Raw genomic sequence first — 144,179 nt, 5'->3', positions numbered from 1 at the left:
TTTGTTTATGAGTGCTTCTATGTAAGTACAGTATGGAGAAGACTGGTCTACAGACAATAACACGATCAAAATGACAAAGATACCAAACATCCTTAGATTATAGCCTACAAACCAAACTAAACTAGGAACAATTGCCAATCTAAACCATATAGATTTTATGCTATAAACACAAATCAGATACATACCAATCACCACATCAACAATGTCTGGATGATCTACTATAGACTATGCAATGTGATACTACTACGGATAGAGAGAGAGGTGGAGAGACAGATAAGTATGTGTGTGTCTTGTACCCTGTGTGGTTAGTTTACAGAGCTAACAGGACTAACCCTGATAGGTGCCATTAACAAGACAGCTAAAGTCAAAGCCCATTACAAATGCCACAGCCAAGTGTGCGTGTGTTTATGTGAGTATGCCTATTCGTGCATGTGTAAAGTGTATATAGTCAAAGGACCAGTTGCCTTGGAGCAGGAGCCTCGTAGCAGAACGTGCCAAACACTCGCCCACAACAAATAGACTTACACTTTTAAACCAGACGGTTTCCCTTTCTCATGGATTAGTACCCGTGTACAAAACTGAGGTACCTTTGATACAGACTTCTACCCTCCACTGTTACTGAAAACCTCTTATTGAGTGGAATTAAGCCCCCTGAAAGCAAATCAAAGGCCTCGATTTTCCACTCTTACTAACAGTGGAGTGTTTTATACCGGGGCAAAGGAAGTGAACCCAGCTGAAACAATCCAACACTTCAGGTATTAATCATGCACAAATAGCTAAAGTAACAATCTTTTGATATTGATAATCCGTTTGCTATTGATAATCCATCCAAATTTTTTTATTTTCTTCCTCTCTTACCTATCCATCTCCTCATTTCAATTCCATGCTGTCACTGTCACTTGTCCGCTCAAGCTTAACATTGTTATCATCTATCGCCCACCTGAGCTTGACACCTTGATAAGCTAATTTCCTGAGGGTTCTTCATCGCTCGTCGTACTGGGCGACTTCAACCTCCTGAAGTCTGCCTTTGATTAATTTCTTTCCAACTCTTTCTTCCCCTCCTTGCCTCTTTAGACCTCACCCTTTTCCAGTCCCCACCCACTCACAAGGCAGGCAATACACTTGCCCTCATATTTACTAGAGGCTGTTCGTCTACTAATCTCACGGTAACCTCCCTCCAGGTCTCTGATCCCTACTTTGTTTCCTTTTTTTCTCCCTCTCCTCCAAGCCTAGCCACTCAGCCCTACCCAGATGGTCATGCGCCGACACAATCTTCACACTCTCTCTCCCACTACTCTCTCCTCTTTATCCTATTATCTCTCCATTCTGCTAAATCCTTCTCCCTCCTGTCTCCTGATTCTGCCTCTTCGACCCTACTACCCTTTCCGCACACTATGTCTCGCGCTGTCCCCTTTCCTCCTGGCCGGCTGGTCCCTCCCCTCCTGCTCCGTGGCTGAGTGACTTATTGTGAGCTTACAGAGCAGGGCTGCGGGCAGCTGAGCGAAAATGGAGGAAAATTAAACTTACAGAGGACTGTCTCTGACCAACTCTCTCGCTATTTCTCTGAGAACAATCTTCTTGACCCTAACCAGTTGGTTAGATGGGCCACTCAACCGAGACTGCTCTTCTCTGTCTCGTGGATGCTCTCCGCACCCCCAAAGCTGACTCTCTCTCCTCTGTTCTCATGCTCCTAGATCTATCCGCTGCCTTCGACCCGTGAACCATCAGATCCTCCCCTCCACCCTCTCAGGGCTGGGTGTCTCAAGCTCTGCACACTCTTGCATTGCATCCTACCTGGCAGGCTGCTCCTACCAGGTGACGTGGAGAGAATCTGTGTCTGCATCACGTACTCTCAATACTGGTGTCCCCCAGTGCTCGGTTCTAAGGCCTCTCGTCTCCTCTCTATACACCAAGTCACTCGGCTCCATCATATTCTTACATGGTCTTTCCAATCATTGCTATGCGGATGACACTCAACTACCTTTCTCCTTCTAACACCCAGGTGGCGACACGCATCTCTGTATGCCTGCCAGATATCTCAGCTTGGATGCCGACCTACCACCTCAAGCTCAACCTCGACAAGACGGAGCTTATTTTCCTCCTGGGGAAGGCCTGCCCACTCCAAGACCTCTCCATCACAGTTGACAACTCCACAGTGTCCCCCTCCCAGAGTGCAAAGAACCTTGGAGTGACCCTGGACAAGATCCCGTCGTTCTCGGCAAACATCAATGCAGTGACTCGCTACTGCGTGTTCATACTCCACACTATCCGTAGAGTATGACCTTAACTCACACAGGAAGTGGTGCAGGTCCTAATCCAGGCACTTGTCAACTCCCATCTGGATGGGGTTATATCCTTCCTGTTTGGCCCTGTCCGGGGGTGTCATCGGATGGAGCCACAGTGTCTCCTGACCCCCCCCCCCGTCTCAGCCTTCAGTATTTTGCTGCAGTAGTTTATGTGTCGGGGGGCTAGGGTCAGTTTGTTATATCTGGAGTACTTCTCCTGTCCTATCCGGTGTCCTGTGTGAATTTAAGTATGCTCTCTCTAATTCTCTTTCTCTCTTTCTTTCTCTCTCTCGGAGGATCTGAGCCCTAGGACCATGCCTCAGGACTATCTGACATGATGACGCCTTGCTGTCCCCAGTCCACCTGGCCATGCTGCTGCTCCAGTTTCAACTGTTCTGCCTGTGATTATTATTATTTGATCATGTTGGTCATTTATGAACATTTGAACATCTTGGCCATGTTCTGTTACAATCTCCACTCGGCACAGCCAGAAGAGGACTGGCCACCCCACATAGCCTGGTTCCTCTCTAGGTTTCTTCCTAGGTTTTGTCCTTTCTAGGGAGTTTTTCCTAGCCACCGTGCTTCTATACCTGCATTGCTTGCAGTTTGGGGTTTTAGGCTGTGTTTCTGTACAGCACTTTGAGATATCAGCTGATGTACGAAGGGCTATATAAATACATTTGATTTGATTTGACTACTGCAACTTGCTGTTGGCTGGGCTTCTCGTTTGTGCCATCAAACCCCTGCTACTTATCCAGAACTCTGCAGCCCGCCTTGTTGTTTATCCTTCCCAAATTCTCCCATATCACCCTGCTCCTCCGCACACTCCACTAGCTTCCATTTGAAGCTCATATCCACTACAAACCACGGTACTTGCCTACGGAGCAGCAAGAGGAACTGCCCCTCCCTACCTCCAGGCTCTGCTCAAACCCTACACCCCAACCCGAGCACTCCGTTCTGCCACTTCTGGTCTCTTGGCCCTCCCACCCCTACGGGAGGGCAGCTCCCTCTCAGCCTAGTCCAAGCTCTTCTCTGTCCTGGCACCCCAATGGTGGAACCAGCTTCCCCCTGAAACTAGGGTAGCAGAGTCCATCTTCCGAAAACATCTGGAACCCTACCTTTTTAAAAAGTATTTTATCTAATCCCATAGCATCCCTCCTCAACCACCAAAAAGAAAATAAAAAAGACCTTTGTGAACTAACACTTGCACTTGAACCTTTTCCACTTACTAGCTCTGACTTTGCCAATAGCTACTTTACCAGCGAAAAATGTACAGCCAAAGTCAGAGCAGCGGTCCCAGTTTGACAACAGGCAAATATCACAGCATATCACAACACTGGTGGGTAAGTAATACTGTAAAACACCATCATTACACAATGCAAAATGGAAATGTTTTTAAACATCCAATGTGTAGCACATTTAATTTACTGCATGGTGATGTCACCATGGAAGGCCAAAATTTCAACCGCTCTCTTCAAACAGCTCTTACACTAAAAGGGCATTATCATCTTCACAGTATCATTCCAACCTCGTAGTGTGGAAATAAATATATAAAACACAGAAAAATCATGTTTTTGACTGCACTGGGCCTTTAAGAGGACTCAATATAATAGAATCCATGCATTTGGTGTAGTCGTGTGTAACTGTCAAGATGCAGTGTTCTGACAGCATTGATCGTTGAGCCATTCAGTGTGGTACGATAGCTGTCTAGTAACTCTCATTGTTACAAGACCAAGATATGCTTTACGTCTCGTGAGTAATGCATGGCCTCTGCACAGCCCAGCACAACTCCTGACAAGTAATTTGTTGACTGATGTACTTTACTGCCCTCCTGTGAGAAGGGCGCAATGAAACCCTATTCACTACACAGTACACTACTTTTGATCAGAAGAATGGGGTGCCATTTGGGATGCACACATAGTATACTCACACCAATGACAAGAGCACTGGCACTATGATTTATCTCTGCTAAGTTCATCATAAAGAACGAGACAATTCGAATGGAAAGATGTGCTCAAAGTAAACTTGTGTCAAGTGATTGTCTTGGCTCTAAAGTTTTTTTCTAATAGACGATTTAACATTATGTGGTGATTGTTGTCTCTGAAAACCAAAGAGCAGAGTACAGCTATGAAATACAACTGCAGATTCAGGAAATTTTAAATATTGATATTTAAATGTGTTACCGATAGGCTACCTCTAAGATTAAACACTTTCATCCATCAACAACCGTACAATCAAAACGTCTGTGTGTGTCTCATTGCTGCCTGCACAGATTTGTCTTGCTCCCTCTGACTCCAGTCAAAAAGGATGACAACATAGGACAATTAAAGTTGTCTTCATTGAACTACTCGGATGAAACACTAAACGTCATAGAATTAAGGAACTATCGCCATCTAGTGGCAAGAAAAAAACCTTGGTTGTCACCATCTCTGAATGTGCAACACTTAAAAACTCATTGACAAAATCCATTCAAATCTTTATTTGACGTCAGGAACAAACAAGTAAACGTATAACAAAAGTAATCAAGTATGATATGCAATAGTAGTAAATATACAAATTCTTTGGTTTACAAATCATATTGACACCCATTTTGACATTGACAGATGCATAACAAATTTAGCTAGAAAAATTACACAAAACAAAAGCTCTCTCCCATCCTTTCTCAGTGTGGTACCTTCCCCAATCTCTTGCAATGTTATTGCTCAGTAAATAATCATGTGATGTTGTCCATTAGCGGTTGTTACCATCCTTATAGGTATAGTTAGATGATGGGTACCAAACCTGATGAGAAGGCAGAGCAGTTTCTTCATGAGTGAGGAGTCAGAGTCTTATAGCACTGCATTAAACTCCATTACTATTAGGGGGCCAGGGCTTGGCTTGCACAGTAGCACTAACGTAATTTGTAAAGAACCGGTGCCACAGCATCAAATAACAACCAATGCCTTAGAAGTACATATTATTACTGCAAATACAGAATCAGTGCTTTCACTGGACCAAACAATGATAAATCATTAACCATTGAGGAATAGGCTGCAATTATTAATAAAGGGAAACACTGATTTTAGCTAACAATATAAAACACCAATTCAAATATCACAAGGAAAAGGAAATGAGTAGAAGCTCTTTGAACCCACATGAAAATTAAATGTACTGTAAGGGTAATGAATCTGTACATTTCACAAAAAATAAACGTCACTGGGCACAGATAATACTGTACATGCAGCCAGCAATGCTAGCAGGTCAACAAAACCCATCTACATTCATAGGTGGCATTTATTAAAACAAACCAAAGAACAGGTCACCAAAAACAAGGTAGGCAACATAGAAAACAGAAACCCCATCTCTCAGTCTCTCATTCCTTAGTGCTCTCATCTGTCCCTCTCACGGAGGGAGCCTCGTCTGGACAGATGGGTCTCAATGATACGAGACAGGCCCATTCTGCGGTTGGTCCGGGCTCGGATGAGAGATCGACGGGTGCCGGTTGTGCGAGTACGACTGCGGATCTGGGTGGTGGTGGTGGTGGAGGAGAGTGCCCTGGGTGGATTGGCTGGGTTAGAGGGCGCACTGCTAGCAGTGGCTGGGGTGCTGGAAGCAGGACGAGTGGAGGAGGACCCAATAAAGGGAGCATTTGCGTTGGTGGAGCGAGTATTGGTGGTGGTGTACCCCTCCGCTGCCACTGCAATGCGTTCCAGGCTAGAGCACATGGAGGACAGGAAGGGGAGTAAGCGTCTGACCAGGCTGGTGTGGCTGGTAACCATGCGTCTTACCGTCATTAGCATGACACTGAAGCGGAGGAGACTGCGGCGGCTGTGGCCTCCTCCTCCACGGGCCCGGCGAGTCCTGCCCTGCCTGGGAGGGGGGTTATCTCTGACCTGAGGGTTGGGAGAAGCAGCACCAATGGTAGGGGGAGCCATTACTGCTGGGCTGGAGCTAGACACTGCGGTCGGTCACCTCCTGGTTGGTCTGAGAACGCACCTGAAGAAGTAAGATCAGAGGGAAGGTTGGTATGTAAATCAGATTGTGTTTCTTAGTTCATTAAGCTACTAGGGCACTGTTGTGGAACTTTCACATGGATATAAACAAAAGTATGTGGACACCCCTTCAAATTTGTGGATTCAGCTATTTCAGCCACACTTGTTGCTGACAGGTGTATAAAATCAATCTCCATAGACAAACATTGGCAGTAGAATGGCCTTACTGAAGAGCTCAGGTGATTTTCAACATGGCACCGCAATAGGATGCCACCTTTCCAACAAGTCAGTTGCTGCGGCCAACTGTAAGTGTTGTTATTGTGAAGTGGAAAGGTCTAGGAGCAATAATGGCTCACCTGCGAAGTGGCAGGCCACACAAGCTCACCTCGGTTGCAACACGCACTACAGAGTTTCAAACTGCCTCTGGAAGCAACATCAGTACAATAACTGTTCATCGGGGGCTTCTTGAAATGGGATTCCAATCCAGAGCAGCCACACACAAGCCTAAGATACCATGCGCAATGCCAAGTGTCGGCTGGAGTGGTGTAAAGCTTGCCGCCATTGGGCTGTGGAGCAGTGGAAACGCGTTCTCGAGTGATGAATCGCGCTTCACTATCTGGCAGTCCAACAGATGAATCTGGGTTTGGTGGATGCCAGGAGAACGCTACCTGCTCGAATGCATAGTGCCTACTGCAAAGTTTGGTGGAGGTGGTATAATGGTCTGGGGCTGTTTTTCATGGTTTGGGCTAGGCCCTTTAGTTCCAGTGAAGGGAAATCTTAAAGCTACAACATGCAATGACATTCTAGGTGATTCTGTGCTTCCAACTTTGTGGCAACAGTTTGGAGAAGGCCCTTTCCTATTTCAGCATGACAATGCCCTCGTGCACAAAGCAAGGTCCATACATAAATGGTTTGTTGAGATCGGTGTGGAAGAACTTGACTGGCCTGCACAGAGCCCTGACCTTAACCCCATCAAACACCTTTGGGATGAATTGGAACGCCGACTGCGAGCCAGGACTAATCGCCTAACATCAGTGCCCGACTTTACTAATGTTCTTGTGGCTGAATGGAAGCAAGTTCCCATTGCAATGTTCCAACATCTAATGGAAAGCGGCTGTTGTACAAAGGGGGGAACCAACTCCATATTAAATCAGTGGTGGAAAAAGTACCCAACTATCATACTTGAGTAAAGGTAAAGATACCTTAATAGAAAATAACAAGTAAAAGCCATCCAGTAAAATTCTACTTGAGTACAAGTCTAAGTATTTGGTTTAAAAATACACTTAAGTATCAAAAGTAAAAGTATAAATAATTTAAAAAAATCTTTATATAATGCAAGCCAGATGGCACCATTTTCTTGTTATTTTTTTCATTTATGAAAAGCCACAACATTCAGACATCAGTAGAGATGTTCAGTAAATGCATGAATTTGACTCTTTTCCTGTCCTGCTAAGTATTCCAAATGTAAGGAGTACTTTTGGGTGTCAAGGAAAATTTATGGAGTAAAAAGTACAATATTTTCTTTAAGGAATGTAGTAAAGTAAAATTTGTCCAAAATATAAATAGTAAAGTACAGATACCCCAACAAACTACTTAAGCAGTACTTTAAAGTGTTTTTACTTAAGTACTATACACCACTGATATTAATGGCCATGATTATGAATGAGATGTTCGACGAGCAGGTGTCCACATACTTTGTCATGGAGTGTATTTTGTGTTACAGACACGCCTGACATGGAATTTACTTTACATGTGCAGTATTGAAAATATTCTTTACTCTGCGTGTAAAATGCATGTCTGTCGGTTATATTTCTATCTGAATGAATGTTCTCATTGTGTCCTACTGAACAAGGCCCAGTGTTGACATAGCCTAAGCAGCCGCTAGTGGGCTTCCATTAAGATAGGGGGCTTCCATAAAGAAGAAGCCCACTAGCGGCAGCCCAGGCTAGTGTTCACACAGCGCCAGGCCGAAGTAGCTAGCTGTTCTGGCGAAGGGCACCTGTTAGCAATCGAGTTGGAAGGTGTGTATTGGCTTTCTCCGTGCACGTTTGTGTAGTTAGTAACTTAGCTGTAACTTCTCACAAACAAAGCAAATCAAACAACCGTAGCTCGACAACATAATTTGACCAGCGCGTGTGAAGTGCATAAATTTCACTCAAAATACTCACTCGGCTGCTCTCGATGGAACGAATGATGCTTTGAAGAATGGAAAAACTGAGTTAGCTAGCTAACTTACACTGTGGCTATTCGTACTCGGCTGTAATTGTCAGTGCAGTTAGTGAATCGAACTTAATACATGTGTCTGCATCTCTAAATCATGATACACTCAACAAAATCGCCATTACTAACTAAACCGTGGGATGGCACTTGTTACACGTTTTTGGATATAAATTGATTGAGTGAACGGGTTAAAATTCCCATTCAAGAACCACAAGACACGCCCCTGTCTGATCTAAACTGTCGACACCCACCACTGTAACGTTAATTGTTGCTTTTTCTTCGTGAGACAATTCAACATTTTTATTTTTGTTACAATTAACTAAAACATAGAGCCTCTAGCAATTTATATTTTTAATTGTGCAAAATATCTGGAGAAACATTTTCTTTAAATTTAAAAAATACTATACGCTTTAAATCTGAGAGTGACTTTCTCGAGCGGAGACGATGACAGGTCAGATTTATTTTCATCTTTTGAAGAAAACAAAGCTGTTCCATAACAATGACATTTAATGGAAAAGCAAAGGTACAGTGGACGGCACGAGTCCACTCGGCAAAGCTGAAATTCTTCAACGTCTCAAGTCGTATTGCAAAAAAATAACGATAGCTACAAAGTAATCTGATACGCCTGTGTGTGTGTGCGCGGATGAGTTTTCCTGAGCCTATTTGCAATGTGTTTAGGGATAGATCACATTTACTGGAATGGAAGGGTGGCCCAAAATAGGGGAGGGTTGTCAATTTAGTTATTTATTTTTGCTTTGGGGAGGGTTGTGTGTATTTTTTTTTACTGGGCACAGGGGGGGGGGGGGGGGGGTAAATGTGTTTTTTCTTTCCTGGTTAACATTAACTCTTGCAGGTTTTACGATATAATTTCTTCCGTCCTAGCCAAATTTCCTCTTCTGCTTGCATGCGCTTCCCCTATGTCAAGGGTGTTTTGGTACTTCCATTATGCACTACGCTTTTCCATGTGCTAACCTTTACTATACCACAGGTCAGTACCAGTCTAAGTCTATCCAGCCATCTTTCATAGTGATAATAGTGGTAGGTGAAACATTTGCCCAGATCGGAAATTAGCAACTAGCAATCATACCACACATAAAAGCATTCAAGTTGCATCAATTTTCAATATGAATTGACAAGTACAAATATGAGTAGCTGATACTGTAGGCAGCGGACAGGTGCATCATTGCGCATGAAAGAACAGTGAAGACATGAAACACAGCGCTCCTCTATTGATCTTGTTTAGGGACAGTACAAGTATCCTACCCAGACTAACCGACAACACCACAATGCATTGAATAATTGCATTATTGTATTCAAGTGAGTAAAAATTCTACTCTAGGCTGAGGTGAAAATGTAATTTGAATAATGGTGCAAAAGCTCTGTGATTTGAATGTTTCATTTGATTTGGATCAGTTGTGGGTCTACTTACAACAGTTTATAAGGTCTAGAAAGGCACAGCAGGCCAGTCTGGCTGTATCTTTAATGCTGATACTGAATGCGCAGTCTGTTTCATATCATCAGTCTCCCAAGTTGTCCTATAATAATGTGGCCACAAATTCTCCCAGCAGGCCCAGTTATTCAGGAAAGCTTAAAACAAGCTCTGCCTCCTCCAATCCATGCAGCTGTACCTCCCGCACCTAGAACCTAAGCTTCAATATAGCCTAAATATTTATCATTTCACTTATAAAAATGTAATACATCTCAAATGTGGCAAACACAATCAATCAATGATTTAATCTGATTAGGCTACTTCAAAAGTCTCCTGTCGGCATGCACGCATCCTCAAAATGTTTTGACGTTTAGCAGGTTTCCATCAAGCCCTTTTATGCTGTAAAGTAGCCCAAATGTTGAATAACAAATGTCACGACATCACGGGAAAGCATGCAGTTTCAGGCTACAGATTAAGTAAATTATGATGAACTTCACAGGGTGGTGAAAGTGCACAGTGATGAGGTTGATACTCCTTTCAATAAATATAGAGGGTTTTATTCAAATCAAAGTTTATTTGTCACGTGCTCCGACTACAACAGGTGTAGAACTTACAGTGAAATGCTCACTTACAGGCTCTAACCAATAGTGCAGAAAAGGTATTTGGTGAACAATAGTTGGGTAAAGAAATAGTGAAAAATAACAGTAGCGAGGCTTTAAAAGTAGCAAGGCTACATACAAACACTGGTTAGTCAGGCTGATTGCGGTAGTATGTACATATGATTAAAGTAACTTTGCATATATGATAGACAGAGAGTAGCAGCAGTGTAAAAGAGGGGATGGGGGGGCACACAATGCAAATAGTCCGGGTAGCCATTTGATTACCTGTTCAGGAGTCTTATGGCTTGGGGGTAAAAACTGTTGAGGAGCCTTTTTGTCCTAGACTTGGCACTCCGGTACTTCTTGCCATGCGGTGGTAGTAGAGAGAACAGTCTATTGCTGGGGTGGGTGGGGTCTTTGACAATTTTTAGGGCCTTTCTCTGACACCGCCTGGTGTAGAGGTCCTGGATGGCAGGAAGCTTGGCCCCAGTGATGTATTGGGCCATACGCACTACCTTCTGTAGTGTCTTGCGGTCGGAGGCTCGAGGCTGTAAGACTCGAGGCTGTAATCGCTGCCAAAGGTGCTCCAATAAAGTACTGAGTAAAGGGTCCAAATACTTATGTAAATGTGATATTTCCATTTCTAAAAACCTGTTTTTGCTTTGTCATTATGGGGTACTGTGTGTACATTTAATCATTTTTAGAATAAGGCTGTAACTTAACAAAATGTGGTAAAAGTCAAGGGGTCTGAATACTTTCCGAATACACTGTTGTGTATTTCTATCTCTCTCTGGGGATAGGCTTAAGCTTCTTTCCCTTTTTATATAGGCCACTTTCTTATATATTAATGCATTTAGTGCTCAAATCTCTGACGGATCTATATGGTTTTAGGAAAGTAGCCTGAAAAACAAATAGGCTAAGAAGTTTTGCGTATGCTACACATCAACACAAGGATTAGTGTTTTTGTCATTCTTTTATAGGCTATTTTAAGGACACTAAAATGTGTCTCATTTGGCCAATATCCCTCATGTATTGATGGAACTGGCTGCACCAAGTCAGATCTGAATGCATATGGATGTTCGTTTAAATTTCTCAATTGTCCAGTAATCTTCCCGGTCACGTTGTCCGGCTCCAAATTTTCACAAAGGAAATCCTGGAATGATCATATTGTTTATATGCAGATTTTTAAATATTTGCATGAAAATCTGTTGCCAATTGTATGGAAACCGAGCTATAGACACCCTAAAGACAGTGGCAAGTGTGCTAGTCCAGTGTCTCTTTGATTATGCCTGCACATGATGGATCACCATTAGCTAGAAACATCTAATGAATCAGCTACATATTAGGTTTCAATATCTTCCCTGTATTTTACAAATGTTCCATCCAAAAATAACTTTTCTCCTGGGTAACCTGGTATTTCCCACCCAAACCGTAAGTGTCATCCTAAAGCATTTGTCTGGATTTGAATAGAGGTTTGATCGGCATGAAAATTCAAGTTGGATGCTGCCCTGAGCCTGAAGAGCCATACATGAAATACATTTTATGATCCCTACATTAAAAACCGTATGGGCCATGCCCCAAAAAATCTGAAATGATTGTGCCGTTATCCAATACATAGCTTATGATGGGCTACTGCACATTACGCACAACATTAAAACATAAAAGCCCATAGATATAGCTCTGCTCTCTTGGCTAAGTAAATGAAGCAAGCGCGAGTAAGCTAATGGTTTTGAATGTAGACTATTATTGTATTATATCGACTTGAATTACGCACCTCTTTCAAACCATGAATCTAGGAGATAATGAGATGCTGGTACAGGACATGCAGCCTACAAATGTACAATTATAGGCTCGTGAATTTGATTTTAATTTGGACACACAGGGCCTATTTTACATTTTTTCTGACTCATGCATACTTTTCATAATATTTCCCCTAATGTTGTGTGATGTGTGTATTAGCCTACCTCCTCTTTCTCTATTGTTGCTTCATTTCTTCTTAGCTTTCAACAGTTAGCCTAAATGAAATGTTTAGTTGTCCTGATCTTCATGCTTGAACAATTATATGACTAGAATAAGATGTAGATGGCTTTCTTTTCTCTTCACAAAGATTGAATGGTTACGGGTTTGAACAAATAACTGCTACAGCCTACTGCCATCCCGCATTCTCTCTTCTTTAAAACTTCCTGGCCGGTAGCCATGAGTTCTATTGGCTGCTTTATTTAACATTCAGCAAACGAGCTTGCATCCCTCTTCCAATAGTCTATTAGTATAAGAAATGCTAAAAAATAAATTCTTCCAGCAAGATTTTCTAGTCTAGCTTTTCCTAGAACTCCAAGAGCTAAGGAGCGTTTTTTAAAGGAGAGAGGCCAGCGGAGAGCATGGTTTAATATATTGTACAAGAGACAAGGCTATAAATTAGAAGGTTATGCATAGCCCATCATTTGTTAGCTAATTATAAGGTCAATAACTGCATTTGATTTATTGCCTGAAAGAGATCAGGATGATCTATTTTGGATTTACATTGTAGTCATTTAGCAAACACTCTTATACAGAGCGACTTACAATAGTGAGTGCATACATTTCCATTTGTTCTGGTCTCCGTGAGAATCGAACCCACAACCCTGGCATTGCTAGTGCCTTGCTCTACCAACTGAGCCACATGGGACATGCAATTTGAATTCAATTGATTGAGAGAGAGAAAGACTGACAGTGCTCTGAAAGCCAGATGGAGATGTGTAAACTAGACTCACATTTAGTCCTTATTACTGTAGCATATGCTGAAGCAAATGTAGGGACCACAATGGAAATAAGTCCCCACCTTCATTTTTCAATCCCTGTCATGTTTATAATTACTTGTGTATATGTATTTTATTTTTGGGGGACAAATAAAAATCAATCCAAACTGTGCAGCGGCAATTGGTGAAGTCTTCGATATTCGGTAAGCCTACAAGGTGGGGAGGGATGTATTTTATGTTTGTCGAGTTTTATATAATCTATACTGAGCAAAAATATAAACTCAACATGCAACAATTTCTATGAGTTTTTGATCTGTCGCTTACACAGCGGGAAATGCAAAAGTATTTGCTTTTTCGCTATGATCAGGTCATAAAATATTTACGGATACAATCTTGAAACCAGTGATAGGGCTGTTAAGATGACCATATTACTGCCACACTGGCAGTCACGAGTGATGGACGGCAGTCAAATTCCACGTGACCTTTAGTCAAGGTAATTAGGCTTCTCCAAGCTCTGATTCTGCTGATGGTCATTAGTAGCCTACCAAACTTTGCTAACTGCCTAGTACTCAGCACTCTATTGTCCCTCTAATCACTCTGACATCAATGCAAATATTATCGACAATCTAATCAAACACTTTATGAGAGCCCATGAGGTCATGTTGCACAACATTTCTATAAGCTATGCGATTGCGTGAGAACAATAGTTTTGATGGCCTCTTAAAAATGGTATCCCATCAGCTTTCTATAGGCTAGGCCTACTATATTTATATTAAGGAAAGTTGTTTGTTAGGTCTACTCATCTTGTTGGCGAAAAAGTAAATGTGGACAGTTCTTTCAATATCGTCAATATGCGCCTCGGAATTTGATAAGGGCCCATGCAGTTGCGTCCCGGATGTGTCGGTCTTCACTTGTAGCCTGTGAGAAAGACCTGATCACGTGACGGAGAGCCATTTGAGTGAGAGGTACTTCTGCATCAGCCAGGAGAAGGGAATTATAATATTCAGCCAAAGGGCCGCATTTTTTTAGGGGGTATTACGGCCACACTATTTAACTAGGCGAGTCAGTTAAGAACAAAATTCTTATTTCCGATGATGGCCTACCCTGGACAACGCTGGGCCAATTGTTTGCCGCCCTATGGGACTCCCAATCACGGCCAGATGTGATGCAGCCTGGAATCGAACCAAGGACTGAAGAGATAATTTCACCACATCTGATTGCCATACAAATTGTATGGCTGTTTCACTATCTTTCACACAAGTTTCACATATTATCAGAATAATGACGATGCCTGTATCATTAATCATACAGTATGAGCACAGAGCTGTAACATTGTTTGAGCCCTAAATGGCACCCTATTCCTTATATAGTGCACTACTTTTAACTGTTCTAACGTAATGCACTATAATAAGGAATATGGACCCATTTGGGATGCAATCGTTGTGATCAGAAGTCTACTAATGAGGACAGTTAACCTGACCCCTGACCTGTATGTTGTCCCAGGCTCCTTTGGCAGGCAGCAACAATAAGACCCTGTGTTGCCTCTGGTGTGCCTCAGGGTCCATCTCAATGACCGTCTGCACTGAGAGGAATGGCTTTGTACCTGGTACTGGAACAATAACAAACTTAGAGGGGTTCCAGCCCTGAAACTGTCTTTCCTTTGGCATTGTTGTATTTACAAGCCTTCAACCATCCTCATCTTGTGAGCTCACATTCTATGCACGAAGTGTAACAAAACGAGAAGTGGGTATTTCTTTGTGGACACAGGAATAATTGTGTCAAAGTTAGCTAGAAATGCTGGGTGGGTGTGCCTGAACAAAGTGACCGGTGAACAAAATGATAGCGTACTCTTGTCTATCGGCAAATAAACAGACTTGAAAGAAATTCCTTGTCAAGTTTTTACACTCAAATAAACAGACATCTGCTCACCTTTGGAATCCCCTTTTTCTGTAGGAGAGAATAATCTGAGTTTAGTAATGGCTTATCTCGGACGGTGACTCCACATGCCACCCGCATCCAGAAGCAGTTGTTTTACACCCACAACAAGTGCAACAGGATGTGGCAGAGGAAAAACCTGGTCTCAGTGAATGGTCAGCCAGTCAACCCCAGTAGCTCTGAGGTCTAAAGCAATATGATGCTTCCCATCCCTCCCAAAACGGCTCTCACAATCTCCAACTGTTCTATACTGGAGTTGGATTACACTGTGGATGTAGGTATCCGTCTTGAAATGATGCAGCTTTTACTGCCAATCCCAAAACAGCCCCCCGTCCTAAGCACTCTTGGAGATCAAGGACCGTATTCAAATGGAATCACATTTTATTTGTCATGGCCGAATACAGCAGGTGTTAGTGAAATGCTTACTTACAAGCTCTTAACCAACAATGCGGTTTTAATAAAATAAACTATTCCCAAAGCATCTCCGAGAAGCAGTGCTTTAAGTAATGTTATTCATGATCTGAAATGCAAAACTGATCCTAGATCAGCACTCCTACTCTGAGACTCTTTGTTATGTACTTGAGTGAAGACCCAAAAGCGGTTTTACAGAAACAGAGTTCTTTTAATGAAAAAACAGGAATGGCATAGATCCTCTTCCGACGTTGTCAAATGGCACAATAGACTACCCGCAGAGAGGGCGACAAATGAAACATAAAGTCCCTCTGATGAATAGCTGGGTAGCGGCGACAGGCTGCAGGTCGCTCAGGGTTTGGTGCGGGTCACAGAGGAACGGTGGTAGCTGATCACACGTAGCAAATGATGAACTGGACACGGTGCAAACAAAAGATAGTTAGTAGTGTACAGGATGCACCTGCCAGGCAGACTCCGACAGGATAGGACTAGGAGGAAGCAAACGAGACGATAGCTTGCTTCTGGCATGAGAAACACAAACGAGAATCTGACACCGAAAGTAGCAGGAACAGAGAGAGAAATAGAGACCTAATCAGAGGGAAAAAGGGAACAGGTGGGGAAAGGGTGAACAAGCTAGTTAGGGGAGATGAGGAACAGCTGGAGAAGGAGAGAAAGAGAAGGTAACCTAATAAGACCAGCAGAGAGAGACAGAGTGAAGAGAAAGGACAGGAACAGACATAATAAGACATGACAGTACCCCCCCCCACTCACCGAGCGCCTCCTGGCGCACTCGAGAGGAAACCTGGCGGCAACGGAGGAAATCATCGATCAGCGAACGGTCCAGCACGTCCCGAGAGGGAACCCAACTCCTCTCCTCAGGACCGTACCCCTCCCAATCCACTAGGTACTGATGACCACGGCCCCGAGGACGCATGTCCAAAATCTTACGAACCCTGTAGATAGGTGCGCCCTCGACAAGGATGGGGGGAGGGACGACGGGGGCGCGAAGAACGGGCTTAACACAGGAGACATGGAAGACCGGGTGAACGCGACGAAGATAGCGGGAGAAGAAGTCGCACTGCGACAGGATTAATGACTTGAGAAATACGGAACGGACCAATGAACCGCGGGGTCAACTTGCGAGAAGCTGTCTTAAGGGGAAGGTTCTGAGTGGAGAGCCATACTCTCTGACCGCAACAATATCTAGGACTCTTGGTCCTACGCTTATTAGCGGCCCTCACAGTCTGCGCCCTATAACGGCAAAGTGCCGACCTGACCCCCTTCCAGGTGCGCTCGCAACGCTGGACAAAAGCCTGAGCGGAGGGGACGCAGGACTCGGCGAGCTGAGATGAGAACAGCGGAGGCTGGTACCCGAGGCTACTTTGAAAAGGAGATAGACCGGTAGCAGACGAAGGAAGCGAGTTGTGGGCGTACTCTGCCCAGGGGAGCTGTTCTGACCAAGACGCAGGGTTACGAAAAGAAAGACTGCGTAAGATGCGACCAACAGTCTGATTGGCCCGTTAATTTGACCGTTAGACTGGGGATGGAAGCCGGACGAGAGACTGACGGAAGCCCCAATCAAACGGCAAAACTCCCTCCAAAATTGAGACGTGAACTGCGGGCCTCTGTCCGAAACGACGTCTGACGGAAGGCCATGAATTCGGAAAACATTCTCGATAATGATCTGAGCCGTCTCCTTAGCAGAAGGGAGCTTATCGAGAGGAATAAAATGAGCCGCCTTAGAGAATCTATCGACAACCGTAAGAATAACTGTCTTCCCCGCTGATGAAGGCAGTCCGGTGATAAAATCTAAGGCGATGTGAGACCACGGTCGAGAGGGAATGGGAAGCGGTCTGAGACGGCCGGTAAAGGGGAGAGTTCCCAGATTTAGTCTGCGCGCAGACCGAACAAGCAGCGACAAATCGACGCGTGTCACGTTCCCGAGTGGGCCACCAGAAACGCTGGCGAATGGAAGCGAGCCTACCCCGAACGCCGGGGTGGCCGGCTAACTTGGCAGAGTGGGCCCACTGAAGAACGGCCGGACGAGTAGGAACGGGAACGAACAGAAGGTTCCTAGGACAAGCTCGCGGCGACGGAGTGTGAGTGAGTGCTTGCTTTACCTGCCTCTCAATTCCCCAGACAGTCAACCCGACAACACGCCCCTCAGGGAGAATCCCCTCGGGGTCGGTGGAGACCTCAGAAGAACTGAAGAGACGAGATAAAGCATCAGGCTTGGTGTTCTTTGAGCCCGGACGATAAGAAATAACGAACTCGAAACGAGCGAAAAACAGAGCCCAACGGGCCTGACGTGCATTAAGTCGTTTGGCTGAACGGATGTACTCAAGGTTCCTATGGTCAGTCCAAACGACAAAAGGAACGGTCGCCCCCTCCAACCACTGTCGCCATTCGCCTAGGGCTAAGCGGATGGCGAGCAGTTCGCGATTACCAACATCATAGTTACGTTCCGACGGCGATAAGCGATGAAAAAAACGCGCAAGGATGGACCTTGCCGTCAGAGAGGGAGCGCTGAAAGAATGGCTCCCACGCCCACCTCTGACGCGTCAACCTCAACAACAAACTGTCTAGAGATGTCAGGTGTAACAAGAATAGGTGCGGAAGTAAAATGATTCTTGAGAAGATCAAAAGCTCCCTGGGCGGAAACGGACCACTTAAAGCACGTCTTAACAGAAGTAAGGGCTGTGAGGGGAGCTGCCACCTGACCTGTACGGATGAAACGACGATAGGGGCGAAGCCAAGAAAGCGCTGCAGCTCGACGCGTGACTTAGGGACGGGCCAATCAATGACAGCCTGGACCTTAGCGGGATCCATCTTAATGCCCTCAGCGGAAATAACGGAACCGAGACAAGGGACAGAGGAGGCATGAAAAGTGCACTTCTCAGCCTTCACATAAAGACAGTTCTCTAAAAGGCGCTGGAGGACGCGTCGCACGTGCTGAACATGAATCGGGAGAGACGGTGAAAAAATCAGGATATCGTCCATGTAAACGAAAACAAAAATGTTCAGCATGTCTCTCAGGACGTCGTTAACTAGTGCCTGAAAGACAGCTGGAGCGTTAACGAGGCCGAAAGGAAGAACCCGGTATTCAAAGTGCCCTAACGGAGTGTTAAACGCCGTCTTCCACTCGTCCCCCTCCCTGATGCGCACGAGATGGTAGGCGTTACGAAGGTCCAATTTGGTGAAAAACCTGGCTCCCTGCAGGATCTCGAAGGCTGAAGACATAAGAGGAAGCGGATAACGATTCTTAACTGTTATGTCATTCAGCCCTCGATAATCACGCATGGGCGCAGGGACCCGTCCTTCTTCTGAACAAAAAAAAACCCCGCTCCGGCGGGAGAGGAGGAGGAGACTATGGTACCGGCGTCGAGCGATACAGACAAATAATCCTCGAGAGCCTTACGTTACAGAGAGTATAATCTACCCCGGGGGGGAGTTGTTCCCGGAAGGAGATCAATACTACAGTCATACGAACGGTGTGGAGGTAGAGAAGTGGCCTTGGAACGACTGAACACCGTGCGCAGATCGTGATTCTCCTCCGGCACCCCTGTCAAATCACCAGGCTCCTCCTGTGAAGAAGAGACAGAGGAAACAGGAGGGATAGCAGACATTAAACAGGTCACATGACAAGAGACATTCCAGGATAGGATAGTATTACTAGACCAATTAATAGAAGGGTTATGGCGAACTAGCCAGGGATGACCCAAAACAACAGGTGTAAAAGGTGAACGAAAAATTAAAAAAGAAATGGTTTCGCTATGATTACCAGAGACAGTGAGGGTTAAAGGCAGCGTTTCACGCTGAATCTTGGGAGAGAACTACCATCTAAAGCGAACAAGGCCGTGGGATCCCTTAACTGTCTGAGAGGAATGTCATGTTCCCGAGCCCAGGTCTCGTCCATAAAACAGCCCTCCGCCCCAGAGTCTATCAAGGCACTGCAGGAAGCAGATGAACCGGTCCAGCGGAGATGGACCGGAAAGTAGTGCAGGATCTTGAAGGAGAGACCTGAGCAGTTGCGCTCACCAGTAGCCCTCCTCTTACTGATGAGCTCTGGCTTTTACTGGGCATGAGGTGACAAAATGACCAGCGGAGCCGCAGTAGAGACAGAGGCGGTTGGTGATTCTCCGTTCCTTCTCTTTGGCCGAGATGCGGATACCCCCCAGCTGCATAGGCTCAGCAAATTGGCGGAGGAGGGTGGCAGTGATGCAGCAGGTGGCAGTGATGCGGAGAGGGGTAACGGAGAACGCTAGCTCCCTTCCACGAGCTCGGCGACGAAGATCAAACCGTCGCTCTATGCGAATAGCGAGAGCTATTAAGGAGTCCAGGCTGGAAGGAACCTCCCGGGAGAGAATCTCATCCTTAACCTCGGCGAGGAGACCCTCCAGAAAACGAGCGAGCAAAGCCGGCTCGTTCCAGTCACTAGAGGCAGCGAGAGTGCGAAACTCAATAGAATAATCCGTTATGGATCGATTCCCCTGACATAGGGAAGACAGGGCCCTGGAAGCCTCTTCCCCAAAAACAGAACGGTCAAAAACCCGTATCATCTCCTCCTTAAAGTCCTGATACTGGTTAATACACTCAGCCCTCGCCTCCCAGATTGCCGTGCCCCACTCACGCGCCCGTCCGGTAAGGAGAGAAATGACGTAGGCGATGCGAGCTGTGCTCCTGGAGTAAGTGTTGGGCTGGAGAGAAAACACCACATCACACTGAGTGAGGAATGAGCGGCACTCAGTGGGCTCCCCAGAGTAACACAGCGGGTTATTGATCCTGGGCTCCGGAGACTCGGAAACCCTGGAAGTGGGCGGTGGATCGAGGTGGAGTTGGTGAACCTGTCTTGTGAGGTCGGAGACTTGGACGGCCAGGGTCTCAACGGCATGTCGAGCAGCAGACAATTCCTCCTCGTGTCTGCCTAGCATCGCTCCCTGGATCTCGACGGCGGAGTGAAAAGGGTCCGGAGCCGCTGGGTCCATTCTAGGTCAGATTCTTCTGTTATGTACTTGAGTGAAGACCCAAAAGCGGTTTTACAGAAACAGAGTTCTTTTAATGAAAAAACAGGAATGGCATAGATCCTCTTCCGACGTTGTCAAATGGCACAATAGACTACCCGCAGAGAGGGCGACAAATGAAACATAAAGTCCCTCTGATGAATAGCTGGGTAGCGGCGACAGGCTGCAGGTCGCTCAGGGTCGGTGCGGGTCACAGAGGAACGGTGGTAGCTGATCACACGTAGCAAATGATGAACTGGACACGGTGCAAACAAAAGATAGTTAGTAGTGTACAGGATGCACCTGCCAGGCAGACTCCGACAGGATAGGACTAGGAGGAAGCAAACGAGACGATAGCTTGCTTCTGGCATGAGAAACACAAACGAGAATCTGACACCGAAAGTAGCAGGAACAGAGAGAGAAATAGAGACCTAATCAGAGGGAAAAAAGGGAACAGGTGGGGAAAGGGTGAACGAGCTAGTTAGGGGAGATGAGGAACAGCTGGAGAAGGAGAGAAAGAGAAGGTAACCTAATAAGACCAGCAGAGAGAGACAGAGTGAAGAGAAAGGACAGGAACAGACATAATAAGACATGACACTCTTTGTGAATATGGGCCCTGGGAGGATTAGACGCGTATAAGCAATATGGAAATCACCCCTCCTTGCCTTCTCGATTGCCCAGGTGGAATTTTTGCATATTTCTCACATCAATATAATCCTCTCGGATCGCCGAGATAGGGTTAGGTTGGTTATTGGACTTGCCCAATGCTTCTGTTCTGATGTTGTCTTCTATTGTTCTTCTCCTCTCCTGCAGGTGTGTCTATGTGTCAGAGGTTCCTCTGATCTAAAGGTGCTGTTCCCCATTGTGCTGTGTAATATTCCTGTTCATGCTTCCCAACCTCCCCCTCCATATCAGTAGGAGTAGCACTTGGACCTGTGACCAAAGTTATGTCTGTCAGGAACATAGGGGATATGAGGGTTTACTAGGAACAATTCTTCCGGTGCACTTATTTTTTTCTTCACTGATTATTTTAACAAATCACAGGGTTAATTTGGCCCATAGACCAGTTGATTTCAGAGTAGGGGGTGTGGACTTTGCCACTCCTATTAAGCCAAACATCTTAAAACTCCCCAGTACAAAATCCAGTAGCTGGCCGGAGACCAGATTTCACACAAGATTTTGATCCGAGATTAGACACTGCCAAAAACCTTTTAAAATGGGGTTTCCAATTCTACAATTTTACATGTTGTTGATTGTTAGAATTGTCATCAACTGGCATATTAAAACTTCCTTCCATATGACATTGCCTGATTGCATTGCCTCTTTCCACTGTGGGAGTCGAGTGCAAAATGCTCACTATAGACATTAGTGCTAAGAAAATTAAGTGCTCAGAATTCCTCGACTTTTTAAAACAGACCTTTCAGCCCCTTTTCCCTTTCTTATTCAGCTCCTTCGGGGTCATGATGAGAAACTAGTGGGACACCGTAGGGGGCTAACTCCGACTACAGTTGATAAGGACTCAACTTGCTCTAACAAATCTTACAACACAACAAATTGTAGGATTTATGTGAATAGCCTCTTAATTTGTTGAGTTGCAGAAATAGCTCTCATGTTTTTATATATGGTATCAGATTTTTAAACATTTTATGCTTGAACTTTTAAAAGGTGTTTCTGTTACATAACTCTCTTACGTTTTTATACACAGTTTATTTACAGTTTTATATATACATTACCAATGTATTACATACCAATTACATACCAGTGCCTTGCCATCCTTTAATGCATAACACTAGAACCGTTAGGCCTTGAGGGACGCAACTTGTTTGCCAATGAGAGCGTCGTAAAGAAATTGTCTATGGTGATATTTCTCCTCTTGCCAAACGTTAGATTCCATAAGCCTCATAACCACATTCTGTCACTCACTCACCTGCTGCCCGATGGGTTCTCCCTCTGCTGTTTCTTGAAGTCCATGATCATCTCCTTTGTTTTGTTGACGTTGAGTGAAGTTGTTTTCCTGACACCACACTCCGAGGGCCCTCACCTCCCTGTAGGCCGTCTCGTCGTTGTTGGTAATGAAGCCTACCACTGTAGTGTCATCTGCAAACTTGATTGAGTTGCAAGCGTGCATGGCCACACACTCATGGGTGAACAGGGAGTACAGGAGAGGGCTGAGAACTCACCCTTGTGGGGCCCCAGTGTTGAGGATCAGCAGGGTGGAGATACTGTTTTCTACCTTCAACATCTGAGGGCAGCCCGTCCGAAGGTCCAGGACTCAGTTGCACAGGACGGAGTCGAGACCCAGGGTCTCGAGCTTAATGACGAGTTTGGAGGGTACTATGGTGATAAATTCTGAGCTGTAGTCAATGAACAGCATTTTTACATAGGTATTCTTCTTGTCCAGATGGGATAGAGCAGTGCGATGGCGATTTGTGTTGTCTGTGGACCTATTGGGGTGGTAACTAAATTGGAGTGGGTTTAGGGTATGAGGTAGGGTGGAGGTGATATGATCCTTGACTAGTCTCTCAAAGCACTTCATGATGACAGAAGTGAGTGCTATGGGGCGATAGTCATTTAGTTCAGTTACCTTAGCTTTCTTAATGAACAGGAACAATGGTGGCCATCTTGAAGCATGTGGGGACAGCAGACTGGCTTAGGGATTGATTGAATATGTCCGTAAACACACCAGCCAGCTGGTCTGTGCATGCTCTGAGGACGCGGCTAGGGATGCCGTCTGGGCCGGGAGCCTTGCGAGGGTTAACACGTTTAAATGTTTTGCTCACATTGGCCATGGAGAAGGAGAGCCCACAGGCTTTGGTAGTGGGCCATGTCAGTGGCACTGTATTGTCCTCAAAGCAAGCAAAGAAGTTGTTTAATTTGTCTGGGAGCAAGACGTCGATGTCAGCGATGAGGCTGGTTTTCTTTTTGTAATCTGTGATTGACTGTAGACCCTGCCACATACGTCTCGTGTTTAACCATCACATACTGGCGTTTACCTCAGCTCATTGGCTATCTACCCAGCTAGATTTCAAGAAGATCAGTGGTCATTGGGCAGAAATACGGTCAATCAACGAAGCTTCTCTAAAATTATTGGTGCGCAAGGAAGTCATTGCTCGTTGTCTTCAAATCAGTTCACGTCGGTCAATACTCCCCACAAAAAAAACAATCCCGTTTGGCTGTGTTGCAAACATCCAGAGGAATGCACTGAAACCAACCATGACTAGGTAAACAATTGTTTACGATGTGTAATAACGTCGAATGCTCCGTAAAATATTTTGAAAGAGATGGAATTCACGGGAAACAAACGGTTTACAAAATGTTTCGATTTAGGCTATAAAAATGGATTTTATCAAAGAAAAACGGCACTTTATTTGATCACTGGGACCCTCAGGAAGAGAAATAAGAGCAAGATATCAGAATGTAAGTCATAATTTTACCTTCAGATGTGAATGTGTAAAAACTGTCATGGCAGAAAATATTTTTGTTGTTGATTGCTCTTCTCAAACAAAAGCATGGAATTTGTTCTCTGTAATAGCTATTTTAAATTGGAAAACGTAGTTTGATTACCAAGATTATAATATTTTGAAGGATGTAAGACACTTGCATTTTCAAGAATGTTTAATGTTACGACGTTGTATTTTTAGTTGTCACACTGAAATTTCCCCTGATGTTGATCCCTGTACAGGGATCGAAGCCATAAGAGGATAATTATTAAGTACTGCAGTGCATCTCCTCCTCATGGACTGCACCAGATTTGCCAGTTCTTGCTGTGAGATGTTGCCCCACTCTTCCACCAAGGCACCAGCAAGTTCCCAGACATTTCTGGGGGAAATGGCCCAAGCCCTCACCCTTCGATCATACAGGTCCCTGACGAGCTCTAAGGGATTGAGATCCGGGATCTTCGCTGGCCACCGCAGAACACTGACATTCCTGTCTGCAGGAAATCACGAACAGAACGAGCAGTATGGCTGGTGGCATTGTTATGCTGGAGGGTCATGTCAGGATGAGCCTGCAGGAAGGGTACCACATGAGGGAGGATGTCTTCCCTATACCGCACAGCGCTGAGATTGCCTGCAATGACAACAAGCTCAGTCCGATGATGCTGTGACACACCGCCCCAGTCCATGACGCACCCTCCACCTCCAAATCGATTCCGCTCCAGAGTACAGGCCCGGTGTCACGCTCATTCTTTCGATGATAAATGCGAATCCTACCATCACCCCTGGTGAGACAAAACCACGACTCGTCAGTGAAGAGCACTTTTTGCCCCGTCCTGTCTGGTCCAGCGATGGTGGGTTTGTGCCCATAGGCGACGCTGTTGCCGGTCATGTCTGGTGAGGACCTGCCTTACAACAGGCCTACAAGCCTTCAGTCAAGCTTCTCTCAGCCTATTGCGGATAGTCTGAGCACTGATGGAGGGATTGTGCGTTCCTGGTGTAATTTGGGCAGTTGTTGTTGCCATCCTGTACCGGTCCCGTAGATGTGATGGTCGGATGTACTGATCCTGTGCAGGTGTTGTTAAATGTGGTCTGCCACTGCGAGTACGATCAACTGTTCCTTCCTGTCTCCCTGTAGCTCTGTCTTAGGCGTCTCACATTACCGACATTGCAATTTATTGCTCTGGCCACATCTGCAGTCCTCATACCTCCTTGCATCATGTCTAAGATACGTTCACGCAGATGAGCAGGGACCTTGGGCATCTTTCTTTTGGTGTTTTTCAGAGTCAGTAGAAAGGCCTCTTTAGTGTCCTAAGTTTTCATAACTGTAACCTTAATTTCCTACCGTCTGTAAACTGTTAGCGTCTTAACGACCGTTCCACAGGTGCATGTTCATTAATTGTTTATGGTCCATGGAATAAGCATGGGAAACAGTGTTTAAACCCTTTACAATGAAGATCTGTGAAGTTATTTAGATTTTCACGAATTATCTTTTAAAGACAGGGTCCTGAAAAATCCTACAATGTGATTTTCTAGAAAAAAATAATCTCATTTTGTCTGTCATAGTTTAAGTATACCTATGATGAAAATTGCAGGCCTCATCTTTTTAAGTGGATTTTTTTATTCAAATGGAATGGAGTAGAACAGCAAACACACACATGGCCACTGCGCCTGCTACTCCTCTCCATTTCCATATGAAATAGCCATTGGGTGCTGTTCAGGAGAGGGCAGGCCCACAACAATGGCCGGAGTTGAATGGAATAGCACTTCACCTTAGTGACTGTTCCCTCTTCTCTATACAATACATATCTGTTTATTTTATGTGATGATGAAAGGCTCATACAAATATTTTTTTAAATATTTTCTTTCAAGGTGATAGCGACTCGGACTGGGAGCCCCCGGTGCCAAGCTGCCTGCTCTACCTCTGCCCCCTCTACTCTTGCCTCCAGTGGTGTTCATATGTCATAGTTCATTACTGCAGTCATGACTGTGCCTCAGGGCTAAAAGGGCACAGCATGGAGGCGTCGTTGTGTTCTGTGTCGCATGAAGTCCACCATCACATGCACCACTTGTTCAGTTTGACTCTGCTTTACATCAGAAAGAGACTGCTATGTGACATGGCACAGGCAGAAAAATATTGTGTAGAGGACTTCCAAAGGGTCTGTTTTTTTTAAATACACTGCTCAAAAAAACAAAGGGAACACTTAAACAACACAATGTAACTCCAAGTCAATCCCACTTCTGTGAAATCAAACTGTCCACTTAGGAAGCAACACTGATTGACAATACATTTCACATGCTCTTGTGCAAATGGAATAGACAACAGGTGGAAATTATAGGCAATTAGCAAGGCACCCCCAATAAAGGAGTGGTTCTGCAGCTGATAACCACAGACCACTTCTCAGTTCCTATGCTTCCTGGCTGATGTTTTGGTCACTTTTGAATGCTGGCGGTGCTTTCACTCTAGTGGTAGCATGAGACGGAGTCCACAACCCACACAAGTGGCTCAGGTAGTGCAGATCATCCAGGATGGAACATCAATGCGAGCTGTGGCAAGGTTTGCTGTGTCTGTCAGCGTAGTGTCCAGAGCATGGAGGCGCTACCAGGAGACAGGCCAGTACATCAGGAGATGTGGAGGAGGCCGTAGGAGGGCAACAACCCAGCAGCAGGACCGCTACCTCCGCCTTTGTGCAAGGAGGAGCACTGCCAGAGCCCTGCAAAATGACCTCCAGCAGGCCACAAATGTGCATGTGTCTGCTTAAACGGTCAGAAACAGACTCCATGAGGGTGGTATGAGGGCCTGACGTCCACAGGTGGGGGTTGTGCTTACAGCCCAACACCGTGCAGGACGTTTGGCATTTGCCAGAGAACACCAAGATTGGCAAATTCACAAACTGGCACCCTGTGCTCTTCACAGATGAAAGCAGGTTCACACTGAGCACATGTGACAGACGTGACAGTCTGGAGACGCCGTGGTGAACGTTCTGCTGCCTGCAACATCCTCCAGCATGACCGGTTTGGCGGTGGGTCAGTCATGGTGTGGGGTGGCATTTCTTTGGGGGGCTGCACAGCCCTCCATGTGCTCGCCAGAGGTAGCCTGACTGCCATTAGGTACCGAGATGAGATCCTCAGACCCCTTGTGAGACGATATGCTGGTGCGGTTGGCCCTGGGTTCCTCATAATGCAAGACAATGCTAGACCTCATGTGGCTGGAGTGTGTCAGCAGTTCCTGCAAGAGGAAGGCATTGATGCTATGGACTGGCCCGCCTGTTCCCCAGACCTGAATCCAATTGAGCACATCTGGGACATCATGTTTCGCTCCATCCACCAACGCCACGTTGCACCACAGACTGTCCAGGAGTTGGCGGATGCTTTAGTCCAGGTCTGGGAGGAGATCCCTCAGGAGACCATCCGCCACCTCATCAGGAGCATGCCCAGGCATTGTAGGGAGGCCACACACACTACTGAGCCTCATTTTGACTTGTTATAACCTCTTGAAACTCCCCATCCCGGATCCGGGATTGTGACTAAGCCTCAGGCTCATTAGCATAACGCAACGTTAACGATTTCTGAAAATCGCAAATAAAATTAAAATAATGCGTTTGCTCTCAAGCTTAGCCTTTTCTTAACAACACTGTCATCTCAGATTTTCAAAATATGCTTTTGAACCATAGAAATTGACTAATTTGTGTAAGAGTATGCAAAGCTAGCATAGCATTTTGTGTAGCATGTAGCTCCAACATTTTCATAAAAAGCCAGATAACCAAATAAATAAAATCATTTACCTTTGAAGAGCTTCTGATGTTTTCAATGAGGAGACTCCCAGCCACATACCAGATGCGCAGTGTTTCCTGAAAGCGTCTGATTGTGTAGGAGAAATCGTTCCGTTTTCTACATTGCGCCTGGCTACCGAAACGAACCGAAAATGCAGTCACCTACAACGTGAAACTTTTCCGGATTAACTACATAATATCGAGAAACATGGCAAACGTTGTTTGGAATCAATCCTCAAGGTGTTTTTTCACATATCTCTTCATTGACATGCAGATGGGAGCTTGCTTCTCTCTCTGTGCCCCATGGAAAAATACTGGCAGGTGACTTTTGCGCACCAAAAGAGGGCGCAGGACACCGGGCGGACACGTGGTAAATGTGGTCTCTTATGGTCAATCTTCCAATGATCTGCCTACAAATACGTCACAATGCTGCAGACACCTTGGGGAAACGACAGAAAGGGCAGACTCATTCCTCTGCGTTCAAAAGCCATAGAAGGAGATCATGAAAGACAGAGCCTCAAAAATCCTTGTCATTTCCTGGATGCCATGTCATCTTGGTTTTGCCTGAAGCTCACGTTAAAGGGCACGCACAGAGAAGATATTTGTATTTCTGGACACGTCAAGTGTTTTCTTTCGAACAGTAGCAATTATATGCAAAGCATCTTTTTGTGACAAAATATCTTGTTTAAAACGGGAACGTTTTTCTTCCAAAAATGAAATAGCGCCACCATAGGTGTAAGAGGTTAAGGACATTACATCAAAGTTGGATCAGCCTGTAGTGTGACTCCAAATCCAGACCTCCATGGGTTGATAAATTTGATTTCCATTGATAATTTGTGTGTGATTTTGTTTTGTCAGCACATTCAACTATGTAAAGAAAAAAGTAATTAATAAGAATATTTCATTCATTCAGATCTAGGATGTGTTATTTTAGTGTTCCCTTTATTTTTTTGAGCAGTGTATTTATTTTCTAATATTTTTTAAAACATTTTAATATTTTTGTTGTTTGTGTTAGAATTGCTTTTTGATATGTTGTATATACAGTGCCTTGCGAAAGTATTCGGCCCCCTTGAACTTTGCGACCTTTTTCCACATTTCAGGCTTCAAACAAAGATATAAAACTGTATTTTTTTGTGAAGAATCAACAACAAGTGTGACACAATCATGAAGTGGAACGACATTTATTGGATATTTCAAACTTTTTTAACAAATCAAAAACTGAAAAATTGGGCGTGCAGAATTATTCAGAACCACAAACACCAATGCCTCACAAAGAAGGTAAAAAAGAAGCAGACATTCAATATCCCTTTGAAAATGGTGAAGTTATCACTATAAAGATACAGGCGTACTTCCTAACTCAGCTGCCAGAGAGGAAGGAAACTGCTCAGGGATTTCACCATGAGGCCAGTGATGACTTGAAAACAATTACAGCGTTTAATGGTTGTGATAGGAGAAAACTGAGGATGGATCAATAACATTGTAGTTACTCCACAATACTAACCCAAATAGACAGAGTGAAAAAAGGAAGCCTGTACAGAATAAAAAATATTCCAAAACAAGCATCCTGTTTGCAACAAGGCACTAAAGTATCATGTTATGGGTATGGCATGGCTGCATCATGTTATGGGTATGCTTGTAATAGTTATGGACTGGGGAGTTTTTCAGGATAAAAAACAAACAATTTAGCTAGGCACAGGCAAAATTCACCTTACTGTCACGGTTGTTTGTAGAGACGGACCAAGGCTCAGCAGATGTTGAGTTCCACCTAATTTATTAAACGTGAAACTTTAAACAAAACAAGAAACGACCAACGAACCGTGACTACAGCGGTGCTACATACACTTACTCAAAATACAATATCCCATAAACATAGGTGGGAACAACACTACTTAAATATGATCCCCAATTAGATACAACGATTACCAGCTGCCTCTAATTGGGAATCATACAAATCACCAACATAGAAAATTAAACCTAGAACCCCACATAGAAATAATAAACTAGAACACCCCCCAGTCATGCCCTGACCTACTCCAACATAGCAAACAAAGGCTCTCTATGGCCAGGATGTGACAATTACAGAAGGACAATAACCTAAAACTAGGCCAAATCTACACTGGAGTTACTACCAAGAAGACAGTGAATGTTCGTGAGTGGCCGAGTTACAGTTTTGACTTAAATTTTCATGAAAATCTGTGGTAAGAACTGAAAATGGTTGTCGAGCAATGATCATCAACCAATTTAACCGAGCTTGAAGAATTTTTATAATAATAATGGGCAAATGTTGCACAATCCAGGTGGAAAGCTCTTAGACTTACCCAGAACGGCTCACAGCTGTAATTGCTGCCAAAGGTGATTCTAACATGTATTGACTCTGAGGGTTGAACACTTACACTGTATCTAATCAAGAGATATTAGTGTGTTTTTTTATAGTTTTTTTTATAAACGTTAGAATTTTTCTTCCACTTTGACATTAGAGTATTTTATGTAAATCCTTGACAAAAATGACATTTAACTCCATTTTAAGCTACTTTGTAACAAAATGTGGAAAAGGTCAATGGGTGTGAATACTTTCTGAAGGCACTGTATATGGCCACCACAGCTACTATTCACTAACATTATCTTGTAAATATAGTCAGAGCCATTATTCAGTTGAGATTGAATGAACCCAGGTAACATTCTCTTGTTTGAATGCATAAACTACCTCAAAATAATGGTGCTGTAACTATAAAAATGAATTAATTGTTTCTTTTACTTTCAGATTTCCAGATGGGACAGCTACAGTGATTATATCCCTGACCTCATGAAAGGGGAGTAGGAGGGAGGGAAATACACACACACACACACACACAAACAACACATTTTCCTACAATTGGAAAAACTTTAAAATTGAAAATAAATGAATGCCAAGACAGTGGTTATTTATTGGTTCTTGGTGTAATGCCACCTTAGATTTAGAGGTTATAATAACGTAAGAAACACAGTGCATTCCTCTAGGGATTTGTAATGACATCCATTTAATTTTGATGGTGAGATTATGATATTTTAGACAGTATATGGTGAGGAGGAGACTGAGGCCTCCCATACCTTACAGTATATGTTGTATATACAACACTATGTAAAAGCAGAGTCAAAACAGTCAGTATACTGTTACCGACAACACAAAGGCTCTAAAAGCAAAGTTATGCGTTTCATTTTCTATTCCACCGATGCTAAATAAAGCCATATTTTCTTGTTATAGATTTGACTACAATCGTCAGGGCAGATATTTGTGCAGATTCAGAATGGTCTTACATATGTTACCATGACTACAACACATAGCAATTGAGGATTGTGGCAAAATACACTTTATGATCAAGACCCTGAAAACCCAGATGAGATTGATTTAAAAAAAAAATTGTAATGGTTTCAAAATGGTTGTTTTCCTCATGAAGTTAAAACTTAAACAACCCCCAAAATGGCAGCATTTGTAACATAATGTCAAGGATTATGTTACATGTGGTGCCATTTTGACAACAAAGGCCTCTAGAATGATATGAATGTGTGTGAATGGAATGGGAAGGTTCCCTCAAGTTTCCATAGAACAATGCTGAACTGTCTGGAATGCAACCATCTGTGGCAGGAGGCAATCTGAGCTGGGAACCTGAGTTACTGTATGGTTGAGCCCGAATGGAGACCAGTTGTGATATACCAAAGATTTTTTATAACTAAACCAAGATAGACCACAACCTGTCGTTTCCGATGGGAACATATGAGTCATAGTGGGCAGAACAAGCAAGGAGGTGGGCAGGGCCAAGCACAAGCTAGCGTTCTAGCAAACATCTGCATATTTTTGTTAGGGAACGCCTACTCTATGAAATTCGCTTGTGTGATAACCAATATGACTTTTGCATTCCTTCTAAACAACGTGATTTTAAAAAACTTTGACAATGGCTAAAGTCTACAAGCCCAGTCAACTCTATTCATAACAGGTTATAGTTTTGGGAACAGAAAACTGTATTGAGATCAAATGTTTCATCGATGAGAACATTTGCAGAATGTAGGCCATAATCCATCTCGTTCCATTTTCTACCACTACGCACCAGTGGGCTTTCTCTCACTACCATATTTGGTAGTGAATGGAAACACCAAGTGGATGCTTCATATTTATACATCCAGTGAAATATCTGTCTCATTGTTCTATCTCTGGATATACCATACAGGAACAAAAAAAGCTGTGACCTCTTGCACCCACCCAATCCATACAGTACTGTAATGTTAACACCATGAAGCATTCGCTTCCTAGTTAGAACTGTACATAACACTGCACAGTATAACAGCGTGTCTCAAACAGAGACTCGTTACTACACATTCAACATTCAATAAGTACATTGAAAAGACTCTGATCAATATATTCTGAATCAATATATATTATTTACCAACTTTTTTCTTCTCTTGGTAAGAATATATTACTCTATGTATACGTTTCACTTGAGGAGAAATACGTTAGCCATGGCCAGCCCAAAAGGGTGAGTGGTATTACAGTAGAACTGTGACAATAATTAGTATAATTTGTCACAACCTGGCAGCTTGCTACTGGATGGGCTTGGCATCTGGAACTGAGTAAAACAATATACTCAGCAATTAAACATTAATAGTCAACCATAATATGCATTATAAAAATACAAATCATATCACACATGTAAAATGATTGCATAAAAGGGTTGGTAATAAATTCTCAAAAGGAGGGTGGGTATAAGTTACAATTCATGTAGTTGCTACTGTAACTGTTACTGTAGCTAGACCCTCAGGTCAAGGCAGAACCACTATGCTTTAACTCAGGATGATATGGTACCCACTACCATACAGTTAACTCATTATGATAGTGTAATTCATTTACGTAGATATAAAAAATAAAAAACACATGATATATTTCAGTGTTCTTCAGTCCAGGTCCTGGAGAGTGACATTACGTGCAGGATTTTGTCCCAGTTTAGCGCAACACCTCATTCAACTCATGGAGGCCTTGTTTGGAAGAATCAGGTGTGTTAGTGCAGGGATGGAACAGAAGCCTGTACACTTTGTAGCTCTCTGGGACCAGGGTTTCTGACCACTGCATCCAAATAGGTAGGCTATGTCCAAATAGATATTATTCATATGACAGCTTTCACTCCGCTTACAGCTCAGCTGGTGAGTACAGTTATGGGTAGAATGTGTCTGAAATGGCACTCCATTCCCTACACAATGCCCTACTTTTGACCAGAGCCTGATGGTCCTGATGGGAGCCTGATGGGTCAAAAGTAGCACACTACTGTATATAGGGAATAAGGTGTTGTTTGAGACGCAGACTGGTAGAAGGCTCAGTCGTCCAGTCACATCGTGTTTGGCCCAGTGAGGTCAGAAGAGGCTCCAGCCCTGCCCCCTCACTCCGTCTTCCAGACCGTGTTGAGAACCTTGACCACCTCTTCATAAATGATGAAGACGATGGCCACATCCAGGCACACACGACCCAGCCGAGGAACTGTCCCCTTATAGAACCTAGAGAACACAGAACAAGGAGAGTAGAACATCATATACGTAGAACTCAGGATCTCTATGGAGTAGAACCTCAGGAATGAGACGGAATGAGCAGTAAACAATACCATTAGGTTCCTTAAGGGAGTTATACATAATGTTTGATCGTATAGAAGTGTATAGTGGTGCACTTACGCTCGTACACCCTCGTGTCTCATGATCTTCAAGGCACAGTCCAGCGTACTCTTATACTTATAAGACTCCAAACCCTTAGAGAGAGAAAGACACAGGGTTATTTACTTAGACAGGGGTGGAGTTACACCATACATGTATTCAAACACATTCAATCCTTTCAGATGTACACAAGTGCCTGTAGCGGTACCCCATCCTGTACCTGCATCCTGGTCTTGATGACATCTAGGGGGGTGTTCCCAAACACGCTGGCTGCTCCAGCGACGGCTCCAAACGTTCCCGTCACCACAGGGTTAATAGCCTTATTGGGGTTATCCCCTGGGGAAAGGAGATACGGACAGAATGCTCTTTCACACTCACCCAAGTGGGATATACCCAGTACGCTTATCAAAGTGAGTACCTTTTTACAGGTGACCACTAGAGGTCAGCATTGTCTGTGTGGTGTCGACAGGCATCCAGGGCTGGTATTCATAAACGTGTCAGAGTAGGAGTGGATCAGGTCCCTTCTGTCGATGCAATCATACTCATTGTGATCTAAAGGCTAAGCTGATCCCCAATCAGCACTCCTACTATGAGACACTTGATACATATGGCCCCTGGAATCCTGATAATGATGGCTGACACTCCCGTACCTTTGTACCAGTTCCTGAGGGAGGTCATGACATAGAAGCGGATGGCCTGGTTGGAGCCCTGCTTCAGTACGGTGGCCGTCAGACCCTGGTACGTCCCCTTAATACCTGGGGGACAGTAGCAGAGAGCAGCAGTTAGCATCACTGGATGTAGTAGCAGCATTATGCACTACCCTCTTTAAAGAGTGACTGAACGCACCAATTCTGCATGGGTTTTTCTGTTGCTCATTAAGAAAAATAAGATTTCAATCTTGGGGGTGTTGGTTCAATGTGGCAGTTACTGATCTTTGTCCCCCATGAGACACCATAGGTACAAAGCCATTATCACTTCCTCAAAATTGGCAGAATTCATTTAAGAGAACACAATAAATCATTTTGAAATTCTTTAGGCACTTTTAGTCGCACAATTGGACATCTAGCTAATGTGTTTGGTGCAGTATTTCTCAAGTTCAAAAATATGTGATGTGTTCTCTTCTATAAACAGAGTCGTCTCCACTGTGCTGCCGGGCAGGTCTGTCTCCCTGTCTGTGTGTTCTGCCGTACTATTGAATAGACCGCAACACCACAGCTGTTTATCCCATGGTTGTGGGCAAGTGGGCATTGTCAAAATCAAAACCCAACCCACAAGTACACTGAGTATACAAACGTTAGGAACACCTGCTCTTTCCATGACATAGTTTTCACCTGGATTCACCTGGTCAGTCTATGATCCCTTATTGATGACACTTGTTAAATCCACTTCAATCAGAGTAGATGAAGGGGAAAAGATGTGTTAAAGAAGGATTTTTAAGCCTCGAGACCATTGACATGGAGTGTGTATGTGTGCCATTCAGAGGGTGAATGGGCAAGACAAAAAATGTAAGTGCCTATGAACAGGGTATGGTAGAAGGTGCCAGGGGCACTAGGTTTGAGTGTGTCAAGAACTGCGACGCTGCTGGGTTTTTCACGCTCAACAGTTTCCCATGTGTATCAATAATGGTCCACCACCCAAAGGACATCCAGCAACTTTACACAACTGCCAGAAGCACGGGAGTCAGCAGGGGTCAGCAAACCTTTGGAACGCTTTCGACACCTTGTAGAGTCAATGCCTAGATGAATTGAGGCTGTTCTAGGGGGAAAAGGTGGTGCGGCTCAATATTAAGAAGTTCCTAATGTTTTGTATACACAGTGTAAGTCATGACGAACTCTTGCACACAAATCCCAGTTTTGGACGATAGTGATTTGATTTAGACATTACAGACAAAAGTCTTGACAATTACATACATATGAAAACATTAACAAGTAGTGTGCATCTATCAGTTATACATATACACCACCGTTCAAAAGTTTGGGGTCACTTAGAAATGTCCTTGTTTTTGAAAGAAAAGCACATTTTTGGTCCATTTAAATATCATCAAATTTATCAGAAATACAGTGTGGACATTGCTAATGTTGAAAATGACTTTTGTAGCTGGAAACGGCTGATTTTTAATGGAATATCTACATAGGCGTACAGAGGTCCATTATCAGCAACCATCATTCCTGTGTTCCAATGGCACGTTGTGTTAGCTAATCCAAGTTTACCATTTTAAAAGGCTAATTGATCATTAGAAAACCCTTTTGCAATTATGTTAGCACAGCTGAAAACTGTTGTTCTGATTAAAGAAGCAACAAAACTGGCCTTCTTTAGACTAGTTGAGTATCTGGAGCATCAGCATTTGTCGGTTCGATTACAGGCTCAAAATGGCCAGAAACAAAGAACTTTCTTCTGAAACTCGTCAGTCTATTCTTGTTCTGAGAAATGAAAGCTATTCCATAGAAAGAGAAGTGGGAGTGACTGTCCAATAAAAATACAAGATTAAGATGGGCAAAAGAACAGACACTGGACAGAGGAACTCTCCCTAGAAGGCCAGCATCCCAAAGTCGCCTCTTCACTGTTGACATTGAGACTGGTGTTTTGCAGGTATTATTTAATCAGCTGCCAGTTGAGGACTTGTGAGACGTCTGTTTCTCAAACTAGACACTAATGTACTTGTCCTCTTGCTCAGTTGTGCACCGGGGCCTCCCACTCCTCATTCTATTCTGGTTAGAACCAGTTTGTGCTGTTCTGTGAAGGTACACAGCGTTGTACAATATCTTCAGTTTCTTGGCAATTTCTCACATGGAATAGCCTTCATTTCTCAGAACAAGAATAGACTTGAAGAGTATCAGAAGAAAGTTCTTTGTTCTGGCCATTTTGAGCCTATATAGCCATTTTGAGCCCCCCATAGGGGGCTATATACAGTGCCTTGCGAAAGTATTCGGCCTCCTTGAACTTTGCAACCTTTTGCACATTTCAGGCTTCAAACATAAAGATATAAAACTGAATTTTTTTGTGAAGAATCAACAACAAGTGGGACACAATCATGAAGTGGAACGACATTTATTGGATATTTCAAACTTTTTTAACAAATCAAAAACTGAAAAATTGGGCGTGCAAAATTATTCAGCCCCCTTAAGTTAATACTTTGTAGCGCCTTGGGTTACCTTGGGTTCTGATGATCTCCCTGACTCCATGGTAGAAGCCTCTGTATTTGGGGTTGGCTGAAGACTGGTCGTGGATGAATTTAACCTTGAGAGAGAACACAGGGACAGCTTAATCACCAAACATACAAACATACATACGGATGGACGGGCAGGCAGGCAGGCAGTATTAATAAGAAACCCAACTGTGGTCCAGGAAAAAGAGCATTATCATGTTTTTTTCTTTTTCTTTATTGTATTATCAGTTTGACGGAGCACTAAGAGCAGACAGACAGCCTTGAGAGATGTTCTTGTCTGTCTGACCTTTAATTCAGAGAATATTAAAGAGTATGATTGAAGGAAATACATTCCTGGAAGGCTTGGGTCAACACTCATTCAGCTGTTGGATTAGATTTGTAACAAATAGAAACTGATTTGGGATGAGGTCTTCCTATTCAGAACAAAAAAATTATCAGCTAGTCAGCTGACTCCTTACCAGTGGGTAGGGGGTATCAGTGACACCAAATCTGAGAGGGGAGTGGGGGGATAAAGACAAGAGAGGAGAGAGGAGAGGGGGAGAGAGCGAGAGACAGAGAGAGAGGTGGGTATGGAGGAGAGGAGGAGGAGACAGGAAAAGGACAGGGGCTATCGAGGAGAGGAGGAGAGAGACTATAGTGGAGAGGTGGAGAGAGACTGGAAGAGGAGACAGAGCTATAAAGAAAGCTATAGAGATGCTCCGTCTCAGACATACCTTGACAGTCTCCATGGGACAGACTATGACTACAGCCTCCATGACTCCAGCACCAAGCCCACATAACAGACCCCTGGTGCTGTTCAACTTCCCTGCCTCATCACGGGCATGGTTACTGAGATACTCAAAGATGCCAAACCTGAGATGGCGGAGGAGGGGAGGCAAGAGAGAGGAAGATGGAGAGAGATAACATGTTAGTATACAGCCCAGTCGATTAGTTCAATCAACGTTGTTCTCATGAGTGAGAGTCATTGATAACAAGCAGAGTTGTTGTTGCTCAGGTTTGAGACTGGTACAGTGATATCAGGAAGAGGAGTTAGGCTTGATTCTAGACTTGAGTTTGAATATTGTCTAAAACAGTGGTCAACAACGGGTCGATCGAAATCTACTTGTTAATCTCCAATGCATTTCTAGTCGATCGCCACAAACATTTCTGTAAAAAACAACAGCGATAAAGCCTTGTGTTTCTATTTTTTTTAATCGTCTCGCGCGCTGTTGCTGGGAGATGCGGCCAATTCAACTGCCGTGCGCGCCGGGTAGGCAAACTGTTGCCATTTCATGTGTCTGAATGTACAAACTCTGCCTTCCTGGAGAGGAAATCAAGCGCACTATACTACCACTGGCCAATCAGATTGCTCAGATGACCGAGTCCGCAGTAACGTAGCAGGCGTAAAAGAAAGCTCCAGCAAAATTGATACTGTGAGTTTTCAAAACGTTTAAAACCAAGACTAGAGAGAGACTGTCAACGAATACAGCAAAGAGCTGCTGTTTTTATGAGTGAGTTCATGTTGAAGTTCTCACTCAGCACTGTCAACACTTTGTATTCAACACTTTTATAGCCCATAAAATGCGCGTTCTTCCTATTTCTTTCAGCGCTACAACAAGCAGTGCGGCAGTAATGAATGAGTAGGAAAGTGAATCTATAGGCTTGAGTTGTTGTTATTATTAGCGGCTTGGGTCTTTTTTAATATCATGGGACATTTCACTTTCTCTGTTCACAGGAGCAACAACATGAATTTGTGGTGCGACTCGAGGTCGCCATCAAAGAGTCTTCAAATAGTTCTAACTCTACTGGACACCTTAGAGGAAGCCAGGTTGGGTTTAATCAGCTGATGAGCAGAATTTCACACCAATTTCCTCTCTGAGCATCATACAACTGCTTAGTAATCTTAGAAGAAGTCTTTACCCAGTCCTATCACTAGTAAACAATGCCACTTTATACAATGTTTACATACCCTACATTACTCATCTCATATGTATATACTGTACTCTATACCATCTACTGCATCTTGCCTATGCCATTCGGCCATCGCTCATCCATATCTTTATATATACATATTCTTAGTCATTCCTTTACACTTATGAAATTGTGAACTTGTGAAATTGTTGGATTACATGTTAGATTTTACTGCATGGTCGGAACTAGAAGCACAAGCATTTCGCTAAACTCGCATTAACATCTGCTAACCATGTGTATGTGACCAATAAAATTTGATTTGATTTGAGGCAAGAGGCAAATGACTTTGTTCGATGCCCAGGTGAAGTGAAACAAACTGCTAATGTTGCAGAATGTTTTACAACCCAGCAGGTAAGGCACATCCTTGTTTAAAAATGTAGCCATAAAGTCTGATGACTCAGCAATCAATGGATGCCCAGCAACTGCTACCATGAAAGCGAGCTGAGCGTTCTGTCTCACCCCAGGAGTGTGTGTATGTGTGTGTTAAGTTTCACTGTAATCAGTTAGGAGATGCTGTGCCAGGGAGTCCTTCACTGGGAAGGTTATTTATAGCAGGAATTGGATTGTGGTGATTTCAGGACCAAACACAACATGGAGGAAGAGAGGAGGAGAGGGGAGGAGGAGAGAGGGGGAGAGGGGAAGGAGGAGAGAGGGGGAGGAAAGACACTTTGCCACTTAGTGTTGGTTAAAGGTTTGTTTTCTTGTAACCTGGTAAAAAAATACTGATATTTTATTGTGTTAATTCATTGTGTTACTATTGTCTCGTTATCTATTTGTTAATTTTATACTTTTTAACTGCATTGTTGGGAAAGAGCTCGTAAGTAAGCATTTCAAGGTAAAGTCTACACTTGTTGTATTCGCCGCATGTGACAAATAAACATTGCAAGATCAGGCGGGTTTCATGAGGCTAGGTTTCTTGTGCCTCTGCCTTCTCACCCGAGAGTTTCTGGTCTGACCGATGTCTTCTTGTCTGTCTCGGACGTGGACGATCTGTCTCTATCTCTGGGTGTGTCTCGCTGTTCTATTTCCTCATCTCTTCTCCCTCCCACCCCTCCTTTTGCTCTCACTCTCTTTCGCTCTCTTTTTTTTGCCTCATTTTTTTGTTCATTAAAATGCAGCATCTGTTTCTCTGTCTCTACTCAATCATGTTTGTTTGTTTGAGTGATAGCCGCTTCACAACTCACATACTCTGTAGTGCAGGAACACAGACACGGCCTGGCAAACAAAAGGCAATGATGCCTTTATAAATTGAAACAGGTCTCTCTCTCTCATCCACCTTAATTGGACTGCAAGGAAGTGGCAGTATAGTTTTTTTCACTATACTATACCTTACATCACCCCATTAAAATTAATTCAATGTGCTAAGGCTAAACTACCTCCTCTCTTTAGCCAATTCCAAGTGACAGATTTTTTTTAATCATCCCAACATGATGGATAATAGCTGGGCCGGCAGCCAGGAAGAGTCAGAGGCACCTTGGTCGTCACAGAGACCATGGAACATCTCCTAAACCCCATTAGGGCTCTATCTGCAAAGTCAGTTACCCCTCGCCAAGAGATGAGGGGTGGAGGGAGGTATTTGGGAAAGAAAGGATGAGGGGAAAAGGAAAGGCGTGGATGAGAAGGCAGGTGGAGTTAAATGGGAGGATGAAAAAGGTCAGTCTCTCTCCACTAAAGCCCAGTGTCACTCTGGCCTCACCCTCACCACTCTCTTATCTCCTTCACTCCCCGTCCTTCCCCCCACTGCTCCACACTGTACATAACAGGCAATCAGCTAATGGGATGGGGGAGATGGTGAGAAAGGGGAGAAAATGATGGATTGGTAGGGGGAGGGGGACAGAGGGAATGGGAGAAGAAAAGCACTCCCTTCTTTTTTCGTAACCCAATTATGTAAAGCATACACACACACACACACACACACACAGCTGTCAGACTAGACAGATGATGTGGCCTACTCTTGTTGCCCTGTCCTCTATGCACTGTTTCCCTACTGAGCCCTTCCGCGAGGCTGACTGACTGACTCACACACACACCAACAGGTTTTCCTCTCTGTATCTCCACTGATACAAGAATTGGCAGCTCTGCGCCGCATGGCTGGGTCTGTCCACTCTAAAGACAGGCTCTGCGCTGTAACACCCATACACACAAACAAACATATTCAGAGAAAGAGAGATGCTAAATACCCCTGTCTGAGACTGAGGTCTCCATAGAACGGTCGTGTGTGGAATAAATATAATCTCTGGGAAAGAATAACATAATTACACACAAGACCAGCGGGACATTTAAGCTATGTATTGTGGGTAATAGACCAAAATAATTGGTGTGTGTGTGTGTGTGTTTAGGGCTAGATGCCATCCACGTACCTGACAGCTGATTTGGGTATGGATCCGTAGAGCAGTGAGCTGAGTCCTCTGTACAGTCCTCTCACCCCGTGACCCTGGACTGTCTGCTTTACACAGTCACCTACACACACATCAATACATGAACACACAACCAGCTATGGACACACAGAGAGTATTCAAATAACTTCATATTCACACATGGAGAGAGAACTCCTTGACGAACATAGCTATTTAGTATGAGGCAGAGACAGCTGTGTGCAGGGCTCATTAAGATGGTCTCAAATCCTCAGAGCTCCAGCCAAGAGAAGCCAGACTGACTGTGTGTGTGTGAGTGTCATACAAACAAGTAGCGTGACAGCCTGCCAGAATCACTAATGCACCTGAGGATGATGGGTAATTTGATAATTAGATCCTAAGAGGGACAGAGAAAGAGAGAGGGAGCGAGAATAAGAAATGGAGCGTGAGCAAGAGATAGAGATAGATGGAGATGAATTGATTTGGTCGACCCACTGGCGACCTTGTATCTCAGAAAGGTTAGATGCATCGGGGAAGAAGAGGTAGAGAGGTATGAAGGGAGATGGATAGAGAAAGTCGTTGTGTTGCCAGGTGAGAGGACACACACACACACACAGTCAGACACTCACCGATGCCCCTGTATTTTGGAGGGTTGGCCTTCTCGTCCAGCTGTAGCTGAGTCTTCACATACTCAGTAGGGAAGGTGATACAGATCTCTATACCCCCTGCTATACCACCTGTAGAAAACACCGAGCGGAGGTCAGATAAAGCTTTACAATCTGTAGAATGAGATGGACAGAAAGGAAAGCGACATTTAGTTACTGTAAATGTAAATGGCATCAGACTTGAACCAAACGCAAATGTTGTCGCACCGTCTGTGCTTGCTGGGGTTCTGTATGTCATCGTCATTGTGTAGCGAATGAGTCTGAACTATGCAGAAAACAGAGAGCATTGGTCAGTTAAATCTTATCAACCAGAAGATTCATTTTGTGAATCTTTGGGTAGCTAGTCTTTGGTACCAGACTGTTGGTGCCAACAAATTGCCTTCTACAATGACAGGCTGACTAAAGCAGGCATTCACTTTGGGCAGAGCCAGTACATCATGGATCATAACAATAACCCTAAATATGGCTGCCATCCGTAAACCTTAAAAGCCCAGAGAGTGTGAGAGGAATGTAATGTACTGGATAAAGATGGATGGAGCTGTTTTCTTTATGCATGAACCTGTAGCTATTAGGTCCAATGAACAAAGAACAAAAGAATGAATGAATGATGTAGGATGTTGGACAGCTCTATATTGTGGATTAGTTCAGAGGATGGGGATGAGAGTGCTAAGAGCAGCACTATGTGCAGATGAGTCACTTAGAAAAGAGGGAAGGGAGGGCGAGAAGGAGAGGAGAGAGGGAGGAGAGAAGGCTGACGTTAATTAAATTATCTGCTCTGTCCAGAGGGAGGGGCTCCATTACACAGGCCAAGACCTCCATTAGCTCAATGACACACAGAATTACCCCATTTTAATTTCTTCTCTCTTTCTCTCTCGCTCTCTCACTCTCTCTCTCTCACACACACACACTCACATTCAAATCCCAGAGGCCCATCTGTATAAAGAAATAATGGGAAGGGTTCAGATATGTCATCCAACTGTGTGACAGCTTGGCATCCATCCAACTTCTGCCGTTATTGTAGGCCAAATCTCTCTATCTCTTCCCTGCAGCACTTAGAATTACATTATTCTGGAGGTGATAGGAGATATATTTAACCCATTACATATACAGAAGATATAGAAGGATTTTAAGTGGTTGCTGGTTATATTTCAGTTAAATTACACATTGATGTATGGTTGAGTGAGAGTATTCAGAAGGGCTTAATGCATTTGCACAGTATTTTCCTCAGCCAAGATAAGGTTGTACAACAGTCTAGAAAGCTAAGTCATGACCCCTGTATACACGCACGCACGCACGCACGCACGCACGCACACACACACACACACACACACACACACACACACACACACACACACACACACACACACACACACACACAGCTCTAATTCCTCTAATCCCAGTGTTAAGTAAGGTTCAGCAGATCACATGAGGTCTACTACATTTCACACGAACACACTGACCCAGGATGTACAGGTCAGTATGTCTACAATAGGCTTCATTCATTCCAGACAGTACTACAGTTTTACATGTGAAGGCTATTGGTGAAGCAGTGTCATGTTACAAATTTGCAAAATGTACTATATGGTACAAATTTGCAAAACATATGATATGTTACGAATTCCAATTTGTTGTGGTTAACATTAGCTAGGTGGATAGTGCTAACATTAGCTCGCTGGCCAACGTTAGCTAGGCTAGGGGTTAAGGGTTAGGCTTAAGGTTAGGAGTTACGTTAAAGGGTTAAGGCTAGGGTTATGGGTAGGGGAGGGGATAGCTAACACCCTAAGTAGTTACAAAGTAGTAAGTAGTTGAAAAGTTGCTAATTAGCTGAAATTATAAAGTTGTCTGTGATGAGACTCGAACAGGCAACCTACTATCCTTATGTTTTTACCTTAAGTAACCTTCTGTCTTATGTAACCATACCAACCATAACATATCATACTAATTTATCTCCTGGATTTACTACGTTACGTCTAGTCTATGAGACCAGTCTGATCTGCAAACTGTAATCTAGAGTGCACATGCCAAGACCAGAGTAGGCAAATTTGCTATTTAAGGCAAATTCTATGGAAACACATTGACATTGACATTTTTATTAGGTACATGAAAACTTAAGCGAAAAAAATACATTTTGTGTGCACTACTTGATTTTTTATCTGCAACAAATCCTTTTGGTTAACAACCTGGTCTCAGAGCATTTTGTATTATTCTGTAAGGAAATCCGAGACACTCAATTTAGTATAATATGTTACGTTTCGGTTGGTATGTATTAATTTGTGGATGTCCATCACCCATTTCGTATGATATGTTACGAATTACAATTAGTACAATATGTTACGAATTTGGGTTGTGGCTAGGGGAAGAGTTAGCTAACATGCTAAGTAGTTGCAAAGTAGCGAAAAAGTAGTAAGTAGTTGAAAAGTTGCTAATAATAGGAAAATTGTCTGTGATATGATTCAAACTCTCAACCTAAATAGAGCCCATCCAACCCTGTCCACCCTTACTCTATATAACCCATCGACAAATCATTCTCTTTCACAACCATCCCTCACGCACACACACATACACACATACTCAACCTTTACAAAGCAGATTTACAGTGCTTTCAGAAAGTATTCATACCCCTTGACTTATTCCACATTTTGTTGTGTTACAGCTTGAATTTAAAATTTTAATTTATTTGAAAATGTATTGAAAATTAAATCCATAAATATACAATTTATAGTACTGAAATCACACCCCTGAGTCAATACTTTGTAGAAACAGCGATTTCAGCCGTGAGTCTTTTGGGGTAAGTCTCAAACTTATTCCACACCTGGATTGTGTAACATTTGCCCATTATTCTTTTCAAAATTCAAAAGGCACTCGCACATCTGAGCTATCTTTTTTGCAGGTGCATAGTAACAGTTGAATAAAATGAATTATGAATTAATGCCACCATTTCAGATTACTCTGACATTTTTCTCACGCTGTACCCAATGATTTATGAAAACTTGCTTGATGTGTCCATGTCTTCATTGTGTTTTTACAGACGTGTTTAATATGTTTTATATACACACTTTATTCGAATACTTGTGAAATACACATTGTTATATTTGGTGAAACGTACTTATTTTCCCTCAACTCCAACCCCATTTGATACATTGAATGGATGTGGGTGGAGCTATGTCTACATAAGGATGCTAATTGGACATTTAAAACTCACAAAAGCTCTGACGAAGGCCTTGAGGTCGATACGTAAAGCTTATTAAAGAGCAGTGTTGCTATCAAGGGCAGTGTGCGGGTTTCTTCCTTTTTCCCATTATTCTTTTCACAATTCTTCAAGCCCTGTCAAATTAATTGCTGATCATTGCTAGACAACCATTTTCAGGTCTTGCCATAGATTTTCAAGTAGATTTAAATCAAAACTGTAACTTGGCCACTCAGGAACATTCACTGTCTTCTTGGTAAGCAATTCAAGTTTAGATTTAGCCGTGTTTTAGGTTATTGTCGTGCTGAAAGGTGAATTAATCTCCCAGTGTCTGGTGGAAAGCAGACTGAACCAGGCTTTCCTCTAGGATTTTGCCTGTGCTAAGCTCCATTCCATTGTTTTTTTTTCCTTCTGAAAACTCCCCAGTCCTTAACGATTACAAGCATACCCATAACATGATGCAGCCACCACTATGCTTGAAAATATGGAGAGTGGTACTCAGTAGTGTGTTTTATTGGATTTGCCTGAAACATAACACTTTGTAATCAGGACAAAAAGTTTATTGCTTTGCCACATTTTTTTTGCAGTATTACTTTAGTGCCTTGTTGCAAGGGAATGCATTTTTTGGAATATTTTTATTCTGTACAGGCTTCCTTCTTTTCACTGTCAACTAGTTTAGCATTATGGAGTAACTTACAACTTTGATGATCCATCCTCAGTTTTCTCCTATCAAGGCCATTAAACTCTGTAACTGTTTTAAAGTCACCATTGGTCTCATGGTGAAATCCCTGAGATGTTTCCTTCCTTTACAGCGACTGAGTTATGAAGGACACCTCTATCTTTGTAGTGATTGGGTGTATTGATACACCATCCAAAGTGTAATTAATAACATCACCATGTTCAAAGAGATATTCAATGTCTGCTTTTTGATTTTTACCGATCTACCAATAGGTGCCCTTCTTTGTAAGGCATTGGAAACTATCTCTGGTCTTGGTGGTTGAATCTGTGTTGGAAATTCACTGCTCGACTGAGGGACCTTACAAATATTTGTATGTGTGGGGTACAGAGATGAGGTAGTCATTAAAAATCATGTTAAACACTATTATTGCACACCAAGTGCCGAGTCCATGCATCTTATTATGTGACTTGTTAAAAACATTTTTTCTCCTGAACTTATTTAGGCTTGTCATTACAAAGTGGTTGAATACTTAACTCAAAACATTTCAGCTTTTCAATTTTCCTTAATTTGTCATATTTTTGTAAAAACATTATTACTTTGACATTATAGGGTATTGTGTGTGTAGGCCAGTGACAAACAAATCTGACTTTAATACATTTTTAATTCAGGCTGTAACACAACAAAATGTCGAAAAAGTCAAGGGGTTTGAATACTTTCTGTAGGCACTGTATAGTTTAATCAACACCCTTCTGACTTCACAGCTGGGTTCCTGCTTGTATCACAGCCACTCAGAGTGCACACACATACACACACACACCACTGGGGCTGATCGTCATAATACAGAACATGTATTGTCTTGAGCCTGGTTGAGTGGACAGGTTGCAGCCCAGCAGTAGAGACACACATCCCAGCCAAACAACCAATAGGAACCCTCCACACCATTACACACTATTAGATCAACCATGGAGGAGAGAGACAGAGAGAGACAGAGACAGGAGAGAGACAGGAGACAGACAGGAGATAGAGACAGGAGATAGAGACAGGAGATAGAGACAGGAGACAAAGACAGAGGGACAGACTGAAAGAGGGAGGGAGACAGAGAGAGAGAGATAGAGGGAAAGAGAGATAGGGAGTGGAAAATAGAGATAAAGAGGGTTGAGAATGAGAGAGTAAGACAGAAAATGGTGAAGAAAGGGGATATCAACAAATGGAGAGCGAGCAAATAAGTGCAAGAGCAGAGAGGGCGATAGAGAAGACCTCTGAAGTGCTATCTATTTGCCTGCTGTTGAGGTAACTCTAAAGAGTGGTGGCCACATCATCTGCTCCTGATAAGAACTTCACTGAGAAAAACAAACGTTCAAAATCACCAGATCTGGCAAACAATAAACATAACCCAATCTTGCAACCCCACAGTTTATGGACCAGGACACCATAATGTGTAAGAACACAAAAAATACTAAACACGGGAACATGATGTATTCTTTAAATATATTCTTACTTATCCAAGCTAGTCATATTAAAATGAAATATATTTTTTAACAAGAGACTAGAGAGACAGAGAGAGAGAGAGAGAGAGAGTGGGAGAAAGAGAGAAGTGGAAGATAAAATGAAAGGCAGAGAGAGAGTGTATGTGTCTGACAGGAAGGGCAACAGGGGTTTCGTGATTTGACGTTTTGCCCCCGAGGGCGCTGGTGGGTCGTGAGTCAGATTCAGGGAGAGTGTGTAGAGTCTATTACCTAGTGTATTGGGTGCAGTGGTGTGTGAATGAGCAGGGAGTGAGTGCACACTTTGACAAGCCCTCTGAGTCTGAGAGGAGACAGCCACTCAAAGAACTTAACTGAAGCACGAGAGAAAGTAAAAAAGAGGGCGAGAGAGAAATGGAGAGAGGGAGAGAGAGAGAGAGGGAGAAATGTTGCTCCAGACAACCATGCAAGCACAGAGCAATACAAAAATACTTTCTCAAACCTCTCACACACTTACACAAACGCACGCACGCACAAAGCATGAACACACGTACGCACGCACACACACACATAGAAAACCCATCAGAACCAGAAACCCATTTAAAGCTCTCATCCCCCAGGCCAATCTTGCCTCATATCAACAGCCTCCACCTCTCAACATCACCCATTGCCATTAGCTGCTAGGAGTGCAGGAGAGGGAGTAGAAGGAGCTCAAACACCCATCATGTGCCTCAAAGCCATTGTCTGGGTTTGTAAGAGATGTAGGATTTTTCTTCCATTAAGCTACGACTTTCTCTGTTCTGTCCATGTCACTTCCCCCCTCCAGGCCTATACAAGACCTATACAACCACACATGTACACATACAAAAGTCACTCCACCCTTTCACCCCTTCCTGCATTACACCAGTGCCAAAAGTGGAATATTTATCAAAGGCTAAGCTACATCAGTTATGACACCACACACGTGGAGTCAAACTACTGTAGAGTCATACTGAGTCCAACTGGCTGTAGTCTTTATCTACGGCCCTGAGTTAACCTTTTACTGCAGTGGGTTAAATCAGGGTTACACGGAGTGTTTCTTGGTAGTCAAGAGTATACACCTCACACACATGGTTTTGGGCTTTAAAAAAAAACACCTGTTTCATTTCAGATTTGAAATGTATTACATTTTGAGTTTGCATCCCAATATTACACTTTATGCATCACAGAAGACTGAAATATAACAAAGCCGTTTGACATAGAAACACAAAAGTTTATTAATTATGAAATTAATTAAGGATATATACTCCAGTTACTAAACAAAGACTGCCACCAAACAAGCAGTACACACTCACAATCTCTCGCAAACACACATACTCCTCCTTACCACTCCAAGTGTAGAGAAAAATAACCAGGTACAGCCAGTCGTGTACTACTTATGTCGCTTTTTGGGGTATCTGTACTTTACTATTTATGTTTTTCACTATGCTACATACATTCCAAAAATACATAGATACTTTTCACTCCCATACATTTTCTCTGACACCCATAAGTACTTGTTACATTTTGAATGCTCAGGCAGGACAGCGATATGGTCCAATTCACGCACCTATAAATATAACACGTTGTCATCCCTACTGTCTCCGATCTGGCGGACTCAATAAATACAAATACGGCATTTGTAAGTAATGTCTGAGGGTTGAAGTGTGCTCCTGATTGTCGTTTGCTTAATATAAGGAATTTGATGTATAGCATTTACTTTACTTTTACTCGAGCATGGCGATGTCATACTTTTTCCACCACTGTGCTTAAGTACATTTAAAAGCAGATACTTTTAGCCATTTACTCAAATAGTAGTTTACTGGGTGAATTTTACTTTTACTTGAGTCCTTTTCTATTAAGGTGTCCTTACTTTGACTAAATTGTGACAATTGAGTGCTTTTTCCATCACCGGAAATATCTGTGGTTTAATGTCGAGGCACTGAGAGAAGTGCTCCTCCGATTTATTACCTGTCAAACTGGGTGTCAGGAGGATTCTGTGTCTTCTTGGTGTAGTTAAACATTGGCTTGGCTGTTCATTGAGTAATATCTCAGGTCAGAATTAGACACAAGAGCACTTTACCTGATTACTTTTATCTCGCTGAGTAGATCAGGTCCTTGGGTATGACACTGACTTCAGCACACACACTCATATACTATACATTTTTATAAATGTTTATTTAACCTTTTTTTAACTAGACATACACACACAAGCTATTAATCTACGTAACAAAATATCCTTGTTCTCCCCTTAAATTTGCACCAATAGATTCAGACTGTAATAAAAGCAGGGACGGAGAGAAAGAAAAAGATTCTACAGATAAGCAGTAATCAACTGGTTAAGAGGAGTGGAGTGTACAACTAGAACAAACAGGTTAAATAAGAGTTTGGCTGACAGAGAGAGTAGCCTGTTCCTTTGGCTGTTAGTGTTCCCGGCCAGCTTGTCTGATTATATCTGAGTGAAAGGATAGGAAGGGAGGGAGGAGGACAGGTGGGTTTCTCAAATCTAAAATCTTGATTGATGGCCTCATTTTATATTTACCAATGGCTGAAAGGAGGAAAGTCAGGAGCGACTGTTTATGAAATGACACCATAGACTGTTAGGGTTGTGAAAGGTATTTGGACGGATATTTTTTTTTTGCACAAACCTGCAGTACCAAAGTCATGAGGTGAAATGTAACCGAGTTCAGCCAGAGGGTAAACCACTATGGGCAATTTCACGGAAACGGAATTGCGCAGAGATTATTCACTTGAAATATGTGCCAAACAAATAACATTCATCAAAGTTTAACAAACCATACAACTCTATGCACAAGGACCGCTTTTAACAAATTACACAGACTAGCATCACCACCCTGGATGGTTCCGACCTAGAATATGTGGACAACTATAAATACCTATGTGTCTGGCTAGACTGTAAACTCTCCTTCCAGACTCATATCAAACATCTCCAATCCAAAATCAAATCTAGAATCGGCTTTCTATTTCACAACAACGCCTCCTTCACTCACGCCGCCAAACTTACCCTAGTAAAACGGACTATCTTACCGATCCTCGACTTCGGCGATGTCATCTACAAAATAGCTTCCAACACTCTAATCAGCAAACTGGATGCAGTCTATCACAGTGCCATCCGTTTTGTTACCAAATCACCTTATACCAGCCACCACTACGACCTGTATGCTCTAGTCGGCTGGTCCTCGCTACATATTCGTCGCCAGACCCACTGGCACCAGGTCATCTACAAGTCTATGCTAGGTAAAGCTCCGCCTTGTCTCAGTTCACTGGTCACGATTTCAACACCCACCTGTAGCACACGTTCCAGCAGGTATATCTCACTGACCATCCCCAAAGCCAACACTCCATTTGGCCACCTTTCCTTCCAGTTCTCTGCTGCCAGTGACTGGAACGAATTGCAAAAATTGCTGAAGTTGGAGACTTTTATTTCCCTCACCAACTTTAAACATCAACTATCTGAGCAGCTAACCGATCGCTGCAGCTGTACATAGTCCATCTGTAAATAGCCCACCCAATCTACCTACCTCATCCCCATACTGTTTTTATTTTATTTACTTTTCAGCTCTTTTGCACACCAGTATCTCTACTTGCACATCATCATCTGCTCATTTATCACTCCAGTGTTAATCTGCTAAATTGTAATTATTCGCTCCTATGGCCTATTTATTGCCTACCTTCTCATGCCTTTTGCACACACTGTATATATACTTATTTTCTCTACTATGTCATTGACTTGTTTGTGTTATTGTTTACTCCATGTGTAACTCTGTGTTGTTGTCTGTGTCACACTGCTTTGCTTTATCTTGGTTGCAGTTGCCAGGTCACAGTTGCAAATGAGAACTTGTTCTCAACTAGCCTACCTGGTGAAATAAAGGTGAAAAAAACTGTGCAGTGGCCAACTTTGGTAACAGAATTTAGGTAAAATGTGATCACATTTTCCAAAAACTCTGTTATATATCTGCTTCAAATAAAAAATGATGAGTTGTCTGCAGAAAGAATGGGGTGTCAGCTAGGACATGACACCTTGAGGTTAAAAAAATCTGTTTTGGTTATTGAACTACAGTAAGTGAAGTGGATTATAATATCCTCCTTTGCATATTTGGGTATTATTCTACACACTGACTTTTATTTTAATGAGCTCTGCCACTAAACAAGAACAAATTTGAACCAATCATATATGTCTATTCACAAGTTTGGACATCAAAGTACAGCACAGTAGAGCACAGTAGGGCTCAGTAAAGTAGAGTACAGTCAAGTAGAGTATGTTACAGTACAGTAAAGTATAGTACAGTACAGTACAGTACATTATAGTGTACTCAACTCTAGTGTGCTCTACTGTGTACTGTACTGAACTGTACTCCACTCTATTCTACTCTACTGTACAATACATGACTGTACTGTACTGTACTGAAGCATACACTATGTTTATTTACTGTACTGTACTGTGCTCTACTGGACCGGACCAAATCTGAACAAATCATGAACGTCTATGTCTGGGCCAAATGAAGGTCGGTCCAGACATCTGTGGATGTTGAAATCAAGGCTGGTCCAGACCAGACCAAAGAACTGCGACCAAAAATATGCCAGTGGAAGGGAGGACAGTAGCATGTGATCCAGCTGTGGTTTGTAACTACTATGATATCCTATTGAAGCCAAATTCCATTACCGATTTGTTTTTTTGAGTTTCGACTCTTAATCACTTAATAATTCATAAATAAAATGTATATTAGTAAAAATACTATAACTAATTGATTGATCTCCCTGTGTTGATATTACATGCAACATGCAACCATTTCAAAGATTTTACTGAGTTACAGTTCATATTAGGAAATCAGTCAATTGAAATAAATTCATTAGGCCCTAATCTATGGATTTCACATGACTGGGAATACAGAATATGTTGGTCACAAATACCTAAAAGAAAAAAGTAGGACCGTGGCTCAGAAAACCGCATGCAGCGTGACACATCTCTTTCACATAGAGTTGATCAGGTCGTTGATTGTGGCCTGTGGAATGTTGTTCCACTCCTCTTCAATGGCTGAATGAAGTTGCTGTATATTGGAGAGAGTTTGAACACGCTGTCATACACGTCAATCCAGAGCGCATACCAAACATGCTCAATAGGTGACTTGTCTGGTGAATATGCAGACCATGGAAGAACTGGGAGATTTTCAGCTTCCAGGAATTGTGTACAGATCCTTGCGACATGGGGAAACATGAGGTGGATGAATGGCAGTGGGCCTCAGGATTTCGTCACAGTATCTCTGTGCATTCAAATTGCTTTGATAAAATGCAACTGTGTTCCTTGTCCGTAGCTTCTGCCTACCCATACCATAATCACACCGCCACCATGAGGCACTCTGTTCACAAAGTTGACATCAGCAAACCACTCAACCATCTCAGCCATCTGCCCGGTACAGAAAACAGGATTCATCCGTGAAGAACACACTTCTCCAGTGTGCCAGTGGCCATTGAAGGTGAAAATTTGCCCACTGAAGTTGGTTAAGACACCGAACTGCAGTCAGGTCAAGACCCTGGTGAGGACAACAAGCCTGCAGATGAGCGTCACTTTGATGGTTTCTGTGGCTACTTTGTAATTTCATAGTTTTGATGTCTTCACTATTATTCTACAATGTAGAAAATAGTACAAATAAAGAAGAACCCTTGAGTGAGTAGGTGAGTCCAAACTTTTGACTGGTACTATACATATTACCTCAATTACTTCAACTAACCTATACCCCCACGCATTGACTCGGTACAGGTACCCCCTGTATATAGCCTCATTGTTTTTATTTTGTTGTTCTTCTTATTTTTTTTTACTTTAGTTAACTTAGTAAATATTTTTCTTAACTCTTATTTTTCTTAAAAATGCATTATTGGTTAAGAGCTTGTAAGTAAGCATTTTTACAGTAAGGTTGTATTTGGCGCATTTATTTTGAGTTCGGTTTGTTGTTTTGAAAAGTTTGTTGTTTTGAAAGTGTATTGGAAAGTGTCTTAGTAGCTAGCTAACTTTTTAGTTTGGATCCCGCCACACAGTTGGCATCAGTTGTTGGGATTGCTAGTCTCTGTCCAGTGATCCTGCCGACCAAGGCCAAGTCTGAGAAGCTATTTGGTGTAGCAGCTAGCCTAGCTGCTAGCTAGCCACATAGCTGTTAGCTAGCTGTCTATCAAGCTAGCAAGGTTTTCTTGAGAGCTTGAACGCAGCCCGGAACGCAGTTAGCCATTGTGGTTGGGACAGTGGATTGTCTCAGGTCTGTGGCTGTCTAGATCCCTGCCGTTTGTTGTTTTCAATCTTCCTTGTGACCTGCCCTGTCTGGAACTGCGTGGAGTAACAGCGTAACCTACGTTGCTAAGCTACCATTACAAAGACTAAAGCCAGCGAAGGTACCATTGAAGGCAGTGGTGTCTCTATCACACGCAAAGGAGTTTTTAAATGAACAAAAATAGTTCTACAAGCGGTTGTTACAAAAACAAGCAAATAGCTTCAAGTGTTTTGTCCAAATACTGGTGGATTCAACTAATAAAATAATGGACAACCTGACCAGAGAGGTCTAGGACCTGAAGAACAATTTGCAGTTCTCCCAGGGTCACCTCGATGAGTTGAAACAGGAGAATGGCGAGATGACAGAAATCTGTCATTGAGTCATTGAGAGAGGACATCAGTTCTGTGTGTGAATCCATGATAACAATGACGGATTGTCGAGGGACAATCAAGGCGGAACAACATGGTTGTGATGGGATTGCAGAATCTCCACGAGACTGACGACAAAGTGAGGGAAATGATCTCTGAGAAATTGAAGATGGACCACAGGAAGATTGAGGTTGAGCACGTCCACGAGACTGGAAAACCCACTACCAGCCCAGGTGACAGGCCCAGGCCAATAGTGGTCAGGTTCCTGACGTTCAAGGACAAGGTAGCTGTTCTGGAAAGAGTCAAGAACTTAAGAGGAATGTACACAGTGTATTTGGAAAGTATTCAGACCCCTTGACTTTTCCACATTTTGTTACGTTACAGCCTTATTCTAAAATTTATTAAATAAAACATTTTCCTCCTCACCCAATCTACCTACCTCATCCCCATATTGTTTTTATTTACTTTGCTGCTCTTTTGCACACCAGTCTCACACCATCATCTGCTCATCAACATCTGCTCATCTATCACTCCAGTGTTAATCTGCTAAATTGTAATTACTTTGCTACTATGGCCTGTCATGTCTTGTTATGTCTGTTCCTGTCCTTTCTCTTCACTCTCTCTCTCTGCTGGTCTTTTTAGGTTACCTTCTCTGTCTCTCATTCTTCAGCTGTTCTACATTTCCCCTAACTAGCTCATTCTCTCTTTCCCCACCTGTTCTCTCTTCCCCCTCTGATTAGGTCTCTATTTCTCTCTCTGTTCCTGCTACTTTCAGTGTCTGATTCTTGTTTGTGTTTTTTGATGCCAGAAGCAAGCTGTCGTCTCGTTTGCTTCCACCTTGTCCTGTCCTGTCGGAGTCTGCCTGGCAGGTGCCACCTGCACTATACTAACGTTCTTTTTGTTCCGCTGACAACGTTGGAAGAGGATTTATGCCATTCCTGTTTTTTCATTAAAGAACTCTGTTTTCTGTTAAAACCGCTTTTGGGTCTTCTCTCAAGTTCATAACAGAAGAATCAGACCAAGAATGGACCCAGCGGCTCCGGACCCTTTTCACTCCGCCGTCGAGATCCAGGGAGCGATGCTAGGCAGACACGAGGAGGAATTGTCTGCTGCTCGACATGCCGTTGAGACCCTGGCCGTCCAAGTCTCCGACCTCACAAGACAGGTTCACCAACTCCACCTCGATCCACCGCCCACTTCCAGGGTTTCCGAGTCTCCGGAGCCCAGGATCAACAACCCGCCGTGTTACTCTGGGGAGCCTACTGAGTGCCGCTCATTCCTCACTCAGTGTGATGTGGTGTTCTCTCTCCAGCCCAACACTTACTCCAGGAGCGCAGCCCGCATCGCCTACGTCATTTCTCTCCTTACCGGACGGGCGCGTGAGTGGGGCACGGCAGTCTGGGAGGCGAGGGCTGAGTGTATTAACCAGTATCAAGACTTTAAGGAGGAGATGATACGGGTTTTGACCGTTCTGTTTTTGGGGAGGAGGCTTCCAGGGCCCTGTCTTCCCTATGTCAGGGAATCGATCCATAACGGATTATTCTATTGAGTTTCGCACTCTCGCTGCCTCAAGTGACTGGAACGAGCCGGCTTTGCTCGCTCGTTTTCTGGAGGGTCTCCTCGTCGAGGTTAAGGACGAGATCCTCTCCCGGGAGGTTCCTTCCAGTCTGGACTCCTTAATAGCTCTCGCTATTCGCATGAAGCGACGGTTTGATCTTCGTCGCCGAGCTCGAGGAAAGGAGCTCGCGTTCTCCGCTGCTCCCCTCTCCACATCACTGCCACCTGCCGCATCACTGCCACCCTCCTCCGCCGGCTCGGATGCTGAGCCTATGCAGCTGGGGGTATCCGCATCTCGGCCAAGGAGAAGGAACGGAGAATCACCAATCGCCTCTGTCTCTACTGTGGCTCCGCTGGTCATTTTGTCACCTCATGTCCAGTAAAAGCCAGAGCTCATCAGTAGAGGAGGGCTACTGGTGAGCGCAACTACTCAGGCCTCTCCTTCTGGATCACGCACTACTTTTCCGGTCCATCTCCGCTGGCCCGGTTCATCTGCTTCCTGCAGTGCCTTGATAGACTCTGGGGCGGAGGGCTGTTTTATGGACGAGACCTGGGCTCGGGAACATGACATTCCTCTCAGACAGTTAGGGAGCCCACGGCCTTGTTCGCTTTAGATGGTAGTTCTCTCCCCAAGATTCAGCGTGAGACGCTGCCTTTAACCCTCACTGTCTCTGGTAATCATAGCGAAACCATTTCTTTTTTAATTTTTCGTTCACCTTTTACACCTGTTGTTTTGGGTCATCCCTGGCTAGTGCGCCATAACCCTTCTATTAATTGGTCTAGTAATACTATCCTATCCTGGAATGTTTCTTGTCATGTAACCTGTTTAATGTCTGCTATCCCTCCTGTTTCCTCTGTCTCTACTTCACAGGAGGAGCCTGGCGATTTGACAGGGTGCCGGAGGAGTATCACGATCTGCGCACGGTGTTCAGTCGTTCCAAGGCCACTTCTCTCCCTCCACACCGGTCGTATGACTGTAGTATTGATCTCCTTCCGGGAACTACTCCCCCGGGGTAGATTATACTCTCTGTCGGCTCCCGAACGTAAGGCTCTCGAGGATTATTTGTCGGTTTCGCTCAACGCCGGTACCATTGTCTCCTCCTCCTCTCCCGCCGGAGCGGGTTTTTTTTTTGTTCAGAAGAAGGACGGGTCCCTGCGCCCATGCGTGGATTATCGAGGGCTGAATGACATAACAGTTAAGAATCGTTATCCGCTTCCTCTTATGTCTTCAGCCTTCGAGATCCTGCAGGGAGCCAGGTTTTCACCAAATTGGACCTTCGTAACGCCTACCATCTCGTGCGCATCAGGTAGGGGGACGAGTGGAAGACGGCGTTTAACACTCCGTTAGGGCACTTTGAATACCGGGTTCTTCCTTTCGGCCTCGTTAACGCTCCAGCTGTCTTTCAGGCACTAGTTAACGACGTCCTGAGAGACATGCTGAACATTTTTGTTTTCGTTTACATGGACGATATCCTGATTTTTTCTCCGTCTCTCTCGATTCATGTTCAGCACGTGCGACGCGTCCTCCAGCGCCTTTTGGAGAACTGTCTTTATGTGAAGGCTGAGAAGTGCATTTTTCATGCCGCCTCTGTCCCTTTTCTCGGTTCCGTTATTTCCGCTGAGGGCATTAAGATGGATCCCGCTAAGGTCCAGGCTGTCATTGATTGGCCCGTTCCTAAGTCACGCGTCGAGCTGCAGCGCTTTCTGGGCTTCGCTAATTTCTATCGTCGTTTCATCCGTAATTTCGGTCAGGTGGCAGCTCCCCTCACAGCCCTTACTTCTGTTAAGACGTGCTTTAAGTGGTCCGTTTCCGCCCAGGGAGCTTTTGATCTTCTTAAGAATCGTTTTACATCCGCTCTATTCTTGTTACACCTGACATCTCTAGCCAGTTTGTTGTTGAGGTTGACGCGTCAGAGGTGGGCGTGGGAGCCATTCTTTCTCAGCGCTCTCTCTGACGGCAAGGTCCATCCTTGCGCGTTTTCTCTCATCGCTTATCGCCGTCAGAACGTAACTATGATGTTGGTAATCGCGAACTGCTCGCCATCCGCTTAGCCCTAGGCGAATGGCGACAGTGGTTGGAGGGGGCGACCGTTCCTTTTGTCGTTTGGACTGACCATAGGAACCTTGAGTACATCCGTTCAGCCAAACGACTTAATGCGCGTCAGGCTCGTTGGGCTCTGTTTTTCGCTCGTTTCGAGTTTGTTATTTCTTATCGTCCGGGCTCAAAAAACACCAAGCCTGATGCTTTATCTCGTCTCTTCAGTTCTTCTGAGGTCTCCACCGACCCCGAGGGATTCTCCCTGACGGGCGTGTTGTCGGGTTGACTGTCTGGGGAATTGAGAGGCAGGTAAAGCAAGCACTCGCTCACACTCCGTCGCCGCGAGCTTGTCCTAGGAACCTTCTGTTGTTCCCGTTCCTACTCGTCCGGCCGTTCTTCAGTGGGCCCACTCTGCCAAGTTAGCCGGCCACCCCGGCGTTCGGGGTACGCTCGCTTCCATTCGCCAGCGTTTCTGGTGGCCCACTGGGAACGTGACGCGCGTCGATTTGTCGCCGCTTGTTCGGTCTGCGCGCAGACTAAATCTGGGAACTCTCCTCCTGCCGGCCGTCTCAGACCGCTTCCCATTCCCTCTCGACCGTGGTCTCACATCGCTTTAGATTTTATCACCGGACTGCCTTCATCAGCGGGGAAGACAGTTATTCTTACGGTTGTCGATAGATTCTCTAAGGCGGCTCATTTCATTCCTCTCGATAAGCTCCCTTCTGCTAAGGAGACGGCTCAGATCATTATCGAGAATGTTTTCCGAATTCATGGCCTTCCGTCTGACGTCGTTTCCGACAGAGGCCCGCAGTTCACGTCTCAATTTTGGAGGGAGTTTTGCCGTTTGATTGGGGCTTCCGTCAGTCTCTCGTCCGGCTTTCATCCCCAGTCTAACGGTCAAGCCGAACGGGCCAATCAGACTGTTGGTCGCATTTTACGCAGTCTTTCTTTTCGTAACCCTGCGTCTTGGTCAGAACAGCTCCCTGGGCAGAGTACGCCCACAACTCGCTTCCCTCGTCTGCTACCGGTCTATCCCCTTTTCAGTGTAGCCTCGGGTACCAGCCTCCGCTGTTCTCATCTCAGCTCGCCGAGTCCTGCGTCCCCTCCGCTCAGGCTTTTGTCCAGCGTTGCGAGCGCACCTGGAAGGGGGTCAGGTCGGCACTTTGCCGTAATAGGGCGCAGACTGTGAGGGCCGCTAAAAGCGTAGGACCAAGAGTCCTAGATATTGTTGCGGTCAGAGAGTATGGCTCTCCACTCAGAACCTTCCCCTTAAGACAGCTTCTCGCAAGTTGGCCCCGCGGTTCATTGGTCCGTTCCGTATTTCCCAGGTCATTAATCCTGTCGCAGTGCGATCTTCTCCCGCGCTATCTTCGTCGCGTTCACCCGGTCTTCCATGTCTCCTGTGTTAAGCCCGTTCTTCGCGCCCCGCTCGTCCCTCCCCCCCCATCCTTGTCGAGGGCGCACCCATCTACAGGGTTCGTAAGATTTTGGACATGCGCCCTCGGGGCCGTGGTCATCAGTACCTAGTGGATTGGGAGGGTACGGTCCTGAGGAGAGGAGTTGGGTTCCCTCTCGGGACGTGCTGGACCGTTCGCTGATCGATGATTTCCTCCGTTGCCGCCAGGTTTCCTCCTCGAGTGCGCCAGGAGGCGCTCGGTGAGTGGGGGGTACTGTCATGTCTTGTTATGTCTGTTCCTGTCCTTTCTCTTCACTCTCTCTCTCTGCTGGTCTTTTTAGGTTACCTTCTCTGTCTCTCATTCTTCAGCTGTTCTACATTTCCCCTAACTAGCTCATTCTCTCTTTCCCCACCTGTTCTCTCTTCCCCCTCTGATTAGGTCTCTATTTCTCTCTCTGTTCCTGCTACTTTCAGTGTCTGATTCTTGTTTGTGTTTTTTGATGCCAGAAGCAAGCTGTCGTCTCGTTTGCTTCCACCTTGTCCTGTCCTGTCGGAGTCTGCCTGGCAGGTGCCACCTGCACTATACTAACGTTCTTTTTGTTCCGCTGACAACGTTGGAAGAGGATTTATGCCATTCCTGTTTTTTCATTAAAGAACTCTGTTTTCTGTTAAAACTGCTTTTGGGTCTTCTCTCAAGTTCATAACATGGCCTATATATTGCCATACCTTCTCATGCCATTTGCACACACTGTATATAGACTTTCTTTTTTTATATTGTGTTATTGACTGTACGCTTGTTAATTCCATGTGTAACTATGTGTTGTTGTTTCTGTCGCACTGCTTTGCTTTATCTTGGCAGTTGTAAATGAGAACTTGTTCTCAACTAGCCTACCTGGTTAAATAAAGGTGAAATAAAATACAAATCAATCTACACACAATACCCCATAATGACAAAGTGAAAACAGGTTTGCAGAAATGTTTACACATTTATTAAAATGTAAAAACAGAAATACCTTATTTACATAAGTATTCAGACGCTTTGCTATTGAGCTCAGGTGCATCCTGTTTCAATTGATCATCCTTGAGATGTTTCTACAACTTGATTGGAGTCCACCTGTGGTAAATTCTATCGATTGGAAATCATATGGAAAGACAACCAACTCTGCAGCACTCCACCAATCAGGCCTTTATAGTAGAGTGGCCAGACGCAAGCCACTCCTCAGTAAAAAGCATGTAACAGCCCGCTTGGAGTTTGCCAAAAGGCACCTAAAGGACTCAGACCATGAATAACAAGATTGTCTGGTCTGATGAAACCAATATTGAACTCTTCGGCCTGAATGCCAAGCGTCATGTTTGGAGGAAACCTGGCACCATCCCTACAGTGAAAGCATGGTGGTGGCAGCATCATGCTGTGGGGATGTTTTTTGGTGGCAGGGACTGGAAGACTAGTCAGGATCGAGGGAAAGATGAACGGAGCAAAGTACAGAGAGATCTTTGATGAAAACCTGCTCCAGAGCCCTCAGGACCTCAGATTGGGGCAAAGGTTTGCCTTCCAACAGGACAACGACCCTAAGCACACAGCCAAGACAACTCAGGAGTGGCTTCGGGACAAGTCTCTGAATGTCCTTGAGTGGCCCAGTCAGAGTCCGGACTTGAACCTGATCGACAATCTTTGGAGAAACCTGAAAATAGCTGTGCAGCGACGCTCTCCATCCAAAATGACAGAACTTGAGAGTTTTTGCAGAGAAGAATGGGAGAAACTCCCCAAATACAGGTGTGCCAAGCTTGTAGCATCATACCCAAGAAGACTGGAAGCTGTAATCGCTGCCAAAGGTGCTTCAACAAAGTACTGAGTAAAGGGACTGAATACTTATGTAAATGTATTATTTCCGTTGTTGTTTTTTATACAAAAAGCTGTTTTTGCTTTGTCATTTTAGAGTATTGTGTATAGATTGATGAGGGGGAAAAAACAATTTGATAAATTTTAGAATGAGGCTGTAATGTAACAAAATGTGGAAAAAGTCAAGGGGTCTGAATACTTTCCGAATGCACTGTATCTTCCTCAATGAGGACTATCCTGGAGCTGTGCGCCAGAAGGGGAAAGAACTTATCCCAGACATGAAAGCTGCGTGGGGACATACATCCGCTATGACAGGCTCATTGTCCACCCTCCCAGAAGCCTGGAAGGGATGAGAGAGCCAAGCCTATGGGTTCATAACTTCAATCCCGCATGAACACACACACCCCAATTGATTAATGGACTGCTGGATGTATATTTTTTTTATCTTGCTTTGTTTGCTCTTTTCCATATTATGTCTATCTCTGAGAAGCTACCCAGGAAAGGGCTGAAAATATCCCATATTAATATAAGTAGCCTTAGAAATAAGGTTAATGAAATCAATAACTTGCTAATCAGATAACATTCATATATTAGCCATTTTTGAGACTCACTTGATTATGCAGCAGTAGCAATACAAGGATAAAACATCTATAGAAGAGACACAAATGCTTATGGGGGAGGTGTTGCTGTATATATTCAGAGCCATATCCCTGTAATGCTTAGGGAAGATTTTATGTGTTGTGGTTGCAGGTTCACTTGGCACAAAAGCCTTTTTTGGGGGGGTGTTGCTATAGGTCACCAAGTGCTAACAGTCAGTATCTAAATAATATGTGTGAAATGCTTGATAGTGTATGTGATGTAAACAGAGGTCTACTTTCTTGAGGACCTGAATATTGGCTGGTTTTCGTCAAGCTGTCCGCTCATGAAGAAGCTCCAAAAAACTTTGGAGTACTTTAAATGAAATTATGAGCAGAAAGACAAATTCAACTCCATCTTTCATCGAATCAGATGGCTTATTCATCACAAAACCATTTGATGTTGCCCATTATTTTAATGATTACTTCATTGGCAAAGTTGGCAGATTAGGCAGGAAATGCCAACAACGAACAGTGAGCAATCGTTTTAATGCATAGAAAAACAAATAATGAAAGAAAAGCAATGTAAGTGTGAATTTTGTAAAGTTAGTGTGGGAGAGGTGGAAAAATGATTGTTAACGATCAATAATGACAAACCTGCCATTGACAACTTAGATGGAAAGCTACTGAGGATGATAGCTGACCCTATAGCCACTCCTATCTGTAATATCTTTCATCTGACCCTAGAGGAAAGTATTTGTACCCAGGCCTGGAGGGAAGCCAAAGTCATTCCGCTACCCAAAAGTAGCCTTTACACACACATGATAACATATGCACACGTACACATGGATTTATACACATGTACACCTGGATGTTCTGGGTGTTCTAAAACTTTTGACTGGTAGTGTAAATACTATGCATGCCAGTCTCTCTTGGCTAAGAGTTGAGGAGAAACTGACTGCATCATTTCTTATTTTTATAAGGAACATTGTGTTGAAAATCCCAAATTGTTTGCCTAGTCAACTTACACACAGCTCTGACACACACTTACCCCACCAGAAATGCCATCAGGGGTCTTTTCACAGTCCCCAAATCCAGAACAAATTCAAAAAAACATACAGTATTATATAGAGCAATTATTGCATGGAACTCCGTTCCATCTCTTATTGCTCAAATAAACAGCAAACCTGCTTTCAAAAAACAGATAAAGCCTATTTAACCTAGATAGTTTGTGTGTATGTATTGATATGTAATGCTACGTGTGCCTTTAAAAAATATATTTGTCGTTCTGTCTTTGAGTTGTCTTTGTCTATTAATAATCTGTATTATGTCATGTTTCATGTTTTGTGTGGACCCCAGGAAGAGCAGCTGCTGCTTTTGCAACAGCTAATGGGGATCCTAATAAATATACCAAATACCAAATTGCATGCTTCCTCATAACTTGAGACATGTGTTGGATATGTGTTGTGTGAGAAAACTGCACATTTTAAAGTGACTTTTTAATTGTCCCCCAGCACAAGGTGCACCTGTGTAATGATCATGCTGTTTAATCAGCTTCTTGATATGCCACAACTGTCAAGCGGATGGATTATCTTGGCAAAGAAGAAATGCCCTCTAACGGGGATCTAAACTAATTTGTGCACAACATTGGAGAACAATAAGCTTTTTGTGCATATGGAACATTTCTGGGATCTTTTATTTCAGCTCATGAAACATGGGGCCAACACTTTACATGTTGTGTTTATCTTTTTTGTTCGGTATACTTCACCAGTATCCCTCACAGGAATGGAGGTTTCCGTGATGAAGGCTACTAGGCTACTACCAGTGATGTATGCAGTATATATACTAGATTACTTTTAGGGGGTGATTTGTTGAAGCTCCTGTGCCTCCATCTTAGCACTACTCCTCCAATGTAAAAAAACATTTTTATGCATTTATTAATGTATAATTAATGCATTTATTAATGTCTACATTAGTTATTACATATACCTTAATGCCCACTTTTAAACTATATTATGCGAGTTAAACATTAAAAAAAATAACAAAAATGTACAACAACAAAACATGTAATTTTGTAAATACTTAAATACATGTAAATTTGTCCTTGAAACACTTAATTTAAACACTGTAGAATTCCACCCATTACTATGGAGGACTGCTCCTACTGTGGAGTGCCAATATGGCCAACCGCTGGCTTCAAAGCTTCTCAATAGCCAATAGATAGCATCAGCAGTACAGGTTTATATACACCATTGTCTACCTATTAGTAGTAGTAGCCGTCTGAGCTATTCAAACTTCATTTTAGAGACAGTCTGTTGTTCAGTCCACAGTGTTTGGGTTTCTATATTTGATCCTAATTCAATGCTTGTTTTTGTCTTCCTTCAGAGAGCGACGTGATGGTTTTGGGTGGTTTACTTAAAATGTATTCCAGTTCAATTGTAGGGTTATTGGTTTGAATTACACAGTGTGGAGTCATTTTCAGAAGACACACCCCATAATAATGACTGTGTCTGCTGCCTAAAAAGAACAGGGCTGCACAGTGGGAACTAAATGCTGTGGTTTGCTAATCGGACAGATGGAGCTGCAACAGATGCTTTTTTGTCATCTCAGTTAAACTGCACAATAACATGAATGATCTGTCTATCATAGCATAATGCAAGAGGAGGTGAACATTTTAGCATTCACCAGTCCTTATAACTAACTGAGTTGTTACTGTCTGCCACTAAGGGGGAAAACTGAGGAGTGTTTGTTCTGTGGTGTTCTCTCATATAACCAGGCAGTACTGCTCTGCACTATTCGAAGGGTATAGCATGTTACCACTGTCAGTTACAGATAGGATCATTAGATCATTTCATAATCATCCTTTTGAAATCATATTGATTAGATTCTAAATCATATTAAGTAGAAAAAAAAAATTTAAATGATAAAGCCAGTAGGCTACTAGTTTAAACAGTCTCACTATTTTGTTATGCGCTCTACAGGCAGCCCAAGCCAATCCCATCTTTAGTGAAATGCACACACTGCATGTGAAACTGATATTAATAACCAGGACTAGCATATTTGATATTTTATTGTGAATGAACACAATACAACATGACAGTTCTACTCAATGACATGGAAGCGCTCGCTTCTTGCACGGCTACTAACCAATGAAACACCATCAGCACATCATTTACAAACCCTGGCTGTCAAGTGAAAGTGACATGATCGGGAAAAACAATGTTACTTTATTCTACAGGCTGATGCTCCATCTACGCCGATTCTCTATCAAGTAAAAGCATTAAACCGTGTATCACAAAAATGTAAAACCATATATATTGGCATAGATGGTGTCTGAACAAAAGATTACAAAACTTACCTGCTAGAATCGCCTTCCCAGGGTGAGTTAATTTGGCTTTCCCTCCAGGTGCCGCCGCCGCCAGGCACCGTGGTCGGTGAAAGGGACTGATTAATTTCCTGTTTCCTTCCATTGTAAAGAAATAATTTAACAAATATCTATCTAGCTATAAAACTAAGTCTACAAAACTGTTATTTTGTCCTAAAAAAAACTAGTTGGTGGTTATTATAACGTTCAGTGCATGCACACCAAGACTAAGGACTGATCAATTTTGCTGTGATGCTGTCTGACCAGTGATGCTGAGTGTAGCCTTCAGACCTCCGCTGTATGTGGACAGTAGGCTACTACACAGCTGGCAGTCGTGCTAGGAGAGACCGCGTATATATCATGTAGCCGAGGGAGGAGAGACGGGGCAGTTCGGTTATACACCAGAAGGGCGGGTCTGTCTCATCTTTTCACGCGCAAACCTCGCTATGAGGTGGAGCGCTACATTAGCATAACATACTGTAAATTCCCTAGTTCAGCAAACAAACGAAGATATGTCAATTAAAGTATCAACCCCATAAGACAGCATAATGTTATTAACCACTTAAACTCTGCTGCCAAGCTGTTGAGAGAGAGAAGTGATCAAGGCTGTACAAAGGTGATTCAGACCCAAAACACCATCAATCAAGTGCTGTGCCCCAGTGACATCTATATGCTACATCCACGAGAAGGATGCAACCGAAACAATATAGAGACAGATTTATTTGCCTTGCTATGAATAGAAAAATCATAGCAAAACCACAACAAACATTTTATTTTGTTCCTAACCTCATTTACAAATTAGACCTTTGATTACATGAACAAATAATTTAACATAATCACATTTTTTCCAGTTTTTTTTATTCTGATAATGGAGATGAACAGATTCTACTTTGAGTTGAAGTGATGTAGCCTGTACACAAGGCCACATGTGTACAAAACCCCTACTATGACAGGTGGACACACAGAATGTTTGATCCGTATCTCCATCAGATGCTGTTCCCAAGATGAGGTCGAAGTGCAGCAGTGCATATCTACCCCCACTGATCCAGGGACAGTTTTGCTCCTCAGCTCCAACTGGTGTCCCTCAGGACTGTGGCATCAGAAGTTAGAGCACAACACTCTCTCCATTATAGAAATATATGACTTATTGCAAATTCAAAGTTAAAAACATTGCCTGACATTTTGGTCAGAGACTGTCATCAGCCAGACCATCAGGAGAGTCATGACTGTGGCAGAGGACTGGTCCTGAAACAGTGCTAGTAGAGAGTGAATGCTTTCCTTTGAGTAGTCTGGCCTGGTCACAGACATACAGTGGGGTCCGAAATTATTGACACCATTGATAAAAATTAGCAATAATGACTGTATAAAATAAATAATTCTAATACTGAGCTATATTGTACCCTCCAAAAATTGGGAAATTATATTATTTTATACTAATACAATTGCTTAGAGAAAGAGATTTTGTTGAACAAGTTATATTTCTATTTCTCAAAAAGGTAGGGATCAAAATGATTGACACCTTTAAAGGTTCTTATAAATAAACTAGTCAAAGTTAAGTATTTGGTCCCATATACCTAGCACACAATGACTACATCAATCTTCCGACTCTACAAACTTGTTGGATGCATTTGCAGTTTGTTTTGTTTGGGTTTCAGATAATTTTGTGCCTAATAGAAATGAATGGTAAATAATGTATTGACATTTTTTATTGTAAACAAAAATAAAACATGTTTCTAAACGCTTGTACATTAATGTGGATGCTACCATGATTACGGATAATCCAGAATGAATCGTGAATAATGTGTGAGAAAGTTGCAGAGGGTAAAATATCATATCCCCAAGACATGCTAGCCTCCCGTTATTGGTAATGGTGAGAGGTTAGTATGTCTTGGGGATATGATCTTTAACCATCTGTAAACTTTCTCACTCAACATTATTCATGATTCATTCAGGATTATCTGTCATCATGGTACAGTAGCATCCACATTAAATGTACAAATGATTAGAAACATATTCTATTCTTATTTATAATAAAAGTGACTCCAAAAGGACACAATAATACATGATTTACTATTCATTTCTATTGGGCACAAAATAATCTGAAACACAGCCAAAACGAACAAATGCATCCAACAAGTTTGTAGAGTCAAAAGATTGACGTAGTCATTGTGTGCTAGGAATATAGAACATTTGACTACTTTATTTATAAGAATCTTTCGGGGTGTCAATAATTCTGACCCCTCCCTTTTTGAGAAAAAAATGTATTACTTGTTAAACTAAATCTTTCTCTGAGCAAATGTATTAGTATAAAATAATATCATTCACATTTTGTTGAGCATACAATATAGCTCAGTATTTTAATTATTTATTTTATACAGTTATTATTGCTCATCTTAATCAAGGGTGCAAATCATTTCAGACCCCACTGTGTGTGCTTTCACCAACTCCCCTGACTATGGTTGTCATGTCATAGGAGTAGCTAGACTGACAGAGAATTTCGCCAGTGTCAGGCAAGGCAAGGACCAGTTGGACAGTGTAGAAAGTCTGGCACCTGGCCCACTAGTCGAATCAATGTTGTTTCCACTTCATTTCAACCCCCCCCAAAAAAAAAAATGTGATGACGTTTAATCAACGTGGATTTGCAGAAAGTCATCAACATAAGGGCATTTAATTTTTTTTATTATACCCAACTTTGAACCTAAATCGAATTAAATGGTGACATGTTTTGTTGAATTCACATTAGTTGACAACTCTAATGTAAATCAAAACTATACTGAACAAAAGTAAAAACACAACATGAAAAAATGGCAACAATTGTACAGAGTTACAGTTCATATAAGGAAATTGAAAGAAATTCATTAGGCCCTAATATAGGCCCAACCACTTGGCCACCGTGCTTCTAAATTTGCATTGTTTGCTGTTTAGGGTTTTAGGCTGGGTTTCTGTATAGCACTGTGTGATATCTGCTGATGTAAAAAGGGCTTTATAAATACATTTGATTGATTGGTTGATGTGGAGGTCCTGGGCTCGAGTGGTTACACTTAGTTTGCGGTTGTGAGGCCGGTTGGAAGTACTGCCAAATTCTCTAAAACAACAGAGGCAGCTGATGGTAGAGAAATGCTATGGCAACAGCTCTGGTGGACATTCCTGCAGTTAGCATGCCAATTGCACGCCCCCTCAAAACTTGGGATATTTGTGGCGTTGTTTTGTGTGACAAAACTGTACATTTTAAAGTGGCCTTTTATTGTCCCCAGCACAAGGTGCACCTGTGTAATAATCATGCTCTTTAATTAGCTTCTTGATATGCCACACATGTCAGGTGGATGGATTTATCCTGGCAAAGGAGAAATGCTCACTAATAGGGATGTAAACAAATTTGTGCACACCATTTGAGAGAAATAAGCTTTTTGTGAGTATGGAACATTTCCAGGATTTGTTTAGCTCATGAAACACAGGACCAACACTTTACATGTTGCATTTAGATTTTTGTTCAGTGTAGATGTTGAACTGATGTCTGTGCCTAGTGGGGGGTACGTTCTGGTGATATACATTTGAAGTCAGAAGTTTACATACACTTAGGTTGGAGTCATTAAAACTTGTTTTTCAACCACTCCACAAATTTCTTGTTAACAAACTATAGTTTTGGCAAGTCGGTTCGGACATCTACTTTGTGCATGACACAAGTAAATTTTCTGTTTAGACAGATTATTTAACTTATAATTCCCTGTATCACAATTCCAGTGGGTCAGAAGTTTACAAACTAAATTGACCGTTCAAAAAATGCAGAACTAAGAACAGATATAGCCCTTGGTTCACTCCAGACCTGACTGCCCTCGACCAGCACAAAAACATCCTGTGGCGGACTGCAATAGCATCGAATAGTCCCTGCGATATGCAACTGTTCAGGGAAGTCAGGAACCAATACACGCAGTCAGTCAGGAAAGCAAAGGCCAGCTTCTTCAGGCAGAAATTTGCATCCTGTAGCTCTAACTCCAAAAGGTTCTGGGACACTGAAGTCCATGGAGAACAAGAGCACCTCCTCCCAGCTGCCCACTGCACTGAGGCTAGGTAACACGGTCACCACTGATAAATCCATGATTATCGAAAACTTCAACAAGCATTTCTCAACGGCTGGTCATGCCTTCCTCCTGGCTACTCCAACCTCGGCCAACAGCTCCGCCCCCCCGCAACTACTCGCCCAAGCCTCTCCAGGTTCTCCTTTACCCAAATCCAGATAGCAGACATTCTGAAAGAGCTGCAAAACCTGGACCCGTACAAATCAGCTGGGCTTGACAATCTGGGCCCTCTTTTTCTGAAACTATCCGCCGCCATTGTCGCAACCCCTATTACCAGCCTGTAAACCTCTCTTTCATATCGTCTGAGATCCCCAAGGATTGGAAAGCTGCCGCAGTCATCCCCCTCTTCAAAGGGGGAGACACCCTGGACCCAAACTGTTACAGACCTATATCCATCCTGCCCTGCCTATCTAAGGTCTTCGAAAGCCAAGTCAACAACAGGTCACTGACCATCTCGAATCCCACCGTACCTTCTCCGCTGTGCAATCTGGTTTCCGAGCAGGTCACGGGTGCACCTCAGCCACGCTCAAGGTACTAAACGATATCATAACCGCCATCGATAAAAGACAGTACTGTGCAGCCGTCTTCATCGACCTGGCCAAGGCTTTCGACTCTGTCAATCACCATATTCTTATCGGCAGACTCAGTAGCCTCGGTTTTTCTGATGACTGCCTTGCCTGGTTCACCAACTACTTTGCAGACAGAGTTCAGTGTGTCAAATCGGAGGGCATGCTGTCTGGTCCCTGGCAGTCTCTATGGGGGTGCCACAGGGTTCAATTCTCGGGCCGACTCTTTTCTCTATATATATCAATGATGTTGCTCTTGCTGCGGGTGATTCCCTGATCCACCTCTACGCAGACGACACCATTCTGTATACTTCCGGCCCGTCCTTGGACACTGTGCTATCTAACCTCCAAACGAGCTTCAATGCCATACAACACTCCTTCCGTGGCCTCCAACTGCTCTTAAACGCTAGTAAAACCAAATGCATGCTTTTCAACCGTTCGCTGCCTGCACCCGCACGCCCTAGATGGTTCCGACCTAGAATATGTGGACATCTATAAGTACCTAGGTGTTTGGCTAGACTGTAAACTCTCCTTCCAGACTCATATCAAACATCTCCAATCTAAAATTAAATCTAGAATTGGCTTTCTATTCTGCAACAAAGCCTCCTCCACTCACGCCGCCAAACTTACCATAGTAAAACTGACTATCCTATCGATCCTCGACTTCGGCGATGTCATCTACAAAATAGCTTCCAACACTCTACTCAGCAAACTGGATGCAGTTTATCACAGTGCCATCTGTTTTGTTACTAAAGCACCTTATACCACCCACCACTGCGACCTGCATGCTCTCGTCGGCTGGCCCTCGCTACATATTCGTCGCCAGACCCACTGGCTCCAGGTCATCTACAAGTTCATGCTAGGTAAAGCTCCGCCTTATCTCAGTTCACTGGTCACGATGGCAACACCCACCCGTAGCAGGCGCTCCAGCAGGTGTATCTCACTGATCATCCCTAAAGCCAACACCTCATTTGGCTGCCTTTCCTTCCAGTTCTCTGCTGCCTGTGACTGGAACGAATTGCAAAAAAATAATAATAATAATAAAACGCTGAAGTTGAGACTTTTATCTCCCTCACCAATTTCAAATATCTGAGCAACTAACCGATCACTGCAGCTGTACATAGTCTATCGGTAAATAGCCCACCCAATTTTACCTACCTCATCCCCATACTGTTTTTATTTATTCACTTTTCTGCTCTTTTGCACACCAATATCTCTACCTGTACATGACCATCTGATCATTTATCACTCGTGTTAATCTGCAAAATTGTAATTATTCACCTACCTCCTCATGCGTTTTGCACACAATGTATATAGACTCTTTTTTTCCCTACTGTGTTATTGACTTGTTAATTGTTTACTCCATGCGTAACTCTGTTGTCTTTTCACACTGCTATGCTTTATCTTGGCCAGGTCACAGTTGCAAATGACAACTTGTTCTCAACTAGCCTACCTGGTTAAATAAAGGTGAAATAAAAATAAATAAATAAACTGTGCATTTAAACAGCATGGAAAATTCCAGAAAATGTATGTCATGGCTTTAGGGGCTTCTGATAGGCTAATTGACATAATTTGAGTCAATTGGAGGTGTACCTGTGGATGTATTTCAAGGCATACCTTCAAACTCAGTGCGTCTTTGCTTGACATCATGGGAAAACCAAAAGAAATTAGCCAAGACCTCAGAAAAAAAATGGTAGACCTCCACAAGTCTGGTTCATCCTTGGGAGTAATTTCCAAATGCTTGAAGGAAGGTACCACGTTCATCTGTGCAAACAATAGTACGCAAGTATAGACACCATGGGACCACGAAGCCGTCATACCGCTCAAGAAGGAGATACGTTCTGTGTCCTAGAGATGAATGTACTTTGGTGCAAAAAGTGCAAATCAATCCCAGAACAACAGCAAAGGACTGTGTGAAGATGCTGGAGGAAATAGGTACAAAAGTATCTATATCCACAGTAAAATGAGTCCTATATCGATATAACCTGAAAGGCCACTCAGCAAGGAAGAAGCCACTGCTCCAAAACTACCATAAAAAAGCCAGACTACAGTTTGCAACTGAACATGGGGAAAAATATAGTACTTTTTGGAGAAATGTCCTCTGGTCTGATGAGACAAAAATAGAACTGTTTGGCCATAATGACCATCGTTATGTTTGGAGGAAAAAGGGGGATGCTTGCAAGCCGAAGAACACCATCCCAACTGTGAAGCACGGGGGTGGCAGCATCATGTTGTGGGGGGGCTTTGCTGCAGGAGGCACTGGTGCACTACACAAAATAGATGGCATCATGAGTCACCAAATTATGTGGATATATTGAAGCAACATCAAGACATCAGTCAGGAAGTTGAAGCTTGGTCACAAATTGGTCTTTCAAATGGACAATGGCCCCAAGCATACTTCCAAAGTTGTGGCAAAATGGCTTAAGGACAACAAAGTCAAGGTATTGGAGTGGCCATCACAATGCCCTGACCTCAAGCCCATAGAAGAATTGTGGGCAGAACTGAAAAAGCGTGTGCGAGCAAGGAGGCCTCCAAACCGGACTCAGTTACACCAGCTCTGTCAGGAGAAATAGACCAAAATTCACCCAACTTATTGTGGGAAGCTTATGGAAGGCTACCCGAAACGTTTGACCCAAGTTAAACAATTTAAAGGCAATGTTACCAAATACTAATTGAGTGTATGTAAACTTCTGACCCACTGAGAATGTGAAGAAAGAAATAAAAACTTAAATAATTAAATTCTCTGCTATTATTCTGACATTTCACAATCTTAAAATAAAACTGCTGATCCCAGCTGACCTAAGACAGGGAATTTTTGCTAGGATTAAATGTCAGGAATTGTGAAAAACTGAGTTTAAATGTATTTGGCTATTTGGCTTGATTGCATTGTCAAAACTAAAAGAAGCAAGAGCATCTTAGAAGTGGAGAAAAAAATACCAAACCTGATCAAGGAAGTTTGTGAATGACCTGTAAACTTACCAAGTCAGATTGAATGGAATAAATTGACAATGCAAACACTTGACTTAAACCCTTCATCATAAGGACACATAACAATTAAACAACATTTAATGAACAGCCTGGACAGTTACCATTATCTGAGATGAACCATTGTGACTGTCTGACAGTGTTGTCGGCTTTATGACCAAAGGTTCTTAGTAAAACCCAGGGTTGATAGTACGACAATGCAAACACATATTACCAAATATACATCTCAGTTCCCTCTAGAGTTACTACTATGAGCATCGTGAAATGATCACAGACAGATAATGTGTGTAAACTTTATTATCCTTCAGGAGACCATGACTTGTGCAGATACGGTAGTGCTTGTACACAGTTTAGATTTAGTTTTCCTACAAAACCCCAATTCAACGTTTTTACAATGTGGCGGCACAGCTCAGGGTCCAATGGACAACAGTGTACATGTCCGGATGCACGAGGCCAGATTTACCCATAAACCCTAGCGATAGTTTTCCAGAACATTTATCAGACAGGTTCTACTTGAACAGGAAGAAAACAAACTCCAGGATGATGGCTGCTGCAAGCAATCATGCTGAATAGTTTATGTTTGTATTCTGCTCTTTTTGTATTTTGTCATTTTCTTTAAAAAAAAAAGTATCATAATAATGATTAAGACTACAACAATGCACTATAGACAATACACTATTTTATTCCATAGTGGACTTATTTGCTTATTTAAGTATCGCAACATATCTTAAATTATACACTTTTTTTTCAGTACATGAATTGTTAACTCTGAACCACTGGTACAGGGATACATACGAGCTCTATTCCTCTAGTATGTTTTAATTCTCTGTGTAACATGAGTTTCTTCGACCATTCTGTTAGTTGTTGCCAATGGTGAGACAGTAAAAGGCCTCAAAATACATTTGCTTAGTTTTGAACACAACATAGGTAATACTTGGTATATGTGTAACATGGAAATTGTGCTCCTGGTTGCATTGTTACAGCATTATATGTTTGGCAGCACATGCACAGACATCAGCATATCGCAGTTATGTTTCACATCATCAACAACCAGAGCTGTGGGATCCTGTACCGTACATCACAGTGTAGTGGAGAGACCCAACGTCCATCTAGACTTGGTTATTATCAGATAATACGACTCTAGTAAAGAGAAGGAACAGCGCAAACCTTCCCACTCTTGGTGTTGTCAACAGATCCCTACATGCTTGATAAACTACACACAGACAGTACACCATAACCCAAGTAACTAGTATTCCTAGTCCATATAGTACTCTATCTCCAACACATGGTACCTGTTAAGATCTCTATTGCACAGAAACAGTCTTGAAACAAACATAAACAATGACTCAAATTTGAAACCTCCTCCTGTATAAGGCCTAGCAGTGCTTAGGAGAAGGTGGGGGAACTCGGTGCTGCTCCCCCTTCACCCGCCCCCTCTCTGGCTCATCAGTAACAAAGTATCTGTACTATCAGTGCTGTATTATAATCTCTAGAAAAACATTAGGATTTCAAAAAAAGAAGCTGTTCTATGGTTGACACAGTTGATGCAGTCTATAGAACAGTAATAGAATACCTGGACAGAGAGGTGTACTGTACATTAGCGACATCTTATTATTTATTTTCTCTAGGAGCTAAGCGCTGTTGTCATGCGGTGCGTGTTGAATGGCGGGTGGGCTGGTCAGTTCAGCCTAAGAAGAGGGGTCACTTAGTCACTTAGAGGGGTCACTTGCTGTATTCCATTGGAGAGGGGGAGAAAGAGGAAGTGGGAGTAAGAGGTGAGGTGGGGGCAAAGTGGAGATCTTTTCAGTTGAGAGATTTGGGTGTGGGGGTTAGGAGTGTCCATAGGTGGGCTAGGTGTGTCTCAGAGTAGTGAGATTGGGAGTATCAGGGGTGTCAAGGCAGGGAATACATATAGAATCCATAAGCAAGCTGTATCTGTATCCCAGTGCAGGGTACGTATGGTTCAGGTCGGGGCCTGAGGTTGGCGCGTTAGAAGGTCTTCTAAGGTCTACATGATCTGTGTCCCAATCGACACCATGTAGCCTATATATACTGCACTACTTTAGACCAGAGTCATATGGACCCTGGTCAAAAGTAGTTCACTATACTGGGAATAGGGTGACATTTGGGACGTAGGCTTAGTGTAGCCCTAGGGGGGCTGGGTGGGGTAGAGGCAGTCTACATGTTGTAGTTGTAGGGAGGCTGGGTGGGGTAGAGGCGGTCTACATGTTGTAGTTGTAGGGAGGCTGGGTGGGGTAGAGGCGGTCTACATGTTGTAGTTGTAGGGAGGCTGGGTGGGGTAGAGGCGGTCTACATGTTGCAATTGTAGGGGGCTGGGTGGGGTAGAGGTGGTCTACATGGTGTAGGGAGGCTGGGTGGGGTAGAGGTAGTCTACATGTTGTCGTTGTAGGGGGCTGGGTGGGGTAGAGGTAGTCTACATGTTGTCGTTGTAGGGGGCTGGGTGGGGTAGAGGTGGTCTACATGTTGTAGTTGTAGGGGGCTGGGGGGAGTAGAGGTGGTCTACATGTTGTAGTTGTAGAGGGCTGGGGGGAGTAGAGGTGGTCTACATGTTGTAGTTGTAGGGGGGCTGGGGGGCTGGGGGAGTAGAGGTGGTCTACATGTTGTAGCTGTAGGGGGGCTGGGGGAGTAGAGGTGGTCTACATGTTGTAGCTGTAGGGGGGCTGGGGGAGTAGAGGTGGTCTACATGTTGTAGCTGTAGGGGGCTGGGGGGAGTAGAGGTGGTCTACATGTTGTAGCTGTAGGGGGGCTGGGTGGGGTAGAGGTGGTCTACATGTTGTAGCTGTAGGGGGGCTGGGTGGGGTAGAGGTGGTCTACATGTTGTAGCTGTAGGGGGGCTGGGGGGAGTAGAGGTGGTCTACATGTTGTAGCTGTAGGGGGGCTGGGGGGAGTAGAGGTGGTCTACATGTTGTAGCTGTAGGGGGGCTGGGGGAGTAGAGGTGGTCTACATGTTGTAGCTGTAGGGGGCTGGGGGGAGTAGAGGTGGTCTACATGTTGTAGCTGTAGGGGGCTGGGGGAGTAGAGGTGGTCTACATGTTGTAGCTGTAGGGGGCTGGGGGAGAAGAGGTGGTCTACATGTTGTAGCTGTAGGGGGGCTGGGGGAGTAGAGGTGGTCTACATGTTGTAGCTGTAGGGGGGCTGGGGGAGTAGAGGTGGCATGTTGTAGCTGGGGGGGGGCTGGGGAGTAGAGGTGGTCTACATGTTGTAGCTGTAGGGGGCTGGGTGGGGTAGAGGTGGTCTACATGTTGTAGCTGTAGGGGGGCTGGGGGAGTAGAGGTGGTCTACATGTTGTAGCTGTAGGGGGGCTGGGGGAGTAGAGGTGGTCTACATGTTGTAGCTGTAGGGGGCTGGGGAGAGTAGAGGTGGTCTACATGTTGTAGCTGTAGGGGGGCTGGGGGAGTAGGTGGTCTACATGTTGTAGCTGTAGGGGGCTGGGGGGAGTAGAGGTGGTCTACATGTTGTAGCTGTAGGGGGGCTGGGGGAGTAGAGGTGGTCTACATGTTGTAGCTGTAGGGGGGCTGGGGGAGTAGAGGTGGTCTACATGTTGTAGCTGTAAGGGGGCTGGGGGAGTAGAGGTGGTCTACATGTTGTAGCTGTAGGGGGGCTGGGGGGAGTAGAGGTGGTCTACATGTTGTAGCTGTAAGGGGGCTGGGGGGAGTAGAGGTGGTCTACATGTTGTAGCTGTAGGGGGGCTGGGGGGAGTAGAGGTGGTCTACATGTTGTAGCTGTAGGGGGGCTGGGGGGAGTAGAGGTGGTCTACATGTTGTAGCTGTAAGGGGGCTGGGGAGAGTAGCCTGGGGCAGCGTATCCGTAGCCTCCTGGGTATCCAGGCTGGGGTGCCACTGGAGCCGAGCCTGCCGTCAACATCAGCTGCTGACCTACACACACACACATAATTGTTACCTTTCATCAATAATAAACAGCTGTCTTTCTAGCGTTGCATTCAGATTCCCTTACTCATTTCCCTCCCTATGCCAACTGATTCCAGAAAGTTTAACCAAGCCTTTTAATATAAATTGCATTACCAAACCTACCGAAAACTATGGGGGTGGGTTCTGTGACTTCTTCCTCAGTCTTCCTTTGGCTTTCTGACTCCTCCAGTTTATCCACCTGAGAACAAAGGGTCAGACAGAGGTCAGAGAGAAAAGCCAGTCAGTCGCCTAATGGGTGGGCTCACTATAATAAAACTGTGGCGTTGTAAATTATTTGTCAATTAACGTTCTACAGAGATACATTCTGATAATATTTTATTGGTGATGTTAACTTTTGTCATGAAGACAACAATATGCATAATATTATACTTCACCTTTCAATATCAGACTTTATAGACTAGTATCTATTTCTACAGTGAGGATGCCTCAGAGAAGATGCCATGCGGAATTGGTGAGAAACTACAGTTTTCCTTACAAGTGAGGGAGCATCTTTAAACTACTCTAGAAGCACTGTATACAGCAAGGCTTGTGAAAGTTAATTTTGAATTCTCTGTGTTGTGGAGAAGCTTGGCCCACGCCAAGATGCTAACCCTCCACTTTGCACTCCACGCAAAACACATCCCAGTCCAGGAGGAAAAACAGACAAACCTCAATCACAACTTAACATGCTTCAGCTACAGGGCACTCCTTCTTGCCTAACAAAATGCAAGCAAGGTTTCTGATGTATTCAAGAGTCAAACAGAAATGTGTGTATTATTGTATTAAAGTTGTGTAATTAAATCATTTTGAAGTTATTCCAAATGGTCTATTTTTGGCATTGAGAATCTCTATTTTGAGTAATAATAGCTGTGAAGATGTGACTTGTCTGTATGAACAATTAACTCAAACGAACTAAAGAATTAGAATGTCATAACGACAAAATAAACTGGCAGTGTGAATGGTAAGAATTTCAGCAGTAGAAAAAACTACAAGGGAGTATGTGCCTCCTCTGATAAATAAAATAATGAACATGCATAGAAAGCTAATTGATGGTGTGCAACCCAAATGGTACCCTATTCCCTATACAGTGCACTACTTGTATGGCTCTGGTCAAAAGTAGTGCACTATGTAGGGAATAGGGTGTGGGAGAGGTGGTTTTGGTTCTCTGTGGCTGCATAGCTAGCCGCTAGTGGCTGCATAGCTAGCCGCTAGTGGCTGCATAGCTAGCCGCTAGTGGCTGCATAGCTAGCCGCTAGTGGCTGCATAGCTAGCTAGTGGCTGCATAGCTAGGGGATGCGTCTCACAATGTGGTATTGTGCACTACGCTGTTACTGTACATAGCAGTTAAAGCTACATGAGAATACTCCGACAGAACTGTGTTTGCAGCAGGGGGCTTCGACTCCAGTCCTCCAGGGAGGGCCAAGTGTCTGCTGCTCTTCATCTCCATGCTCTCTGGCAAATCACTGATCAGTTTAATGGCAGACATAGGAATCCAGCAGACACTGCAGTCCTGGAGCTGCTAACTACTAGCCTGGTCCCAGATCTGTTTGTGCTCATTGCGGTCATTAGTCAGGCCAAATATTGACATGGTAGAACAAACAGATTGTCACTCAGGCTAGCTGACTACTGATGCGGAGGACTATAGTGCAGCACCTTTTGTCATGTGTTCCTGTTAACCAGGAGCAAACAGTCTGGGATTATCAGTGAGGGGGGGGGGGGGTCCCAGTAGTCAAGGGTGGCCAGTCCTGGTTCTAGGGGGTTGAGTGTGAGGAGCATGGCTTTTGTTGCATATCTGATTCAGTCTTCAATCTAGAAAGACTAAAATCAGGTATGTTGGTGCTGGACTGAAACAGAACCCCGCACCCCCTGTGACACTCTAAAGTACCAGGACTGGCCAGACCTATGTTAAGGATTCTCAGTCTACATACAAGTCCATGCTAGGTTCTTACATCAGAAACCTAGGGTCTATGTTAGAACAGGAAACAGAGAACAGACAGAACAAAAAGGAGATAAATAAAGAGAGCCAGAGACCGTCACCTTCTCCTCAACCTCATCAACCTGGAAGAGAACCCACAGAGATGAGCTCACATATCTTGGGGTCAAAGGTTACAGGAAGTGGTGTCATTACTACACATTGTTTTAGAGGAATGGTTGTCTTCCCCACTTAAAGAGTCTCATGTTTTAACTTAATTACAAACACAAAGTGAAGAAAAACAAAATAATAAAGTTGTGTGAAAGCTTTCTCCAGCAGCGTTATCACCATATTTAAGTAAACGTTCCACTATTTTAATTTGTATTACCAAAAGTATTTCTCTAAACCCTGTCTGCTCCTACAATACCTACAGAGAGAAGGTCAAGGACAACTGTCCATCTCTTACAAGAAGAGAAAATTATCTGGAAACCAGTCAAATTAGCAGGAAGAAATCCATTATTTAGTTTACTACATTTTCACTGACCGAAATTAAGATTTTGGTGTATGTCCCAAATGGCACCCTATTCTCTATATAGTGCACTACTTTTGACCTGGGCCAATAGGGCTCTGGTCAGAAGAAGTGCACTATAGTCGGGAATAGGGTGCTATTTGGGACACAAAAAGTGCTTGCCGTTTTTGGAGCAGGACTGACCTTGGTGAGGTACTCCCTCATGACTTGGATGAAGTATGGCATGGCAAAGTCCATGATGTTGTGTCTCCAGGCCAGCTCCAGTACCACGTCAGGGTGCAGCAGGTCGTAGGAGGCAAACAGACAGGCAGCGAAACACTCCTTCCTGCCCTCCTCCAGGAACCACTGCAACAGGGTCTCAGCCAGCTCAGCATCCTTAGACTCAGCAGCGTACAGCATTCCATCCTGCCAAATACACACAGTAAGAGGGGGGGGGGGGTGATTGATTTGAGACCGAAGTCATGTCTCTGCAGCATACGGCATCCCATCTTGAGACAGACTGACAGGGGAAGAGATGGATGGATGAAACACGAGAACATTTGGATTCTCACAGATGTTGCACCAATGGTTACATATCATTACAAAGCTGAAAAACTACAGAGGAGAAAAGTGTTTTCCTTCAGTAATTTCAACAGGGTGTGGGCTGACTAAATATTCACTATTTCCATCCTCCAAAGCGAAACAGTGCCCCCATCAGGCTCTAGTCAAAGTAGAGTGAAGTGTGAAAAGGTCCCAGAAAATATTTACAGTGCAAGACAAGTAAAAAAAATATATATATATATATATATATATATATATATATATATATATATATATATATATATATATATATATATATATATATATATATATATATATATATATATATATATATATAAAAATAATAAAAACTTTGCACAGCAGTGTGTCTGGATCCAGGTGCTGGTTTGGCAGGAACAACTAGTATCCCCCCAAAATGTTAACCTTGTATAATTTGTCCTTCTTGCAGAGTTCCACGCTCTGTCTCCAGCGGTTGTTGCCTTTGTAGAGGTATGCTGCGATGCGTCTGAACTCAATCAGCTCATGCTTCTCCAGTCTCTGGGCCAAACCAATGGTGTCAAAGTTATCATATGCATCGATAGACGCCCTCAGACCCTATGGACAACACAGACATACAAGTTATGCTTCCTGGAGACCACAACACATAATGCCATAGAACAACATAAGAGCATAATTAGAACACACACACACTCCCTCACCTGGTAGTCCTCCTCCTCAGTCAGCAGGTTATTGAGGGCCTCGTTGACTCCCTTGTTGTTATGACTCTGGACTGACCTCAGGTAAGGCTTTACCAACTTCAACTGGTTAACCTGGAGACCCACGCAAGCGTCATATTATTTGGTCTTGCGTTGCTGCTAAATTTGCAGGGTTGTAGTATTGTAGGAACATGTTTTTCAGCCTATTCCGGGTTTAATGACAGGTGTTTTGACTGATTACCTTGGTGAAGTAGCTGACCGTGCGGCTGTGGTCTAACCGTGGTGACAGTATGGTCAGAAGGTCATTCGTCAGCAGAGGTTTGTTGTCCAGGTAAAAGGAAAGGGATTTGTAGTACAGCTCCACATTGGCCACCTAGAAAGAGTCATACAACACAATGAAGTTCCTTGCGGAGAGGTGGCTACAGTTGAGGTTAGAAAACCTTCAGCCCTTCAGTGAGGTTTTCAACTGTTTTGTGAGTGAGGAGCCGATAGGGTCGTGCTACCTTGGCAATGATGTCCTTGAACTGCACCTCCTTCCAAGCGTCCGTAGGGTGTGACATCATCGTGAGGACAGCGTTGTCATATTCCTCGTATTTATCATACAGAAACACTAACTCTGCCCACAGATGGGACTGCTCCGCCGCTCGCAGCACCTGATTGGACAACCACAGGAAGTGAGGTCACATAGACGTGACAGATATGGGAAAAAGAGAAATATTTACAATCGTTTTATTTAGAGAGAGAGAGACACACACCTTAGGGATGTTGACACGGGACCAGAAGAGTTCCAGGTGTTCTCTCATCTTCTGGGGTTTAAATTTGGAGTAGAGGATGGCCAGCTCAGTGAACATGCCCATGTGAGCACGCTCCAAACCCAACGCGGCCTCCAACAGGCCTATCAGCTCCTCATAGTAACCCCGGTCCTGATGCACACAGACACGAACATGAGTTAACCACAGACACTGTACAGACACCTAAACTATCTGAAAACATTCCCTTTACCTGGTACTAAACTATAGAGGACACCAGCAGGTTAAAGTGATTGAGGGGATTTACCTGGTAGTAGCTGATGAGCTCCTCCAGTTCATCAGCGTGGATAACAATGTGTAGACCACAGATCTGAGCCAATCGAAACTCTTCCCCATTCACACACGCACAACACACCTTGAGAGAGAGAGAGAGAGAGAGAGAGAGATCGAGAGACAGAGATCGAGCAAAGTCATGATGCACAACCCATCAAATGACTTACACGTAAGTACAGCATAACATGTGGGTGTAAGAATGTTTAGATGTACCTCCTTCCAGGTGCGTGTGCTGTTGGCTTTCCTGGCGCTGTCCACAGCAGCTTGGTACTCTCCTAGGTGTACCAGCGTGGATGCCAGGCGGGCAAAGTTGGACACGTTATTGTACAGCAGCTTGGCAGCATCGTACATCCCTTCTTCATAACACCTATCTCCCACCTGCAGGAGAACAAAGAGAGGGTGAGTCCAAAGTTGAAACCAAACGTCTCAGCGAACAATGTTCCATGTTGATAAATGTGCATTTTGCACGTATTTGACACATTTACCTGTTGTATATGGGCGTTGTTCGGGCCGCTGACAAATTCCTCCAGTTCGGCCAGTCTGACAGTTTTAGCCAGAGCAAAGATGAGCTCTGTCTCTACATACGACTCTCTGGCCTTCTTACGAGCCATCTGAAGGAACTTCACCAGATCCTCCCAGTTATCTAAAACACACACACACACACAATCAATTCTATACATTATACACACATACAGTGCATAGGAGGCTTCAAGTGAACTCTTGTTGGAATTATCCCCCGCCACTGCCTTGTTGGAATTATCCCCCGCCACTGCCTTGCTGGACGCATGCCCGCCACTGCCTTGTTGGAATTATCCCCCGCCACTGCCTTGCTGGAATTATCCCCCGCCACTGCCTTGTTGGAATTATCCCCCGCCACTGCCTTGTTGGAATTATCCCCCGCCACTGCCTTGTTGGAATTATCCCCCGCCACTGCCTTGCTGGACGCATGCCCGCCACTGCCTTGTTGGAATTATCCCCCGCCACTGCCTTGCTGGACGCATGCCCGCCACTGCCTTGTTGGAATTATCCCCCGCCACTGCCTTGTTGGAATTATCCCCCGCCACTGCCTTGTTGGAATTATCCCCCGCCACTGCCTTGTTGGAATTATCCCCCGCCACTGCCTTGTTGGAATTATCCCCCGCCACTGCCTTGTTGGAATTATCCCCGCCACTGCCTTGTTGGAATTATCCCCGCCACTGCCTTGTTGGAATTATCCCCCGCCACTGCCTTGTTGGAATTATCCCCCGCCACTGCCTTGCTGGACGCATGCCCGCCACTGCCTTGCTGGACGCATGCCCGCCACTGCCTTGCTGGACGCATGCCCGCCACTGCCTTGCTGGACGCATGCCCGCCACTGCCTTGCTGGACGCATGCCCGCCACTGCCTTGCTGGACGCATGCCCGCCACTGCCTTGCTGGACGCATGCCCGCCACTGCCTCAGTTTCCTTGCTTTTCCCTGTTCCTCACACAGTGTGATGTGTTGTCTTACTGTTCTTGCTGGCAGCGCTGACCACCTCCATGTAGGCTGACGGGTCGTCGGCTTTAATATAGGAATCAATGGCCTCTTTAACCAGGTCTCTCTGGAGCTGGGCTCTGGCCAGTTGACTCCATACCGCGGCCTCATTACAACGCTCTGCAAACTCATAGGCTCTGTCCAGGTTACTGATTTGCTCGATCAGGACCTAGAGAGACAGTTGGTCAGTATAAATAAAGACGTCCAATGATACACATATTTGTAAGGTGCAGAAAGAAAAGTCAAGAAAAGCATTGTTGGTGCATTGAAACAAAACAGGGTACAATGATTAGCTAAATATTTTGCATTATCTTCAGACTCTTGTTAACCTGAATGGCGGAGGTGTTGACGTCAAACTTCTTGAAGATGGCGAAGGCCTCCTCGAAGAGCTCGTTGCTGATGGCGATGTTTGCAATGTCGGGGGCATCGTAGTTGTCCAGGCGGTTGACGTACTCCATCACACGCGTCCGGTCTGCCTTGATGGCCGTCAGGATCAACAGGTTCTGGAGGTTTCTGAGGGAGAAACAGAGAAGACACAGAGGCTAGATAAGACTTCCAACTACAGGTATTCGTAGAACATTGGAAATATTTGAGTCTTTTCAACCTCTGTATTCAAATGCGAGGCCAAGTAAAGTGTTTGTGTGTGTGCATGGTGACTGACCGGTGCTCGCTGAAGACTGAGTTGTCCAGTACAATCTTCTCCAGTAGTTCAATGAGCTCATTGGGCAGGTCAGCTGTCATGAAGGCCTTGACCGTCACAGACACCTCCTCTGGGTCCTGGGTCTCTGACAGAGCAGTCTGCACCACCTGGGAAACACAATGAATCACAGGGCAGAACACAGGGAGATGCAGGTCAGAACACAGGGAGATGACAACAGTGATATCAGAAGGTATTGTACTTACCTGGTCTATGAGTTGGCGTCTATAAGGGTTATTCTCCTCAAGAACGTTGGCCCATAGTTCTGGGTCTTTCCGTCGGACCAGGTAGCGAGCCTCACTCTTGAAAAGGGAGTTCTCATTGCACACCTACAGCAGAGCACAATGAAACCAAACCAATCAATGCATTAGTCATCTCCTGTGGGTGTGTGCGGCGTGGTGTGTGTGTGTTCAGACCTTGATAAGGTCCAGGTCACACTGGCCCCTCTCATAGGCGACACAGGCGAGGTGGGGGTCTCTCTTCTCACAATACTTCCCCACTACAGCGCTGTCGTAGAAGGTGTTCTCCTTCAAGAAGCGCTCCGGGGTGTTGTTACTGTCAATGTAGATCTTAGCCAAGGCATTGTGGGTAGCCGGCTCTTCACAGCCCTCGTGGATACGAGACTCAAGCCACGACAACAACAGCTTCAGTCTGGAACACACACAAAATCTCCTTTTGAGAAACCCTTGTGAAACATTTTGTCTGGGATCTATGAGGCATTGCCTCACCAGGGGGAAAGGACAGGACTGAAAGTTCTGACAAAGTGTTCTCCCCATTTGAAGAACAGGAGCCAACAATGTTGGGAGACCACATGCGTAAGTGATGTGTCTGTACCTGTTCCTCTTCTCCACCTCTGCCACCAGCTCATCAGTGGAGAACTGTCCTCTCACCACCATGATCAGGTTCTTAATGACGTCTTCAGCACAGTCTACATCCAACAGACCTCCTATCACCACAGGCAGACGGCTGGGGTTCACCTACAGTACACACACGTCAAGGCCAGGCAATAGCAGGCAATGGCAATTACAGCAACAAAATAAAATAAAAAGTGCTATTTATTGGTAAAACCAACAATAAAGTTATCTTGACATATCTCTTCCTTCCCTGCAGTGCTGTGTTCCTCACTGGGCCTCCTGCCAGGCGGATGGCTCTTACCTTCTGAACGTAAATCTCTATGTACTTTTGCAGAGTGTTGCGGTAGAGATAGAGCACCAGGTCATGGACAAAGTCAAAGCGGTCACACACTATGATCAACGGCAGCTGGTCTGTCAATTTAGCCTCCTGATGGGGGAGAGAGAGAGAGAGGCAACACAGAACATCCATAGTTTCATTACATTAGCAAAAGGAAGCTGATATCCCATGAAACAACTGTGAAAAGTGAGAATTCGGTCTGGTTTGTGTCACTTCCGATCTTACATGTAACTGAAAGCTAGTGAACCTGGTTGTAGTCTTCTAGGCTAAACATTTTAATTTTATTTTATAAACATTTTAGTCATTTAGCAGGCACTCTTATCCAGAGCGACTTATAAATAAACATTCACCTAACCAACACTGCTGGGGTAGCCCCCGTACCTTGAGGAAGTTCTTGACCCTGTCCGGGTCGTAACAGTTGCTCTCTCTACAGATGCGCTCCACTTCCTTGATCTGCCCTGTCTTACAGGCCGCCTGGATGTATTTAAAATGGACGTCAGGGTCCTGGCTGAAGTTCACTATGGAGCCCAGGAAGTAGAACAGACCTGGGAGAGGAAGAACACCGTTTCACAATTGAATAGGTTTCCTAGTTTCCCTGTGAAAACATATGGTCGAATAGGCTCTAGCATCCTAGGCTTCAGCATCCTAGGCTGTGCATGTGTGCCAGGGTCTGTGGCTCTAATAGCTGGACCACAGACTCCAAGCCGACACGTTTTTAAACATAAGAGAAGCAAGACCCAGGCGTACCCTCGTAGCTCTTGAAGGACTCAAAGAGCTCCACCAGGGTGTTTGTTCCCAGCTGCTCGTGGTATTTCGATGCCACCTGGACACACAGCTGAAGGTTCTGTCTGATGTTGGCTGATAACATGGCCTGAAGACACTCTACTGAGTCCTCTACTGACAGGGCGCCAAAGAAATTCACCAGCCACTACAAGGAGAGAGGAGAGGGTTAACACAAAACACATTTTATTTGTCACATGCGCCAAATACAACAGGTGAAATGTTGCAGTGAACCTTAGTGAAATGCTTACTTATAAACCCTTAAAACTTCCTAAAGCATTGTTGGTTTAGAAAAAAATAGATAAGTAGAAAATAAAAGTAACAAATAATTCAACAGCAGCAGTAAAATAACAAGCGAGGCTATATACAGGGGGTACCAGTACAGAGTCAATGTGGAGGGCACCGGTTAGTTGAGGTAATTGAGGTAATATGTACATGTAGGTAGAGTTAGTGACTATGCATAGATTATAAACAGAGAGGAGCAGCAGCGTAAAAGAGGGGCCTGGGTAGCCCTTTGATTAGCTGTTCAGGTGTCTTATGGCTTGGGGGTAGAAGCTGGGTATAACACACGAGAGAGAGAGAAGAGAACGAGAGAGGTTACATTTGAAGCCACCCCACATACACCTACGTACCTCAGGGTTGAGCAGGTGTGTGTGTACGACAGCCCGTTTGATGTCGAACAGGTCAGTGTAGTGCTCTAGAGCCCTCTGTTGCAGTCCAGCCTTCTCACACAGCTGGGCGATGTGGGCGCGGTCATAGTGACTAAACATCTGGTTGCCAAGGATCGCGTCGGCTACCTGGATACACACAGAACCTCCAATTACAACACATACTGCACCAACAGAAACACAACAAAATATTATGAAAGGTGTGTGTGTGTTTGTACCTGGGGGGCGTGGATGAGGTTCATCTCCAGTAGGCGTGTCTGTAGGTGTCCCTCGGCTGGCTGATTGTTCTTCAGAGCGTCCAATAGGAAGGAGGTACACTGCTGGATCAGACTTCCCTCCATGAACACATCCACTATCTACACCAATCACGAGGGAGAGAGCGGGGACATTAGCAGCCAATAATAGTAGAGAAAGAGGTAATCAAGAGTCACAGGGACATAATCCTGCTGGATAAGGAAGTATATTGCTGGATTAGATAGGATGAAGTTACCTCTAAACTGCTGATTCTAGGGGTATGTCCCAAATTCGCACCATATTCCCTATACAGTGCACTACTTTTGGCCAGGGCCCATAGGTCTATATGCTTGTGGGCAACTTTTAGCCAGAGCCAGTTATGACAAGAGGAGGAGGGGAAAGTTGATATGCCCTTAAAAAGGAGGAATAACAGACCGGGGAGGCCCCTCACTGGGCAGTGTGTGTGTTCATGCAGGCCTGTGTGTCTGTGCTATGTGCGTGTGTTACCTGGTTGATGTTGGCCAGGGGCTCCTCATCTGCCACCAGCATCTGAGAGAACTGTAGACCCTGTTCTGGACTGACCCGCATCACATTCCTCAACAGAAACACCCAGTCTGGAGAGTAGCCCACCTAGAAGAGGAAAGAGAGGGAGAGAGAGGGAGAAAAGAGGGGGGGGAGAGAGAGAACAGAGGAGGGAGAGAAAAAAGAGGGAGGAAAGAGGGGGGAGAGAAAGAAAAGAGGGGGAGAGAGGGAGGGAAAGAACAGGGAGAGAGAAAGGGGAGGGAGAGCGAGAGAGGAGAGTCCACATAATGCTGTCATCTGACAAGACAAAATGAGCAAGCTGACATTTTAGAACTAGATAATTCAGGTCAATCCAATGTACTACTAAAACAGTGTTGTCTTATTAAATCATGATCATGGCAGAATGCTATGAGATATTATGAGAGTTGTGTCTCCCAAATAGCATCCTATTCCCTTCATAGTGCATCACTAGCCATATGGGTAGTGCTTTACAGAGGGAATAGGGTACTATTTGCAACACATCCAAAGGGAGGTCCATCCATTCTCAGAGTGAAGTGTACCTTTTTGGTGTAGAGCACTATCTTCTGGAACTGTCCGGTCTCAGCAAAGCACTGGATCACCTTGCTGGGTACGTTGGCTCTGAGGTAGACACTGAGGGCTAGCGTAGGATCTACTGGCTTAACCAGGTCACCAAGCTCCTCACAACACTCCAGCTACACACACGCAACATATCAACTTTAGCTATACTGCAATTTCAAGGTAAATATACAAGCACAAAGGGAATCGATTGACAGACTATGGAGGGGGGACCTCTGTTTAGTTTTAACCATTTTTCCTCCCCAATTTCATGGTATCCAATTGCTAGTTACAGTCTTGTCTCATCGCTGCAACTCCCGTACTGGTTTGGGAGAGGCGTAGGTTGAGAGCCATGCGTCCTCAGAAACACAACCCAACCAAGCCGCACTGCTTGTTGATGCAATGCCTACTTAACCCAGAAGCCAGCCGCACCAATGTGTCGGAGGAAACACCATACGCATTGCGCCCGGCCCGCCACAGGAGTTGCTAGTGCGCGATGGGACAAGAACATCCCTGCCGGCCAAACTCTCCCCTAACCCGGACGACGCTGGGCAAATTGTACGCCGCCCTATGGGTCTCCCGGTTGCGGCCGGCTGCAACAGAGCCTGGACTTGAACCAGAATCTCTAGCAGCACAGCTAGCACTGTGATGCAGTGCCTTATACCACTGCTCCACTCAGGAGGACCGTGGGGGACTTCTGTTTACATACACACAGTCTTAGTCTTGATGTGTGTGTGAGCATAGTAACAAGGCTGCCTAATCCACTGCTCCATCTCCAGTCAGTCCTACCTTGTCCTCTTTCAGCCACTTCTCCAGCAGCTGCTTGCGTCCTTGCTGTAGCACAGGCCTGCACAGCTCCAGAGACTCAAACTTGTTGAGCTGGCCCTGGTCCAGCAGGATGCCAAAGTACTGCAGCAGAGGAGAGGCCTGGCCCGGCTGGGCTGGCACGCTCTGGAATTTACGGATGGTCTCCGCTGTGCGCAGGATACCCTGGAGGAGAGGAAGAGGATAAGATACAGTAATTAAATGTTATTGTTGCTAAGTGTATAGCAAGGCTAAGGAGGATCCAGAAAGAGACTGTATTTTCCCCTCCTAGTGTTACAGAATTCCAGTAACCTTCCCCAAATTCTCAGGTTTTCCAGAAATTCTGGTTGGGGGGTTCCGTATTCCCTCCTGATTCTAGGAATCTTCCAACCAGGTTTTGGGGAAATATTGAGAAAGTTACCGTAATTCTGCAACACTCCTTCAGCCCAAACCAACCCAACAGATCATCTCCCCTAGTCCTGGCGTCTGACCTACCTTTGGTGTGGATGCGGCCACCTTGGCAGCCTCGGAGTAGGAGCCCTGGGCGAACAGTGTGTTGAACTTCCTGGCAAATAGCTCCTCAGCCCCGGCCAGGTTAGAACGCACGGCCATCCTCAGGCCCAGGTCTGGGTTCTGCAGCACGTTGGTGGCATAGTTCACTATGTTTTCCTCCTCCACACACACTGACAACACCTGAGGGGGATGCCGAACATTTATGAATCAAATACATCAATGGATTAATAACACATTTTTAGTGATGATTTTCAATAAACATAAGAAAGACTAATAAATATATATATTTATAAATCAGTTTTATTTAGCTGGATAATGTGTATATGTGTACATGCTTCCCTGGTATCCACCCATAACAAAATGACCATAGAGATCCTGTTGTATACATCCGTATTGTAATTCTAATGGGTCTGACATTCTTACCTGTCCCTTCTTGTTAACCCCGATGATGCCGGAGGTGAGTTCGTGGGGGGCGGTGACAAAGATGGTCTCGGCGCTGATGCGGTTCATGTAGATACACACTCCTGACTCCAGGTCGTACAGGTGGATGTAGCCATACTTCGTGATCAGGTATATCACACCGTGCTTGGTGCCAATCTGAGGACAGAGAAACCGGGGACACAGAGATTATACCCTCTGTATGGGCCAAAGACACCTAGGTCTTATCAGCATTGTTGAATGGCAGTTAAGTGTTTTAATAGTTAAAGAATCCTAAACATGTGTGTGTGCAGGTTACTGGTAAGTAAATAAGTGTTGCCAAGAGAAGGGTGAACAGAAAACAAACCGCTTCAGTTGTACTGGTTAAATATGCATTAAGAAAACCTCCCAGCAGATTCAGTCTGGCTCGACTGATATGCATTCATTCATTGAGAGAGGCACCCTGAGTGGGTCCTTCCCTGGTGGGTCTTTAGGGGGTCCTTCCCTGGAGGGTCTTTAGGGGGTCCTTACCTGGTGGGTCTTTAGGGGGTCCTTCCCTGGTGGGTCTTTAGGGGGTCCTTACCTGCATGGCAACGGGGAAGTCTGTCTGAGCCTCAGGTGGGAAGAACACGTCAACAGCCTTCTTAGTAAAGGGCTGGTTCCCTGTAGCCGGCTGACCCACCTCTATGATGTGCAGCTGGAACACAACATGACCACACAGGTCAACATAGTGACCGCATACTAACCACACATACTGACCGTATGCACTGACCGCATGCATTGAGTAATCATCATCATTCGACTGCAGAAGAGTCAACCACAAGCTTCCTCCAGTTTCTCCAGTCACAAGTAATGCTTACAGAGGGTGTCCTGGTTTGTTATGGAATCATTACTAGGTTCACCATGCCTGTATACCCCCCAGTGTCCGGTTCTCACCTTGCCCCCAGCCTGGCTGCGCACAGCGAAGCAGAACAGAGTGGAGGCTTTGGTGTTGCCCTCCACCTTAAACTCTCCGAAGGCTGCAGCATGGCCTTCGATGGGCTGGGACACCTTCCTGTCCACAGAGTACAGCTGCATGGCCCCCACCACACGGTTTTGCTGCAGGATAGAAAAGAGGTGATGTCATCCCTATCTGAACATGCTAGAAAAGAACCGAAGTACAGTGCTTTTAGAATACAAAACCTACACTTTATGTCTGATGTGTGCACACGCTGTGAAGTATGGGTTTGTATGTGAGACAATAGAAGACGGATCATAAGGTGTGTGTGTGAGTGTGTGTGTGTGTACACGTGTACCTGTGCCGAGATCCCTATAAGGAGGAGCCACTTCTGCTGTTCGTCTGTTCTGTAGTTTATGATCTGGCATCCGGCCAGACTAGCGTGCCGATCAAACACTTTGATGGGCTGCGAGTCCCCCTCCATGCTCCAATGGTAGACGGCCGCTTCAGTCACCAAGGCGACGGTGTTGACAGAGATCCACTTCCAGAACATGACTTCCTCGGTCATGGTGTGAGCCTTCATCTTACTCTTCATCTCAATGTTGAAGATCTGCAGGCACTTAGCAGCTGAGAGCCGAGGGAGGGCGAGAGAGGCGAAACAGTGAGACACAACACATTGTTTTGCCCTGAACCTGAATGAAGCTAATGCTAAACTGTAGCTAGTGAACGCACGTAATTTGGGTTGCTAGCTGACTATCCAGGATCATGGACCTCTTTCTCGGTATTGATGAGATTTGTACTTTGCACAAATCTGTAGCATGTGTAAACTATCCCTTTAAGTTCCCAGCAAACTGGATTTCTATAAGTCAAAAGTGCTCAATTTCCCTGTCCAGTGAAAGCGTTGAGGCAGTGGGGATAAAGAGGAGGGAGGTAGATAGATAACACGCTCAATAGACCTAATAGATAGTATCTAGAAGACAGATCCTCCAGGACAACTTTGCAACTCTTCCCCTGGTTGTTGCTGTAAAGGAGAATGTGTTCTCAATCTCCGAGGTTGTGAAAAAAAGGTTACATGTCTGATTTTTTTTTAAAGACATTTGTCACACATTCCAGGCCCAAGTATTCTTAACCAGGGCATAGCCATTTAGACTATTTCGAAGAAAAAGTGAGAAAGAGCTTCTAGAATCAGTGTCGCTGCCTACTACTGAACTGTTCTAGTCTCTGGCATGCGGAGAATAATGAGTGTGGAAATCAATCTCCATACTTTACTAACCTCCCATATCACAACCAGTTTAAAAAAAAATGGAACTAAGCCTAAGGGATAGCATAGTAGTGACAGCATGTCCTGTAGTTTTAGGTTTGCACAGTGAAGTGAGCGAGGAACGGAACTGGTTTCACAGAGACCATAACATGTAGGTGAAAAGGTACAACATACCTGGTACACTGTAGAGAGAGATCTAGGGCTGGAGACCAAAACCTCTTACACACACTAGGGCTGGGCGATATGGTTTTAATGGGCTTTTCCCATTCTAATTGTTTCAGCCAAACTTCAGCCAAAAATAATGGATAAAACTGACTGTAAGGTAGTCCTATTTGTAGAATATTGCATAAGAATCAAAATCCTCTTTATAGCCTCCAACTCTGGTACTCGACCCATTGTTTTCCATTTGCATAGTTATTTGTTCAATTCCAGCACCCATCCAGCATTGTAATCAATTTCTTCATTTCCTGCACTCATTTGCTATCACATGCACACCATGTCACGTTGCCATTGTCTTAGTATATCGCTATTCCCAACAACAACAAAACATCCTTGACAGAACAATCCTTCTCCTCTGACTGCATTTTCGGCTTCAATTGCAGTTCTTAATTTCACCACTAGGGGTAGTCAGACGATTGTTGTTGACATGTTGTGCTTGTAAGTTAGCTAGCAGTTCTGTTCTCAGCTGTTAGCAGTTTCTCACTGGCGATAAAAACAGATGATTGCCATCATTTAAAAAAAATAATTACTGAATTATTTAATGTAACAAATCAAATCCAAACCAGTCCGTGAATGAATACCGTTATATTGTGTTTTATGGTTTACCGCCCAGCCCTAACACACACACACACAACTTCCAGTGTGTATGATATCTGATGATGCATACCACACACAGTCTGCCCGCATACAACAGGTCATGCTAACATGTGTATGGTTCTCATAAAAGTATGTGAGGGTGTGTGTGTGTGTGTGGGGGGGGGGGGGGCTGTTTTGGGGAAACTCTGAAACTGAAAAGTTCTAAATCTTGAGAGGTCACAGTCAGGGGGTGTGGGGGGTTACCATGTGGGAAAGTTACAATGTGTGGATTCAAATGTACAGAATCAAATGCTCCTCTGTCCACAAAACAGTCTCATTGATCCGGTTACTTGTCAGAAGTAACCAGAATACATGAGTTCAGTGGGTTAAGAAGGATGAGTTCAGTGGGTTAAGAAGGTGGTGAAGCTTTTATGAGAAGGGACATGATGACCAAAGACACCACGGATAGACGGACGGACAGACAGGCAGACAGAGACAAGAACTCACCGTCTGAGAGGTGACAAGACAGAAAGCAAGGGAAAGAAAGCCATGAGTCAGTCCGAGAAAAAGAGGAAGGGAGAGATGAAGTAGGAGAGATAGGCAGACTTCACGGCGAGAGAAGTCAGAGAGGGAGAGGGAGGAGAGGGAGAGAGAGAGAAACACTCACCCTCTGATAGATGACAGAAAGCAAGGGGAAGAAAGCAAAGAGTCAGTCAAAGAAAAAACAAGGGGGGAGAGAGAGAGAGAGAGAGAGAGGTAGAGAGTTGTGCAAAGCCTGAAGAGAAAGCATCAGAAGTAAGGCAAACCGATACAGACATGAAGGCTAAAGCGCTTGGGGCTCTAAGGGCTAGAAGCAGTGGCGGAAAATCAACTTACATGACCAATTTAGTACACTTCAGGCAATATGTCTGAGTGCACTGACTCCTGGTATTTATAGCACGGGAGGAAATAGTGCATTATAACAGATACACCCAACACTTCTTTTGACAGCTATGTTAACGCTGGAGTTACATAAACAGCAATCCTGTGTGAATAGTACGCACGCTAAAGCAAACACGCATCTACTGTTCTTAACTTTTCAGGAACAAATGAAGAAATAGGCTGCTCATATTGCGGTGTACTGTAGTAAGGCTGAAATTACCATAGCAGCAGCATTGTATTAACAAGAAACTACTTAGTGAGTGCATTGTAACAGAGTGTTTTGGTTGTTGTTATTACACTGGTCGAATTTTTTTTATTTTTTTATTTTACTAGGCAAGTCAGTTAAGAACAAATTCTTATTTTCAATGACGGCCTAGGAACAGTGGGTTAACTGCCTGTTCAGGGGCAGAACGACAGATTTGTACCTTGTCAGCTCGGGGATTCAAACTTGCAACCTTTCGGTTACTAGTCCAACGCTCTAACCACTAGGCTACCCTGCTAAGGAGCCCAGGGAGGCTCGGTCAGGGAGCGGGGTCATAATGGGACTCCCAAATGGCACCCTATTCCCGACATAGTGCCCTATGGGCCCTGGTCATAAGTTGTGTATTACCCGGGCGAATTGGGTGCCACTTGGGAGGCAAGCGTAAGGTCGTGGTGGTACCCTACCTTTGAGGGCGATGACCTTGCTGGCAGGGTTCATGATGGCGCTGTCAGCAGAGATAGGACGTCTGCTGGGGTTATTGGGGTCGGCCATGTCTATGATCACCACCTGGTTCTGCTCGCCCACCTTCTCCCGGATGCAGATGAACTTGTCAGACTCCATGGTCAGGTAGCTGAAACCAATGTTAGCCGGGTTCACCCCCAGGTTCTGCAGCTGAAACACACCACAACACACACAGCTTTTCAATGGATTAGGTATATTTTGACCTCTTTTGGAATAGTTGAAATGTGTGCCATTATTGCTCACATCAAATGAAATGTTATTGGTCACATACACATGGTCAGCAGATGTTAATGCGAGTGTAGCGAAATGCTTGTGCACCCATGCGTCAATCTAAGTAACATAATACAATCATCTCTATCTAAATCCGTCATTTTAAGCTAGACATCTCTGCTGTGTTTCACGCCCTTCCGCATCTGCGGTGGAAGGTGGCCGAGCTACAGCCGTGTCTCAGACCATGAGACATGCCGAAAATTGGTCTTCTCACGAAAACGTCTGTAGCATCCGAACGGTTTGGCCTACACAATGGTGTTCTCTGTTTTGCTCTACGGCCCCCACAAGCCCTACAGGACCGGCCTGAAGTCGGTAACGCTGAAGTGCCAACTTGTCTGTAGCACCCAAACAGTTTGGGCTACAAACTAATGACTCTAATGTGGAAAGGGCAGTCTTCTCAGTCACTGGACGTAAATAGGGGTTAAATATGTGTCCCCAAAAATATATTTGCTGAACTTTCTTATCTCCTAGAATTAGGGCAGACACTTCAAAACCTTATGATGTAATATCTGACTTTTTTTGTTGCCATTTATCAATGCGTTACTATGGGCTATAGTAACAAAGCACACAACCAATATTTTATCAAATACTTTTTACAATATTGTTTGAGATACCTAAAGGGGTCCTAAAATTCTAAAACAAATAGCCTAGCTAAATGATCCTTAGTAGACTTTTAGAGGTTAATGATGGCCTGCAGAAAAAACATGTGTTGCGCCAGTGGATCTTGTCAAGTCAGTAACTTTTCAGTGCATTTTTTGCATTCCAGTTCAACATTTACCTGCTCTGTCGCAGTTTACCATTGCAAACCATTGATGACTACACCCGTAAATGTCATATCATTTGTATTTGAGCAAAATTATTGGCTGTTCATTCAAGCACCTTCGAGCCCACCCGCAAGTCACTTCTCCAGCAGTAGCCGTCATTGCGTTGATGCCTTCACACAGCACATGCAAGCTGTCCCGAGCAAAAAGAAGCGGCCAGCAATCTACTCGCTGATCTTATTTATTTTAGGGAAAGGGATTTACAAAAGTAAAACCTTCGATAGGAAATAATAGCAATGTGCCGGATACTGTTGATAGTCTGCAAAAAGAAAGCTACAAAAAAAGAAATACACCCATCATTCCTCTTGGCTAGCCTACTGTAGCCATGTCCATACCTCTTTTGCAACGTTTCTTATAAAGCGTCCTATTTTCAAATCTCAAAATGACATTCTTTAGGAACAAAAATTAATGCAATTAATACAATTCTAAAGAATTGAGTAATGACTTGTATTGCTAAATTATACTGCACAGCTTTTTAATACTTGTAATAACTACATTTTATTGTGTTATATTAATAGCTGAATATAGAGAAAAAGCATTCCACCCTTTAAGAAATACACCATGTCAGGGCCAGTAGAAATGCTGCTGTTTTTTACTGTGCTTTGATTGACGAACAGCAAGCTTGACTAGTTCATAAAAGGTTTCGAACTGACTGAATAAAGTCGATCTCATATATCCTGGCCATTCATAAAACCATACAACGTAGTTATATGTCCATGGTATTGATCCGGACAAGAAGTTTAGGTTGCCTATCAATCATTGTTTTTGAAACCAGTGCACAGCCAGTGAAAAATGTGCTCTGGCAACAGCTGCACAGTGCGGATCCCAGCCTGTGGAATAAAAGTATAAATTTTATTTCTCAATCTAAATAACAAAATCCAAAGTCCTAATGGACACATGCTCAAAACTCACACTTGATAGACTTTTAAAAAAAGGGGCAAACTGTAGTTGCTACATCCATTTTTGGACTTATATGATTCTTGAAGAATATAACTTATGAGTTTAAGTTCAACTGTCACACTCCATGAGAACCCAAAATATAAGCTTGTTTTTCTCCAATGTTTGTAAAAATGGTCAAACACTGTATAACCTCATAACATTGATAAAACAATGTTGATAACATGGATGGTCAGTCCATCCATAGCTCGGTCTATTAATTTGAGAGTGGTAACATTTCTCCAGGCCCATTCCTTTAGCTTTTTACCAAAACAAAGGTCCATTTTGTTATTGTTTCATCTGTGGATTTGCCCTTTAAAACAGCTGCATATTACCAAGATAGTGTCACCAAAAAAAGTGAAACAATAGACCTAGAGCAAATGCAGAACATGGCATTCATTTTTCAAATGTAAATAGCACTTTTCAGTAGTGCTCAAAGCTTGCCATTCCATGAGCGGAGCATTTATTTTTCAACTCGAATCAATGAGCCCAATCAGTCCTCCATCACCACAAATGCATTAACAACAGAGTAGGGCTGGCTAATAAGTCCTTAGTTTTGGTATTCTGCTCAGGTAAAATAATTTGGCTAATCTATACTTCCATATTTCCACATCATATTCTTGAAGATCAAGGGGTATAACATATATTTGAATGACTGGAATTCTGATAAACTGTTTTTTAATGGAAATATATAATTTAAATTGTGTTATTATATGTAGTAGAAAGCAATGGTTTAGTTAGAAGAAGCCTACATAACCAACCTATAAAGTAAAATTTAAAATCCATATATGGCCAGCTATGTAAACTTTAACATTGATTTATCCTACAATAGATTCTGTTCAACTTGCAACATACATTGTTGTCTTCTTCTAATTGACTATTAAGGGGAAAGTAATCAAAAAAAGTAACTGAATGTAATCAGATTTTTGGCGATTATCTGCAGATAAATTATGAAAACAGTCGATGAAGATGGTGAACCCTCTTCACTGCAGGAACAATAGTTAGACTAGTGGAGAGATATCATATTTTGTACCAGAGTGAGGCTAAAAGAAAACAGATTGAATTGTTTAAAAGCTAAATGATACTTACAGTACATGGTATTCAAAGATATTGATATCGGTCTACTGATTTAATTCAAAGTGCTGACAATGAAGTAGTCAACTGCTGCTTTCTGCATAGCAAAGCCAATGTTTAACACCTGCTTCATTCGTCAATCATAGCTGTATTGTGGATAGCTGAGAAGGAAGCTTGAAGCCTGTGGACGTCAGCCAACTTTTTTTTTTTGAAATGTAAACTTTATTTAACCAGGTAGACTAGTTGAGAACAAGTTCTCATTTACAACTGCGACCTCGCCAAGATAAAGCAAAGTAGTGCGACACAACAGAGTTACACATGGAATAAACAAACATACAGTCAATAATACAATAGAAAAAGTCTATATACAGTGTGTGCAAATGAGGTAGGATAAGGGAGGTAAGGCAATGAACAGGCCATAGTGGCGAAATAATTACAATATATCAATTAAAACACTGGAATGATAGGTGTGCAGAAGATGAGTGTGCAAGTAAAGATACTGGGGTGCAAAGGAGAAAAATAAATAAAATAAATAACAGTATGGGGATGAGGTAGTTGGATGGGCTATTTACAGATAAGCTATGTACAGGTGCAGTGATCATTGAGCTGCTCTGACAGCTGGTGCTTAAAGTTTGAGGGAGATATGAGTCTCCAGCTTCAGTGATTTTTGCAGTTCGTTCCAGTCATTGGCAGCAGAGAATTGGAAGGAAAGGCGACCAAATGAGGAATGGGTTTGGGGGTGACCAGTGAAATATACCTGCTGGAGCGCGTGCTACGGGTGGGTGCTGCTATGGTGACCAGTGAGCTGAGATAAGGCGGGGCTTTACCTAGCGAAGACATATATAGATGGACCTGGAGCCAGTGGGTTTGGCGACGAATATGAAGCGAGGGCCAGCCAACGAGAGCATACAGGTCACAGTGGTGGGTAGTATATGGCCCTTGGTGACAAAATGGATGGCACTGTGATAGCAAATTGGATGCCATCTGAGTAGAGTGTTGGAGGCTATTTTGTAAATGACCGCCGAAGTCAAGGATCAGGAGGATAGTCAGTTTTATGAGGGTATGTTTGGCAGCATGAGTGAAGGATGCTTTGTTGTGAAATAGGAAGCCGATTCTAGATTTGATTTCGGATTGGAGATGTTTAATATGAGTCTGGAAGGAGAGTTCAGTCTAACCAGACACCTAGGTATTTGTAGTTGTCCACATATTCTAAGTCAGAACCGCCCAGAGTAGTGATGCTGGACGGGCAGGCAGGTGTGGGCAACGATCGGTTGAAGAGCATGCATTTAGTTTTACTTGCATTTAAGAGCAGTTGGAGGCCACGGAAGGAGTGTTGTATGGCATTGAAGCTCGTCTGGAGGTTTGTTAACAGTGTCCAAAGAAGGGACAGAAGTATACAGAATGGTGTCGTCTGCGTAGAGGTGGATCAGAGAATCACCAGCAGCAAGAGCAACATTATTGATGTATACAGAGAAAAGAGTCGGCCCAAGAATTCAACTCTGTGGCACCCCCATAGAGACTGCCAGAGGTCCGGACAACAGGCCCTCCGTTTTGACACACTGAACTCTGAGAAGTAGTTAGTGAACCAGGCGAGGCAGTCATTTGAGAAACCAAGGCTGTTGAGTCTGCCGATAAGAATGTGGTGAATGACAGAGTCGAAAGCCTTGGCCAGGTCGATGAATAAAGCTGCACAGTATTGTCTCTTATCAATGGCGGTTATGAAATAGTTTAGGACCTTGAGCGTGGCTGAGGTGCACCCATGACCAGCTCGGAAACCAGATTGCATAGCGGAGAAGGTAAGGTGGGATTCGAAATGGTCGGTGATCTGTTTGTTAACTTGGCTATCGAAGACCTTAGAAAGGCAGGGTAGAATAGATATAGGTCTGTAGCAATTTGGGTCTAGAGTGTCTCCCCCTTTGAAGAGGCGGATGACAGCGACAGCTTTCCAATCTTTGGGGATCTCAGACGATACGAAAGAGAGGTTGAACAGGCTAGTAATAGATTGTTTAGCCAGATTGTTTAGCCTGGCTAGATTTTGGTGAAGGAGAAATGGGGAGGCTTGGGCAAGTTGCTGTGGGGAGTGCAGGGCTGTTGACCGGGGTAGGTTCTTCCAAGGTTCTGGCCTTTCTAGGGAGTTTTTCCTAGCCACCATGCTTCTACGCCTGCATTGCTTGCTGTTTGGGGTTTTAGGCTGGGTTTCTGTACAGCACTTTGAGGTATCAGCTGATGTACGAAGGGCTATATAAATAAATTTGATAGGAGTAGCCAGGTGGAAAGCATGGCCAGATGTAGAAAAATGCTTATTGAAATTCTCAATTATCATGGATTTATCAGTGGTGACAGTGTTTTCTAGCCTCAGTGCAGTGAGCAGCTGTGAGGAGGTGCTCTTTTTGGAGTTTGTGCTCCAGGATGCAAATTTCTGTTTGAAAAAGCTAGCCTTTGCTTTCCTAACAGCCTGTGTATATTGGTGCCCAACTTCCCTGAAAAGTTGCATATCTCAGGGCCTATTTGATGCTAATGCAGTAGGCTACAGGATGCTTTTGTGCTGGTCAATGGCAGTCAGGTCCGGAGTGAACCAAGGGCTATATCTGTTCCTGGTTCAAATGTTTTTGAATGAGGCATGCTTATTTAAGATGGTGAGGAAAGCACTTTTAAAGAATAACCAGGCATCCTCTACTGACGGAATGAGGTCAATATCCTTCCAGGATACCCAGGCAAAGTAGAGTAGAAAGGTCCGCTCGCTGAAGTGTTTTAGGGAGCGTTTGACAGTGATGAGGGGTGGTCGTTTGACCGCAGACCCATTACGGACGCAGGCAATGAGGCAGTGATTACTGAGATCCTGGTTGAAGACAGCAGAGGTGTATTTGGAGGGCAGGTTGATTAGGATGATATCTAGGAGGGTGCCCATGTTTACAGATTTGGGGTTGTACCTGGTAGGTTCATTGAGAATTTGTGAGAGATTGAGGGCATCAAGCTTAGATTGTAGGAAGGCCGGGGTATTAAGCATGTCTCAATTTAGGTCACCTAGAAGCATGAGCTCTGAAGATAGATAGGGGGCAAACAAATCACATATGGTGTCCAGGGCACAGCTGGGGGCAGAAGGTGGTCTATAGCAAGGGGCAACGGTGAGAGACTTGTATCTGGAAAGGTGGATTTTTACAAGTCGAAGCTCAAATTGTTACATGATTCTTTAAAGGCTTAGTGAAGTCAAAATTATGTTTTTTCTGTTTTATATAATATTGTACAATAACTGATGAAACTAACACTGTAAAAGTGTGAACGTTTAAATCAGTGTTAGTTGCTTGATGAAAATATAATCTAGCGTTAGAATGTACCCCCCCCCCCCCAATAGAAACATCCATAGAAGCAGTGAGATTTGCTGGAGTCGTACCTCCATGAAAAAAATCATAGGAAAAAACAAAGGCACCAGTTGCTGACATTTGCCTAAAGGTCGGGAAAACAGTTGGTACCAAAATCACTCCCTCTATTAAAAGAACTCCCGTTCTTGTCCAATTTTCTGAGGAGGAAATTCTTAAAATGTCGTTTCCAAGAAGGTTAGGCGGTGGTGGCACCCATCACAGTCAGCCCATGGAAACAGTGTGGGCATACAGTAGCATACGGCAGGCAGACAGACAACAACAGGATATTAGGCTGACTCTGGAAAGCTTTATTTTCAATGACAGCTGCTATTCATTTAGATTTTACTGAGGCATTATACCATAACATGCAGCAGTAGTTTCTGCTGCATATTTAATTCAAATAACCCAACACTACGAAATACAAAACTGTACATAGTGGTGCTTGTTTCAGGAATCTCAGATGCCGAACACTAATAACCATGTAATTATTTTGTAATTACCATGTTACGTTATTTCTAAGTAAATGCCATGTAAACAGCAGCCTGTTCACATGGTTGATTCAGCACAGACCTCTGCTAGTGGGTTCACAGGGGCTTCCCGGAGTAGGCTGAGAATGTGCCCTGATCTCTAGTGTGCCTCCCAAATGGCACCCTATTCATTAGTGTGTGTAGGGCCCAGGTCAAAAGTAGTGCACTATATAGGGAATATAATGACAACTGGGACACAGGTCTGATCTAAAGTCTGATGTGATCTCTCCCAGCAGGTCATCATTTTCAGAGAGACAGATCTCCACTGATTCTCAGTAGTAGATTATCTCCATCATTGACGATATCATTGTCCTAATGAGAAGAAGCCTCTTGATCTGAAGAAATAGCCAATATCAGTGAATATCAGTGAATACTGAACATGGTTGGTTACAACCACAACATACGACCTGATGGTTTTCAACCATTTTAAGTAATAGTATTCAGTGATACTGGCTAAATTCCAGGTGAAGTTGTTCTTGACCTTAGGCACAGATCTAGGATCACCTTGGCCTCCCCATACCCTAACCATGATGGGGGAAAAACAAACTGACTCGTGTCTCTCGGTCTCCACTGGGCCTAACCCAGCTCTGTGAAGGGGTCAGGGGTTAGGATGGAGCACCAAATCAGATGATAACATCAGAGGAAAGCCCAAAAGAGGAGATATCTCCACTGGCTGCCAGAAATCTCTCAGGAGGAGGGAGGATAGAGGGAGATAGAGAAGTAAAGGAAGCGGTAACCAGTAAACTGGGGGAATTGGGGAGGGGGGGCTGTACTCAAGAATTCCTGGAATACAGTGCTTGTTTGAGGCCTGGGTTAGGGTGGGGTGGCTGAGTCACCGGAAGCACCCCCGTTCCTATATAGAACATTCCAGACTAAATCACTCGCAACCACAACCCAGGGTGTTTCTCAATATGCATACGACAGTGCTCCACACTTATGCTCCGAGTGTATTCTCCGAGGACGTTCTTATTAGTACGTTCTTGTGAGGACGAGAGTGTGGAGAACGCATAAAACATTACATTTGAAAAGAACTCGCACTCCATCTACTGTATTACCTCACGCTGTATCTCCCTATTCACGGAACCTTCTTCAAGTCAGGATAATGGCAATAGAGACTAAACTAGTCATACACAAAGCAAACCTTTTTACTTAATAATTATCAGCTAGCTATAAGTCAATAGTAATCATCTAGCTAGCCAGCTGGTTTAACGGGCAAAAACAATCTAAAACTAATGTTATGTGAGGTAGATGACTAGCTGTCAATTCTTTGTGGGTAGCTAGATAGTAAATCCAACAGGGCTAACTGGCTAAGGTCATGCGATCTACCCACATGACAGTGGGTATTGTAGGCTGGTAAACATGTCAGAATTAGCACAGTATGTATTTATTAACGTATCAAGATAAATGGATTGTAGTCCGGCAACATATGAGATGTGAACGGGCAACATTTCATTTGGAAGTCTGAGTTCATTTTCTCGCTTCAGCTGCAAAACAGCCACCATTGATTTCAATAACATTTTCCATCGTTTTTACACGGTTGCGTCTAGGCGTCACATTACGTCAACAATCCTGTAAATATTTGAGGTTGAAGCTTGCGCCGATGCATGATTCTAAAGGAGAACAAAAACAAAGTATGCACCCAAGAAGTGACCCCCGTGCTCCGTTTCAAAAACTCTGACCATTGCATACTCCAGTTTGCGTGCTCAGAGCACGATAGTATGCAAATTGATCTGTGTCTTGACACACACTCAGTTTCCACAGCCCAGCGAGTGCACCTGCACACACACACTTTGTTCTTCTATCCTTGTGGGGACCTAAAATGTATTTCCATTCAAAATCCGATTTCACCTCTAACCTTATCCCAAAACCCTTACCCTAATTGTAATCCTAACGCTAAACTTAAAACAGCATTTGTCCACATGGGGATGTGGGAAATGTCCTAAAGAGAGAGCATTTTCCTTGATTTACTATCCTTGTGGAAACTTTTGGGGATTTTAGGTCCATACAGGGATTGAAGAACCAACCAACACACAGTCACACACACACACCACTCCTCCATGGACATTTGTGTTACAATCTCACATTCGATGTGGACCATGGTTATGAGTGTAATCCATCGCTGTTTGTTTAGCCTAAATCTAATTTATTTGTCACATGCGCCGAATACAACAAGTGTAGACTTTACCTTGAAATGCTTACTTACGAGCCCTTTCGCAACAATGCAGTTAAAAATAAAATTAACAAACAGATAAATAAAATATCCTGTCTGAGGCAGCAGGCCTACCTGCATGTGTATGTACAGTAGAGGCCAAAAAGTTTTGAGAATGACAAATATTAATTTTCAAAGTCTGCTGCCTCAGTTTGTATGATGGCAATTTTCATATACTCCAGAATGTTATGAAGAGTGATCAGATGAATTGCAATTTATTGCAAAGTCCCTCTTTGCCCCGGAAATGAACTGAATCCCCCCAAAAAAAACATTTCCACTGCATTTCAGCCCTGCCACAAAATGATCAGCTGACATCATGTCAGTGATTCTCACGTTAACACAGGTGTGAGTGTTGACGAGGACAAGGCTGGAGATCACTCTGTTACGCTGATTGAGTTCAAAAACAGACTGGAAGCTTCAAAAGGAGGGTGGTGCTTGGAATCAAAGGAAACACATGCCGTTATCATTGCTTTGCACAAAAAGGGCTTCACAGGCAAGGATATTGCAGCCAGTAAGATTGCACCTAAATCAACCATTTATCGGATCATCGAGAACTTCAAGGAGAGTGGTTCAATTGTTGTGAAGAATGCTTCAGGGGACCCAAGAAAGTCCAGCAAGCGCCAGGACCGTCTCCTAAAGTTGATTCAGCTGTAAGATCGGGCCACCGCCAGTACAGAGCTTGCTCAGGAATGGCAGCAGGCAACAGGTGTGAGTGCATCTGTACGCACAGTGAGGTGAAGATTTTGGAGGATGGCCTGGTGTCAAGAAGGGCAGCAAAACGGCCACTTCTCTCCAGGAAAAACATCAGGGACAGACTGATATTCTGCAAAAGGTACAAGGATTGGACTGCTGAGGACTGGGGTAAAGTCATTTTCTCTGATGAATCCCCTTTCCTATTGTTTGGGGCATCCAGAAAAAAAGCTTGTCCGGAGAAGACAAGGTGAGCTCTACCATCAGTCCTGTGTCATGCCAACAGTAAAGCATCATGAGACCATTCATGTGTGCGGTTGCTTCTCAACCAAGGAAGTGGGATCACTCACAATTTTGCCTAAGAACACAGCCATGAATAAAGAATGGTACACAACAATATAGGCTGACAATAACAGACTAGTTTTAGGACAGCTCATTTCAGTTAGGTGCATTGTTTCAGCTGAGACTGTGGTATGTGTGTGGGGGGAGGGGAGGGTAGTATGCAGCAATATGCCTGACTGACGGTACTCCAGCCATGAGACAGCGCAGTTCCAGGCAACAGTTCTCCTGCCAGAGGTGCTCTGCTGGGCCTGATGATCATGATCACCTCACTTCCCCTTCCTGCCCTGATGTGGTTTGCTGGGTTAAATGAGCCTTCTTACCGCATCTGTCTATTAATGGAGACAACAGCAGCCGCCAAGAGCAGGGAGCTGGTCATCTGTTAGTAGTTTCAAGTTGTCACATGCACAAGTACAGTGAAATGTTTAACTTGCAAGCCCTTCCCAACAACACAGTATTCAATATAGTATCACAAACAAAAACACAAAAACATAAAATAAAAAAAGAGAATTTGCATGCTATATACAGGGTCAGTGCCAGTACCAAATGTACAATGTGCAGGGATAATGGAGTAGTTGAGGTAGATACAGTATGTACACAGAGTGAGAAATTAACACCAGCCAAATGCTGGTAGATTTTGCCATTGGCTGGTAGAATGTCTATTTTTACCAGCCACACTAGCGGGTTGTCATAAAGCATTTGGGAGCATTATTGTTTTCCAATCCAGAGCCCACATGTAAAAAAACAAACGTGCTGTGTGTGTGTGTGTGTGTGGTAGTCTGGAATAGAGAATCTCAACACTACAGTGGTGAAAGTGTAGGCTACAGTGTTTTCTGTGATGCATCTTAATTCTTTATTTTATCCTGAAAAAAATTGGTCTGGTAAGAAAATGGAGTGGCTGGTAAAACTTGGGGGAAAGTGTCTGGTAGCAGGATTCATAATAATAAACACCATGGCAGCAGCATAAGTGGTAGTCTGCGTGGTAACGAGTGTGTGTGTGTGTGTGTGTGTGTATGTGCTCAAGCGTGTCAATGTAGGCGTGTGTGGGTAGAGAGCAGTAAGAGTGCATAGTCAGTGCATATAGTCCTTGGTGGTGGTGGGCAGCTAATGTCTATCTGTTTAAAAAGTATCATTGCTTGGAGTAGAAGTTGTCTCGGAGCCTGCTGGTCCGAGACCTGATACTCTGGTACTGCCTGACGGAAGCAGAGAGAATCTATGGCAGGGGTGGCTGGAGTCTTTGGCAATTTCTCAGGCCTTCCACAGACATCGCTTGGTGTGTATATCCTGAATGGCTGGGACCTCACCCCAGTGATATGCTGGGCTGTCCGCACCACCCTCTGTGTAGAGCAATATCACAAAGCAGGGTGGACAGGCAACATGGACGGACTGGGACAAGAAATCGGCCCAGGAATTTCTAATACACCGAACAATTTGTTTCTCTCAGGTCCCTCATTATTAGCCAAATAATGATCCATACTTCTGCAGAAAAAAAGTATAAATAGACAAGCACACTGGGCTAAAGATGGACCAGCCCATCTGGCATTTGCCCGAATTGCCCCATATCCAATCCTTTAATGATTGGCTAAACCCCTTACAGGTATCTCCCTCCCTCTTACTAGGGCAGTGTCAGGCTGATGCTAAATGACTTGGTATTAAACTTAGGTCTTCTGTGAGACTTATGACTGCATAAGCCCACTGAGCTAAAGCAGAGGGTGGGTGCTTTTAGCAATATCTGCTCTACATAATGCAGAGCATAATTTGTCACAGACTGAACCCCAGAATAATCATGAATCTGCTAATAGACTAATGCACACACTGTACTGCACTGTAAATGAACTACCAAAGGGCATAGGTCAAGAATCCATTTACTCAGACACTCTTTCTCCTTCACACTAGAGGTCTTCACGGGTCCACCCAAACACCCGTGAGGGTCTGGGTCCAAAATCCAAACTTTTCCCTCTGTACAGGTCAGATCCTGTTTGATTGTCATCGGGTCTATGTAACTTCAGCTGATAGACTCGACCACAGCTCCGCACAACCTATAGCATATTTATTTTACACTAACAAGGTGAATTTATTGACTTATAGAAGGCCGATCCAAAAAGACCTACAGTGCCTTCAGAAAGTATTCAAACCCCTTGACCTTTTCCACATTTTGTTGTGTTACAAATTGGGATTAAAATGTATGTCTTTCGTCTTTCTTTTTTTTTTTTTTAACAATCTACACAAAATACTCTCATGTCAAAGTGGAAGAATAAAATAAAAATGTTTTAAGTGTAATGAAGAATAAAATACTAACATATCTTGATTAGATACCTATTCAACCTCAGAGTCAATACCTTTGGCAGCGAATACACCTGTGAGTCTTTTTGGGTAAGTCTAAGAGCTTTGCAGACCTGGATTGTACAATATTTTCTATAATATTTTTTTTTTAACTCTTTGCTAGACAGCCACTTTCAAGTCTTGCCACCGATTTTCAAGTAGATTTAAGTCAAAACTAACTAGGCCACCCAGGAACATTCAATGTCATCTTGGTAAGAATCTCCAGTTTATATTTGGCCTTGTGTTTTAGGTTATTGTCCTGCTGAAAAGTGAATTCATCTCCCAGTGTCTGTTGGAATGCAGACTGAACCAGGTTTTCCTCTAGGATTTTCTTTTTATAAAAGCTACCTAGTCCTTGCCGATAACAAGCATATCCAAAATATGATGCAGCCACCACCTATGCTTGAAAATATGAAGAGTGGTAACTTAGTGATGTTTATTCAGGACAAAAAGTTCATTTCTTTGCCACATCTTTTGCAGTATTACTTTAGTACCTTATTGCAAACAGGATGCATGTTTAGGAATATTTTCATTCTGTACAGACTTCTTTTCACTTTGTCATTTAGGTTATTATTGTAGAGTAACTACAATGTTGATCCATCCTCAGTTCTCTCCAATCACAGCCATTAAACTGTAACTGTTTTAAGGTCACCATTGGCCTCATGATGAAATCCCTGAGCGGTTTCCTTCCTCTCCGGCAACTGAGTTAGGAAGGACGCCTGTATCTTTGTAGTGACTGGGTGTATTGATACACCATCCAAAGCTAAATTAATACGTTTTACCATGCTCAAAGGGATAGTCAGTGTCTGCTTTTTATTTATTTATTACCCATCGACTGTACCAATAGGTACCGTTCTTTGCCAGGCATTTGAAAATCTCCCTGATCTTTGTTATTGAATCTGTGTTCGAAATTCACTGCTCGAATGAGGGACCTGTGTGGGGTACAGAGATGAGGTAATCATTCAAAAATCATATTAACCCCTATTATTGCACACTGTGTGTCCATGCAACGCATCATGCGAGTTGTTAAGCACATTTTTACTCCTGAAAGCATTTAGGATTGCCATAGGAAAGGGGTTGAATACTTGACTCAAGACAATTCCGTTTAGAATTTTTTCAAAACAAAATTCCACTTTAACATTGTGAGGTATTGTGTATAGATCAGTGGCAACAAAATCTAGATTTTATACGTTTTAAATTCAGGCTGTAACACAGCAAAATGTTGAAGAAGTCAAGGGGTGTGAATACTTCCTGAAGGCACTGTATTCATTAACGAGAAAAGAAACTTGGCTGATATTATTATATATTTTTTAATTTAACCTTTATTTACTAGGCAAGTCAGTTAAGAACAAATTCTCATTTACAATGATGCCCTACACCGGCCAAACCCGGACGACGCTGGGCCAATTGTGTGCCGCCCTATGGGACTCCCAAACACGGCCAGTTGTGATACAGCCTGGATTCGAACCAGGGTGTCTGTAGTGACACATCTAGCAATGTGATGCAGTGCCACTCGGGAGCAGAGGCCTAAAACAAATTATTTTGTCACTTGGGTCCAATCGGGTCTGGTCTAAACCCGGACCAGTTAGGGTATGGGTCAGGTCTAGGTCTGATTGTTGTCGGGTCCATTTGTGTTCGGGTCTGATTGTCCTCGGGTCCTACCTGTTGGACCCGAGAAGACCTCTACCTCACACACGGCCTAGATTAGGGTCAGTCAGTCAAGCCTGGGAAAAAGGAGAATTACGCTAATTTAGTGTTTAATTACATGTACAAGCCCACACAATGAGACACTGGCAATGCTTGTGTGTGTGTGTGTGTGTGTGTGTGTGTGTGTGTGTGTGTGTGTAGGCCAATGTTTATTGAGGGTGCTCTGTTTTTTCCTAGCCTTATACAATTGTGAAAAGTCCAGCAGTGTAATAGTTCTATAGTCTTTTGTAGCTCAGTTGGTAGAGCATGGCGCTTGTAACGCCAGGGTAGTGGGTATGATTCCCAGAATCACCCATGAGTAAAAATGTATGAACGCATGACTAAGTTGTTTTGGATAAAAGCATCTGCTAAATGGCATTTACACTACATGACCAAAAGTATGTGGACATCTGCTTGTCAAACATCTCATTCCAAAATCATGAGCATTAATATGGAGTTGGTTCCCCCTATGCTGCTATAACAGCCTACATTCTTCTGGGAAGGCTTTCCACTAAATGTTGGAACATTGCTGCGGGGACTTGCTTCCATTAAGCCACAAGAGCATTAGTGAGGTCGGGAACTGATGTTGGGCCATTAGGCCTGGCTCGCAGTCAGCATTCCAATTCATCCCAAAGTTGAACGATGGGGTTGAGGTCAGGGCTCTGTGCAAGCCAGTCAAGTTCTTCCACACCGATCTCGACAAACCATTTCTGTATGCACCTTGCTTTGTACACAGGGGCATTTGTCATGCTGAAACAGGAACAGGAAAGGGCATTCCCCAAAGTTGGAATCATAGAATCATCTAGAATGTCATTCTATGCTGTCGCATTAAGATTTCCCTTCACTGGAACTAAAGGGCCTAGTTCAAACCATGAAAAACAGCCCCAGACCATTATTCCTCCTCCAACAAATTTTACAGTTGGCACTACGCAGTCAGGCAGGTAGCGTTCTCCAACCCCAGATTCGGCCATCGGACTGCCAGACGGTGAAGCTCCACTCCAGAGAACGCGCTTCCACTTGAAGCTCCCGACGGTTCTAACTAGCAGGGCAGACATTTTACGAACTGACTTGTTGGAAAGGAGGCATCCTATGACAGCCACGTTGAAAGTCACTGAGCTCTTCAGTAAGGATATTCTCCTGCCAATGTCTGTCTATAGAGATTGCATGGCTATGTGTTCGACTTTATACACCTGTCAGCAATGGGTGTGGCAGAAATAGTCGAATCCACTAATTTGAAGGTGTCTCCACATAGAGTTAAAACAACAAAGCCAGTCTCATCTGTGTCTACATGGCAGTGCATGTAAATCCATACCTAAACCCACCCAGACTATACTGTTTAATGCATAGAGGCTGTAAATACCAATTCAGGAGAAAAAACAAAGCAACTTGAGGCCCAAAGTCCTCAGTTTATTCCGGGCATTTCTCTCTCGGCTGGAGCCACCTAGAATCACAGAGGCCTACTATGCACAGCATACATGCGATAGGACTAAATGGATACACTTTCAATTAATAGACATGCCTGATCAAATCTCAAATAATGGTGTGTTGCCTTTCAATGGGTGCATTTGTAGGAATGGAGGGGGAACGAGCAGAGTGGGGCTTGAACCAGCGCATCACAAGAAACTTGCACTTTGGTCCCAGGAAACTGGGCCGGTGCAGCTACCAAAATTAACAACATTACCGCATTGATGTGATCCACTACGCATATGGAGATGTTTACTGGTGGGTTCTCCAACAAGGCCTACTAATTTAAAAATATGAAGACATAATCTAGCCACATCCTAAACACAGTTTATATAACCGCATGCATTTCTCTCAAATCACTCAATTCTAACAATAGTTAATTGTGTAGGCCTATAGCTCATTAACAGCCTATACCTTAATTATTCATATAAATCTTGCAACATAGCCTAAATAACCAATCGATTCAGATTGAGAACCATGACCAAAAACGTAATCACGAGAGCTTGATTCTAGTTGAGTGGACAGCGCTATGATTTACGATCCGATTAACTTTCCTCTAACTCATTCTATGGAGGTAAAACGGTATACATTTGGAACGTATTCGTTAAATCGGATGTGTCATGTAGGGTTAATTAACAATCTTGGCACTTCAGTGCCGCGATCAAAGTGTCAAAATACTGCGGTTTCGGGCTTTGACGCGTAGGCTCTGTGAGTTGTGACAGCGACGTTTTTCCGCTTGAACAGACTGCGGCGTGAATCACTGTCAGTGTTTTCGGGTCTGCAGTAAGCAGACTATCGCCTCCCAGTACGATTTGACTGTTCAATTTTATCAAGTCATCATCTGCCCTGCACACGCTAGCTAGGCCTGTGGCTATATTGAGCATTCTCCCTGCAGGCTACAGCCCCATGTACGATTCAATTTAAATGCGTAGTTGTGTTTCTACGTGCGGACCTGGAAAGCTAAAGAACTGCGCGAAAATGCATCTGTACTGCGTTTTTTCCCCTGGCTGTTTGTCTTCTTACCTGCAGATGTTCCTGAAATCGTATCGGCAGTATCTGGGCCATTCTTGAAGCTTTCTATGTTTCAAATGTCCGGAGAAAAAGGAAAGGGGAAGGGGACACGAAGAGGAATGAATGTTGTATTGTATTGGAAGTCCACAAAACGCCCCCAAAAGTAAAATACGATGTGCAATGATAGGGGTCTCGCCGGCTTGCGTTGATATCACCTGAATTCACTGCCTGCTCTCGTTCAGTAGCACCCAAACAACACTCCTGAACCAAAACTCTACACTTCCGCTAAGTAAAATAGTCCAAAACATAATTACACTAGCTCTGGGAGAAAACAATTTTTATGAAGCTCTAATGTTGCTTACAGTATTATACAAAATAATACACTTGCTACTTATAAGCCCTACAGCTAACCAAGATGATTTCCCCACAAATAGCCTACCAATGTCCACAATGTACCCCTCCGCTGCCCCTTCCCCTTCATTTTGTCGAAATAAAGGCACGTGACAGGCGCCCACTCCCCTTCCGATTTCTGCAAACTCAAGTGCTGAGACGTTGGGAATATGCCTTTACCCCACCCTGTGAAAAGTGTCTAGTAGTGAGAAAATATGTTGAGATTGTAAAAGAGGAATTTAAATGATGTATTAGTCAAGGTAGGAGTAGGCATTTCGCTGCACCTTCAATAACATGTGCGCGACCAATTTGATTTGATTTATGCTATGAATGTGCACCATACCGGTAACTCCTAAAATAATAGAAACACTTGAGTAAATGAGGTACAGAAAGTATATTGAAGCAGGTGATTTCACACAGGTGTAGTTCTTGAGTTAATTAAGCAATTAACATCCCATGCCTAGGGTCATGTAAAAAAAAATGCTTTTGGCTGTCGTGGTTATTTCCTCATAGGATGACAATGCTCCCATGTGCAGGACACGAATGATTTGATGATCATGACAACAATGTAAACTATATGCCATGGCCGTCTGTCACCAGTTCTCAACCCAATTTAACACTTATGGAAGATTCTGAAGAAACCCCCCTGAGTGAGTTTTCCACCAACATCAACAATTTCTTGTGGAAGAATGTTGTCACATCCCTCCAATAGAGTTCCAGACACTTGTAGAATTCATGCCAAGGTGCATTGAAGCTGTTCTGGCTTGTGGTGACCTAACGCCTTATTGACACTTTGTTGGTGTTTCCTTTATTTTGGCAGTTACCTGTAGTTTAGAACACCTACTCATTCAAGGGTTTTTCTTAAATTTTACTATTTTCTACATCGTAGAATAATAGTGAAGACATCAAAACTATTAAATAACACATATGGAATCATGTAGTAACCAAAAAAGTGTTAAACAAATCAAAATATATTTGAGATTCTTCAATTAGCCACCCTTTGCCTTGATGGCAGCTTTGCACACTCTTGGCATTCTCTCAACCAGCTTCATGAGGTAGACACCTGGAATGCATTTCAATTAACAGGTGTGCCTTCTTGAAAGTTAATTTGTGGAATTAGTGAATCCTTGCATTTATGGAGATCTAAACTAACAACTTTGAGGGAAATAAATGCCATTCACGCTGTTGTGTTGCAAATACAACAAAATGATAAAACACAAACAGGATTTCAAAACATTTCAGACTATATTATTATATAAATAGAAACTTACAGATGGCCCACTTACACAGTATTCAGTCACAACACAGGTGTAGACAAAATTGAATTCCCCATCACTCACTGAAACAAGCACTGCATAAAGACTCAGAGCAAGAATGAGGTATTGAATATACCTTTTCATAGACTACTCACTACTCTATTCAGGTGCAAGGATTTTAAAATTAATCTAATTTAAATCAAAAATAGGTTAATAAAGTCATAGACATAATTACAGCATACTTAAACACACAAACACATACAGTACACAGATATATGGTAATATGTACACTTCTAGCCATTTTGATCACAAAACAAAAACAAGGGTTTGTAATGGATATCTTGTGGTGAGGAACATGACGATTGAAGGTAGTATTTCCAAGTTATCAAATGTATTTAGTTATTAATGGTAGCATTTAATGTACTTTATGAATGGGCTGGTGTAGGTGAGATACACATTTCTGTGGGTTATGAAAGTATTTTTGTTTTGTCACATACAGAGAAGTGAAATGTACAGGTGCAGTGATATGTTTTTTTTTTTACAGGGTCAGCAATAGTAGCACGGCGGCCCTGGAGCAAATTAGGTGCCTTGCTCAAGGGCACATTGACCGATTTTTCACCTTATCGACTCAGGTATTCAAATCAGCGACATTTCAGTTACTGGCCCAACACTCTAACCGCTAGGCTACCTGCCACCCTATAGTAGTGTAGTGTAGTTTGTCAGGCTGGGTGGGTGATATATATTGTGTGTGGGTTATAGATAATGTAGTTTATGGATGGGCTGGATGGGTGAGATACGTGGTGTGCTTGGCCTGACTCTTGCTATCGATCAGCAGCAGTTGGTTATTCTTGTGGTGAGAGATGATCTCCTGGAGACTACTGAAAAACTATGAGAGAGAGATGGAGGGAGTAGCGAGGGAAAGAGAGAGGTAGAGAGAGTTACTACATTATAGTTATTGCAGAGGTTACAGTACGGTACTAAGTTGCATTCCTTCATCTCTTTTCCACACATCCTCCGTTCCTCCCACATCCCCCTCTATCCCACCTGACCTCTTCATTCTTTTCCCCCCACATTCTCCCTTCGCAAATTCTTTTTGCAAATCCTCCTTTCCTCCTGTGGCCTCTGTCTTTTCCCCTCTCCTTATCCCCCTCTTCTCCTCCCTACCCTCTCACATTTTCATTTCCCCCTCTCTCTTTCTCTCTTTCTCGCTCTCTCTCTCTCTCTGTGTCCCCCATCTCAACACTCTCATCCTCATCCTCCAATTTTCTTTCACCGATTCATTATTTTACCCCTTGTTTAGCACTCTACCCCCCCTGTCTTTTCACCTCCTCGTTCTTCTTGCCCTCCTTTCCGAGGGCGTAGCCGCGTGTCTCCTCCAGAAAGCGGATGGGGATGTTATAGACCTTCTGTCTGTATAGGACAGCCAGTGTGTAGGGCTGACGGGCGTTCTGGGCTGAACTGTGACGTATCAGGAATGCCCCGTCCTACAAGAGGGAGAGAGGGGGGAGGAATAGGCCGCGGGAGGGAGGGGAGGGAGGGAGGGATATCAGTATCAAAACCCACAGCGTCTTTGAATGAGCATATATGAATCAGACTCAGTGATGGTGTGTGTATGTGTCAGCTGTAACCCGAGGCTACACACACACAGTCAAATAAAGGAGAGTTATGATCGAGATTACTCTCACCACGTTACTTGTCTATTTCAGCGTGAAATGAAACAGGTCGGCTGTGTTAGTAAAGACAAAGGGCCAGAGACAGATACGCTCATATAATCAGCAGCATTATAACACATAATCACAAAACATCAGCAGCTACTGAGCAACATATAGAGAGGAGGGGAGAGAGCCACAGAGGACCAAGTGGACAGGCTAATAGATCAATGAAGTATTGATTCACTGTTGAGGAATACTGACTAACTAACTATAACTAATCATATTGATTCAGGAATCACATTGGCCAGGTCCTTTAGAGCTGGGGATTCTTTACCTCTAAGTCATTTTCAGTTTTTCTTTTATATGGTACTTCAAGAACTGTGTGTGTGTGTATTTTCTTGCATTTGTGTGTGTGTGTGTCTGCTCATCTCTGGTGTGTGTATCCCACCTTGTTGATCTGCATTAAGAGGTCCTCAGCAGTCTTTCTATTGCAGTTTCCAGCGAACCACTCTTTCTCCTGTAACATTACCACAGTTCTCTATGACGCACTCCACTGCCTGCCACCACAGTTATATCCAAGGATACCCCATACTTCAGGTATATCACCATTTAACTAAGGTTTGCAGCAACATTTGTAGGACTTTAACACGGTATTATGCATGGTTACATGAGAGGTACAGTATGAGAGTGGAAGGCACATACCTCCTTTCCTGCCTGCATGTTTGTCTTCATACCAGAGGGAGAAACTTTGGCATAGAGAGAAATAATGAGTTGTTGACCAACGTGTAAAGTGCTCTACAGCAGGGTTTCCCAAACTTGGTCCTGCCCCCTCCCCTGGGTGCATGGTTTGGGTTTTGCCCTAGCACTCCACAGCTGGGGGCGGGGGTGCAGGACCAAGTTTAGGAAACCTTGCTCTACAGTCTATTCAAAATAAAGCATGTAGTTACAATCAAGGCCACAAGTATGCTGGACAACACTACTGACAGTAGCCACAGTCACCCTAGTTGACGGGGTTAAACAAGTAATAATTATGTTATAATGAAAATGGCTTCCAATTCACATAGGTAACGAAAAATGAACAATATGCACCTCCAACATGTTCATATTATGTGGACAGAAAAACAACACAAATGTAAAGAAATTAAGGATGTCCTTCACTCTGATTAGCAAACCACAGTTGGAGCATTTCAGAGTTCCACACATCCTTTATTTCCATTTCTATCTTTCTATCCTTCAGCTGTGACCCAAAACTGGTCCTGTTCCCAGCATGCTCTTACCTGCTGCGGTAGTGTCTATAATGGGCGGGGGAGGGGGGCTGCAACACAGACAACAGGTCCAATGTTAGCCAACATGCTTACTATAATAGATGAGCAATATAGGCCTGTGGCTACAACACCATTGAATACGCAAGAACAGTAGGCCTTCATACTTCAATGACTTAGCTAAGTTATCACAAATCAAACTTTGTCACATGCACCGAATACAACAAGTGTAGAACTTAAGGTGAAATGGTTACTTACAAGCCCTTAACCTACAGTGCAGTTCAAGAAGAGTTAAGAAAATATTTACCAAATAAACTGAAGTGAAAAATAATCAAAAGTAATACAATAACATAACAATAAAAAAGCTATATACAGGGGGTACCGGTACCGAGTCAGTGTGCGGGTGTACAGGTTAGTTGAGGTAATTTGTACATGTAGGTAGAGGTGAAGTGACTATGCATAAATAAACAGCAAGTAGCAGCAGTGTACAAAACAAATGGGGGGGTTCAATGTAAATAGTCCGGTGGCCGTTTTATTAATTGTTCAGCAGTCTTATGGCTTGGGAGTAGAAGCTGTTACGGAGGCTTTTGGTCCAAGACTTGGCGCTCCAGTACTGCTTCCCGTGCGGTAGCAGAGAGAACAGTCTATGACTTGAGTGACTGGAGTCTCTGACAATTTTATGGGCTTTCCTCTGACACCGCCTATTATATATAGGTCCTGGATGGCAGGAAGCTTGGCCCCAGTGATGTCCTGGGCTGTACGCAATACCCTCTGTAGCGCCTTACCGTCAGATGCCGAGCAGTTGCCATACCAGGCGGTGATGCAACCAGTCAGGATGCTCTCAATGGTTCAGCTAAAGAACTTGTTGATGATCTGGGGACCCATGCCAAATCCTTTCAGTCTCCTGAGGGGGAAAAGGTTTTGTCGTGCCCTTTTCATGGCTCTCTTGGTGTGTTTGATGATAGTTCGTTGGCGATGTGGACACCAAGAAACTTGAAACTCTCGACCCGCTCCACTACAGCCCCGTTGATGTTAATGGGGGCCTGTTCGGCCCACCTTTTCCTGTTGTCCACAATCAGCTCCTTTGTCTTGCTCACATTGAGGGAGAGGTTGTTGGCCTGGCACCGCACTGCCAGTTCTCTGACCTCCTCCCTATAGGCTGTCTCATCATTGTCTGTGAACAGGCCTACCACTGTTGTGTCGTCAGCAAACTTAATGATGGTGTTGGAGTCGTGTTTGGCAAGACAGTCGTGGGTGAACAGGGAGTACAGGAGGGGACTAAGTACACACCCCTGAGGGGCCCCAGTGTTGAGGATCACTGTGGCAGATGTGTTGTTGCCTACCCTTACCACCTGGGGGCGGCCCACCAGGAAGTCCAGAATCCAGTTGCAGAGGGAGGTGTTTAGTCCCAGGGTCCTTAGCTTAGTGATGAGCTGCGTGGGCACTATTGTGTTGAATGCTGGGTTGTAGTCAATGAACAGCATTCTCACATAGGTGTTCTTTTTGTCCAGGTGAGAAAGTGCAGTGTGGAGTGTGATTAAGATTGTGTCATTGTGGATCTGTTGAGGCTATATGCAAATTGGAGTGGGTCTAGGGTATCCGGGAAAATGTTGTTGATGTGAGCCATGACCAGACTTTCAAAGCACTTCATGGCTACCGACGTGAGTGCTACGGGGCGGTAATCATTGAGGCAGGTTACCTTCGCTACTTTTGGCACATGGAATATGGTGGTCTGCTTGAAACATGTAAACTCAGCAAAAAAAGAAACGTTCTCTCACTGTCAACTGTGTTTATTTTCAGCAAACTTAACATGTGTAAATATTTGGATGAACATAACAAGATTCAACAACTGAGACATAAATTGAACAAGTTCCACAGACATGTGACTAACAGAAATTGAATAATGTGTCTCTGAACAAAGGGGGGGTCAAAATCAAAAGTAACAGTCGGAATCTGGTGTGGCCACCAGCTGCATTAAGTACTGCAGTGCATCTCCTCATGGACTGCACCAGCTTTGCCAGTTCTTGCAGTGAGATGTTACCCCACTCTTCCACCAATGCACCTGCAAGTTCCCGTACATTTCTGGGGGGGGGGGGGGAATGACCCTAGCCCTCACCCTATTATCCAACAGGTCCCAGACGTGCTCAATGGCATTGAGATCCGGCCTCTTCGCTAGCCATGGCAGAACACTGACATTCCTGTCTTGCAGGAAATCACACACAGAATGAGCAGTATGGCTAGTGGCATTGTCATGCTGGAGGGTCATGTCAGGATGAGCCTGCAGGAAGGGTACCACATGAGGGAGGAGGATGTCTTCCCTGTAACACAACGTTGAGATTGCCTGCAATGACAACAAGCTCAGTCCGATGATGCTGTGACATACCGCCGCAGACCATGATGGACCCTCCACCTCCAAATCGATCCCTCTCCAGAGTACAGGCCTCGGTGTAACGCTCATTCCTTTGATGATAAACGCAAATCTGACCATCACCCCTGGTGAGACAAAACCGCGACTCGTCAGTGAAGAGCACTTTTTGCCAGTCCTGTCTGGTCCAGAGACGGTGGGTTTGTGCACATAGGCAATGTTTGGTGAGGACCTGACTTACAACAGGCCTACAAGCCCTCAGTTCAGCCTCTTTCAGCCTATTGCGGACAGTCTGAGCACTGATGGAGGGTTTGTGCATTCCTGGTGTAACTCGGGCAGTTGTTGTTGCCATCTTGAACCTGTCCTGCAAGTGTGATGTTCAGATGTACCGATCCTGTTCAGGCGTTGTTACACGTGGTCTGCCACTGCGAGGACGATCAGCAGTACGAACATTGCAATATATTGCCCTGGCCACATCTGCAGTCCTCATGCCTCCTTGCAGCATGCCTAGGGCATGTTCACACAGATGAGCAGGGACCCTGGGCATCTTTCTTTTGATGTTTTTCAGAGTCAGTAGAAAGGCTTCTTTAGTGTCCTAAACTTTCATAACTCTGACCTTAATTGCTGTGTCTTAACGACCGTTCCACATGTGCATGTTCATTAACAGGGTCCTGAAAAAGTTGATGTTTCTTTTTTTGCTGAGTTTAGGTATTATAGACTGGGTCAGGGAGAGATTGTATGTTGACCTGTTTAAAGGTGTAGTAGTTGTAGTAGGATTCAATCTTAATCCTGTATTGCCTGTTTGATGATTCGTCTGAGGGCATAGCGGGACTTCTTATAAGCATCCGGATTAGTGTCCCGCTCATTGAAAGCACCAGCTCTAGCCTTTAGCTCGCTGCGGATGTTGCCTGCAATCCATGGCTTCTGGTTGGGATATGTACCCACGGTCACAGTGGTGACGAAGTCGTTGATGCACTTATTGATGAAGCTGATGACTGAGGTGGTATACACCTCAATGTCATTGGATGAATCCCGGAACAAATTCCAGTCTGTGCTAGCAAAACAGTCCTGTACCGTAGCATTCGCGTCATCTGACCAGGTCACTGGTACTTCCTGCTTTTGTTTTTGATAATAAGAAGGAATCAGGAGGCTAGAATTATGGTCAGATTTGCCAAATGGAGGGCGGGGGAGAGCTTTGTATGCATTTCTGTGTGTGGAGTAAAGGTGGTCTAGAGGTTTTTTTCCTCTGGTTGCACATATGACATGCTGGTAAAATGTTTGTAAAACTGACTTAAGTTTGCCTGTATTAAAGTCCCCAGCTAATAGCAGCGCTGCTTTTGATTGAGCATTTTCTTGCTTGCGTATGGCCTTATAGAGTTGGTTGAGTTGCTGTCTTAGTGCCAGCATCGGTCTGTGGTGGCAAATAGACAGCTTCAAATAATATAGATGAGAACTCTCTTGGTAGATAGTCTGGTCTACAGCTTTTCATAAGGTACTCTACCTCAGGCGAGCAATACCTCGAGATTTATTTAATATTTAACATCACGCACCAGCTGTTATTGACAAAAAGACACACACCCTCACCCCTCGTCTTACCAGACAAAGCTTCATCTATATTCTGCTGGTGCATGGAAAATCCCGCCAGCTCTATATTATCGCTGTGGTCGTTCAGCCACGACTCGGTGAAACATAAGATATTCCAGTTTTTAATGTCCCGTTGGTAGGATAGTCGTAATCGTAGGTCATCAATTTAGATTTTCCAATGATTGCATGTTAGAACGGATGGCAGTGGGAGTTTACTCGCTTGCCTACGGATTCTCAGAAGGCAGCCTGACCTGCGCCCCCTTTTCCTTCGTCTTTTCTTCACGCAAATGATGGGGATTTGGGCCTGTTCCCGGGAAAGCAGTATATCCTTCTCATCGGACTCGTTAAAGGAAAAAGCTTCTTCCAGTTTGAGGTGAATAATCGCTGTTCTGATGTCCAGAAGTTATTTTCAGTCATAAGAGACGGTAGCAGCAACATTATGTACAAAATAAGTTACAGACAGTACAAAAAAAACTAAGAAAATGGCACAGTTGGTTAGGAGCCAGTAAAATGTCAGTCATCCTATTCGGCGACATCTTAACACTTCAAACATAAGATCCTCTTTATAGACCTCAACAGAATGGAAATCGTCATCAGGCAATACTAAGTGGTATCCATGTGTTTGACTGTTGCTGCTTGTACAGGACTGAAAGTTCATAAAGCATGAACCTGCATCACATGTTTAACACATGTAAAACATGTACTGTATGTTATTGCAGCGTATAGCGTGGTCTCATCCAGTGTGTACATGCATAGTGCTGTGAGAGTGGCTGTGTTCCCAAGCCTCACCTGGGTTTGGGTTCCTTTAGGGATGCAGGGAGGGGGGGTTTGATGCCTGGGGTGGGTGGGGGCAGCTTGCCAGGGAACGTGGAGCGTTTCACATCAGGCGGAGGAGCTGGGGAGGGTCACAGAAACACAGCAATGGACCAGGTTCTGCATTTTCACTTCATGGTTGTGTTCCAAATGGCACTCAGTTCCCAATGTAGGGCTCTGGTCAAAAGTAGTGCATGTAGGGAACAGGCCATTTGGGATGCAGACATTATCATCATGATCCATCTATTTTTAGTCAGACAGAATGTAGCGTCACTTACCTGTCTTTGCCTCACTGACCAGTAGAGAACTCTGGAATGCAGGAAAGTGTGAAACTCATTCAAATGTGGACACAGATAAGGCCTACACTCCTGCACTAAAAAACATGTTCAGTGGAGAATCTCTCAAATAGGCAAATTCTGTGTTAGAAACTGGCCAGTGTTGTGATGTGTTAAATCATGTGCCCGTAGTGTGTTAAATAATGTGTGAACCATGGAGAAACTCACCGACTTGGCTCTGGGTACTGGAGGTTTTCTACAGAGAAAGACAGACAGACATACATGATGGGATGGAGCTGATATTGCATGTCAAACAATAAAACTCAAAAACAATAACATGGCTTCTCTCATGACATAGAATGGCACTGGTTTCAGGGATGGTGTCAAGTCCAGTTTAACCCAGTCAATTCAGTTACGCATTTGCATAACTATGAAAAGAATGGAAGTGGTGATATACACCTAAATTACACCAAGATGAGTTTGTGCATTTTTCATCTCATGTCTTGACAGGTGTACTCACATGGGCATGGGGGGAGGGGCAATTGCTGTCTTGGGTAGGAGGGGCATCCTTATGGGCCCGCGAGGAGCAGGGGGGCAAGCTGGAGAAACAGGAGTACTTGTTCTTGACAGTGCCAAGGATTATTTTCTCTCAAAATAAGCTAAATACGTTTTTTCTTTAATAATTTGGAATTCATGTCCTGTCTCTTTATCTCATATAAAATATATTCTCTAGTCAAAACCTCAGTATAAATGCATTGACACTGAGGCTGTATTAGTGGTTCTACAGGAGTAACTGACCTGCTGTGGGCTCCAGATACAGGTCATCACTGTCTGCCTGAAACAGAGACACAACACGCATATTAATCACCTCTCTCTGGCCGAATTAGAAATTGTCCAGAGACCAGACATCTCATGGCCCTATGGAACTATGAATATACTGATTGTCCATCAAGGATGTTTTAAAAGGGTACAGCAGATAAAAAGGCTAAGGTTTGGGGGTTGGAGTTAGGGGTGAGGCTCTGTCTGTTAACGATGTGTTGGGCTCACCTGTCCTTCATTAGGATCCAGGTAGACATCTGCAAAGAGAAACAGAGGCTGATGCTGTTGCAGAATCACACATCCCTCTAGTGGTGACTTGATGTAATAGCACACCAATGTCCTATCAGGGTTCCAGGGTGTGACTATTGGTCGAGATCCTGCACGACTACATTGCAGATGCATGCCAGATCTTACAACAACTGGATAGGTATTTAACATATCAGCTATGCACAGTCGATGACTTGGAATGCATCCAATGGTTGATGCAATGCACTGCTTGCACCTAAATTAGTAGTCGGGCAGAAACTAGACCTATAACTGTAGTGTTTACCTTCCTCTGCAGGGGGAGGGGTGGGAGCAGGGGCAGGGCGGGAAGGAGGAGGGGCAGACTTCTTAGGAGTAGACCTTTTCCCTGGCTTCTCCTTCCTGTCTACCTCAGGAGCTAGAGAGAGAGAGAGAGAGGGAAGCTTGACCATCTCAAACCTAACTTACTCGTTTGTTTAAGTTAATTCCCCTGTACAATTACATGCCTCAAGAATTATATGAACTTTTACACATTTTCATCAATCAACATTCATATCTATATATAGGGCACAATTCATATCCACATTTAAAATACACAATCATCATATAGGATAAACTCCCACCCATCCAGGACATTTATTTGAAACGGTGCCTGAGGAAGGCCCGCGGCATCATCAAGGACCCCACACACCCCAGCCAAGAGCTGTTCACTCCCTTACTGTCGAGCAGACGTTATCGGACCATGAGGTCGGATACCAACAGGCTCAGAGACAGTTTCTATCTACAAGCCATCAGACTGCTGAACACTTGAACTGGATTGACCTGCTCTGCTCTGATTCTCCGCACATTAGCACACATGCACTCACTCACACACCCACACAGACATACACACATCCACACACATATTCAGGCTACACACACATCACAACTGCTGCTACCAGACTCAGGTCTGTTCAACGCTGGTCTGAATAATCGGATTCCAAGCTTCAAGATTGCTTCGATCATGTGGATTGAGATATGTTCCGCATAGTGTCCAAGAATAACATTGATGAATACGCTGATTTGGTGAGCGAGTTTATTAGCAAGTGCATCCACTGCTTTTAATCAGGGCAAGGTGACCGGAAACATGACCGAATACAAACAGTGTAGCTATTCCCTCCTCAAGGCAATCAAACAAGCTAAGCGTCAGTATAGAGACAAAGTAGTTGCAATTCAACGGCTCAGACACGAGAGGTATGTGGCCGGGTCTACAGTCAATCACGGACCACGATGTCTTGCTCCCAGACAAACTAAACAACTTCTTTGCTTGCTTTGAGGACAACACAGTGCCACTGACACGGCTCGCTACCAAAACCTGCGGGCTCTCCCTCACTGCAATCAACATGAGTAAAATATTTAAACGTGTTAATCCTCGCAAGGCTGCCGGCCCAGACGGCATCCCAAGCCGTGTCCTCAGAGCATGTGGAGACCAGCTGGCTGGAGTGTTTATGGACATATTCAATCAATCCTTATCCCAGTCTGCTGTTCCCACATGCTTCAAGAGGGCCATCATTGTTCCTGTTCCCAAGAAAGTGAAGGTAACTGAGTTAAATGACTATCGCCCCGTAGCACTCACTTCCGTCATCATGAAGTGCTTTGAGAGACTAGTCAAGGACCATATCACCTCCACCCTACCTGATAGATAGATAATAGAGAAAGGATGATAGAGAGAAGATAATACAGAAAGAATGATAGAGAGAAGATAATACAGAAAGAATGATAGAGAAAGGAGAACAGGGAGGGGAGGATAGAGAGGAGGGTAGAAAGAAGAGGATAGAGAGAAGAGGATAGAGAGAGAGGAGGATAGAGAGAGGAGGGGAGGATAGAGAGGGGAGGATAGAGAGAAGAGGATAGAGAGAGGGGAGGATAGAGAGAGGGGAGGATAGAGAGAGGAGGTTAGAGAGAGGAGGATAGAGAGAAGAATAGAGAAAGAGACAGGGGAGGATAGAGAGAGGGGAGGATAGAGATATAGCCAGGGGAGGATAGAGATATAGCCAGGGGAGGATAGAGATATAGCCAGGGGAGGATAGAGAAGATGATAGAGAGAGGAGGGCATAGAGGGGAGGATAGAAAAATGAAGATAGAGAAAGAAGGATAGAGAGAAGATGATAGAGAAAGAAGGATAGAGAGAAGAGATAGAGAAATAAGGATAGAGAGAAGATGATAGAGAAAGAAGGATAGAGAGAAAAGATAGAGAAATAAGGATAGAGAGAAGAGGATAGGGAGAAAGGATAGAGAGAAGAGGATAGGGAGAGGGGAGGATAGAGAGAAGAGGATAGGGAGAAAGGATAGAGAGAAGAGGATAGGGAGAGGGGAGGATAGAGAGAAGAGATAGAGAAAGAAGGATAGAGAGAAGAGGATAGGGAGAAAGGATAGAGAGAAGAGGATAGGGAGAAGAGGATAGGGAGAAGAGGATAGGGAGAGGGGAGGATAGAGAGAAGAGATAGAGAAAGGAGGATAGGGAGAAAGGATAGAGAGAAGAGGATAGGGAGAGGGGAGGATAGAGAGAAGAGGATAGGGAGAGGGGAGGATAGAGAGAAGAGGATAGGGAGAAAGGATAGAGAGAAGAGGATAGGGAGAGGGGAGGATAGAGAGAAGAGATAGAGAAAGAAGGATAGAGAGAAGAGGATAGGGAGAAAGGATAGAGAGAAGAGGATAGGGAGAAGAGGATAGGGAGAAGAGGATAGGGAGAAGGGAGGATAGAGAGAAGAGAGAGAAAGGAGGATAGAGAAAAGAGGATAGGGAGAAAGGATAGGGAGAAGAGGAGGATAGAGAGAAGAGAGAGAAAGAAGGATAGAGAGAAGAGAGAGAAAGAAGGATAGAGAGAAGAGGAGGATAGGGAGAGGGGAGGATAGAGAGAAGAGGAGGATAGGGAGAGGGGAGGATAGAGAGAAGAGGAGGATAGAGAGAAGAGGAGGACAGGGAGAGGGGAGGATAGAAAGAAGAGGAGGACGGGGAGAGGGGAGGATAGAGAGAAGAGGAGGATGGGGAGAGGGGAGGATAGAGAGAAGAGGAGGATAGGGAGAGGGGAGGATAGAGAGAAGAGGAGGATAGGGAGAGGGGAGGATAGAGAGAAGAGGAGGATAGGGAGAGGGGAGGATAGGGAGAAGAGGAGGATAGGGAGAGGGGAGGATAGAGAGAAGAGGAGGATAGGGAGAGGGGAGGATAGAGAGAAGGGGAGGATAGAGAGAAGGGGAGGATAGAGAGAAGAGGAGGATAGAGAGAAGAGGATAGGGAGAGAAGAGGAGGATAGAGAGAAGAGGATAGGGAGAGGGGAGGATAGAGAGAAGAGGATAGGGAGAGGGAGGATAGAGAGAAGAGGATAGGGAGAGGGAGGATAGAGAGAAGAGGATAGGGAGAGGGGAGGATAGAGAGAAGAGGATAGGGAGAGGGGAGGATAGAGAAAAGAGGATAGGGAGAAGAGGAGGATAGAGAGAGGAGGATAGAGAGAGGAGGATAGGGAGAAGAGGAGGATAGAGAGAGGAGGATAGGGAGAAGAGGAGGATAGAGAGAGGAGGATAGAGAGAAGAGGAGGATAGAGAGAAGAGGAGGATAGAGAGAAGAGGAGGATAGAGAGAGGGGAGGATAGAGAGAAGAGGATAGAGAGAAGAGGTTAGGGAGAGGGAGGATAGAGAGAAGAGGATGATAGAGAGAAGAGGAGGATAGAGAGAAGGGGAGGATAGAGAGAAGAGGATAGGGAGAGTGGAGGATAGAGAGAAGAGGAGGATATAGAGAAGAGGATAGGGAGAGGGGAGGATAGGGAGAGGGGAGGATAGAGAGAAGAGGATAGGGAGAGGGGAGGATAGAGAGAAGAGGATAGGGAGAGGGGAGGATAGAGAGAAGAGGATAGGGAGAGGGGAGGATAGAGAGAAGAGGATAGGGAGAGGGGAGGATAGAGAGAAGAGGATAGGGAGAGGGGAGGATAGGGAGAGGGGAGGATAGAGAGAAGAGGATAGGGAGAGGGGAGGATAGAGAGAGGAGGATAGAGAGAAGAGGAGGATAGAGAGAGGGGAGGATAGAGAGAGGGGAGGATAGAGAGAAGAGGATAGAGAGAAGAGGATAGGGAGAGGGGAGGATAGAGAGAAGAGGAGGATAGAGAGAAGAGGATAGGGAGAGGGGAGGATAGAGAGAAGAGGAGGATAGAGAGAAGAGGATAGGGAGAGGGAGGATAGAGAGAAGAGGATAGGGGAGAGGGAGGATAGAGAGAAGAGGATAGGGAGAGGGGAGGATAGAGAGAAGAGGATAGGGAGAGGGGAGGATAGAGAGAAGAGGATAGGGAGAGGGGAGGATAGAGAGAGGAGGATAGAGAGAAGAGGAGGATAGAGAGAGGGGAGGATAGAGAGAGGGGAGGATAGAGAGAAGAGGATAGAGAGAAGAGGATAGGGAGAGGGGAGGATAGAGAGAAGAGGAGGATAGAGAGAAGAGGATAGGGAGAGGGGAGGATAGAGAGAAGAGGATAGGGAGAGGGGAGGATAGAGAGAAGAGGATATGGAGAGGGGAGGATAGAGAGAAGAGGAGGATAGGGAGAGGGGAGGATAGAGAGAAGAGGAGGATAGGGAGAGGGGAGGATAGAGAGAAGAGGAGGATAGGGAGAGGGGAGGATAGAGAGAAGAGGAGGATAGAGAGAAGAGGATAGGGAGAGGGGAGGATAGAGAGAAGATGAGGATAGAGAGAAGAGGATAAGGAGAGGGGAGGATAGAGAGAAGAGGATAGGGAGAGGGGAGGATAGAGAGAAGAGGATAAGGGGAGGGGAGGTTAGAGAGAAGAGGATAGGGAGAGGGGAGGATAGAGAGAAGAGGATAGGGAGAAAGGATAGAGAGAAGAGGAGGATAGGGAGAGGGGAGGATAGAGAGAAGAGGAGGATAGAGAGAAGAGGATAAGGAGAGGGGAGGATAGAGAGAAGAGGATAGGGAGAGGGGAGGATAGAGAGAAGAGGATAGGGGGAGGGGAGGTTAGAGAGAAGAGGATAGGGAGAGGGGAGGATAGAGAGAAGAGGATAGGGAGAAAGGATAGAGAGAAGAGGATAGGGAGAGGGGAGGATAGAGAGAAGAGGAGGATAGAGAGAAGAGGATAGGGAGAGGGGAGGATAGAGAGAGGAGGATAGGGAGGGGAGGATAGAGAGAAGAGGAGGATAGAGAGAAGAGGATAGGGAGAGGGGAGGATAGAGAGAAGAGGATAGGGGAGGGGAGGATAGAGAGAAGAGGATAGGGAGAGGGGAGGATAGAGAGAAGGGGAGGATAGAGAGAAGAGGATAGGGAGAGGGGAGGATAGAGAGAAGAGGAGGATAGAGAGAAGAGGATAGGGAGAGGGGAGGATAGAGAGAAGAGGATAGGGAGAGGGGAGGATAGAGAGAAGAGGATAGGGAGAGGGGAGGATAGAGAGAAGAGGATAGGGAGAGGGGAGGATAGAGAAAAGAGGATAGGGAGAGGGAGGATAGAGAAAAGAGGATAGGGAGAGGGGAGGATAGAGAGAAGAGGATAGGGAGAGGGGAGGATAGAGAGAAGAGGATAGGGAGAGGGGAGGATAGAGAGAAGAGGATATGGAGAGGGGAGGATAGAGAGAGGAGGATAGAGAGAAGAGGAGGATAGAGAGAAGAGGAGGATAGAGAGAAGAGGAGGATAGAGAGAAGAGGAGGATAGAGAGAGGGGAGGATAGAGAGAAGAGGATAGAGAGAAGAGGTTAGGGAGAGGGGAGGATAGAGAGAAGAGGATGATAGAGAGAAGAGGAGGATAGAGAGAAGGGGAGGATAGAGAGAAGAGGATAGGGAGAGGGGAGGATAGAGAGAAGAGGATAGGGAGAGGGGAGGATAGAGATAAGAGGATAGGGAGAGGGGAGGATAGAGAAAAGAGGATAGGGAGAGGGGAGGACAGAGAGAAGAGGATATGGAGAGGGGAGGATAGAGAGAAGAGGATAGGGAGAGGGGAGGATAGAGAGAAGAGGATAGGGAGAGGGGAGGATAGAGAGAAGAGGATAGGGAGAGGGGAGGATAGAGAGAAGAGGATAGGGAGAGGGGAGGATAGAGAGAAGAGGATAGGGAGAGGGGAGGATAGAGAGAAGAGGATAGGGAGAGGGGAGGATAGAGAGAGGAGGATAGAGAGAAGAGGAGGATAGAGAGAAGAGGAGGATAGAGAGAAGAGGAGGATAGAGAGAGGGGAGGATAGAGAGAAGAGGATAGAGAGAAGAGGTTAGGGAGAGGGGAGGATAGAGAGAAGAGGATGATAGAGAGAAGAGGAGGATAGAGAGAAGGGGAGGATAGAGAGAAGAGGATAGGGAGAGGGGAGGATAGGGAGAGGGGAGGATAGAGAAAAGAGGATATGGAGAGGGGAGGATAGAGAGAAGAGGATAGGGAGAGGGGAGGATAGAGAGAAGAGGATAGGGAGAGGGGAGGATAGAGAGAAGAGGATAGGGAGAGGGGAGGATAGAGAGAAGAGGATAGGGAGAGGGGAGGATAGAGAGAAGAGGATAGGGAGAGGGGAGGATAGAGAGAAGAGTATAGGGAGAGGGGAGGATAGGGAGAGGGGAGGTTAGAGAGAAGAGGAGGATAGAAAGAAGAGGATAGGGAGAGGGGAGGATAGAGAGAAGAGGATAGGGAGAGGGGAGGATAGAGAGAAGAGGATATGGAGAGGGGAGGTTAGAGAGAAGAGGATAGGGAGAGGGGAGGATAGAGAGAGGAGGATAGAGAGAAGAGGAGGATAGAGAGAAGAGGAGGATAGAGAGAAGAGGATAGGGAGAGAAGAGGAGGATAGAGAGAAGAGGATAGGGAGAGGGGAGGATAGAGAGAAGAGGATAGGGAGAGGGGAGGATAGAGAGAAGAGGATAGGGAGAGGGGAGGATAGAGAGAAGAGGATAGGGAGAGGGGAGGATAGAGAGAAGAGGATAGGGAGAGGGGAGGATAGAGAAAAGAGGATAGGGAGAGGGGAGGATAGAGAGAAGAGGATAGGGAGAGGGGAGGATAGAGAGAAGAGGATAGGGAGAGGGGAGGATAGAGAGAAGAGGATAGGGAGAGGGGAGGATAGAGAGAGGAGGATAGGGAGAAGAGGAGGATAGAGAGAGGAGGATAGAGAGAGGAGGATAGGGAGAAGAGGAGGATAGAGAGAGGAGGATAGGGAGAAGAGGAGGATAGAGAGAGGAGGATAGAGAGAAGAGGAGGATAGAGAGAAGAGGAGGATAGAGAGAAGAGGAGGATAGAGAGAGGGGAGGATAGAGAGAAGAGGATAGAGAGAAGAGGTTAGGGAGAGGGGAGGATAGAGAGAAGAGGATGATAGAGAGAAGAGGAGGATAGAGAGAAGGGGAGGATAGAGAGAAGAGGATAGGGAGAGTGGAGGATAGAGAGAAGAGGAGGATAGAGAGAAGAGGATAGGGAGAGGGGAGGATAGGGAGAGGGGAGGATAGAGAGAAGAGGATAGGGAGAGGGGAGGATAGAGAGAAGAGGATAGGGAGAGGGGAGGATAGAGAGAAGAGGATAGGGAGAGGGGAGGATAGAGAGAAGAGGATAGGGAGAGGGGAGGAGAGAGAAGAGGATAGGGAGAGGGGAGGATAGAGAGAAGAGGATAGGGAGAGGGGGAGGATAGAGAGAAGAGGATAGGGAGAGGGGAGGATAGAGAGAAGAGGATAGGGAGAGGGGAGGATAGAGAGAAGAGGATAGGGAGAGGGGAGGATAGAGAGAGGAGGATAGAGAGAAGAGGAGGATAGAGAGAGGGGAGGATAGAGAGAGGGGAGGATAGAGAGAAGAGGATAGAGAGAAGAGGATAGGGAGAGGGGAGGATAGAGAGAAGAGGAGGATAGAGAGAAGAGGATAGGGAGAGGGGAGGATAGAGAGAAGAGGAGGATAGAGAGAAGAGGATAGGGAGAGGGGAGGATAGAGAGAAGAGGATAGGGAGAGGGGAGGATAGAGAGAAGAGGATAGGGAGGGGAGGATAGAGAGAAGAGGATAGGGAGAGGGGAGGATAGAGAGAAGAGGATAGGGAGAGGGGAGGATAGAGAGAGGAGGATAGAGAGAAGAGGAGGATAGAGAGAGGGGAGGATAGAGAGAGGAGGATAGAGAGAAGAGGATAGAGAGAAGAGGATAGGGAGAGGGGAGGATAGAGAGAAGAGGAGGATAGAGAAGAGGATAGGGAGAGGGGAGGATAGAGAGAAGAGGATAGGGAGAGGGGAGGATAGAGAGAAGAGGATATGGAGAGGGGAGGATAGAGAGAAGAGGAGGATAGGGAGAGGGGAGGATAGAGAGAAGAGGAGGATAGGGAGAGGGGAGGATAGAGAGAAGAGGAGGATAGGGAGAGGGGAGGATAGAGAGAAGAGGAGGATAGAGAGAAGAGGATAGGGAGAGGGGAGGATAGAGAGAAGATGAGGATAGAGAGAAGAGGATAAGGAGAGGGGAGGATAGAGAGAAGAGGATAGGGAGAGGGGAGGATAGAGAGAAGAGGATAAGGGGAGGGGAGGTTAGAGAGAAGAGGATAGGGAGAGGGGGAGGATAGAGAGAAGAGGATAGGGAGAAAGGATAGAGAGAAGAGGAGGATAGGGAGAGGGGGAGGATAGAGAGAAGAGGAGGATAGAGAGAAGAGGATAAGGAGAGGGGAGGATAGAGAGAAGAGGATAGGGAGAGAGGGGAGGATAGAGAGAAGAGGATAGGGGGAGGGAGGTTAGAGAGAAGAGGATAGGGAGAGGGGAGGATAGAGAGAAGAGGAAAGGGAGAAAGGATAGAGAGAAGAGGATAGGGAGAGGGGAGGATAGAGAGAAGAGGAGGATAGAGAGAAGAGGATAGGGAGAGGGGAGGATAGAGAGAGGAGGATAGGGAGAGGGGAGGATAGAGAGAAGAGGAGGATAGAGAGAAGAGGATAGGGAGAGGGGAGGATAGAGAGAAGAGGATAGGGGGAGGGGAGGATAGAGAGAAGAGGATAGGGAGAGGGGAGGATAGAGAGAAGGGGAGGATAGAGAGAAGAGGATAGGGAGAGGGGAGGATAGAGAGAAGAGGAGGATAGAGAGAAGAGAGGATAGGGAGAGGGGAGGATAGAGAGAAGAGGATAGGGAGAGGGAGGATAGAGAGAAGAGGATAGGGAGAGGGGAGGATAGAGAGAAGAGGATAGGGAGAGGGGAGGATAGAGAAAAGAGGATAGGGAGAGGGGAGGATAGAGAAAAGAGGATAGGGAGAGGGGAGGATAGAGAGAAGAGGATAGGGAGAGGGGAGGATAGAGAGAAGAGGATAGGGAGAGGGGAGGATAGAGAGAAGAGGATATGGAGAGGGGAGGATAGAGAGAGGAGGATAGAGAGAAGAGGAGGATAGAGAGAAGAGGAGGATAGAGAGAAGAGGAGGATAGAGAGAGGGGAGGATAGAGAGAAGAGGATAGAGAGAAGAGGTTAGGGAGAGGGGAGGATAGAGAGAAGAGGATGATAGAGAGAAGAGGAGGATAGAGAGAAGGGGAGGATAGAGAGAAGAGGATAGGGAGAGGGAGGATAGAGAGAAGAGGATAGGGAGAGGGGAGGATAGAGATAAGAGGATAGGGAGAGGGGAGGATAGAGAAAAGAGGATAGGGAGAGGGGAGGACAGAGAGAAGAGGATATGGAGAGGGGAGGATAGAGAGAAGAGGATAGGGAGAGGGGAGGATAGAGAGAAGAGGATAGGGAGAGGGGAGGATAGAGAGAAGAGGATAGGGAGAGGGGAGGATAGAGAGAAGAGGATAGGGAGAGGGGAGGATAGAGAGAAGAGTATAGGGAGAGGGGAGGATAGGGAGAGGGGAGGTTAGAGAGAAGAGGAGGATAGAAAGAAGAGGATAGGGAGAGGGGAGGATAGAGAGAAGAGGATAGGGAGAGGGGAGGATAGAGAGAAGAGGATATGGAGAGGGGAGGTTAGAGAGAAGAGGATAGGGAGAGGGGAGGATAGAGAGAGGAGGATAGAGAGAAGAGGAGGATAGAGAGAAGAGGACGATAGGGAGAGGGGAGGATAGAGAGAAGAGGATATGGAGAGGGGAGGATAGAGAGAAGAGGATAGGGAGAGGGGAGGTTAGAGAGAAGGGGATAGGGAGAGGGGAGGATAGAGAGAGGGGGGATAGAGAGAGGAGGATAGAGAGAAGAGGATAGGGAGAGGGGAGGATAGAAAGAGGAGCATAGAGAGAGAGGGGAGGATAGAGAGAGAGGGGAGGATAGAGAGAGAGGGGAGGATAGAGAGAGAGAGGAGGATAGAGAGAGAGAGGAGGATAGAGAGAGAGAGGAGGATAGAGAGAAGAGGATAGAGACAGGGGGATAGAGAGAGGAGGATAGAGAGAGGGGAGGATAGAGAGAGGGGGATAGAGAGAGAGGAGGATAGAGAGAGGGGAGGATAGAGAGAAGAGAGAGAGAGGAGGATAGAGAGAAGAGAGAGAAGAGGATAGAGAGAAGAGGATAGAGAGAAGAGGATAGAGAGAAGAATATAGAGAGAGGAGGATAGACAGAAGAGGATAGAGAGAAGAGGATAGAGAGAAGAGGATAGAGAGATGATAGAGAGAAGATGATAGAGAGAAGATGATAGAGAGAAGAAAGAGAGGAGGATAGAGAGAAGAAGATAGAGAGGGGAGGATGGAGAGAAGATGATAGAGAGGAGGATAGAGAGAAGAAGATAGAGAGGGGAGGATGGAGAGGGGAGGACAGAGAGAAGATGATAGAGAGAGGAGGATAGAGAGAGGAGGATAGAGAGAGGAGGATAGAGAGAGGAGGATAGAGAAAAGAGGATAGGGAGAGGGGAGGATAGAGAGAAGAGGATAGGGAGAGGGGAGGATAGAGAGAAGAGGATAGGGAGAGGGGAGGATAGAGAGAAGAGGATAGGGAGAGGGGAGGATAGAGAGAAGAGGATAGGGAGAGGGGAGGATAGAGAGAGGAGGATAGAGAGAAGAGGAGGATAGAGAGAAGAGGAGGATAGAGAGAAGAGGAGGATAGAGAGAGGGGAGGATAGAGAGAAGAGGATAGAGAGAAGAGGTTAGGGAGAGGGGGAGGATAGAGAGAAGAGGATGATAGAGAGAAGAGGAGGATAGAGAGAAGGGGAGGATAGAGAGAAGAGGATAGGGAGAGGGGGAGGGGAGGGGAGGATAGAGAAAAGAGGATATGGAGAGGGGAGGATAGAGAGAAGAGGATAGGGAGAGGGGAGGATAGAGAGAAGAGGATAGGGAGAGGGGAGGATAGAGAGAAGAGGATAGGGAGAGGGGAGGATAGAGAGAAGAGGATAGGGAGAGGGGAGGATAGAGAGAAGAGGATAGGGAGAGGGAGGATAGAGAGAAGAGTATAGGGAGAGGGGAGGATAGGGAGAGGGGAGGTTAGAGAGAAGAGGAGGATAGAAAGAAGAGGATAGGGAGAGGGGAGGATAGAGAGAAGAGGATAGGGAGAGGGGAGGATAGAGAGAAGAGGATATGGAGAGGGGAGGTTAGAGAGAAGAGGATAGGGAGAGGGGAGGATAGAGAGAGGAGGATAGAGAGAAGAGGAGGATAGAGAGAAGAGGAGGATAGAGAGAAGAGGAGGATAGAGAGAAGAGGATAGGGAGAGGGGAGGATAGAGAGAGGAGGATAGGGAGAGGGGAGGATAGAGAGAAGAGGATATGGAGAGGGGAGGATAGAGAGAAGAGGATAGGGAGAGGGGAGGTTAGAGAGAAGGGGATAGGGAGAGGGGAGGATAGAGAGAGGGGGGATAGAGAGAGGAGGATAGAGAGAAGAGGATAGGGAGAGGGGAGGATAGAAAGAGGAGCATAGAGAGAGAGGGGAGGATAGAGAGAGAGGGGAGGATAGAGAGAGAGGGGAGGATAGAGAGAAGAGGATAGAGAGAGAGAGGAGGATAGAGAGAGAGAGGAGGATAGAGAGAAGAGGATAGAGACAGGGGGATAGAGAGAGGAGGATAGAGAGGGGAGGATAGAGAGAGGGGGATAGAGAGAGAGGAGGATAGAGAGAGGGGAGGATAGAGAGAAGAGAGAGAGAGGAGGATAGAGAGAGAGAGAGAGGAGGATAGAGAGAAGAGGATAGAGAGAAGAGGATAGAGAGAAGAATATAGAGAGAGGAGGATAGACAGAAGAGGATAGAGAGAAGAGGATAGAGAGAAGAGGATAGAGAGATGATAGAGAGAAGATGATAGAGAGAAGATGATAGAGAGAAGAAAGAGAGGAGGATAGAGAGAAGAAGATAGAGAGGGGAGGATGGAGAGAAGATGATAGAGAGGAGGATAGAGAGAAGAAGATAGAGAGGGGAGGATGGAGAGGGGAGGACAGAGAGAAGATGATAGAGAGAGGATGATAGAGAGAGGAGGATAGAGAGAGGAGGATAGAGAGAGGAGGATAGAGAGAGGAGGATAGAGAGAGGAGGATAGAGAGAGGAGGATAGAGAGGGGAGGATGGAGAGAAGATGATAGAGAGAGGAGGATAGAGAGAGGAGGATAGAGAGAAGATAGAGAGGGGAGGATGGAGAGAAGATGATAGAGAGAGGAGGATAGAAAGACAGGATAGAGAGAGGTGTCTCACGTTTCTTGGTGTTGGGGTCGATGTAGAACTCCTCAGGGTCAGGCTGATGGTGAGGCTGCTGTTTCTATAGAGGGGAAAGACAACATTAAATAACACTAAAGGTATGCAGACACACAGAGACAGACATGCAGACACACAGAGACGGGCTAGCCAGAGGTAGGCATGGGCATTGATAGTTTACCGATGCTTTGCCCATGGGCGCCATCTTGGCTGGCCTTGGGGGTGGAGCTGCCTGCCTTTTGGGAAGAACACGATTGGACCTCTCTGAAGAACTATCTGTGGAACACAAAAACAGCAACAAGAAAATGGTGTTTTCACATAAAAACACACCTCAAAACATTACATACAAATTATAACTTGAGATCCACGCACCAAACTCCCATTGGCATCAATGCATACTTTCCATGAAAGTCAGATTTCAGCTAATCTCAAATGAGAATGATAGTCTACAGGGGTGGTGTTACCTAAATAGACGTTCTCCTCTACATGTCTGGGAGGAACCTTCATGGCCGGTCGCTCACAGGGGGGAGCCTCATATGTGTTCCCATCCTCATCGTCCTGTGATACACACAAGAAGACCACACAGGACCTCTCAACAAAATATCCATTGGCGTGTCAGTCTGGGTCCGTGTGTATGTGTGTGTTTTTCGACTTACAAACTCATCTTCTGGCCAGCCACCATACCCCGCATTGTTCTCTGAAACAAATCAATAGAGACAGAGAGAAAGTAGAGAAGGGGGATGGAGAAAGAGAGAGAGAAATTGGGGAGAGGAGAGGTAGAGCGACGAGGGAGAGAGCAGAAGAAGCACATCACAATAGAACTTCCATATAGAGGATCCCTATAACAACGATCATAATAAGGGGGATTTCCTGAAGGCTCACCTATTCTTTTGGGTGGAGCTGGAGGCCCACTGTGTCTGTAATGAAAAAGAGAGATGTTACTTGCGTGCTGTGTCATGTCAGTGGCTTATGATTCTGGCCAGAGGAAGGCATATAAGACTGAAGAACAAAACGTTTATCTACACTGTATGCTACTTACAGGTTCTTCAATTTTCCAAAGAAACTCTGAAAAAGACAACAGAATTGACTGTGAAGTCTGTAGCACACACACGAACACAATCACGATGCAATCTCAACAATATTGTTTTCATACCGGTTGTGTGACATCATACGATAAACGGTGTCGTTACACTATATGTCTGGCTCATCCCAGATATTTACATGTAATTAACTCTCCCATCAGACTCGCTATCAGAGCTACTACACAGGCTGTGTCATTGACTGCTTTATGTTCCGAAGGTCACTAAGCTAGACAAAAGAGCTCTAATCCAAAGCCAAGACCTCAGGTCAGAATAAATTAGAATGAAACAACTTTGAAGATGACTAACGATCACAAACTACCACAGGAGAATATTGATAATGTAGATGTCCCAACAATCTAAAAGACGTCTTTTATACTAGCCTTAGTAGGTGAAAGAAACCATTTACACAAATGATTACACAAAGGACAAATGATCTAGTGAAGCCACATCAATGTGTGTATGTGGGAGAGGAGGATAATAGAGGCTGTAATGTGTGGCACACTGTCCCCGTGATGAAACAGATGGCTAAAACCAGGAAGTGTACTTGGCTGTGTTTTCACAGCATGGCAGGTCAGAGAAGAGAGGAAGGACTGATGTAAATTATCCCAGAAATAGAGAGGGGGAGGGAAAGAGGAGAATGAGACAGGGAGAGGGGATATGGGGGGGTGGGAGGCAAGAGAAGAACAGTTTGAGTTGATTCACCTGGTTAATGTTTAGATATCCTGTGCGTCAACATTGATAATGAACAAAGCCAGCCCACATGGTCTTTGCTAAAGTCTCTCTTTAGCAAACAAATCTATTTTCTGTTCTACTGTATCCCATTACTTAAACAGTGTCATTATCAATCAACGAATCAGTCAATCTATCAACTAATCATTCAATGAAACTTTTATAGACTGCAGGGATTCTCTGGCATTATGGTTAGCCAGCTGTAGGTCTGTTTAATTGGTGGAAAGGAAGATGTCATGAGTCATAACTGATATCTATGCCTCAGGTCGACACTACTTTGAATATAATTTCCCCCATTGTTACAGTCCTAGGCGCCGTCTTTAACATATTCATGTCCTGACACGTCTTAAATCACGAGCATGTCCTGTTTAGTGTTGTTAACTGAATAACTCAACTACCTTTGAAGTAGTTTGTATATAGACCAAGAAAGACCGCAACATGTTGATTACGAAATATATGATAGTACAGCAAATACAGCAAGTAAGCTGAGGATTCCTTACTTTGTTATTGTTTGTGGTCCAGGCAGCAGAGTTTAAATCTGTCATGCATGTTCATTATCCAATTAACAGTATCTGCGTAAACCCTTTCAAATAGCAGTCTGAATATCCCAGTCTAATTTTAGAGAAGGGAGCTGGCAATGTGTTCAATAATGAGCTCGGCTTGACAACATCTATGATATGAAAACGATACATTTATGGTTGTATTCTGAGCTAGCCCTTTAAGCAAGGGAGAGTGATAGTGACCACAGAAAATGACATTGTTATGGACCGTGGGAGACCATAAACTACCAGTAGAAAAGGGAAATGGCCGTGTGACTATGAATCGTATCTGATGCAAACAGGGACAGAGCTCAGTGCAGTTGCACTGGCTAATGTTCACAGGTGTGCTGGCTTCTGGTTCTGCCTAGTGAAGTGCAATGGTACAGCCATACATGTATTGGGTAACTATTTTCTAGAGGTTTATCTTACAGTGTATTTCACATCATGGCACCTTACTATTGTACAAGCAAAACCCTTAGCTATCATGGACTACTAGGCCAGATAGCCTCCCAGTATGTGATCGTGGCTACTACGACCTCTTCCAAGAGGTCTGCACCTTTCTGGCACAGATCAGTTGGTTGTGGCTCCCTCTGGCCACATCCCAATATCTCTCCTTCTTCCCAAAGTTTGCACTTCTTCACTTACCTTCACTGATTTAAAAGATAATGACTGATATAAGAAATATGGTGGAAACCCTCTCTGGCCCAATCCCGTCAATCCTATGCTTTTAAATGTGTGTGAAGTAGTGAACGAGTGTACACTTCAGGAGAAAGGAGATATTATCGGCACATACCCCCAGAAACACCAATGGATCTCAAGCCCTGCATCAGCTGTTCCCTTTCAACCACTACACGTATCATTATTTAATAACAAATAAATAAATCATTAACCACTATTAATGCGCATGGACATGTTGCAGTGCAAACCTTTCATTTAGGGAATGATTTTAATGACTGGTAAACATTCTAATCTTAGGCATTACACAGCTGTGTGAGTGTTGATATTGGGTGCTTGTGTAGGCAGAGAAATTGAAAGCAATAACTGGGAGCAGGTGACACCGTTTACTTGATCAACAACAGAGCCACTGTACGAAAAGTGAAAGTCCACACTGTATAACACTGTAAAGCTGTATGACTCATCATTATAACAATCCTCACAGTTCTCCATTCCGTAATGAAGGTAGCCTACTACTGTATTTCTAAGTTTCTGAACAATTTGTTGCAACGTTATATGCAAATTGGGCTGTGTGTAATTTCCTTTTATCAACGCAAAGTGAGACATCTGTACAAAGTTTAAATGTTCTAACGTTTATATGTTCTATCATTGTCTGATTATTTTCAGAAGGTAACAAATTGAAACTGTACATTACCATTGTCATAATTTTGGAGTCTCTCTTCTCAACTCATGAGGAAATTCCTTTGTTGCTGACCTCAGATGCAAATACACATTAGAGTAAGAGCTGGACAAGGAACACTGAACTATGAACAGTTAGGCTAGCAGCGACAACAGTCCTGATGCGCCTCTCTCTCTCTCTCTCTGATCATTTGCATTCCACCCCGTCACTCTGACTGCTAAGTGCCACCTGGTTTACAGCCTAGCCTACTTGTTTGTCACGCCCTGGTCGAAATATATGTTTGTCTTCATTTATTTGGTCAGGCCAGGGTGTGACATGGGTTTTTGTGGTGTGTTTTGTCTTGGGGGTGTATAGCATAGTCTATGGCTGCCTGAGGCGGTTCTCAATCAGAGTCAGGTGATTATCGTTGTCTCTGATTGGGAACCATATTTAGGCAGCCATATTCTTTGAGTATTTCGTGGGTGATTGTTCCTTTGTGTGTTTGTAGTCACTGTATAGGTTTGCACGTTCCGTTTGTTGTTTTGTATCGTAAGTTTTCATGTCTCGTTCATTTACATTAAAGAACATGAGTAACCACCACGCTGCATTTTGGTCCGCTTCTCTTCCACCAGACGAAAGCCGTTACATTGTTGCCTGGCTGCCGCTAAAAAAACTCAATAAATGTTAAAGTTACATTTTTGAATAAGTAAAGTGTTATGGTCCTATATGCAGCATAAGGAAGAGCGCACTTTAACTTCTGAGAACAGGCTAAGTCCAGTGAATACCCATCATTCAGGGCAGGTGGGGTAGAGCCCCACCTGTTTTCAACCTAGCATTTTTAGCATTTAAAAAAAATAGATGTTATTTTGGCATTAATACGTGTCACATATTAGTTTGCAAACTGTAATGGTTTTCTTGTGGGGAAAGAGAGGCGGACCAAAATGCAGCGTGGTTAGTTTTGTGCATCTTTAATAAAGATGAAAGTACTACAATTTACAAAACAAGAAATGTGAAAAAAACAGAACAGTCCTATCTGGTGCCACAAACAAAGACAGGAACAATTACCCAGAAAACCCAACACAGGCTACCTAAATATGCTTCGAAATCAGAGACAATGACTAACACCTGCCTCTGATTGAGAACCATATCAGGCCTAACATAGAAATGGACAAACCAGACACACAACATAGAATGCCCACCCAGCTCACGTCCTGACCAACACTAAAACAAGGAAAACACACATGAACGATGGTCAGAACGTGACAGTACACCCCCCTCAAGGTGCGGACTCCGAATGCACAACCTAAACCTATAGGGGAGGGTCTGTTTGGGCATCTGTCCGCGGTGGCGGCCCTGGCACTGGACGTAGACCCCACTCCATAATTGTTTTAGTCCCCCTCCTTAGCGTCCCTTGAGTGGCCGCTAACCTTGGCCTAGGAACCCTAACAACGGGCCACACTGGACTGAGGGGCAGCTCGGGACTGAGGGGCAGCTCGGGACTGAGAAGAAGCTCAGGACTGAGAAGAAGCTCAGGCAGGTTGATAAATCGAGCAGATCCTGGCTGGCTGGCGGTTCCGGCAGATCCTGGCTGGCTGGCGGTTCTGGCAGATCCTAGCTGGCTGGCGGTTCCGGCTAAATGGCGGATCCCGGCTAAATGGCGGATCCTGGCTGACTGGTGGATCTGGAAGATCCTGGCTGACTGGTGGATCCTGGCTGACTGGCGGATCCTGGCTGACTGGCAGTTCTGGCAGATCCTGGCTGAATGGCAGATCCTGGCAGATCCTGGATGAATGGCGGATCCTGGCTGAATGGCGGATCCTGGCTGACTGGCAGTTCTGGCGGATCCTGGCTGAATGGTGGATCCTGGCTGACTGGCAGTTCTGGCAGATCCTTGCTGAATGGCAGATCCTGGCTGACTGGCGGATCTGGAACATCCTGGCTGACTGGCGGATCCTGGCTGACTGGCGGATCCTGGCTGAATGGCGGATCCTGGCTGAATGGCGGATCCTGGCTGAATGGCGGATCCTGGCTGACTGGCGGATCCTGGCTGAATGGTGGATCCTGGCTGACTGGCAGTTCTGGCAGATCCTTGCTGAATGGCAGATCCTGGCTGACTGGCGGATCTGGAACATCCTGGCTGACTGGTGGATCCTGGCTGATCCTGGCGGATCCTGGTTGAATGGCGGATCCTGGCTGAATGGCGGATCCTGGCTCCCCCTCCTTAGCGTCCCTTGAGTGGCGACCCTCGCCGCTAACCTTGGCCTAGGAACCCTAACAACGGGCCACACTGGACTGAGGGGCAGCTCGGGACCGAGGAAGCTCAGGACTGAGAGGAAGCTCAGGACTGAGAGGAAGCTCAGGACTGAGAAGAAGCTCAGGACTGAGAGGAAGCTCAGGACTGAGAAGAAGCTCAGGACTGAGAAGAAGCTCAGGCAGGTTGATAAATCGAGCAGATCCTGGCTGGCTGGTGGTTCCGGCAGATCCTGGCTGGCTGGCGGTTCCGGCAGATCCTGGCTGACTGGCGGATCTGGAAGATCCTGGCTGACTGGTGGATCCTGGCTGACTGGCGGATCCTGGCTGTCTGACGGCACTGGGCAGACTGGCGGCGCTGGGCAGACTGGCGGCGCTGGGCAGACTGGCGGCGCTGGGCAGACGGGTAGCTCAGGTGGCGCTGGACAGAGAAGCTCTGGCGCCTCTGGACTGAGGGGCTCTGGCGCCTCTGGACTGAGGGGCGGAAACTCTGGTAGCGCCGGACAGGCGGGAGCACCTGTGTTGATGGAACGGAGAGAAAGCCTGGTGCGGGGTGCCGGCACTGGTGGTACCGGGCTGGGGACACACACCTGAGTGTGAATGCCTTGCATACTACGCCAAATCAACTCCTCTCTCTCTCTTCACACTCCCCCAATTCTATTAACACCTCCTCGAGTGTCTCCTCATCTCCCATCCGTTCACTCTCCTCCATTCTGTCCAATAACTCCTTGACCCTCTCAGACTCAGCCCTCAGCTTCGCCAATAGCTCCGATAACATCCATGGCTCCTTACGGTTAACAGGGGAAGTTGGCTCAGGTCTAGCTCCTGCCTCTGCCACACTCTCCCTGTGGCCCCCCCCAAGAAATTTTTGGGGGTGCCTCTCGGGCTTCCAGCCGCTCTGCCGTGCGAGCTCCTCATAATGCCGCCTCTCTGCTTTCACTGCCTCCAGCTCGGCTTTGGGGCGGCAATATTCCCCTGGGCAGAGGCTGGGTCCTTTCCCGTCAAGGATCTCCTCCCAAGTCCACTTCTCCAAATAGTGCAGCCTCTCCCATTGCTGCTGCTGCTGTTGCTCCTGCTGCTGCTGCTTCTCCTGCTGCTGCTTCTGCCTCTGCTGCTGCTGCTGTTGCTGCTGCCTCTGTTTACCACGCCGCTTGGTCCTTGGTTGGTGGGTAATTCTGTAATGGTTCTTGTGGGGAAAGAGAGGCGGACCAAAATGCAGCGTGGTTAGTTTTGTGCATCTTTAATAAAGATGAAAGTACAACAATTTACAAAACAAGAACAGTGAAAAAACCAAACCAGTCCTATCTGGTGCCACAAACACAAAGACAGGAACAATTACCCACAAAACCCAACACAAAACAGGCTACCTAAATATGGTTCCCAATCAGAGACAATGACTAACACCTGCCTCTGATTGAGAACCATATCAGGCCTAACATAGAAATGGACAAACCAGACACACAACATAGAATGCCCACCCAGCTCACGTCCTGACCAACACTAAAACAAGGAAAACACACACGAACGATGGTCAGAACGTGACACAAACAATGTAAAATATATATAATTTAGTTAATAAAACCGTATACAGACATGGTCTCTTTTTTGTTTTCTTGTCTAAGACAACTCCAAAATGCAGGTGATTCAGTGGCGGGAGACTCCGGCAGCAGCGCCGGACAGGCGGGAGACCCCGGCAGCAGCGCCGGACAGGCGGGAGACCCCGGCAGCAGCGCCGGACAAGCGGGAGACCCCGGCAGCAGCGCCGGACAGGCGGGAGACTCCGGCAGCACAGGAGAGGAGGAAGACTCTGGCAGATCCTGGCTGACTGGCGGATCTGGAAGAATCTGGCTGACTGGCAGATCTGGAAGAGTCTGGCAGACTGACGGTTCCGGCAGATCCTGGCTAACTGGCGGATCCGGAAGAGTCTGGCAGACTGGCGGATCCGGAAGAGTCTGGCAGACTGACGGATCTGGAAGAGTCTGGAAGACTGGCGACTCTGGCTGCTCCATGCTGACTGGCGACTCTGGCTGCTCCATGCTGACTGGCGACTCTGGCTGCTCCATGCTGACTGGCGACTCTGGCTGCTCCATGCTGACTGGCGACTCTGGCTGCTCCATGCTGACTGGCGACTCTGGCTGCTCCATGCTGACTGGCGACTCTGGCTGCTCCATGCTGACTGGCGACTCTGGCTGCTCCATGCTGACTGGCAGCTCCTTGCAGACTGACAGCTCCTTGCAGACTTGCAGCTCCTTGCAGACTGGCAGCTCCTTGCAGACTGGCAGCTCCATGCAGACTGGCAGCTCCGGCTGTTCCATGAAGGCTGACAGCTCTGGCTGCTCCATGCAGACTGACAGCTCTGGCTGCTCCATGCAGGCTGGCAGCTCTGGCTGCGCTAAACAGGCAGGAGACTCCGGCAACACTGTAGAGGCGGAAGGCTCTGGCTGCGCTGAACAGGCGGGAGACTCCGGCAGCGCAGGAGAGGAGAAAGGCTCGGGCAGTGCTGAACAGGCGGGAGACTCCAGCAGCGCAGGAGAGGAGGAAGGCTCCGGCAGCGCTAGAGAGGCGAGGCGCACTGTAGGCCTGATGCGTGGTGCTGGCACTGGTGGTACTGGGCCGAGGACACGCACAGGAAGCATGGTGCGGGGAGCTGCCATCGGAGGGCTGGTGTGTGGAGGTGGCACAGGATGGGCTAGACCGTGAAGGCGTACTGGAGATCTTGAGAGCGGTGCTGGCACAAGACATGCAAGGCTAGGGAGGTGCACAGGAGGCCTGGTGCGTGAGGCTGGCACCAACTTCACCAGCCGACTAACACGCACCTCAGGACGAGTATGGAGCGCTGACCCAGGTGCCATCAAATCCCCGACACGCTCCGTCGGGCGAATTCCATACTTAAAGCACCAACATAGCAACTCCCTCATTACTCTCTCCTCCAATTTCCCCATTAACTCCTTCACAGTCTCTGTTTCGCTCACCTCCAACACCGGCTCTGGTTCTGGTGTCCTCCTTGGCTCCTCACGATAAACAGGGAGAGTGGGCTCAGGTCTGACTCCTGACTCTGCCACACTCTCCCTGAACCCCCCTCCCCCAAAGACATTTTTGGGGCTGACTCTCGGGCTTCCATCCGCTTCGCCGTGCTGCCTCCTCATACCGGCACCTCTCCATTTTCTCCACCTTCAGTTCTTCCTTGGGGCGGCGATATTCTCCAGGCTGAGCCCAGGGTCCTTCTCCGTCTAATTCCTCCTCCCATGTCCATTCCTTTTTTTGTTGCTCCTGCTGTTGCTTTTGCCTGTTACCACGCCGCTTGGTCCTGTTGTGGTGGGTGATTCTGTCACGGCTTTCGTTGTGGGAAGGAGGAGCGGACCAAAATGCAGCGTGGTTGTTATTAATTTTATTATAATAAAGAAACTATACACGATCAAACTAACAAAATCACAAATGTGCAAAAACCGAAAACAGCCCTATCTGGTGCAAAATACAGAGACAGGAACAATCACCCACAAACACACAGTGAAACCCAGGCTACCTAAATATGGTTCCCAATCAGAGACAATGACTAACACCTGCCCCTGATTGAGAACCATATCAGGCCAAACACAGAAATAGACAAACAAGACATCCAACATAGAATGCCCACTCAGATCACACCCTGACCAACCAAAACATAGAAACATACAAAGTAAACTATGGCCAGGGCGTGACATATTAAAGATAATAACAGAGAGTAGCAGCAGTGTGGAAGAGGGTGGGACAGGGAAGGGGGAGGCTTTGCAAATAGTCTGGGTAGACATTTGATTAGCTATTCAGGAGTCTTATGACTTGGGGTAGAAGCTGTTTAGAAGCCTCTTGGACCTAGACTTTGCACTCCGGTACCGCTTGCCATGCGGTAGCAGAGAGAACAGTCTATGACTAGGGTTGCTGGAGTCAGAGGCCTTCCTCTGACACCTCCTGGTATAGAGGTCCTGGTGATGTGCTGGGCCGTACGCACTACCCTCTGTAGTGCCTTGCGGTCGGGGGCCGAGCAGTTGCCGTACTAGGCAGTGATGCAACCCATCGGGATGCTCTCGATGGTGCAGCTGTGAAACTTTTTGAAGATCTGAGGACCCATGCCAAATCTTTTCAGTCTACTTAGGGGAGCACACGACTGTCTTGGTGTGCTTGGACCATGTTAGTTTGTTGGTGATGTGGATTTCATGGCAACAGACGTGAGTGCTACGGGTCAGTAGTCATTTAGGCGGGTTACCTTAGTGTTCTTGGGCACAGGGACTATGGTGGTCTGCTTGTAACATGTTGGTATTACAGACTCAGACAGGGAGAGGTTGAAAATGTCAGTGAAGACACTTGCCAGTTGGTCAGAGCATGCTCTGTGTTCACGTCCTGGTAATCCATCTGGCCCTGCGGCCTTATGAAATTTGACCTGTTTAAAGGTCTTACTCACATCGGCTCTGGAGAGAGTGATCACACAGTCATCAGGAACAGCTGATGCTCTCATGCATGTTTCAGTGTTACTTGCCTCGAATCGAGCATAAAAGTTATTTAGCTCGTCTGGTAGGCTTGTGTCACTGGGCAGCCCTCGGCTGTGCTTCCCTTTGTAGTCTGTAATAGTTTGCAAGCCCTGCCACATCTGACGAGCATTGGAGCCGGTGTAGTACGATTCGATCTTAGTCCTGTATTGATGCTTTGCCTGTTTGATGGTTCATCGGAGGGCAAAGAGGGATTTCTTTTAAGCTTCCAGTTTAGAGTCCCGCCCCTTGAAAGCGGCAGCTCTACCCTTTAGCTCAGTGCAAATGTTGCCTGTAATCCATGGCTTCTGGTTGGGGTATGTACGTACAGTCACTGTGTGGACGTCATCCTCAATGCACTTATTGATAAAGCCAGTGACTGATGTGGTGTACTCCTCAATGCCATCGGAAGAATCCCGGAACATATTCCAATCTGTGCTAGCAAAACAGTCCTGTAGATTAGTATCTGCTTCAACTGACCACTTTTTTATAGACCAATTCACAAGCAAAAATAAAAGAAGGAAGCGCCAGCAAGCAGGAATCAGGAGGATAGAATTATGGTCAGATTTGCCAAATGGAGGGCGAGGGAGAGCTTTGTACATGTCTCTGTGTGTGGAATAAAGGTGGTCTTGAATTGTTTTTCCCTCT

General features: G+C 44.9%; 3 protein-coding genes across 4 annotated transcripts; all 3 read right to left on the bottom strand.

Moving 5' to 3' along the window:
* Positions 1 to 32,223: 32,223 nt before the first annotated feature.
* LOC135552259 (tricarboxylate transport protein B, mitochondrial-like) lies at positions 32,224 to 64,466 on the bottom strand. Its single transcript, XM_064983813.1, has 9 exons — positions 64,355 to 64,466; positions 41,559 to 41,666; positions 40,936 to 41,035; positions 37,339 to 37,477; positions 36,612 to 36,696; positions 34,110 to 34,214; positions 33,680 to 33,795; positions 33,481 to 33,554; positions 32,224 to 33,309 (listed from the first exon to the last, which is right to left on the bottom strand). The coding sequence occupies exons 1-9, from the start codon at positions 64,464 to 64,466 to the stop codon at positions 33,195 to 33,197; spliced, it is 954 nt and encodes a 317-aa protein (XP_064839885.1). The 3' UTR covers positions 32,224 to 33,194.
* Positions 64,467 to 75,575: 11,109 nt separating this feature from the next.
* Positions 75,576 to 110,392, bottom strand: LOC135543070 (clathrin heavy chain 1-like). 2 transcript variants are annotated; one of them, XM_064970167.1, is made up of 33 exons: positions 109,948 to 110,392; positions 93,170 to 93,377; positions 89,885 to 90,153; positions 89,526 to 89,687; positions 89,173 to 89,286; positions 88,596 to 88,769; positions 88,155 to 88,352; positions 87,645 to 87,845; positions 86,840 to 86,992; positions 86,265 to 86,387; positions 85,742 to 85,879; positions 85,488 to 85,652; positions 84,823 to 85,003; positions 84,457 to 84,620; positions 84,040 to 84,165; positions 83,719 to 83,861; positions 83,301 to 83,535; positions 83,091 to 83,213; positions 82,849 to 82,994; positions 82,517 to 82,700; positions 82,164 to 82,356; positions 81,160 to 81,317; positions 80,888 to 81,052; positions 80,649 to 80,756; positions 80,348 to 80,515; positions 80,096 to 80,245; positions 79,834 to 79,965; positions 79,596 to 79,706; positions 79,321 to 79,491; positions 78,541 to 78,762; positions 77,948 to 77,974; positions 76,040 to 76,115; positions 75,576 to 75,883 (listed from the first exon to the last, which is right to left on the bottom strand). In XM_064970167.1, exons 1-33 carry the CDS (start codon positions 109,987 to 109,989, stop codon positions 75,762 to 75,764), a joined length of 5,052 nt encoding a protein of 1,683 aa, XP_064826239.1. In that variant the 5' UTR covers positions 109,990 to 110,392; the 3' UTR covers positions 75,576 to 75,761. The 2 variants fall into 2 exon arrangements, with proteins under 2 accessions (XP_064826239.1, XP_064826241.1); XM_064970169.1 differs by lacking the exon at positions 77,948 to 77,974 and having other exon boundaries at positions 75,577 to 75,883.
* A 308-nt stretch (positions 110,393 to 110,700) lies between these two features.
* Positions 110,701 to 136,999, bottom strand: LOC135543058 (B-cell linker protein-like). The gene is made up of 19 exons (XM_064970162.1): positions 136,819 to 136,999; positions 134,139 to 134,164; positions 133,982 to 134,016; positions 133,756 to 133,796; positions 133,564 to 133,657; positions 133,281 to 133,375; positions 133,100 to 133,163; positions 120,902 to 121,012; positions 120,580 to 120,608; positions 120,331 to 120,367; positions 120,053 to 120,131; positions 119,761 to 119,788; positions 119,536 to 119,566; positions 119,234 to 119,339; positions 114,511 to 114,548; positions 113,936 to 113,979; positions 113,682 to 113,750; positions 112,907 to 113,065; positions 110,701 to 112,467 (listed from the first exon to the last, which is right to left on the bottom strand). Exons 1-19 carry the CDS (start codon positions 136,825 to 136,827, stop codon positions 112,351 to 112,353), a joined length of 1,212 nt encoding a protein of 403 aa, XP_064826234.1. The 5' UTR covers positions 136,828 to 136,999; the 3' UTR covers positions 110,701 to 112,350.
* Positions 137,000 to 144,179: the final 7,180 nt, after the last annotated feature.

Source organism: Oncorhynchus masou, chromosome 1 (genome assembly GCF_036934945.1).
Source record: "Oncorhynchus masou masou isolate Uvic2021 chromosome 1, UVic_Omas_1.1, whole genome shotgun sequence".
In the NCBI taxonomy this organism is placed as follows: Eukaryota; Metazoa; Chordata; class Actinopteri; order Salmoniformes; family Salmonidae; genus Oncorhynchus; species Oncorhynchus masou.
The sequence above is the reverse complement of the archived record's forward strand: the minus strand, read 5'-3'. Positions and strand labels throughout refer to the sequence as shown.

Excerpts from the sequence above, each read along its gene's own strand:
- LOC135543058 (XM_064970162.1), bottom strand. Across the intron at positions 113,980-114,510 it reads TATAGACACTACCGCAGCAG|TTTCTCCCTCTGGTATGAAG; the intron begins GTAAGAGCATGC and ends TCTATGCCAAAG. Across the intron at positions 113,751-113,935 it reads ACATGCAGGCAGGAAAGGAG|GAGAAAGAGTGGTTCGCTGG; the intron begins GTATGTGCCTTC and ends GTAATGTTACAG.
- LOC135552259 (XM_064983813.1), bottom strand. The coding sequence starts at position 64,466 with ATGGAAGGAAACAGGAAATTAATCAGTCCCTTTCACCGACCACGGTGC. Across the intron at positions 37,478-40,935 it reads ATACCCAAATCAGCTGTCAG|GTTTGGCATCTTTGAGTATC; the intron begins GTACGTGGATGG and ends CCGCCATCTCAG. Across the intron at positions 33,796-34,109 it reads CCTCAGGAACTGGTACAAAG|GGGATAACCCCAATAAGGCT; the intron begins GTACGGGAGTGT and ends TCCTTTCCCCAG.
- LOC135543070 (XM_064970167.1), bottom strand. The coding sequence starts at position 109,989 with ATGGCCCAGATACTGCCGATACGATTTCAGGAACATCTGCAG. Across the intron at positions 81,318-82,163 it reads CAGCGCTGCCAGCAAGAACA|ATAACTGGGAGGATCTGGTG; the intron begins GTAAGACAACAC and ends TGTGTGTTTTAG. Across the intron at positions 77,975-78,540 it reads TGAGGGAGTACCTCACCAAG|GTTGATGAGGTTGAGGAGAA; the intron begins GTCAGTCCTGCT and ends GTTCTCTTCCAG.